This window comes from Fundulus heteroclitus, chromosome 10 (genome assembly GCF_011125445.2).
Source record: "Fundulus heteroclitus isolate FHET01 chromosome 10, MU-UCD_Fhet_4.1, whole genome shotgun sequence".
Taxonomy (NCBI): Eukaryota; Metazoa; Chordata; class Actinopteri; order Cyprinodontiformes; family Fundulidae; genus Fundulus; species Fundulus heteroclitus.
In genome coordinates, this window is record NC_046370.1 from 26,083,957 (window position 1) to 26,228,135 (window position 144,179).

The 144,179-nt window shown below is 40.0% G+C and overlaps 4 protein-coding genes across 7 annotated transcripts; 3 read left to right on the top strand and 1 right to left on the bottom strand.

The window, feature by feature from the left end:
- Positions 1 to 1,295: 1,295 nt before the first annotated feature.
- On the top strand, positions 1,296 to 21,879 carry LOC105935706 (caveolae-associated protein 1). The gene is made up of 2 exons (XM_012876255.3): positions 1,296 to 2,110; positions 19,771 to 21,879. The coding sequence occupies exons 1-2, from the start codon at positions 1,580 to 1,582 to the stop codon at positions 20,644 to 20,646; spliced, it is 1,407 nt and encodes a 468-aa protein (XP_012731709.2). The 5' UTR covers positions 1,296 to 1,579; the 3' UTR covers positions 20,647 to 21,879.
- A 9,325-nt stretch (positions 21,880 to 31,204) lies between these two features.
- On the top strand, positions 31,205 to 68,531 carry LOC105935697 (signal transducer and activator of transcription 5B). Of its 3 annotated transcripts, none has more exons than XM_012876237.3 (19): positions 31,205 to 31,577; positions 33,585 to 33,753; positions 33,971 to 34,127; positions 35,694 to 35,783; positions 35,932 to 36,109; positions 39,189 to 39,319; positions 48,390 to 48,541; positions 48,648 to 48,803; positions 56,401 to 56,580; positions 56,985 to 57,072; positions 58,467 to 58,589; positions 58,783 to 58,875; positions 59,083 to 59,289; positions 59,744 to 59,838; positions 60,032 to 60,174; positions 62,161 to 62,316; positions 62,424 to 62,475; positions 64,399 to 64,503; positions 65,151 to 68,531. In XM_012876237.3, the coding sequence occupies exons 2-19, from the start codon at positions 33,626 to 33,628 to the stop codon at positions 65,272 to 65,274; spliced, it is 2,358 nt and encodes a 785-aa protein (XP_012731691.1). In that variant the 5' UTR covers positions 31,205 to 31,577; positions 33,585 to 33,625; the 3' UTR covers positions 65,275 to 68,531. The 3 variants fall into 3 exon arrangements, with proteins under 3 accessions (XP_012731691.1, XP_012731693.1, XP_021179104.1); XM_012876239.3 differs by having other exon boundaries at positions 65,154 to 68,531; XM_021323429.2 differs by having other exon boundaries at positions 33,618 to 33,753.
- A 14,251-nt stretch (positions 68,532 to 82,782) lies between these two features.
- naglu (N-acetylglucosaminidase, alpha) lies at positions 82,783 to 96,784 on the top strand. Its single transcript, XM_012876240.3, has 6 exons — positions 82,783 to 83,850; positions 87,426 to 87,573; positions 89,493 to 89,639; positions 92,577 to 92,662; positions 93,712 to 93,968; positions 94,080 to 96,784. Exons 1-6 carry the CDS (start codon positions 83,441 to 83,443, stop codon positions 95,366 to 95,368), a joined length of 2,337 nt encoding a protein of 778 aa, XP_012731694.2. The 5' UTR covers positions 82,783 to 83,440; the 3' UTR covers positions 95,369 to 96,784.
- A 7,684-nt stretch (positions 96,785 to 104,468) lies between these two features.
- On the bottom strand, positions 104,469 to 131,371 carry ipmkb (inositol polyphosphate multikinase b). 2 transcript variants are annotated; one of them, XM_012876254.3, is made up of 6 exons: positions 130,831 to 131,371; positions 113,508 to 113,593; positions 111,473 to 111,569; positions 109,795 to 109,967; positions 109,089 to 109,170; positions 104,469 to 109,005 (listed from the first exon to the last, which is right to left on the bottom strand). In XM_012876254.3, the coding sequence occupies exons 1-6, from the start codon at positions 131,030 to 131,032 to the stop codon at positions 108,206 to 108,208; spliced, it is 1,440 nt and encodes a 479-aa protein (XP_012731708.2). In that variant the 5' UTR covers positions 131,033 to 131,371; the 3' UTR covers positions 104,469 to 108,205. The 2 variants fall into 2 exon arrangements, with proteins under 2 accessions (XP_012731708.2, XP_035998291.1); XM_036142398.1 differs by having other exon boundaries at positions 130,835 to 130,912.
- Between the last annotated feature and the right edge of the window lie 12,808 nt (positions 131,372 to 144,179).

The following is a 144,179-nucleotide window of genomic DNA, read 5'->3' on the forward strand; positions in this document are numbered from 1 at the left end:
CCCTCATGGGGTCATGAGGGGTGCTGGTGCCTATGTCCAGCTGTCAATGGGCGAGAGGCTGGGTACACCAGATTATCCAGGAGGCACTTTTTTTTAATTGATTTAGAGAATGTTTTTAGTGATAAGATCTTCCTGATAATCTGTCCAAAAGTGGTCCAAAACAAAAGCCAAAATCATGACAGAGGCAACAGTATGTCACGCTGTCAGGAATGTAACTGTTGCATTCAATTACTGTAGAGTTTATGTTCTCTAGTCACACTCACTCCCACTTGACTAATAAAAGAACTACACGGAATTGCAGATATCAGTAAAAACAATCATTTATTCAGTGTCATAGTTTGAGATTTCAAGCATTAGGTTTCTATTCATATACTTTAGATATACCAGGGATAATTGGCTACATTGATGGCACTTACATTTCTATCACTGCTCCTTCACTAAATGGAAATTATGTGCATAGGTCTTTCCTTACCATTATCTTGCTTGTGGGCCCAAACACACTCAATGTTAACATAGTTGACCACTGTTGCAGATGAAAATGTAAATTATTCTGCTACACACTGTAAAGAATAATCAACTGTTAGATTGCACGTTTAAGGACCAGAGTTCAGTAAGCATCTGTGTCTGCTCCCTCTCTGTGGCGGCAGAAAAAGCGTCTTCATCATTCTATAATGAGAGATTATAGCAAGCATTTTCTTGCTCTGGTATTATGTTATTAATCCCAAATTAAGATAAAACAGGAACGGTTCAGACTGTGATGAAATAAAGGGGATTCATCTTGTAAATGTCTGGTTTAAAATATTTATCAAGGCTCACTTTACAAATCTTAATCTTGCAGGCCTTGTTCCTGAGAGGTGTCCTGACCAATCCACTTTATTTTCTTGGTTGTAGCAGATAAGCAAATACTGCACCCTATACTCCATTTGATCAAAACATTTACACCATAAGCAATATGTTTTCCCATATTGCCTGTTCTAACTTTTAGCTCTATTCTTTTTCCTTTTTTCTCCCTGGTGGCTTTGGTCCATCATAAATCAAGCCCCGCCTTGCCCTCACAGAAGAAACTCTGCAGGGTATGAAGAAAGAGGAGGAAACGAGATCAGATGTGGCCTAACATTCCTCCTCGGCTGTGCCCCAGCTTGTATCCGAGCACACTGCAGCAGCTCTGCGAAGTGTTCCAACCATGTCAACAGTACAAGGCCAGACCAGAGAGGTGTGTCATTAAATCACTGAGGGGCTGAGTCTAGGGAGGAGATAAAGGAGGAGTTTCAGGAGAAGGGGAGTCCAGTGGAAAAAGAGAAAATACCCTGTAGGCTGTAGTTTGATGCTAGGGTTTTCTGCCACAACTCTGATGTGGTGACATCCAGCACTGCTTGCCTTCTTTTGCAAACTGATCTGCCTCCGCGACCTCGTAGAAGACAGAACAAGTCTTAAAATAGTCTTAAAATAGTTTGCATGCTGGAGAGGAATAAGTGCATTCGTAAAAAGGAGAAGTAAAGAAGAAAAGAAGAAGAAGAAGCTGGTCACAAGGCAAGAATTTAGTTACAAATTCAACTTTAACCACCTCAAATTCATCAAGATGGCAACTATGGATGCACTGGAATCCTCGAGTGCCCTGCTGGAGCCTCAAGCCCTGACTGAAGTCTCAGACGACGACATCAACCTGCCACCCTCTGATGAAGAAGATAACGCCCTTGCCGCCGCCAAGAAAGACCTGCATGCTATGGGCACAGAGGGAGAAACCAACGAAGACAAAGATGGGGCTCAAACATCAGAGCAGCAAGTAAACGGGGTATTGGTCCTGTCTTTGCTTGACAAGATCATCGGAGCAGTGGACCAGATCCAGCAGACCCAGAGCGGCCTCGAGACCAGACAGCAGGAGATGGAGCGCACCGTGACCAGTATCCAGGGCGAGCTGACCAAACTGAGCAAAAACCACAGCACTACATCCAACAGTGTCAACAAGATGATGGAGAAGGTGCGCAAGGTCAGCGTCAACGTCAAGACGGTCCGAGCCACGCTGGAGAAGCAAGGGGGCCAGATAAAGAAGCTGGAAACCAACGAGGCAGAGCTGCTGAAGAGGCGCAACTTTAAAGTCATGGTTTACCAGGTGGGAATGTGTTTGCATGCTTGAATACAAGCAGAGACAGGCTTTTCCTGTGCTTTCTGACACCGGAGGATGTTTTTAGGAGCATGACATGAGAGATGGGTGTGGCACTCTGCTGAATTGAACAAGATGTTTAGGAGTTGATATACTGGAGGCCAGTGTGTGCGCCATCAATGTAGAAAACAGGCTGGCTAAAAAAATGATTCAGGTGTGGTTCACAACGGGACAATGCTGATGAAGATGATCTCACTTTGCTGAGATGCTTTCAGGGAGTGGTCCTAGGTTCTCTCCTATTACCAGACCCCAGGTGGGACAGGCGCGCCCCATGAATTCTTCTGTGCCTTTAAAAAGACGACCATGCAGGACAATTTTCCTGTTCACGTTACTCCTTGGTATTTTCAGGTACTCCTGCTTTTTACAATGTTAACCAGATCACAACGAATCTGAATGAAGCTTAGTTCAGGGAAGAAAATCTTTGCTGATTTAACATAACATGCAAGTGTATTACACCAAAATCGAAGTTTGAAATAAGCCTATAAAGAGAGAAGAAACAGAAATGAAATCCATAATGAACAACTGTATTTTCCATTTTCTCACTAAAATGGGATTTCCAGCTTTTTTCTAGAATTAATGACCAGTCTAAGGTTTGTTATATTTTTTTGAAGTCTAAAATGTATACTTAGCAGTGATATTGGCCTCCAGTCAGTGTTACAGGAGGTTAACTAACTAATTTAAGCCCAATCCTTTTCAGACAGCATATCAAAGGAGAGTGTGTCTGTGATGGGGAGGCTCCTCAGACGAACACCTCTGCCCCTTCTTAATGCACAGAACACAAAAGGCTTACACAAAGCGCATTTCTCCAAGATTTATATTAAATCCAAAGAGAAAATGGCTTTCATCTTTATGCCCAGCAACATTAAAAACTAAATCACAAACTTAATCTTCACCTTAAAGGATGTGATAGCAGCTTTGGATTTTCTTTGTTAAAGGAAAGGGCAAACAGTTTAGAAAGGGAAGCCCAGATTTTTTTTTAGACTGTGAGCTCATTTTGTGTGTGTGTGTGTGTGTGTGTGTGTGTGTGTGTGTGTGTGTGTGTGTGTGTGTGTGTGTGTGTGTGTGTGTGTGTGTGTGTGTGTGTGTGTGTGCCCGCGTGCGTGGGCGTGCATGCGCGCATGTGTAACGGGTTTATGTTGTTGAGCTGCGGTGCGGGAACATTCAGAGTTTCCACCCTTGACTCAGACCTCATGGTTTGGAACGACCCCATGCTCTGCTTCCCTCAGAGCCAGTCCAGCAGCTACAGTAAACTTCAGGTTAGGTAACAGGCTGACAGTAAGACAGAGTTCAGTATTTTAGTGTGCCTATGTGTTTCTCTAAACCTACCTGCGTCGTCCTGACATAGCAGCATGAGAGAATGTACAACAAACTGCAGAAGAACAGGGCAGAGGCTGAGCTTATCAGCAAATGGAATTCAATGACTCAACTGTTTCTCAATCTGTGAACATCATAAATCTACTTTTCATTAGGGTTTTATAAAGTACTGACGCTGTCGGTTTTATAGTTTCAAATGCAATCCATTTTAAACGCCACATAGCAGAAAACTGGAAACATTTGGGGATTTTGCAAGAGTCAGGCTCTGTGGCAAGGCAAACCCCGCCTTAAATGCTGGTTTTTGGCCCCCTCGCTAACTGAAAACACAGAGCTTATTTGTGGTTGCCAGAAAACAAAGAATTCATCATCATTAAATGTGCACACACGCACACTCTGCGCTCTGCTTTCAATCTTACCTGCTATTCTGCTCTCCTGTGAGGACGGATTATTTGAAAATGCATCCTGTAAAGAAAAGCTTTTATCCCCAGACAAAGTTTTCTCAATTGTCAAAAATGATTTAGGACTCTTTTTATTATTCATAAACAGACAAGTGAAACTACATTCTCACTGACAAAAATGGTTAAGCATCTGGGATAAGCACAGAGCAGGAGTGATCAGATTTGAATGTGATTTTGTAGATATGTCAACCATTGATGGACTTGTTTTCTCTACCATTACATCAAGAGATCTGGCATCACAAATTGATTAGTAAACCAGTTTTCTATTTAACTGAATTCATTTTATGTTCATGGAGCATCAATTCACAACACATGTCATCTCAAGGCACTTTATTCAATCAAATGATGCAGACAGACTGGATAAAAGTTTCTGTCTGAGGAAACTCAGCAGATTGCATCGAGACATTGACTTGCAGCATTCACTCCTCTTGGATGAGCGTGGAGCCACAGTGGACAGTTGCTGACATGGGGTCGAGATATTGCAGCAATCCCTCATATAGAGCATGCATGTAGTGACAGTGGAGAGGAAAACTCCCCTTCAACACAAAGAAACCTCCAGCAGATCCAGAACCAGGCTCAGTGTAAACAACCATCTGCCATGATCAACTGAGGATTGGAAAAACAGCATACACACAAAAACACAGAAGCACTGATCCAGGAGTGCTTTCTATGTGAGAGAAGTCTGAGCCAGTTTTCAAGTCTTGTTGTCTTTTATCTTCTAAACTTGAATGTTGGCTCGGGGCTTATCTGCTTAGCTGTGTTTCTCTCCTATGTGAAGCCAGCTCAGGAGTTACTATTGCAGCCAACCTATTTGTCTCACATAGAAAATACTCTGAGTAAAGTACTCCAGTGCTTCTATATTCCTTTTTGTGTGTTTGCTCTGTCCGCTCCAACCCCCAGTCTGTTGTGGCAGATAGCCGTCTACACAGAGTCTGGTTCTGCTGGAGGTTTCTTCCTGGTTTAGGGGAGTTTTCCTCTCCACTGTCGCTACATGCATGCTCGTTTTGAGGAATTGCTGCAACATTTGCAGTGACTGTTCACTGTGGCTACATACTCATCCAGGAGGTGTGAAGGCTGCAAGTCAATGAATCGAGGCAATCTGCTGAATTTACTCAGATAGAAAACTTTTAACCAATTTGTCTGGATGATTTGATTGAATTGACTCTGTAAAGTGGATGGATGGATGGATGGATGGATGGATGGATGGATGGATGGATGGATGGATGGATGGATGGATGGATGGATGGATGGATGGATGGATGGATGGATGGATGCAGTTTTGGCTCAGTGTAAACAGCAGTCACCTTAATAATATAAAGTTGTCCATTTAAACCTGTTACTTATTTCCACATGTTGATGTGCTCCAGGGCCAGATACTTAATCCCAGGTTGCCTTCTGATTTACTGCTACTGTACAGTGTTACAGTGGTTTAGACTGGCATATCACCATTGCCATATTCTGCTGGTTTGTCAAACATTTATAAGAGGATTCTGTAAAACAACTCAACAGGCCTTCTGACTCTTCACTACTATAGTGTGGTATAGATTTAAATAACTGATGGAAAGGAGAAGAGGAGCAAAAGGTAAAGTAAAAAAGAAGAGGTGTTGTCCAATCCTGCAAAGGGAGTGGATGGGTGTGTAATGATGAAGAGCAGAGACCACATTTAAACAGCTGACTCATACCAGAGGAATGTCCACCTCTCTGTTTTAACTTCTTTCTAACCAGTATAAAGTTCCAGAATCAAGTCCTCCCTATTCAAAAAACATGCACTCACAAGTGGCGTTTACAGCAAACTGTGACCTTACCTTTTCCCGTTTTACTCCCCTTCAATTTAACCTTTTAAACTCTATTAAAATATACTGACTTGTCTGGTTATTAAACTGCAATTCAGTTATTTTCTTTTAAAGAAATATGTGGGTAATTAACATTCTATATCTTATGTAATCAAGAAGGAAAACAGACCAGTGTGCAATCTATAGACTGCACTATGTTGTGATTTCTTCCGTTTACTGTTTAGCCTTGATAACAACTATCTTGGACTTAGATCATGGCTTCCTAATATTCTTAAGACTCATCTGACTTAGATGGAGGAGAAGAAAGCCCTAAAAACCCTTCACAGTGTGTACTACATAGTGAAGGAGTGACCAAGATGCCACAGGGATTAACCACAGTGCTACAAGGACAGAAATGAAAAGCAACAGCTGTTAATCTCTTTGAATTCATTTTTCTTTGGAGATAGATGCACATTTATATTTCTAATACTTTAGCACTTTATTAAAAGCAGTGTAATGTAACTTATAACAAATTTGAATGAACATGGGAAATTAAACGTAAAAACATTAAAACTTTAAAACATCTTTAAATATTTGTCAACAGTGTTGATTAAGGGATAATTGTATGCTCATGTGCAAATTAGGCACAAAGTCACACTGTACAGGTTTTAATTCCCAACGTAGAGCATCGCAAGGCTGTAGGCATACTTGATGGCATGAATTTGATTAGCTAAGGTGTATTTCAAAGACTTAAGACAAGATATGGACTTGCCCCTGAAAGACTTGAGACTTAAGTCAGACTTATCTTTTTAGAGCTGACTTGGACTAGTCCTGCTAAATTTGAGACTTGACTTGGACTTGGATCTCATGTTTGAGGTGACTAGCCTCCCAAAGACTGGGCTGTACTTTGTGAAAAACTACTTGTAAATGTTTCTTGTCAGACCGGTCAAGTTTGCATGTTTTCCTATTTCATGCATGCATTGTGCTCTAAAACCGATGCTTATGTCCAATTCGTCCTTCTCATCTCAGTCAGCATGATAAAGACTTTGTGTTGGCAACAATAATCAGGTCAGTAATGGATGTGTGTGGAGATACATTTTTCTGCCAGGTGTGAACAGATGTCTATAGAGCTGTCCACTTGTGATCAGACCATCACTGATAAGCAGTAAAACTAGGTGTGAACACAGCACTTGATGTGTTACAGCTGAGAAAGGACTGTGTATGGGTAAGCTGAGTTAGCCACTGTCTGAGTGATAGCTGACATGGATATGATATGTGCAAGAGAACAAAGAAAAAACACCGCCTCTTCTGCCATCTACACACATTTATAAACTGAAAGATCAGGGTCTGGATCTGTTCTTTTGCAGAACTGTAAAGCACATTTTACCATTTCACCCTTCGAGCAAAAAGGCTGCTTTGCATTTAAATTCATCAAGGCCTAACCAGTGTAAACGGGTCTGTTCAGGCCCATATATGGGCATTTAAGCCAGAAATGTTCCTCCCTCATTTCATGTGGAGGATTGTAAGAGCCATTGTTTCAGCTGAGAGGGAGTTATTATGTGTCTATCCAGGCAGAGCTTGGGTTAACGTTAAGCATCTTCAAATAATCCTCACTGAAAATGGGTTGTCAAAATAAAGAGGGAATAGAAGAGAAACATGGAGGAGAAACCAGAACATGAGGGGAAGAAGACAGAAGAGGCAGAGAGAGAGAGGGAGAACAATCTAAAAATAGCAACCATTGCATTCTTGTTTGATTGTGAGAAGGAACGGACCTTTAAATTGTGTTCCTGCTAAATTTGGGAGATCCAGTGTACTGATCTGTCCATTGACTAGATCACTGGTTTGCAATTAGCTTGTTTGACAAGAGGTGATGTCATTTGATGCATACAGTTTCTACCTGATTATGTTTGAAAGGGTCCCCACTTCTTTATGGCACTCTGTGAGGTATAACTTGTTTCAGATCAGAATAAATACCCAGTGAAAGAACTTCCTAGACAGAAATGATGAGAACATCCTCTGGAAACTCTGTTCCAGTGAAGCACAATATCCCAAACTACCACTTCTAAAATATGGACTGCATTTTAAAATCGGTTTTAGGGACATTCCGTTGCACCTCTAGTTAGTGAGCTATGTTTGATGAAATGGTCATGTTTTAGCAGAATGGTGAGGGAATATTCTCTGATGTGGTTTAGTGTGGCACATTACCCAAACAACAAGGAGAGGCCAATCACAATCAGAACAACTGGTGTGTTGTTAAGGAAATTGCGTAAATGCTGTTCTTTGCATGCACATGTAAAGTCACAGAATAACTTGAGTAAGCAATGCTAGGGTTGGTGTTTGCTTGCCTGTAGGGATAGATACCAAAGGATAAAGTGCTTTCTCACCAGGGTATAAAGCAGCTTTGTGCGTTTGTGGTCCCTCAAAGAACTGGTCCAAATGGTGATTTAACAGATCTTTCATCAATGCATTTCTTAAAAAACAGTCGTTGTTTCTCTTCTCTCTGCTTATAACCTGCCATTATCTGCTTTGTGTGTCTCTGAATGTTAATTGCATTGTTCCTGTCTGTATGCACAGTCAACATGTTCTTCAAAACCCAGATGTGATGCCACCAAAGCACAAACATGGCATGAGAAAATGTAAATATTACACTATTTAGTTTATTTATATGGTACCAATTAACAACAAATGTCATCTCAAGTCCCTTTACAAAAAAGGGACTCAGTTGAATCATGCAGATAGACTCCAAGTCAAGTATATTCATTCCAATTTGATCATAGTTATCAAGCAATGCAGTCAGGATCAGTTTATTAGTGAAACTTGGTCAAAAAGTTTTCTATCTTAGAAAACCCAGCCGTTTGCATCGAGTCAGTGACATGCAGCATTCATTCTTCCTGGATGAGCGTGGAGCCACACAAGACAGTCGCTGGCATGGAGTCGTTGATTTTGCAGCAATCTCCCCTTTAACAGGAAGAAACCCCAAGCAGAACCAGAACCAGGCTAAGTATGAGCAGCCATCGGCAATGACTGACTGGGGGTTTTAGTAGACAGAGCAGGGACACACAAAAGAAAAACATAGAAGCACTGATCCAGGAGTACTTTCTATTTGAAATCAAAGTAAAAGGTTAATGGTAGCAGTAATGTCTTTAGTGGCATCATCTACAAAATAAATGCAGCTAAGCAGGTAAGCTCTGGGTTAGTTTTTAAGTCTAGAAATGAAAGAGAACTTCCATTTATTTGCAGTTAAAGCTCAGCCACCAGCTTTATCTAGGAGTGAGACGTGGCTAACCACTGAAAGACATTCCATAGTGTATCATCTATGGAAGGAGAATATGAAGTTAGGCACAGTTGCGCAGTGAATGCCCCCCTCCAGGACAGTGGCACAGCTGCACAGAAAGCCAGGCCAGATGTTGCTACTATAAAGAGAAAAATAGCAGTAGATAATGCAAAATGTGCCTTCTGTGGACTCCAGAAACTGAGCCTGGCATCTGAGGGTCCCGCTCCTATTACCTCCCTGTAGCTGACTGAGTGGATAGCCAGGATTGCGCAGTGCGCCCGTTGGTCTTTCTGAGTCTTGGCCAGTGCAGATTGCTGATGCTTGCCCAGTAGGTTGGGGGATGCTCCGGGATTCCTCCTGCACAGTGCTGCCATTCTGGCTCCAGAAATGCATTTAAATATGGTTGTGTCTTTTCAATACCACAGTTTGACTATGGTGCTTCAAAGTAGCAGAGTCAGTTTCTCTGCAGGTGTTTCTCTGGGTGGGGACAGTCAGTTAGAAACGTGGATGGGTGTGTGACCCGCGGTCTGGGATCTAGGACTATGCTTCCTACATGACTCACTCAGCTGGCCTGAGGTCCCGTCTCTGCAGGCTCTACTGGGGGCTGCCCTCTGTGACTCCACACTGGAACCAGCAGACCTTGGCTATCTGCTGGTTCTGTAACAACCAGCTGCTGAGCTTCCATTTCAAAAGCCTCAGCCCAACCATTCATTCCAGCAATTATATTTATAGACAAGCCTTTTGAATGGTTTCTAAACAGATCGGGCAGTTCACAGCACTTTTGTATTTAAAAACAAAAACAGTCTTTCAAAAACAGAAGACGTCGGTAATTTATGTTCTGTATTTAAAATTAATTCACACATATTCCCTGTGAGGAAAAAGATGAGATGGTGTGATGTTATTTTGCAGCTTTTTGTCTTTTCCTTCAGATTGTTTTGTTACTATGCTTTTGCTTTTTCCACATGAGTCAGACATTGGTGAGTCATGTGGATGTTTGGTTATATGATTCTCTCCATCATGTGAGTCCAGTTGGGGTTGAATCTCTTCTTGAACAAAGACAGATTTGTTATTTGCCAAAACAAACATTTACTGAGAAAAACTGAATGCAAAATATATTTTGTCCATCTTAAGAGTTTGGTTGCCATCAGATGGTTCCTTTTAGGTATTAGGAGAGAAACAGCAGTATTTATGATGTGAAACTCTGCTGAAACATTTGTGTTTTAAGGAGAAACCAGATATTTCACAGAGAAAGAGCCGCAGCATTTCTTCTCAGTGTCTGCTGAGTTTCTTTGTATGCAGGCAGCAGAGATAAAGTTGAGGTTTGTGAGGTTTTATATTAGTAATTTAGGCCTTTGCGTCTCCCTATACTTTAAACTTGACTATTCTGCCTTTAGCTTAGTGTCAATATAAGGGTATAAACTGAAGTCTCCAACAGTTAAAATTATCAGTTTACACTGAGGGGTTTTTACTTTCCCATATTTTAGTTGTTGTTTATGGACAGGAGTAGGAGCAAAGAGGTGTAGAGACGCTGCAGCTTAGGTCTCTGCCACCTGGCAGAAAGGTAACTGAAAGTACAAAAGAGTTGTTTTTCATTTACATGATGAGAGTTGGCCCACCAGTACAGGTGGTTGATGCAAATGAAGACTATTTTTAAGTGAAAAGTTATACAGACAAATTAAAATGTATAACATTAAAGCTATATTTGGTAATCCTGTTCAGAAACACCTTTTGTTATATCGAGTAAAAAACGTCCTTCCATCCTTAAAGTAATCAATACATTACGTATTCACAAAAGCAGGTTAAAAAAAATCATTATCTGTGGGAGCTGCAGGCCTGTAAAAACTCTAACCAATCTCTCCCTTTCAGTCCGAAGAGCAGGTATTTGTCATAATTTTGTTCCTTTTCTTACTCTGCTCTGTCTCTCAAATTCAGCCACAGCTGAAAATCTTGAGTGACACCACATAGATGTTCATATTCCACAGGGTTCATGGTTTGGGACCGAAGCAGCAGGACAACTGCTGGCTGGGAACCACTGTAGCAACATTTGAACATTTCAAACAGGAGGAACAAGACAAAAGATATGGGAGGGCTGCGTGGTACAAACCACAGGTTGAATGATCACCTCCCAAAGGACGTCCCTTACCACCGACACGCTCTTCTTCCAGTGAGGAAGAAGCTGATCTTGGAGGGAACATATGCGGTGGTAACGGTTGACAATCTTTACGTAAATGGACAGCCGTTCTGGGATTGGGTGATTACTCTGTGGCTTTGCTGAAAACAACTGCAGATAGTATTAAACAGTAAACACTGATTAGATGGTAGGTGAATTTTATTACATTTAATAACTTCAAAATTAATGTGCAACTTGTTGTGATTGGGGTTTTGGTGAGTGTGTCTCTCTGTGCCCCAGTTTTTCCATTTCTTTCACTTCCACACAGACAGGAAGTTAAGTTTAAACAACCCGGTGTTGTTCTACTGACAACCTTGAAATTTTAGCAGGTCTTTAAAAGAAAATTATAAAAGAAGGCTGTTATCTACAAGCAAAGGAAACACTAATGTGCAGGATGGAAGCCAACAGGAGGGGGAAGAACTATGTTTTTCCAGTCTTCATAGTAAATCTCTTAACATCAGTCTCGATTGTTACTAAAAAACAGAAAACAAAGGGTTGCCATGGAAATGGCCATTGTCATCCTTTAAGTTGCTGCTTAAATCTCTGTCAGTCAGCCATGGAGACCTGTAAATAGACCCCTAGAGGTACAAAGAGGAAAGATGGCAGGAAGGCCTGCTGCCATGTGGCCAAACTTTGGTTTCTCTCCCTGTTGTTGACATATTTCCTTCTTGTTAAATCCAGGGAAAGGTTGTTTAAAATTTAATGAGTGTTTATGTTAATCTTGAGTCATGTTTCACTTCCCTTAGATTCAATGGAAAGCTACACTCATTGTATCCATGTTATCAATTTTGCTGTTGCTAGTCACATGAGAAAATATTTCCGTGTGTTACTGTGTGGCTCTTTGTGATTACATTTGATCTACTGATGTGCTTTTGTAAGAAAGGACATGGTCAGAATACCAAGAAAATGAGGTGTGCCATTAAAACTGGACCATGTGATTACTAACAATGGCAAGCTGTGTCTTGCAGCGAGAGCTATGTGCTGTTTTTGCAGTTAGTCTGAAAACCATGGAGCTGGCTCACACATTTCTGCTGTCTTGGCACACTTTGATCTCATTTTTTTGCTGCCTCACAAAAGCTGATAAAGTTCTCACATTTATGAAGAAAGAAGAAGAAAGTGGTTTCAAGCCTCATGAGGACATCAGAATAGGAGATGTTTAAACTCATTTGTATACTTCTACAACAAGTTGATCCAGAGAAAGTCAAAAAGAAAATTATTGTAGCAAGCCTGTGTTCAACTTGGGCCTGGTGACTCATTATTTCTTTCTTCCCTTAGGGACTTGCAGCATGCCATCACTTTATATAGTAATCTCTCCCTCTCCCTCTCTGCCCCATGTCTCTGATTAAAGGGGACCAATGGAAAGAAGAGATGATTAGGGAGTAATTTCTCCTAAGTCTTACTTTGTCCATGACCATCACACTGTTTCTCATGCCACACAAGGGAAATACACTCAATAACCTCCAGCTGGAGTCTGCTTAGTGAACCACTATCCTAAATATCTGACTCCCAAACAAGTGAGTCTGAGTGCACGCACATCACTTTGGCTCTAATTGAACATCATTTATTTTCTAGTAGTAATAGTTAATTAAGTTTTCAACATAATTTTCAACTCAATGTCAAAGATTTTGAAAAACTTAAATTTTTTCTGTTGCAAAATACTGCTCAGTTCACAAGTAGACGTTTGGACTCTTTTAAATGGTTACTGTGGATTGTTGAAGTGTGGTTGCGTGAAGTTATGATCGGTAATAGTTACTTACAGTAGAAAGCAGTCACACCACAGTGAGCTTGTTGAACAGTAAATGAGTCTTTGCAGTGGTAGAAGCCAACCTCTAGTCAAGTGGGGTAATTTTGATCAAAGCTGCAGGCCGACCCAGCAGATCAGCTGACTCGTTAAGAATGGGTTGAACCTTTGGATTTTGGGTCAGACTGATTGTTGTGCAGCAGCATCAAATGCTGTCCATCTGTGTACTTTGTAAGTTTTTGTAGTTGTTTTAAAATCACGATCAGCTGAGCAGGCGGACTTGAACAGTCTAGATAGCCCAGGGGTCTGCAACCTGTGGGCAGCAGCTACAATTGGCTCTTTGGACCTTTCACAATAGTTCTTAATAACCTAAGTTAAAAATGCTAAAGAAATAACTAATGTTTTTAGATATGGCTATAATAACTAATGCGGGTCTTGGTAGTTTTTCTGTTGTTTTTATTTCATTGAATTTTCACATCAAAAAGACAATAAAAGAATCAGTAATCTATTTTTCTTTTAAGTTACTCTGTAAACTATGTGCCTTTTCTTTTTACATCAATTCCCACAAACACCAGCATCATATTAAGGAAAACGTATCCATCTTTACAAAATAAAATTCAAATGGTGTTTCTTTAAAAATAACAACAAATTTCCTTTATCCTTTATCTTTATCATAATTATAAGTAGACTTTTTTCTAAATGAGTTTTATGTAGCTGGACTGAGCAAACGAGGCTCTTTGGATGGTAAAGGTTGCAGACATCTGGACCAGCTTGTTAGCTGCCACCGCTCCAGGGATGTACTTACATTTTTAACAGGCTCAGTGATAATGTTGTTCTCCAACAGGTAAGAGATTTATTGCTGATAAAAACAGATGCAGATCCAAAAGCCATTGAAACAGGTTTAATGTTCAGCATAAAGTTGGTAAAAGTTGCCATTCTACAAGTTATACTACATTAGATGTTAACATCAGTGCAGTTTCAGAGACTTTTTAGACTTAGACAACTTTATTGTCATTTTGTATGCACAGAGTGCATACAGACCGAAATTTCGTTTGCATACAGCTTGAAAGTTAGATTACAGGATAAGATAAAGTTACAGTGGTGGAAGGTTAATCAGTTGATTCACCTTCCACCACTGTTTAATTTGGCTACTTTGACACTGATTCTCGCTATTATCTCATCATCATCACTCCATGCGAAGGCGATTGTGCTCTCTATACAGAGAGATGGTGATCGTCCATCCATCCAGTTAATGTGGGTCAGGATCCAAAGGGTTATGAAGTGTATCCCAGCAGCTATTTGGTCAAAAGCACACCGTATCATTTGGCCAATGTGGAGATCACATGCTGCCAAACCCTGAGCACCAAAATCACTGTACAGTTCAGGACGTCCTGCTTGCACACCCTTTGTTGGCCTAAATGGTCAACATATTTCAGCTAGATGTGCGGTACAGAGCATGATGACTGAATGGAAGATGAATATCAAAGAAAAGGACCATCAAGCATTATACCTTAACTCTTGCACCTGAACTTCAACTTGTTTTCCTTATTTGCTTTTCTCAAAGCCCTTTCGTGAACGGTGGGCTGTATTCATGGTCATGAAGAACATGATGGCTCAGAAAAATTCAAAAGAAAAATCTGAATTTGCATGCTAGTTAAAATGATTGAAAAATTCATACAACAGCCAAGTTATGAAATGAATTTGTAAACTGATTTGCATTTTAGAATTCCAGAAGTAAAGAATGTTTTCAGCAACTTTGCTCCAAGTTTCTTCCTACATCAGCAAAGACGTCCAAAGGATTCCCCATTTTCCGGGATTTGCTGGAAAATCCTCCCCGGTGCATGTGTGTAATGGAATGTCAAATGAAAATACACACACACATCTGGCTTTCCATAGCAGCGGGGGAGTTTTGGTGGTTTGAGTTTAAAGGAAACCAGAAACAGAGCTGGGTGTGTTACCGCAGGATTCCTCTCTCTCTCTGACTCTAGCCTGCCTGGTGAGTGGCTGCAGTGTGAGAAGCTCCTGTGTTGTGCGTATTATCCCAAACTCTGACACACAAACAGCAGCTCCTGCTGCCTGCCTAGCAGTGACGAGGCCCATGGACACACTTTGAACAGCATTAATGTGGAGTAAATACAAGTCAAAACATAAAGAAACTTGAACACACCTTGCTTTTTGGTCATTAGCTCTGCAGCTTTCCATGGATGAACCAAGCTCAGTCTTTCAGCACCTGGTCACCATCTTGAATGCCAGTTTGTAACCTGGTGTGTTTTAAGGGACTGAGACCTGCTACAGCATTAGCCTGCACTGCAGGAGGAATTGTTGATCACCACCTTGCTGCATACATTTCCAGCCACATACATCCACACCAAATATTATGTGAAGTCTTTATATGGGCTATATGAAGCTATTTTACAAGCTTTTCTCTAGACCTATTCACACAAAGACTCATGATGTACTTTCAATTTTATGATGCAGGTCAACTCTTATCCTAAGCAGAAATTGCTAAAGATCTGCACTGAGCTGCCAATCATGGATTGTAGAATGGGTGAAAAATAAGCAGAATATAAAACTTTATAATATATGTTTCATGGTTTTATTTTATTTTTTTACTATTTTTACATGAACTATAAATGTACCCATTCGTTACATATTGGAATTCTATATTTAACACTCTAAAGCTCAAATAATAACCACCTATCCCAAAGTGATATATAATGAATGGATTTTTTTTTTTTTTTTTTTTTTTTTTTTTAAGAAAACTGCATATTTGTTATGTGGACTCCACTTTAGTAATGGCTTGTAAAAAAAAACATTTGAAAAATATGCATTGCATTTTTTTGTGTCAAGGGACATAGATGGAGGAATTTATTACCAAATGGTTTTGATATTTTTTAAAAAAAACATCCCAATCCACATTGTAGACTTTAGACTCACACATTCCTGGTTCCAAATATGTGATATAAAAAATGACCTTTTGCTTTTTTTCTGAATCCAAACACAAAATGATGTTTAAAATGCTATTTTTGTGTGTCCAAAGTCATAGCCCCTAGAGTTACATTTATCTTGAAGCAAATGTGGGATGTCATGTAAGAATGTCTTTTAAGTTCAAATATATCCATACAAACATGTTTTGTTTTCATTCGCAATCATAAACCTGAGTTGGAAAACAACGGATCATGCAGCATTTGTGTTTCCTCCAAGCATACAAGACTTTGAGGAGATAAGTTTTTTTTATATTAATTAAAAGACATAACCCAGTGTTTGTGCTGTGATGCAGAAACTCTTCCTGAGTGCTAGATTGTTCAATGACGTGTTGAGAGGGAAACAAACAATGAGAAACCGGGTCCTGATGCTCCAAACACCTCTTTTTCTCCCTCTCCCAAGGTTTCATCCTAATAACACACACACACACACACACACACACACACACACACACACACACACACACAGGCAGGCTTAGAATAATGACGTACCTCCTTCATCTATTTTCCATGCTTCTGACTGTACCTTCCTGTCTTTGGGGTCGCTGCCTCATCGAGAACAATGTCCCATTAAATGAGGAGGGTCAGGAAGTGAAAACACTGAGGTGAATGCCTAAACTTCCCACAACTCTTTCCATGTACCGTGGATGAGGAAAAGCGTGCAGCCTAGAATTTCCTCTGCTGTTAAAGTAATTCCATACAAACACATTATCCAGTGACCGCCACCTTTCCAAAGTGTCAAACTGGTCTTAAGCTTTACAAATGAGTGGAGCTAGGAGGAGCAGCTAATATTAAAACATTGCTAAAAATAAATAAAAATCTCTAATGATTTATTGATTCCTTTTAGTCTCTCTACTTAAAATTGTTAATGATAAAATGTGTCCCTGAGCAACACCTTGCTGAACTGTAAGAATATTTGAACTGGCAATAAACCAAGTGTGTAAATGCTCTGTGTGCAAATAATTAAATAGCACTCAGTCAGTTCTGGTAGCCTTTTGTGACCTAAATGATACTAATAATAGTTTAGACAATAAAGAATACTAACTCTATGGTGTGTCACCAGGGGACATCTTAGTGAAGCTTGTCTTGTGAGATTTATGGAACTATACTTTGGTTAAACAGACTCAGCGTTAATTGTTAATCTGACTCTGGCTTTATATATATATATATATATATATATATATATATATATATATATATATATATATGTCAATGGCTTTCCACATTATAGACACATCATGACTCATGTATGTAGAATTATGTATATCAAACACAGAATTGTGAAATAACTCAAAGCATCTTGTATATTTCAGCTGCGGAGGACGTAATGATTCTGAGTGAGGCAGATTTTCCTTTCCTCCCTGCCTATTAACGCAGCTGCTCAGGAAAGCCTTAGGCCCTCCTCCAAGGTCAAGTTTACCCAAGATACTGTGGTACAATACCTCTACAAAATAACCATCATCATCCTCCAAGTGAACACAATGGACATGTCCCCACCCTCGGCTCTTATTCCCATACCTTCCAGCTAACACTTTGATGCTATCATCTTCCTGTTGGACAGATGGTTTTCCAAGACTCTGAGGAATGACAGCAGAAAAACATGTCAGTTTTCCACACCTTACCCCAGCCCCCTCACACACTCTGGGACTCCTTTGTTCTGGCCAAACTGTGTTCCTGTTTGGAAAGAGAGGCAGGGTAAGGTTAGAGGAAAAGACATTGGGAATAACAAGTTGTATATGCAGACAAGCAGTCGTTCAGGTGTAAAATTTGTCGTGTTCATCTCCTTCCCAGTATCTCATTAATTAGAGTATTCATTTTATGTGACGAAGAAGGCAATATGGAGCAGAGCAGTTTGCTCATCTTGCAATGGGAGTCAAGCACTGCACAGATAAACCCAAATATTTAAACGTATGTAAAAATATTTTGAACCTTTTTTCTGTGTCTGACGTGAAGCCTTTTTTTTCCTGTGTCTGACAAATATTTATTCATAGGCAGGCTGGTTCACACACACCTTGTCAGCTCTACCTGGTAATTATCTATGCAGTCTTCTACCAGAAGCTTCACAATATCTTTATTTTTGTTCTGGTGTTGAGTGACACATCTCAGACCAGAACACATTCATGTCTGGAACACCAGAACCTTTGTTAAAAGAATTATAACTGGACATTCCTATTTTCATACTTGCATATAATTATTAGAACATATGCACATGGAACATTCAGGCATCTGGAAATTGAACCCAAGGATGAACCAGACATGTGGAGGTCCCAAATTCTCTTCCTGATATATTTTTCCATGCCACACAAGGAAGCAGAGTGCTTGAGGAGTTGCCTTAAAATACATATATATCAATATAAAGCACCATTTGACAGCACATGTCATCTAAATTAACTTTATATGTTGAAAAAGAAAGTCAGCCAATCAAACAGAAAGATTCCAATGCATTCCAACTGATCCAAGTTATAAAACAATGCGGTCATCAGTCATCTGCCACAACAGACTGGGGGTTTGAGAAGACAGAGTGGGCATAAAAAAGGAACACAGAAGCACTGATCCAGGACTACTTTACATGAGAATAAAGCAAAAAATAATGGCCATATTACCTTAGCTCTTTTAATGGCTTAATCTAAGAAAGAAACACAGCTAAGCAGATAAGCTCTGAGCCACTTTCCAGACCTATAGGATGTAAGAGAGCACATAAAATTAGTCACAGTAAAAGCTCACCCTGTAGCTATGTCTAAGAAAGAAACAGGGTTAAACACTCAAAGACACTCAAAGACAAAGACAGGAGTTTGGCAAAGACAGGACTGTATCAGCGATAGAATGAGAACATGTAGTTGTTGGCAGCAGTAGCTCAGTCCATGACCTGCCCCAGGACAGTGGCACAGCTCAACAGAGCAGCAGGTCAGATTTAGCTACTATGAAGAGAAAAAAACAGAGCAAAAACATACAATTTTAAGCAGAAATAACAGAAAATACTGCAAAATTGGAGAGTAGTAGGAGAATGTAGCAGTGTGAAGAAAAGTGTCCTCCAGAACCCTGATGGGCCTTTCAGACAGGCTGCGACGACCGCACTGCTGCGCTGTGAAACCCATTCTTTTCAATGGCTTGCGCCGCGCCAGGGCGGTTTATCGCTGCGTCGAGCAAAGCGCAAGCACAGCGCAGCGCACCGCTTCGCGCGCCGCGCGCCGTGACGAATGCACGCGTTGCCATAGAAACCGCAAATGCGCTGCGCTGAACCCCGCGGCCAGCGCAGCGCAAATCGCTTCCTGTCTGAAAGGCCCTTAAGCCTATAGCAACATAACCGCATAGATAGATCAGGATAGCCCAAGCCACTCTAGCTATCAGCTTTATCAACATTACCAAAAAAGTACCACACCCAGAGTGAAGTATGGTGGGGACAGTGTTACGTTCTAGGATTACTGTTCTTCAGATGAATGGACTTCTAGTGCAGGTGGATAAATCAAAAACAGTTTTAAGTACCAAGTCATTATTTAACTTTCCTGCATCATTGTATGTCCACATCAACAAGAGAATGGCTTAATGGGAGAAAAATGTATGTTTTGGAAGGATTGAGCCAGAGTCCAGGAGTGACAGAAACCTGCATGGGTGGCTCACTTTAAGAGGGTTCAGTGTTGGAATTTAATCAAAGCACAAAGAGGATCTTCTGACTGATGTTTCTGTGAAGTCTACCATTTTTTACAGTGAATCTTGAATTGAGCCAGAAAACTGATGGAAGTGGAAACTAAACACTGATGGAAACACAAAAAGTTCAAAGCTTTTCATTGAATTCTGAATGTTTCATTTTGCTCTTGTTGACATGACTACAATGTTACTGTATGCAGGCACATGTTTGTCCATCAAGCATCAAACTCTTTCTGTTCCTTTCTCCACAGGACGAAGTGAAAGTCCCCTCAAAACTCAGCATCTCCAAGTCCTTGAAAGTTTCAGAGTCTGTGTCAGGAAGCAGAGGAGGAAGTCTGTTAGAGCTCAAAGAAGCTGTGGAGGAACCTGGAGAAGCAGGAGTAGAAGGTGACAAGGAGGACAAGCCTCATGTAGATCTTTCCTCAGATGAAGAGGGGGTGGAAATTGAAGAGGCCATTGAGGAAACCCGTGCCGAACGCATCAAGCGCAGCAGCCTGCAACGGGTGCAAAACCTGAAGACTGTCTTCTCCAGGGAGAAGATGGATAAGACCAGAGCAAAGACCAAAGAGAACCTGGAGAAGACCAGACAAAAAACCAAGGACAACATTGAAAAGACAAAGCAAAAGACAAAGGATAACCTGGAGAAGACCAGACAAAGAACCAAGGAAAACATTGAGAAAACAAAGCAGAAAACCAAGGAGAATCTGGAGAAGACACGTCACAACATTGAAAAGAAGATGGGAAAACTTGGAACACGGATGAGTGTGAACCCAGAGAGAAAACAGAAGATCAAAACATCTGGTGACAAAGTCAAGAAGTCCTTTACACCAGACCATGTTGTTTATGCCCGGTCTAAAACCGCCGTCTACAAGGTGCCCCCATTCACTTTCCATGTGAAGAAGATCCGTGAGGGTGAAGTTGAGGTGCTCCAGGGAACCGAAATGGTGGAGGTGTCAAGGGAAGTGGAGGCGATAGAAGGAGAGGATGTGGAAGTAGACAACGCTGAGGTGGACGTTGAGATGGAGATGGTGAATGGCGGTGGGGATGAAGAAGAGGCTGATGAGGATGAGGAAGAAGACAGCCATGATGCCTTGCACGACAACGATGACGATAAAGACAGTGACTAAATATATAGCAAAGAACCTGCATCCATTCAAATCAATTCTTTGTATCTACACTCAACCTGATTCGGATTAAAAAGAGTGTTTAACAGCACCTGATATAGGATGAAATGTGGGTCCTAGTTTGTCAGGGTTGGCCAACATTCCTACTAATAACACATGGTTTATTCTTATCAAAATATCTTCTGAAAACACAACATTAACTCTAAGTGTCCACTGAATGATACAGAACCCTGTGTACAAGCACTAATTAAAACTATTAGTTTGCTTTGATATTTTCATTACGTAACTCATTTGTTTTTCTCACAATTTTTTGTTCAAGTGGGCAAAATTAAAGTTAGATTTAAGAACTTGTAAAGATGACCTGCTACCACTGTAGCCAAACATACTATTTTAGCACCTCAGATCACAAAGTCCCAAAAAGGTAGAAGGATTACTTTGAGTTTCCTTTGCTATTTAAACAGTTTCCAGTTAAAAGCCATTTCAAAGAATACAGGTACAAAGCACTTTGAATGAGTCCAGCTGTTTTTCAGTCTTTTTAAGTTCAACGTTCCTTTATTAAAATGTGATAACAAACAACTGGCATACAAGAGCGTGCTTTAAATCTCCTCACTTGGACTTAAGGTGCTAAATGTATTTGTATCTCCAGCTGACACCAATATTAGAGTGACGGCAAAACAGAAGAAGAAAATAATCACCAGTCCATCTGGTGATTGTTTTCCATGGTTTCCCTTATTTATGCTATAGACCAGGTGCTTAAAAATTATAATTTTATTAATTTGATGACTCTTCAAAAATATTTCCTTATTGTTTTTTGTGATCCTGAAGATAAAGAAATAAGAAAAAGTGGAAAGAAGGCACATTTTTGTGGACAATTAGCAGTAACACAATCAGGTTGTGATGGGGCACCTTAATGACCCTATTTTAAAAATACAATGAGAATACTGAAAAAAAAAGGTAGAGTCTACTGTTGATTCCATAACTCACTCCCTTTCTTTCTCATATAAACTCACCAAACCCTATCTTTGCTGTTCAGCTATTTAGATAATATATGAAAGTATTATCTTCCTCTGATTAATGCACCCTGTTTACATGCACGATGAGATCTTGCATCACTTCTAATTTTTGAGGATTTTTCTATATGACACTATCTACTTTCTGATGTTATTTTCGCTTCATACTTTTTTTAATGCTGTCAGACTTGACTTGTTCCATGATTAAATGTCTCTTTCACGACCATTTGATTTATTACTGTCAATTTTTCGATATATATATATGTCACTGCTGTTTCTCCTAAAAAAAAGATTCTAATTTGAGAAAATCGAGATGAGGTTAAAACACCTTGATCCTTCTACACCTCTCCACATTGCATTTGTTTTCTTCTCTTTCTCTCTATGAATGAGTGAGATAGTGAGGTTTCATTCCCTCGCATTAACCATGCACACGCACACACACGCACGCACGCACGCACGCACGCACGCACACACACACACACACACACACACACACACACACACCCTAACCCTAATTTTCAAGCCTTTCTATGGCCTAACCTTTACCAGTATATACCTAACCCTAACCTAAACCAATCACCTTAGTGCTAAACCTCACCCCTAGCCCAGAAAAAAATATGAGGACCAAAAAAAGGTCCTCCCTTTACATTAAAGTCCTCACTTTACTACTAAAATTAGCAAAAAATATCCTCACTTAGCTTCGAGTAGAAGAAAACACACACACACAACCACACATACACACACTTGGGCCAGATCTAGAGGGTCCTTTAGTGAACAGGCAGCTTTGAAACTAAAGCATGCCTAATTAAGCCTAACACTGACCCCTAGTGTTGAGGAATTCACTTTGAATACTTTCTACTCCACATTACATTTAATCAGAAATTCTAACCACTCTCGTTACAGCAAATACTAAAGCAGGGGTCCCCAGAGCCTGTCCTGGAGAACTTCTATCCTGCAACTTTTAGATGCATCTCTTCTCCAACATGCCAAAATCAAACAGCATTCAGCCATTCAGCTCTGCAGAGGCCTGGTAATGAGGACGAGAGTTGCCCCCCCCCCATCTAAAGGAGAATCCTTGAAAACCCGTGTTCTGAGTTTGGCAGTAGACGGGGGTTGGTCATATGAAACAAAAATTTTAAGTGGGACTTTTGTTTCCAAAAAATAACATTAACCATAATTGGAAAACATTTTTCAAGCTTAGAATGAATGGTTTATATGTGTTATTTCTCGTGATTTTGTGTATATAACGTGAGTCGTTGTCTCAGCAGATCCTTATTAGCTTGACAGAACCTCTTGCTCTGCATCACCTGTACCTGTTCTGCATTTTGTGATAATGCAGAACTTGTTTTTTTTTTTGTTTGTTTGTTTGTTTGTTTTTTTGCACAGTGTATCAAATGGATGCCACGATAAGTATTATTAAGCAAAGATGAAATATTCAGGCCTTTTCCATGTATGGCTGTGTTTAGAGACCTTCACTGTTTTAATATCTAAACTTTTGCTGATTGAGCGCAAGTTGTAGTTTATCTAGTTTTCTGCTTTTGCTTTGTCTGTATGTGATGGCTGAAAATTGCAACACGCCTTAACCACTAATGATTTAATGAATAAAACCCGTCTGAGTCACACTCTCTGTGCTTTACTGAGTATGTACCAAAAAACAGTTATAAAATTTACATTTCAAATTAATTTAATTAAAAAAAGTTTTTCTTTCAATCCAGGATTGTAGATTTGTCTTATGCCTATCTAGCGTTTAGGGTTCAAAAATATTGCTGAATATGTTCTAATAGTCAAACTCATTTTTGTGTTGTTTTTTTGTTTTGAAATAAAGTAATAATTTTCATTCTTTCATTTTCATGCAGAGGGGTGTTGCAAATGGGGGCATGATTTGTGAATCATCTGATATTTAATGTTTTCATAAAATTAGCGATGAGTGTTTTGGTCCAATTAAGAAGTGAATTTGTGTCATGTTTATTGGACAAGCCTATAAAATATTACAGGTACAAACAACCAACGCCTTGATGCCATCACTGAAAAATACACGGTATTAATTAACACGGGATGTATAAAATGACAGCTAAAGCTAATAATAAGGGTTTTCTGTATAGAAGTGAATCTGTAAGCACCTGGATCCAGGCACCTGTAGGTGTTTGTGACAGTGTGCTTGCGTATGTAAGGTTTATCCATAAGAGCAATGTTCAGTAGTGGTTTTGAGGAGCCAAAGACTCCTCACAAAGAAACTAGAACAATGCCCGAAAGGACCCCCAGACCAAAGGTGCCCAAGAGAGACCAACACAGGGATAGCTGCCTCTCCATCCCAGGGGAAAGCAAAGAGGATTTATTAGTTTTGAAAGTTTACTTTTCACCAAACATATTTTCACTAAGCACAGTTGGAGCTGTGAGAGAGTCCTATTGGAATCACTCTAATGAGCAGACCACTGCAGACCGGGGCAAAGTTTCTCATCAGAAATTGTCCATCTCAGTGTTTAGGATGTGGAAAACAACATTACATTGACGTAGAAAAGAAGGAGCTAGCGCTACAATGAGTACTGTGTTGATACAGATGTGAAGCATCCTGATAAAATCCATGTTAAGAGTCTCAGCTCATCCAAGGGTGAGGCCTTGCAAACTCTGTCCATGAATATAGAGTGATAGGAATACATCAACTGAAGAAACTTCTTCAAACAAGCCACACCTCATTTTGTTGACCCATGCATTTTCAGGCATAATTCAACAATAGCATTTGACACGCCCAGGCCATTTGTTCTGGGGCACATAGCCTACCATACAATCTATATGTTGTGCTCCAGTAAAGGTTCCTGATCAAATTTCAGCAAAAAGTAGCTGATATATGACAACAGGCCTCAAGAACCACATTAAAGTCCTAATACTTGGTGGGAAACCAGAATGGAATAAGGAAAGACCGATGTATTGTGTGCAGCAGGGGAGAAAAGGAGTAAATTGAGCTACTTTAATCCAGGAATCCTTTCTATGTTATATGTTAATAGCGGATGATCTGCCTCCCCTGGATGATGTCACAGCTAACAGAACGCCAGACCAGGTGTGCCTACTTACTATCAAGAGAAAAATGACCGTTTGACTGCCAGTGTCCAAACAGAGGGGAGATTTTCCTCATGAGACTAAGACAAGATATCGATCATTCAGTCAGACCTGTTGTCTTGTGGTGTTTTTTGTACTCCTTATCATCTGAATGCATTGAAGTTATGGAAAGCTCCGAACAAGTATCGCTGCTCAACCACAATTTATTTTATTTTCATTAATACTATCTCCATTAGCTTATACAGCTAATGATTGATTGTAGTGACATGGAGCTAAACCAGTGACAGCAGGTAGATGATAAGGAGTACGGAAAAACAGAAGGCCCATGAAGGGGCCTTCAATTTAGCCCCGTTCCCGACGGCAAAACAGTGCCAGCTTTTAGTGACATCTTAGCTGAAGGAACTCTTCAGTGACACTGAAAACATCTCTCATTGATTTTTACTTCAAATAATGTTTGACTTTTAAATGTCTAATTTTTCAATGCCAGTTCTCTTTTTTTGATGTCATTACAAGTGTTTTTTCAATGTTTAATTTTTCAGTGTTTGCTTTTACAATGCCAAATCTCTTTTCAATGTTGCTGCAAGCTGTCACTGTTTTAGCTCCATACTGCCCCATCCATGAATCAGTGGTGTGCTCCGATCCAATCAGCACCTGGCACACACAGAGTGGGACCGTGGAACACCATCTCACCAGAACTGCAAAATGTTACAACATAACTTGGTTTATTATTATTTTATTAACAGTTCAGCTTGGAATTAATTTATTGCACAGCATAGATTTGCTGTGCTCACTGAATCCAGATGCAGTGCGCGACTGCACATGGGCGCAGCTTCGAGGAAACATTGGCCCAAACCTCTGATGGGGCTGCAATCATGGCTTCTTCACTCAATGGCCTGCAGGCCAAGGTTAAAGAAATAGCTCCCAGTGCTATATTTGTGCATTGTTATGCACACAGGCTTAACCTAGCGTTGTCTCGGGGTGCTAAATGCTTGCCTTAGTCAAGAGTATTTTTTTTGCAACTCTCACTGGGTTTGCCACTTTTTTTCAAGTCTACAAAGAGAATATAATTTCTTGAGTCTGTAGTAGGGTATTCAAAACTGCCCAAAAATGCTCCTACTACGTGGAATTTTACATCTCGCATTGTGAGCACTGTGGCAAATAATTATGATACCCTGCTACGGGTTTTTGAAAAACTTGTATCTGGGAGGAAAAAACAAGGATGATGAGACAATAGATTGTGTTAAAGGGTGCATAATGAAGATGGAGGACTTTGAGTTTGTTTTCCTTTTGTACACATACAACCAAATATTCCGTAAAAAATATGTTATTTTTCATATTGTCCAGCAGAGGGCTATGTATGTGAGGTTTTGCAAAACTAAATTTGAATCTCCACTGTCTCTCTATTGTCAAGGAGAAAAGGTCTGAAGAGGCTTTTCAAGTTGTTTACTAAACCAGTAAATCTCACAGCAGACCATGAGAAAGTGCCATCAATCACAAATACCTGACCCTCAGGATCACCACAGAAAGCTGTACATGGCTATCGCCGACAATCTGACAGAACAGGTTTGAAGGCATTTTTCAAATTTAGAAAGTCTGCAGTTTCTGGAACTGGTCAATCCAGGAAAGTTTGATGAAATAAAACAAGTGTTTCCAGAGCAGGTATTCCAAAGTGTCCAGCAAATATATCGTCATTTATTTGATTCAGGGAGACTAAAATCTGAACTTCAAGTTATATATTCAAGTTGTAACTTGCAAGAGAAGAGAGGAAAACTGTGTGACTTTTTGGTATTTTTTTAAAGACATGGAATTAGATGGTGCAATATCACAGCTTTATCAGCTGTTGTGTTTGGTTGCCATAATAGGAGCTACATTAGCTGGTGTTGAAGGCAGGTTCTCTTGCTTGAAAAGAGTCAAGTCATACACACGCAACACAGTGGGCCAAGAGCAGTTAAGCAAATTTGCACTACTGGCCATTAAGAGGAAACTGGTCAAATCAATGGAAAAGATAGTCAGTTGGTATGACAGGGTCATAGACTATTTCCTGGAAAAGGAGAGAAGGATTGATTTTGTTTAAAAGTAATATGTTTTATGTGTTTCAACATGGGGACATTGAGTCTGAGTGGACCATGTTCCGTGCCTCTATTGTTGAGGCGGCTAGTCGGAGCTGTGGCCGCAAGGTTGTCAGTGCATGTCGCGGCGGCAACCCTCGAACACGCTGGTGTTTTAAGTGCCTTGAGATGTTATTTTTGACCAATTGGTCAAAATCAAGGTTGTTTTTTTTTTTACTTTATTAACAGAAGCCAATTTAATGCCATTCAGATTAATTGGCAGTAGACGGGGGTTGGTCATATGAAACAAAGATTTTAAGAGGAACTTTTGTTTCCTAAAAATAACATTAACCATAATTGGAAAACATTTTGAGGAAAAAACTATTTTTTCCTCAAAAAAATAGTTTTTTGAGGACTATTTTGGTCAAAATGGTCGAGTTTAGCTAATAAGGCTAAGGTTAATCTTTAGCAAAATGATCCACGTGGTTTTATAGGTTGGGGACAACCATCATGCACAAAATTACCTTTAAAAATTCATTACAATGTATCTTTTCTTAAATATGAAATGCTACAAATTTATTTATTTTTGACCAGAAAAAAAATATTTTTGGAGGAAAATCTTGCCACTTATCACATGTTCTCCTTGCTTTTTACAGTCTGTTTGTAGTGATTTCAAGTATGAACCCGATATTCAAACCAGACACAGAGTTACGTTTTAAGAGGTTTATTGAAGGGTATGAGTTGTGGCAGGTGAGGTGGGTGAGCAGAACCAGACTGACCAGGGGTTGCAATCAGTGACAGGCCAAACCAGTGAGGAAAGCAGGGGCTGACCAGAACATGCGATGTGGACCAAAAAACCACCAGAACAGGCAGAACAAGTGGCTGGTACTCCCAGGGAAACAGGTAGACTTATGCTGCACGCAGGCACTGGGAACTTTCATCAGTGAAGGCTGAAAACACATACAAAGCAGAAGTGTCCAGCTGGCTGAGCGCACAGGAACTGGTAGAGGCAGAGCACATCACACAAGACAAAACAATCTAGCAGGGATGAGTTCGCTGAGGCAGGTATATATAGACAGGAGAACAAGCAGCAGAGTTGGCAGAAATGATTGACAGCAGGTGGCGCTGATCTGAGCTAATTGACTGGTGACTGAGGAAAGAACTGAGCTGATTGAGTGGTGACAGATAGCTGTTGGCTGAGGGTAGTGGAAACTAATTAGTCCAGAAAAGTCCAAAACAAAGCAAACAAAAACCTAAATCATGACACTGTTTGAAATAAAGACTGCCACCTGAAAGCAAGGTCACACGTGACCCCATACATGGATTGTTGCTAAGATATCCACTTTTACTGTCTGATCAAATGAGATTGCATTGGAAGCTGTAAGTTAGTTAAATTGTTTATTTAAACAAATATGAACAAACAGAAAAATGTTTGCAAGTAAGTAAAGATGCTAAACATAATAAAAACACAACTGAGAAATAAGACAATAGATTATAGAAAATATTGTTTACCGAAAAAATACTCAGAAATATATAATCCCCGAACACATTTCTGTATATCAGAATAATTTAGCTTTTTATGTATGCATTTAATCTTCATTAATGGCATAAATGCTGTTATGCTGATGACACTCAGCTATATTTATCCTTAAGTCCTGACAAATTTGATCAGTTACTTCAACTACAGGCATGCCATGATGATATTAAAACCTAGATGACTTTAAATTTTCTGATTTTAAATTCTGACAAGGCAGAAGTTGTGATCTTTGGACCAGAAAAAATAAACTTCTTAATCATCCACCTAATCTGGATGGCATTAAATTGGCCTCTGATAATAAAGTAAAAAAAAAAAATCTTGGACCAGAACGTGTCATTTAAATCCCATTGATTCACCTCTGGAACATTGCCAAAATTTTAAATATTTTGGCCAGGAGGGATGCTGAAAAACTAGTCCATGCATTTGTCACTTCAAGGCTGGACTATTGTAATTCTTTACCATCAGGAAGTCCACAAAGTCTTCAGCTGATCCAAAATTCTACAGCAAGAGTTCTGATGAAAATCAATTTAAATTTAAAATTCTCCTTCTCGCATCTTTTCTCTCTTCATAGTAGGTACGCCTGATTTGGTCTGGCGCTCTGTTAGCTGTGACACCATTCAGGCAGACAGATCATCCGCTATTACCATATAACATAGAAAGGATTCCTAGATCAATGTGTGTTTCTGTGCTCTTTGTGTCTCTGCTCTGTCTTCTCTAACCCTCGGTCGTAGCGGCAGATGGCCATTCACACTGAGCCTGGTTCTGATGGAGGGTTTCCCTCCTGTTAAAAGGGGATGGTCCTTTCCACCGTCGCTTCATGCATGCTCAGTATGAGGGATTGCTGCAAACCCATCGACAATTCAGACGAATGCCCACTGTGGCTCTACGCTATTTCTGGAGTGAATGCTGCTTGTCAGAGACTCGATGCAATCTGCAGGGTTTACTTATAGGAAACTATTTGACCAATCTGTCTGGATGATTGGATTTTGACTTTGTAAAGTGCCTTGAGATGGTGTGTTGTGAACTGGTGCTATATAAATAAAATTTAATTAAATTCACTGTTATTGTTCATTTTATCGGTAGTAGTGCTATATGTAAAAATAATCTAGCCTATCTAATATAGCTAGAACGAGTAGAGAAGGAAAAATCACATCCTCATGTGGCAGCAAAGGACCTTACAAGTAGCTACTTCCTCCTGGTTATCACTAAACTTCACCAAACTTCACTACCACTGCAGATCTGAAGAAAGCGAAGACCTCTTTTTTTGTCTTGCAGCCTGAATTTAGATCTTTCAAGGGATACTCATCTTAAACTGAATAAAACATATTTTTGTCAATAAAATTAAAAAAAGTAAAAAAAAATGAGGCATATTTAAACAAAATTACTCCTATCTGTTAATGGCAAACATGCTTTATCTCTGTAAACTATTTACAGGTCAAACAAAGAAAACCTTCCTCAACAGAGTGGCTGAAACCATCTGTAAAAAAAAAAAAAAAACAATTAAGGATCAGCCTATAATTTCCAAGGATTTCTTGCAAGTGTTTGACAAAAAATGGACTGTTAAGTTTATCCAGCTGTCTGCTGGTCCTTCTTCTCACCACAGCTGTGACAAAGGTACCCCCCCCCCATCAAACACCACAAAAGAATATATGTATTAATTAATTTAATAACTACACAGTTAATTTTGCCAGTTGATAAAAGAGAAATATTAAAGTTGGCTTTGAGCTCTGTGTTGTTCATGGCTCTTTTGACACAAGAAAAGGCTCTTTCTCCTTTATTAAGATATTTTTCTGCAAACAGTAAAACACATTGCCACAAAATCTGGAAAAATGTAAATTTTCCCTGTTCATTTCAGATTTTTTTTCTGTGTTCCCCTGTGTTCACATCAAATTTCTCTCTCTCTCTCTAAGATAAGAATTCCTTTATATTCCCACAATGGGGAAACTCTGTAGATAGCTATGGTCCTTTTCTGCCAAGAGAGAACATGAGACTTCCTCTCCTGTTTGTTCTTGCTGGAAGGGATATGATCTAATGTTACTACGGTAGAAAGTCATGCTGAGAAGTATTAGAATGCGGAAAAATCAAGAAAGCGGTACCACCTAACTTTACTACTTAAGGAGCTAACTGGTTCAAATATTTAGACATAGTGATTCATTATAAAAAGTGTTTAACAAGCCATAAATCAAGAATGTTGGATAGTTATTCCATTTTATGAAGGGGATACAAATTCTTGCAGGCTCAGTATGATAGTCTGTTTCCCCCAAAAATATATTCGAAAGCTGTGGGTTGAGTCTTGAGATGGTGTAAGATTAGTGCAAAAATACTTGAAAATACAAAGATCACTAATCATAATCATGAGGATAGCTGTGTGTAAAATGAAATAAGGAACCTGATGTGTTGGTGTTGGAAATGATTGGAAAAGACGCGTTTTACAATAAAGCAGACAGCTGTTTTCAGTGATGGACTCATTTAAAGGCCAATCTTTAGTTGCAGCAGCCAGAACTTCTGGAGATGTGCGACAATCAGAGCCAATAGACATCTGGAAACCACAGAGGCGTTTACTTGTTGAGAACTGCTACGTTGAGCCTTAATTATTGTTGCTATGAATCGACTTTAAACAGACGGGATCACCCCACTGTGGATCACCCTCATATTAGCCAAACGTTGTCCGTGTGTTCAAACAATCACGTGTGATGCCACGTGAGAACAAGGAGTGGGAAATATTATATTTTAACCAACTAACTGACCAATAAAGTAACGACACTCTTCTTTCACTTTTTAACAAAAGTAAAACATTTCTATTTCCACGTGTTGGTGCCTGGAAATGAGACGGAGTGGACTGTTTCCACTCTCCCCGTCGAATGCGCGTTCCCGACGCAGGGGCTAGAGTTCCTGTGGGGACCCCTGCTGGCGGGTCAGGCCGGCTGGCGCGAACACGCAGGGTTTGGACACACCTGGCGCTGGGCTGTCACGCGCTCAGCAGGTAGAAACGGGCTGGGAGCTCAGCAGACACCGCCGTCTGCAGCCTCAACAACACACCCGGAAATAGCGCGCTGCTCTATCAAACAAATCACACGAACACGCCGCTAACGCACAGCTGTCAGAGCGAGATTTAGCGAGATTTGCTGTCTTCGCTCGCAAGCCGACTTTATTAGATCCAGTGGCGAACCTCTCGCTTAGCAGGACCGTAAGTGAGGTCGGTCGACCACCCAGCAGCATGCCAGGCTAAGCCGAAGCGTTCCCGCTGGTGTGTGGTGTTGACCGGGGAGCTGCTCCGCCACAGAGGTGAGTGAAGGCCTCAGGAAGTGAGAACTTTGTTTGGAGCATGAAGGGAAGTTTTAGTTCGGACAGGAGCACTTTCTGTTCCTCGCCCTGCTAGCTAGCGGGGTAGCTTCCCATCGCTAGCTAGCTGACGTTCCGCTTTAAAAGTCGCTCCACGGATATAAAGCCCATCCTCCGTGTCATTCAGCCTGTAGCTACACGCAATTTAAGCAGGAAACGGACGTGTTGTTCTCCAAAGAGGCTCTGCTCGCAGCGCTAGTAGCGGCGCTCCGTCCGCACTGCTTAGCAGCTAACCTGGGCTCTTTCCAGGTAGGCTTACGTTTACTACCTGGAAGTTACAGATGAGGACGAAACGCTACGAGAGCAACTTACGATTGGTTCCTCCCTTTGATGCACGTTGACAGCTTTCTGGGATCGTGTAGCTTCTTCTTATCGCGTTAGAATGGAGTAGAATAGCTACGATAATCCTTTCTTTATTGGCCCATTGGAAAGTTCAGTGATAGATCCTGGACATTACTCCCCAAATAATGGTAATGAGTAAGACATTTCTCTACAGGTGGGCACAATAGAGAAATCTACAGCAGTGTGGTAAATATTAAGATACTGCTCTATTTGGCAAATGAAGTTTAGTGGGTAGGTGTCTTGCGACCGGAGAGTTGGGGCTTGATGTCAGCCTCCTTCCTGACATGTTTATGTGCCCCTGGGCAAGGGGCTTAACCCCAGGCTGCCTAATGATCTGTGCATTGGTGTATGAATGCCTATGCATCAGAGTGATTGGGTGAATGTGGATATAGTGGAAAGCTCTTTTACTGGTCAGTAGGACTAGAAACGGATTTAGAAACACTTCTACCTCCCTTCTGACTAAAGAACACCTCAGCATCCTCCAGAATGAGCAGGAAAGAGTCAGTGGAGCAGTGTTGGCGTTTCCCTCCTAGATCAGTTACCCCCACAACACGATCTTGAATTACAGGATGATGGCTAGATGGTAAATATACAGTGTAGCTTTATATAAAGGTGTGTGCAAAACTTAGTTCCATACAAGTTTGCAGGACTATATCTGCATCAGAAAGTCAGGGGAATTTTACCACAATTTTACAGGTAAATGTTGCTCTCGGCCACTTGTTTTTCTTCTCTCCACCATTAGATTGTAATAGTCAGAATAATGAATAATGGGTCCCAGTCTGACGCGTCACTGCAACTGAGTTCCCCACAAAGAAAACCTCACCATTCACATATATTGGGTAGAATGTCTTTGATTTTCTGATTGTTTCATGTCAGGTTATCTCTTTGAATGAAAGAGGTTCTGCAACATTTGACCTAATGACCAACAGGGACCCCCCCCCCCCCACACACACACACATCAGTTGCTCCTCACCTGTCCAATCCCAGTGGTGTTTGGGGGAGGTGGTTTCTGCAATAACCCTAGTTCTCCTGCTTTTTCTAATTATTGCCGTTTGATGGGAAAGGGTGGCTCAGACTGGGTGCTGAAAAGTTTTTACTACCAGCTTTAATGCCAAGCTGGTGATATTGCTAGGTTTTTCAAATTTATGAAGCAGTGCTTGCGTATTCCATAACTCTGTTTGAGTTTTAATACATTTTCCAAAATGCTAAATGTTCAAGTCACTTTTTTTTATCTCCAGCTGCTGATCTGATTGCCTTTTTCATGTTTTCCAACACATCACTGGAATGTTTAGCACAACACTGCCTTCTACTGAACGCGAGCTTTGTAGCCTGACTTCTTTCCTCTTCAGACTTTTCCAACAGCTTAAACTGAACAAGTCCAACAACAATGTTGAAGCCTTGATCTTCTGCTAAGACCACAAAGTCCCATAAAGTGCTAATAATAGTCTGCTGTATACATGGCACTCCCTCAGCTTCCAGTGATATGAAGTGATCCTAATTCTGCACTGATGCCATAAAAGGACAGAACTTAGTATTTTTATGCAGGTTAAATTTATCATGGGCTGAATAAATGTTTAGTGCTGACCGTTTTCAAACCTTATGTTGCAGGTTTCTTTACCTACGACCGTCTTGGTTCCACAGATTGCACCATGGCGATGTGGATTCAGGCCCAACAGCTTCAGGGCGACGCGTTGCATCAGATGCAGGCGTTGTATGGCCAGCATTTCCCCATAGAGGTGCGACACTACCTGGCCCAGTGGATTGAAAGCCAGTCTTGGTATGCAGCCAACCTGTCTTGGATTCTGATTTATTGATGGTTGAACGTCTGCTTGAGGCAGTGGAACCAAGCATAGATGCATTTTTTTATTTTCAACAAAAACAGTGATTTTGCTGAATGGTATCTCTTTATCAAAATGAATAGGAATGGTGTTGTTCTTTTCTCTAGCGAGTTATCCATCACTGTCCTGACATCTAATGAAGATTTCTTTTGTTAGGGACTCTGTGGATTTAGATAACCCAGGAGAAGAGGCCAAAGCCAAGCGTCTGCTGGATAATCTAGTGTCAGAGCTGCAGAGAAAAGCACAGCTTCAAGGAGGAGAGGATGGGTTTCTTCTCAAGATCAAGCTGGGGCATTATGCCAACCAGTTCAAGGTACCAGTTCAAGTCACATTAGCCATGTTTCCATCCAAATGCCACCTGAATTTTAAGCAAACTCTTAAAATGTCACAGAAAAGAAAATGCAAATTCAACACATTTCCATCAGCTGCTTTGGAGCGAATCAACCAGGCTTTGGAACACGTAATTTCATCAAGTTGATGTTATGCATGACTGTACAGGTTTTCCCCCAGGAAATGAGGTAATCCTGGCAGTAGGTGTCCATTGGGGGGGGGGGGGGGTCATTGTGTCAAGCAGCTCGAAGGCGAGGTGCAGCGTGGACGTAGTGTGCATCAAGCTAATAACAGTGCATTAGCTCATTTTGACAGAGGTTTTCTCCCAGACGATAACTTTATTTACTGTTTTATGTTGATTTCATACATTGATGCATTTGAATACGGTGGGGTGGAGAACACATCTAAAAAAAAAATGGAGAGAGGTTTCCAGGAACATGTTGCCATGGGGTAAGTTGTAATAGTTCTGTTGGGTCACATTGTGCTAGCGACGTTACATGCTGACTGGAGACGTAGAGAAAGAAATGTGATTCTGTGCTCGTTATGGGAATATCTGGGAGGATGCTGACAGCAGGAACAGTGGATCAGTCATGTGAGGTAAATGTTTGCTACGTCACAACTTATCCGGCAAATGCGTTTCCATCTCTCATTTTGAGCATTAACTCTTTCAACAAAGTCCAAAAAACACCTCAAGGGAGCGTAAAAACTATTTTTCTAAATTGAGGAAGTTATTTTGAATTTTGCCCTTTCCACCAACCCTTTGTCATGCAATTCTTCAAAATGCGAATATTTTTTATTTATTTATTTATTTATTTTCCCATGCAAACACTGCTATTGGTAAGGGGGTATCCATCCATTCATTCATTCATTTTAAGCATATGTGTTCTTCAGCTGCGCTGTGCTGGTGTTCCTATGGACTCTCCATGGCTTTGTGTGTCATTCAACCTAAGCACTGAGACCTTTTACCTCTCTTTCAGCGTAGCCCAAAGAAGCTGACGGTAGTCATAGAACTGGATTAGCAGGATTCTTTGAGTGGCTTTGCTCTACAGGCATTGCCTAAAGAAATACTACAAGGGACAGTACTGGTCATACTCCATGCATGAAACATTCGTTTGGTAAAAGATCTAGGAAAAGACCTTCCATACAGCTTCAGTCCCTGCGGTTACTGCGCAAACACTTGGGTAAATATGACGAGGGTGGTTAGCGTGTGTGCTGAAGTGTCTGGGTGTGGACAATGTTTTTGAAAACTAGTTTGTCTATTCTGACATGTAAGAACAAATGAGTTGATCAGATTCGGTCCAGAACGACCCGCTTTAGAGGGTTCTGCATTTATAGAGGTGCTCACAGTTGGTAATGAATCAGGTCCATTTGATCAGGGTGCTAATGAAGTGAATTGAATGTAAATGTTGGAGCTTGTATGATTCTCTTGCTTTAGTACCAGACAACCACAAAGTTGCTTCATGTCAGTTAGTAGGACATTAAAAGCTCAGGTCTAACTCTTAGACTTATCCAAATGAAATAATGTTTGTGTATCTGTTTGGATCTGCAGAGCACTTATGACCGCTGTCCTTTTGAATTGGTGCGCTGCATTAAACACATCCTCCAGTCGGAGCAGAGACTGGTTCAAGAAGCAACAAATGTAAGTTTTATTGATTATAAGTTTCCATTTAAAACCAATTTTACTGCCTGCAGGAGATCTATAAAACAAAAAAACACAGTACTGATTATAATAGTTAGAATAATATCGAAACGGAAAAAAAAGAAAGTCCATTTTAAACTGTGTGTAGGCAAGCTCCGGGGTTGGGGCGCAGGCCATGGACACACTGTCCCAACGCCATCAACAGATCAACCAAGCCTTTGAAGAGCTGCGCTTGGCAACCCAGGAGACCGAGAATGAGCTCAGAAAGCTGCAGCACAGCCAAGAATACTTCATCATCCAGTATCAGGAAAACCTGCGCATCCAAGGTGAGAATGCTCCCAAAGTCCATTGAAAAGTAGATTCAGTGTAACAAACCTCAATACTGAACTCCTGCTGCTGACGGGACATTTGAAAAGAATCTTTTCAAATTTGAAAAGGATCTTTAAGTGCTGTCTTTTGATTTGTTAATGAATGTTTTGGTCTCTCTGAAATAGAAAATTTTGTTAGATTTAAGTTCAGTTTTCTATACTTTGTTGACCTTTTTTATATATATAAAATATTCAATCAATAAATTCTTTGGTGGTAAAAACAGCACCAACTGAGGTCTATTTAAAAGCCATTTTCATTAACTCTCATCATCTTGGTCTTCTATTAATTGTTTAGAAATGCTCACATTCTGATGTGTAATCTGATTTATCTGTAACAAAGTGATTTAACTTTATAAAAACAAAATCTTTTACTGATTTAAGCAGTGTTGCTAAAGAAAAAGTTTAGACACCCCATCTCTAAGAGCTATTTTCTTTTTTTATTTTAAGAGGAAAAAACACAAAGGTCTAATGTGTTCATAAAAAAACACCCTCTGATCTACGGTAGAGCTCATGCTGGACTCTGTGAGCTGACCAGGTCCTTCTGCTGCAAAGCATCGCCGAAACATGACACCTCCATGCTTCACAGTTGGCGTGAGGTTCTTTTCCTGGACCGCTGTATTTGGTTTATACCAAACCCATCCTCTGTTCTGGTCTCCAGGAGTCTCATTTATAAAACTTTCTGTAGAATCCAAAATAAGTGTACATCCACCAAGAAAAAGAAAATGGCGTATGCCCAAAAAACATTTGAGATTTATAAAACCATTCGTATGCACACCAGCAGGTAATTCTAGGTCACAGCAGTACCTGAACGTCTGCTTACCAGGTTCCGCCTCATGCTCTGCCCTCGACACGCCCAGATGCAACCAAAAATGGTCAATGCAAAGCACCTCATCAATGTTGTGTATTTAAAGTGGGTCAGTTGCTCGTGTTTTTTTTGTTTGTTTTTTTTAATGGTGAAATGGCAGCTAGAGAGAAAACAAAATCACACAAGAGTTTATTGAATGTATAAATCACAGGTAAAAGTACATATGGTCTCCACATTAAAGTAAACTTGATTACTGTATTAAACGCCGGATGACAGCCTCCCACTGAGCTCTGTATACAAACTCTTCTGAGGCTTTACGTTCAGATCGACAACCTTAGAAGGGAGACCATGAGGAATGAGGTGTTTCTCTCCAGATAAATATGAAGATGAAAAGTATGATCATGTACAGCACTCAGTTAGTCAGGGCTCCTTTTCCCTGGATTACTGCAGCAATGCGGCGTGGCATGGAGTCCATCAGTCTGTGGCTGCTCAGGTGTTAGGAGAGCCCAGGTTGCTCTGATAGTGGCCTTCAGCTCTTCTGCATTGTTAGGTCTGGAGTATCACATCTTCCTCCTCACAATACCAGTTCTGTGGGGTTAAGGTCTAAAGTTTGCTGACCAACTAAGAACAGGGACACCATGGTCCTTAAAGCAGGTACTGGTAGCTCTGGCATGTGTGCAGGTGCCAAGTCCTGCTGGAAAATGAAATCTGCATCTCCATAAAGCTGGTCAGCAGCAGGGAGCATGAAGGGCTCTGAAACCTCCTGATAGACGGCTGCTTTGACCTATGACCTCAGAAAACACAGTGGAGCAACAGCAGCAGATAACATGGCAGCCCAAACCATCAGTGACTGTGGAGACGTTCCACTGGACCTCAAGCAACGTGGATTCTGTGCCTCTCCTCTCTTCCTCCAGACTCTGGGACCTTGATTTCCAAAGAAATGCAACATTTACTTTCATCAGAGAACAGAACTCTGGAGCCCTCAGCAGCAGTCCAGTCCTTTTTGTCTTCAGCCCAGGCCAGACGCTTCTGATGCCGTCTCTTGTTCCAGAGTGGCTTGAAACAAGCAAAGCGACAGCTGAAACCATGTCCTGCATAATTCTGGGTGGTGGTTCTGGAAGCTCTGACTCCAGCTGCAGTCCACTCTGTGGATCTCCCCCACATTTCTGAATGGGTTTTGTTTCCCAATCCTCTCCAGGGTGCAATCCTCCCTGTTGCTTGTACACTTTTTTTTCTACCACATCTCTTCCTCCCCTTCATCTCTATTAATGTGCTTGGACACAGAGCTCTGTGAACAGCTAGCCTCTTTAGCAATGAGCTTTTCTGTCTTGCCCTCCATGTGTAAGGTGTCAGTGGCGGACTTTTGGACAACTGTCAGGTCAGCAGTCTGACCTGACAATCCCCAGGATTGTGTCGCCCACAGAACTAGACTGAGACCATTTAAAGGCCTTTACAGGTGTTTTGAGTTAATTAGCTGATTAGAGTGTGGTACCAGGTGTCTTCAATATTGGACCTTTTCACAAATTCTAATTATCTGTTTTCAGTTATAATCATCAAAATTAAAAGAAAAAAAACACTTAATCTATCAGCCTGTGTGTAATAGATTTCACTTTTTGAAAGGAATTACTGAAAGAAAATCGACTTTTTCATCATATTCTAATTATGACAGCACCTGTAAATACCTGAGGTTTAAATTCAGCAAACTGTTTTCAAAATGCTGAGTCATTAAGTTTTTGCCTAAAGCAATACTTTGGTGATTTTAGCTATTTTAGGTGGGAATATAGGGGTGTCCTAATTTGTTCTGCAATAAAGATTGTATTTTTATTACAATTTACAGAAAATCTTTCCTTTAGTATTGATTTATTTTACATGAATTTTCCAGTGTCTGTAAAGTTAATATAGTTCTATGAAAAATCCACAAACTATCATTCAGTATTCTAATAGGGTGAAATATGTTTTCATAAACACAGAATTATTGTACTATGTTGTAGAAACACAGAAAATATGATTTCCAAAAAAAATTAAGTCCGCTTCCACTGTAAATTCTACCTATATTTAATGGTCTTTGTCTTATACTGCATGGAATTAGCCAGATAAGCATGTCTTCACTCCCCAGCTGGTTTATTGTGATCAATATATTGTCATTCTCTGGACTCTGAGGAAAGCATCAGATTTAGGAGGGTAAATTTTTTTTTTAACATCCTGCATGTTTCTTGCTATTTGCTTGGCTAGCCCAGCTGAGCAGCTTGTCATCAGTGCCAGCAGCGGAGCGCAAGCAGCGGGAGACCACCCTACAGAGCAAGCGAGCGACTGTTGAAGCCTGGCTTGCCAGAGAGGCCAGCACACTACAGAAATACAGGCTTGTATGAACATACAATTCTTATCTTTTGGTGTCTGTAATTTCATAAAAAGTGTTTTAAGGCTTTCTACTATATAGCATTTCCCATAATAATATATAATGGCTTGCTGGTTTCATGCACCCAGCACAGCTTCCCCTTTTAACCTAGAGAAATGATCAGTGCAACTATTCTAAGGCCTCACACACTTCATTTATTTACTTTAATGGTTTGTGGCACTCGTGGCCTTTATTTACAGTAATCAGACATGAGAATTGGGTAGACATGAAACAATGGTCCGGGTTTCCAGTCCTGTCTGGGGACCATTGCTGCAAGGATTGGCAGCCTTCTAGCTCCCCGAAGGGGAGAATTTTGAAAAATAGAGTCTCCCTGATGTATTTTGGAAGCTTTCAAGACACGTGATTATTTAAACAATAGAGTCAGAGTGCATGTTTCAAGTTGAATAAAAGGCAAAAAATGTGAATGATCAATTCTTCAAAAACAACCGTTGTTGTTGTTATTATTCTTAAAACATTATTTTTTCACATGTTATCATCATGTTTTAACAAGGTAAGGTAATCCCCATTTGCATAAAATTTGTTTAATTTGAATTACTAGCACCACATAAAACAGTTCAGATTAGGTGAGGTCTATTCATCATCTTATTATTCACAGTTCTGTTCTAAAAATGATCGTAACATTTCTTCACGAACAAAGTCAAATTTTTATGATTAAAAAATACAGGGTTGGAATTTGAAATTGAATTTACATGTTGAATTTATTTCAGTCAAATCGCTCTTTCGAAATCTCTTATGAGGGATTAAGTGGATCATAAAATGGATGGATAGATAACACCTGTAATTTTATAAACGAGTCTGCCAAATAACAACAGTTTTTTTTTTTCCACAAGAGGTTTAATAAAACGTTTTGATGTCATTAATTTAAGAATAAGTAACTGCGTTGGTCACATTTTAATCCGTTTTCTTCGTCGATATTCAGTTGTACAGAGCGAGGCGCGCTCCCGCGACGGGGTATGCATATCTCAGCAGGGATGCACTTTTCGGCATAAAACCGGTCTGTGTTTTGATCAGAAAAGTAGCATCTCTGTTGGAACAAGGAACCCAATCACTTGTTAATGTTGCTCTCAGTGGAGACAGATGCAAAGGTGATTTTTGAGATGTATAATCGGGGAAATGTAGGCGGCGGCAAGAGCTGCTATAGACGGCGATTTGCCGCCGTTGACCGGCTGCCCTGATATATATTATGAATAACGTAAAATATTTCAGTTAATGCCTTCAGTTAGTTAATAGTGTTAGTACATCCACTGACTGCAGAATTACCTATGAAACATTTTCACACAGCCAGAAAACTGCTTGTTGTCGCAACCAAATCCTATGGGATTCTGTGAGAGTAGGGAGTAGCAAGATGGCAACCAGTGACTTCAGTTTTTCGGCAAAATCAGCACTCCAGTGTATTATATAGCTCAGTCAGTCATTCACACCCTGACGGTGGTGAGCCATGTTAGTAGCCACAGCTGTCCTGGGGTAGACAGACGGAGGCCAGGCTGCCATACATCAGCACCACCAGGCCTTCTGACCCCCACCAGAAGGCAATGCGTGTGTGTGTCTTGCCTAAGGACACAACTGAGACGGAAGGAGTGGGGGATCGAACTGGCAACCTGCCAATAGACCAGTTCATTGTTATTGTTTTGATCCGGGTTTTTCGCGCATGCGCGCCGGACTGGTTGGCAAAAGACGAACACAATGGCGGACGCAAACAGCGAAACTGACGAGTTCTCCACGTATTTTTCTTCTTTAGATAACATATCACAAGATAGTTTTAAGAATAAGTCTATAGTTGATGGTATCAAATTGCCAGATCCACACAGCAAAAGCCTGAAGGGACGGAGTGAGTCTGTGAAATGCTGACAAGTGTTCCGTACCACGACATACAGCTGCCTTATAAACACGGCAGGCCAGTACAGACGAGAGAGCACGAAAGCCCCTGAAACCACTGGACGGCTACAATTATTTTATATCAGGAAAAAGGCTCCAGCAACGCCCGCGACGCCATGAGGGATTAAGCGGGTCAGAAAATGGATGGATGGATGGATGTTGTTCACACGTTTGTGCAACAGCACAAAGCGCCGTCGCACAAAGCGCCGTCGCACACAGACCGCGTCTCAGCAGAGGAAGACCTGCCCGGTAGGATAAAAAAAACATTGTTTACTACGGATTATTTTGGTGTTTTTGTCTTGTTAAAATGGGTGGGGGTGTCGGCGACATTGCAGCGTAAACACAGAAGTACTAGCGCCCGTGAACGGGGGCGTAATGGAGCAGCAGCCGCCGCCGCTGTCTGAAGCGGCTGCGGCGGCGGCTGCTGTAGCGATCACTACACGGGCCACTTCTCCGGCCCGTGTAGTGATCGCCACCTCCCCTCCGCCGCTATTTAAGTAGAACAATGACTAGAGCAGAATTAAGTTGTATTTACCGGAGATGAAGTGTAGACTGCACATTCTGTCGTAGTATGATGGCTCCCCCAGTCCATTGGGAGTGTCTGCCTGTGCTCTTTTCATTGAAAATATCAATTTCTTTTTTCGTCCTTCCTCCTTCGGTAAACGACAGAAACGTACATCCAATGATTTGGAATGCCTCTGTGTGCAACCGGGAGCACAAGTCGTAGGCATTGTTTAGATTCCAAAAATAAACGAACTAAAAGTATGCTCTAAATCACCCGTTTTGTCATGTAGTAGACGAGAGCAGCTCTGTTTTTTGCCAACCACCGTGCCCGGATGTAGCGCTGACGTCAAGCGTGAACTACCCTATAGGAGGACTCACTCCCTAACTCCTCTGCCACCGTCGCCCCAAACAATAAAACCAAGTTCTGTTTTTTAAAACATAGTTATCCCCTAACTAAATTCTAACTGAATTCTCATAAAAAAGCACCTTATCCATCTGAATAAGCACATATTTGCAAGCTAGGATTTGTTCTTCCTGAGCCGTGTGGTATCACTGTAGCACACCATCTTTCCAGCAGTAGTTAAGAAACAGTTTAATCTGGTATGAAGTTGAATAGGACAACAAAGAAAGGAAACAGCTGAACTAAACTTTTAAAAGTATATTTAATGTGAATAGGAAATATCTACAAAACAATTTACACGTGTTTATTTATTTTTTTGTAGTGAAAGGTTTATTGAAGGTTTGGATGACTGGTAGATGGAGAGTGAAACTGGCTGACAGGGAGGTGACAGACTTTGGGAAGTGAAAGATATAGTTGAGATGTAGTTCCTCTCTGCTGGGGAGAAACGGCGGGAGAAGAAGGCACAAAGAAGGTGGTGATTACTGTTGTCAGAGAGTTGAGAGAGAACAGCTCCAATCTGATGTATTCACTTTGAGGGTGAACTGTCACTTTAAGTCAGGGTGAGTGAGGATGGGTGCAGTGGCAAACCATTCCTTTAGTTTAGGGTCTGGAAGGTTAGGTCAGCAGCAGGGGTCCAGGAGAAGAAGGTGAAAGGTTGAGTGACATTACTGAATACATTGATGAATGCAGAAGTTTGCGTATCCCAAGAACCTCTGGTGCTGTTTACGATTGGTGGGGACCGAACAGTCGACCACTGCCTGGATTTCTCTGGGGTCCGTGCTCACCCGTCCACCCTCAAAGATGTAGCCAAGGAAGGTTGCGGAAGGGACGTGAAACTCACACCTCTCAGCTTTTACAAACAGCTGGTTCTCCCACAGCTACTGCTATACCAACTTGACATGCTCGTTAATGTTTTGGCAATAAATGAGTGTGTCATCTAAGTTGCAAAAGACAAAGTTATGGAGAAAGTCTCTGAGCTGTTGACCATAGCCTGGAAATCTGCTGGGGTATTGGTGAGACTGAAGGGCATGACTAGGTACTCGTAGTGGCCGATTGGGTGTTTTTAAAGGCGGTTTTCCATTCGTCTCCCTTCCTGATGCAGACTAGATGGTATGCATTATGGAGGTTGAGTTTGGGGAATATGGAAGTGCCTTGAACAGATTCGAAGGCAGAGGAGAGGTAAAGAGTACTTGTTCTTAACTGTGATTCGGTTAAGCTCACAGTAGTCGCTGCAGGGTCTAAGGCCCTGTTCCCACTGCAGGCAAATGTGGCCCAAATCAGATGTTTTTTTTTGCTGGTCAGATGTTTTAGAACCAGCAGGTTGGCTAAGATCTGGCCCAAATTAGATATTTTCAATGCCACAGCGCTGCTCAGTTGAGGAACAGTGAGATTTTAGACCTCATTAATTTATACAGTAAAAATCTATTCAAGATGGCTCTTGGGGAACCATCTTAACTAGGAACCGTTTGGATGAGCGTCGTAGTGGCCGTACACAATTTTGTGTACAATCCTGCACATAGGAATATGGCGGCTGGTGACTTCACTCGTTGCAATCCATTGTAATGCATTTTAACGGGAGGCAGCGTGTTGTAATCTGCCCCCGTTGCAAAGGGATAATATGACAGGGTTCCCATGGGTCCTTGAAATCCTTGAAAGTTTGTGAATCTGAAAAAATAAATTCAAGGCCCTTGAAAGTTCTTGAAAACAGCCAAAAAAAAACAACTTGTCCTTGAAAGTCCTTGAATTTTTTTGTGGGGTTGAAAGTTCATACGGATGACGACTCATGTGTCATTATTTTACTACCACACAATCTTTTAAAATTGTGTTGATTCCGCAGACTTTTAATTAGCAAAAGTACGTTCGCTCTTCTTCATTAGTTGGTAGGCTACGGTTTAGGCCTACATGCGTCCAATAGGTTACATTTACGCAGTGTTGCCAACTCAGCGACTTTGTCGCTATATTTAGCGACTTTTCAGACCCCTCCAGCGACTCTTTTTCAAAAAAGTGACTAGCGACAAATCTAGCGACTTTTGGAGACTCCTACGTAAAAGCACGCATCGTTCCTACTCTTGTCCTCCAGCGGCAGGTGATGCTGTGGGGCGCCTCCCCCGTCCCAACCCTGTTCTGCCGCTACCGCAGGAGTCCCTCTCAGTGCTGCAGTCAGAGCCACAGCATGTTTACCCTCAGCGTCCAGACTCCAAACGAAGCGCGCATGCGCTGGGATTGACGGTGCAGGTTGATCATAAATAACTGAATTTGAAATATTTTGTCTTAAATAAATAACGGCACTTGATTCACACAGCTACATGTTCATGTTTTACCATGATTTGTAGACTTCTTAGTGGACCACAAGAGAAAAAAGAAAATGTTAAAAAAAAGTTGAAAAGAAAAAATTTGTAACTCCGCCATAGTGTCTCTTTATGGTTCATTTTGCCTGTCTCAAACCCGGGTAAACGAGGAGGGTTAGTAAAATGCACTGAAATTGTGTCTTTAACAAAGGTAACAAAAGCCTGAGAATGATTTAAATCTATCTCTGAGCAGCTTTCTGGCAACCGTGCCACTTTAAACAGAAGTCAAAAACTAGCTTAATCAAAGATGAAAGTAAGTGAAAAAAATTGATATAATTCTGAACATCTCAATGCTGCATATTTTTCCATAAAATTCCATGAAACGGTAGGCTAATGTACATCTTATATGTAATGTAGTATGGCATAGCCATGTACTGTAGGCTATAAATGTAGGCTATGAATTTGATCAATATCAATGTAGGCTATAAATTAAGTCCACTTTCTTGCATTGTTTCTGACCCAACAACTTCTATGCCGTTTAGTCTTTTATTAAATTTGCATTGTATTAAAATATGATAACCTATTCAGCGGTCACAGTAGGTAAATGCCGCCACGTGTGATCCTTGAATTTGAGGAAATTGGTCCTGGAAAGTCCCTTGAATTTGATGTTCACCAAGGTGTGGGAACCCTGATATGATTGCCACCAGTGTCCTGCCTTTGGAGTTGAGATGAGAGGTGCTGATGTTATTAAATGTTGCCCTTGACTTCCTAAAGTTATGAATGAACTCTCTCTGCGCCACCAGTCCTGGTTGTATCTCTGCAGTCAAACAGACCTCTGTTTAGCCAAAATTATGTAAAATGGAAAATGTCAGATTTTCACTTTCCTTTAATTTCCCCCTCAGCACCCGCTGACACAAAAATGGCTTTTGTTGTACACTTTAACCATAAAACCTGTTTCTTCCATGTTTGGTTCGGGTCTGGACTGCTCCCTCTCCCAGGAACATCTCCAGTCTCCACTAGTGCAAAGCCCAATCAACCCCCCCCCCAATCCTGCTCCCCCTCTGCTCCCGCCGGGGAGCAGGGCGCCCTGGGGCCCATGGCCCGTTCCACCTCAGCTTAGCTGGCTGCCGGCGGGGCCAGTGGGCTGGGGGTTTTCCTCTGGGCCATCTCTTCTCTTCCCTTGGTGGGGGGGCAGATTTCCTGTGTGGGTCCCTCTTGGGTGCCTTTGCTTTGGGGGTCCCTTGGGACGACTGGGGTTCTGGGTCCCCCTGTGCCTGCCTTGGTGCTGGGGGGTCTTTGGCTCTTCACAACCACTATTAAGCATTTTTCTTTTGGATAAACTTTACATACACAAGTGCACTCTCATAAATACCTATAGGTAATGGGTTCCACGTACTTAGAGATTCACTTCCATACAGAGAGCCCATATTTTTGCTTATTTATTTATTTATTTATTTATTCATTTATTTATTCTTTCCACTTCAGCTATAACATTATACATGCCAGATTAAATAATAACTCATATAATTCAGCAATGGTATCATGGTGTTACTTTATTGCATCTGTTATACTATATCTGTTGGTTTTGCTGTTCTTTTTGCATCTCTCTTTGCAGGTGATGAAGCAGACTAAAGATGTTTTATCATTCTCTTCCTTTTATCTCTTTCTTTCACCTTTTCTCACCTTTTTTCTTGTCCTTCCTTTCCTCTTGTAGTGTCCATATAATGTATGATATTCCCCGCATGAATCGTAATAAAACTCTTCACATGCATAAATCAAGCGCAGCACTATGGCAAAAGCCATACTGCCCCTCTTGTGAAAGTAAAATCTGTCTTGGCATTAAGACAACAACTCTTATTGCCACATTGCCAGACAGGACACTGTAAAATGAAAAAAAAAAAAAAAAAACACTGCTCAATCCATCTGAGTTGGGCAGATGCTGTCTGCATGATGTCCCATGCAAACAGCATCGTGCTTAAACATTGACCGATCATCTCCCTGCTATAGGCTGGAAAATATGCCGTCTCAAGCTCTCTGGTGTGCACTTTCTATTTGTCATTGATGTAATGTACATTCAGAGTAAAGTACTGGTCCATGGTGTGACTGAACCAGAGATAAGACGTGGCTGCAACCTACTTAACGGCTGCTCCTCCTCAACCTGCTCTACTGCAGCTGCCGCTTCAACATTTCAAATTTCCTATATTTTATTAGACCTCACAACCTTTCACTTCTTGTTTCAGTCTAGATGCCGTGGAGCCACGTGGCTAAGGTGCTGTACACCCTGTATATTCTGTCAAGGGACATGACCATAGCCTTTGCCTATAGAAACGACTTTTCTTTCATTACAAAAAATTTTATTAAATATCAACATGGGCAAAATGAAATTGGTTGTTATTGTAAACTTTAGGTTTATCGCCCAAGCCAAAAGCAGGGGATAAAACAAGGAAGCAGCTAACGGCTATTAGCATCTCTAAACGAAACTATGCAGAATGTTCCAAGATTCACTAGGAAAAAGAAAAAAAAAAAAGCAAATAAATATCTATCATCTATCTTTCTATCTATCCATCCCTTGTGGATCAAAGGGACAAAGGCAGACATTCAAAGGTCAAATGCAGCTAAATTAGATGGTTAAAAATACAATAAAAGTTGAAAACTTACTCTTGTTGTTGGCAGTCAGTCTGACAACATTACCAGCTGCTCTCTGCTGGGGAGGCGGCGGAAATGTATGCGCGTCACGTGACATCGAGGCATGTCACGTGGATGAATTGCGCTAATGGATCGGCCAACGCATGCATGTATCGGCCGATATGATGCATTACAAAAACGCAAACATCGGCCGATAATATCGGTCGAGCTCTACAACATATTGCCTGACCAATCTCTGTGTCCTATAAACTGCTGATAGATTTGTTTCAGGATCTGGCCACCCCAGCCAAAATCCAAAGACCCATGTATGTACTGAGGTCTGTCTGGATTGGCAACTACCAGTTGTCTTTGAAAATGTTTCCCCTCCAAGTTGGTCATCTTTACCGCAGAGGTTACAATGGACTCGGTCTGGAACATTTCAAGGCAGGCTATGATGTCATCGATGTGTGATACAACATATATTTTATGTCCTGGGGTATCCTGCTGACATTTCCAACTTATTTTCCATTCCAGCTTGATTTTCAGGTGGGGATGAAAACCAGGAAAAGTCCCCATTCTTTGACTTGATTGTGATGGCAACCAGAGGGTGGCCTTCCTCATCCCAGAATCTTTCCTCTTCAGATATTTCTTGGTCTGGATTATGATTCTATGTCATCTTCAGTTCTGACACTTCCTCCTCCAATCCATCCTGACTCTAATTTTCCTGGCCTACACCCTCCTCATCAGAGTGGTGACCATCGAATATGCAATCAAGAACCTGACTTGCAGCATGCTAACCTGCCTTGGTGCTGCCACACAATGATATGAAACATTAAGAGTGAATAAAACTTGCACTTTTGTATTAAAATCCATATAGTTTAGTTTGTGTTCTTTGTGGACAAAATCATGGACTCTCAGGTCAGTCTGACCAAATAAAGTATAATTTTAATAGGTTGTGTTTCGGTCATATTTGACCAAACGTTTAGGTGTCCGCTATCTCGAGTATATAATTTAATATTGTCAGTAGTCTGACGTGTACAGCGCGGTTAATATACCTTGCTCATAGGACTCATGAAGAAAGTCAAAGATCTGCGCATCATTTAGATATTGTACGTTAGAGTGTGAACTGGTAACCCATCCTAAAAAGCTCTGATGGTTTTCCACAGCTGAACAGAGCAACACATTAGGGCAGGTTGTTAACCTGTGACCCTGGCTGACAGAGAGGATGTGCCCAAATGTAACATTCACATTAAATCGTTTTGTTTGCTGTGAGTTGTAAAGTCAGTGTTGAACACAGATGTTTCTCTGCACGTGGCTGTTTATAGGACCTGGCAGAACAGCACCAGAAGACTCTTGGTTTACTGAGGAAACAGCAGACTCTGATCCTAGACGAGGAGCTCATTCAGTGGAAGAGGAGACAGCAGCTGGCTGGCAATGGGGGTCCTCATGAGGGTGGGCTGGATGTTCTGCAGTCCTGGTACAATCTGGATATATTTGACTAAAATCAGCATGTTTTGTCTAAACCTGCGTTGAAAGTATAGATGTTTTGTGATGGAGTTTTGTCTTTTTTACTTGTTGTAAAGGTGTGAGAAGCTGGCCGACCTGATCTGGCAGAACCGACAGCAAATCCGGCGCTGTGAACATCTTACGCAGCAGCTTCCTTTACCTGGCTCAATAGAAGAACTGCTGAACAAACTCAATGCTGACATTACTGACATTATATCCGCCTTGGTCACCAGGTGAGAAACTCTTGACCATTTACATCTCTGTAGTCAACTTTAAAAAAAAAAAAAAAAATATTTTTTTTTTTTTTCTCCACTCAGTTTACCAGCTAGTTCGCAAGTGTCATCTCATGGCACTTGCCATGCCAAACAGACTTCATTTATAAACACAAGTATGTGTTTATGATCAATCCAATCCTGGAGCTAAACAGCTACATACGTTTTACTTCAACACACTCCACTTCTGTTCATCAGGCTGGCAAAAAGAGAAAGGGTATAATTAACAAATGTACCAAGGTAAATATGCTAGTTTTTGAGCAATGTGTACCAAGTCAGTTTTTTTTTTTTTTTTGTAAAGAAAAGGGGAAGGAAATTAAACTGATGAAAAAAGAAACATGAACAAATAAGTATATCAACAAGAAATGCCTGAAATAGTGTAGCAACAACAGGCAGTATGAAATTGAGAGCAAGAAAAGTTACCTATGAAGGAACCTCAAGCAGTTGCATTAAGTCACTGACTTCCTAGCAATCCCTTCTGAACCGGGCCATGGTGACAATAGACAGTAATTACGTTGAGTCGCTAGCTTTACAGCAATCTTTCATACTGAGCAAACATTTGGTGATATTTGAAAGGAGTTTCCCCTTTTAATAGAACAAAATTATTTGAGCTGTTTCGGTTTCTACAGCTTCCCATGCACTTTCTTCTTGATGTAACTTTCTTTTGAATGATGCATCTATCACCACTGCTTTCTTGACTGCTTGTCCATCAACATAATGTCCAATAGTTTAACCATCATTCAGGCAGGACCTCGAAGTCCTACATGGTTTTAGTCCTGTCATCCTCAGCCACTCTTAGCGATGTCTCCCACTTTGACCAAGGGAGGTCTTGTAGGGGTGCAGGTAGGGATGGGTATCTTTAAGGATTTCTCGATATTACTTTAAACGATACTCCTTATTGATCTGGTATTTTATCAATGCCTTTTTTTATTTATTTTTTTATCAAACAAAATAATCTTTGACATACCAGAAACTCAGATGAATTATGATAGACAAGACTTTGAAAGTTAACTTAATTAAAATGTATGTTGTATAATTGTATATATTTCTGAAGAAACTGCTCTGTCCATAATGGAAAACATTGCACTTTTGGACCGTCTATAAGCCCCACATTAAATGTTCAAATAATTTATAATCTACACATTTCTTGTTTGTTTTAAACGTCTTCATTAAATCATTGTGCACTTAGTAGTTGTAAGAATGAATGCAAACTAATGTCAATGCTTCATAGGTTTTCTTTGTGTGCGTACATACAACATACATACCTGCTGTATCTGATTTAGAGGCAGAGCTTGTTGTACTTGGCAGTCGAACACTGCATCTTTGTTTGTATGTGGCGCACCTTCGCGAGGCGTTATGTCAAATTACTTGTGTTCCCGCATTTTCAAGTGAAGCTGTTATTGCAGTAATGGCAGTTTGCGTTGACGACAACTATTTTTGAAAAGTACAGCAAAACTTTGGAACTTTTTGTTCGCTCTGCCATTATACCTTTATCAGCAAGTGGGACATCTTTCCTGATGTTGGATGAGATAGCAAAGCGAACAAGTAAGAGCAGAACATTAGCCCCCCTCGACAGTCCACTCTGTGGGTGTACATGAATGCACTTCAGAGTGGCACTTCCTGTGGCAGCGGCAGCTCAGAGTGGCACTTCCTGTGGCAGCGGCAGCTCAGAGTGGCACTTCCTGTGGCAGCGGCAGCTCAGAGTGGCACTTCCTGTGGCAGCGGCAGCTCAGAGTGGCACTTCCTGTGGCAGCGGCAGCTCAGAGTGGCACTTCCTGTGGCAGCGGCAGCTCAGAGTGGCACTTCCTGTGGCAGCGGCAGCTCAGGGTGGCACTTCCTGTGGCAGCTCAGAGTGGCACTTCCTGTGGCAGCTCAGAGTGGCACTTCCTGTGGCAGCGGCAGCTCAGAGTGGCACTTCCTGTGGCAGCGGCAGCTCAGAGTGGCACTTCCTGTGGCAGCGGCAGCTCAGAGTGGCACTTCTGGTGCCACGATTTGTAATAGATGCCTGTTAGTCTATAACTACTTCCAAGTAATCATGTTTTATTGATATTGTTTCCAATAAAAGCTTGTGGAACTTTCGCCTACCGCAAGGTGTCACAATGCCGCCAGTCCAGCTGCTGTAACTACTATCGCAGATCCTCTGGCATCTCTGGCATCTTGTGACAGCTATTTACTTTCAATTAACTGTGTGCTAAATTCACATCATTTAATAAAAAAATTTAAACAATTTGATAACGTTATAAGGATACTGTATGAGTGGTTTGACTCGTGATAAGAAAAACAAATAAAACATAAAAACATCATATGAAAATACGCTGGCACACTTTGGAGTTCCGTGGCCATTGAGTGCCACGACAATGCCAGAGAATGCCAGGATGCTACCAAGATGCCAGACTGGTTCTAAAAGCCTCCAAAATCCCACGCCGGCTGCCGATGTTTTCATGGAAGCAATGCTCATTATTGGCAAACGGGATGTTTGGGGGCAACTTTCTTGCACCGGGATCAGTTGCTAAGTATAGCAGTGATCTCAAAACACCAATGTTCCCACGCTTTCACTTGCACATTAATAACTTATAGCCAATAGAAAATATAAACTCTTGCACTCCGGTCCAACAGGTAATGTGATTCAAGTTTTGCTGCTCAGCCAATCAGATTGGCGTATTGTCAGCTGTGCGAGTTCAACCAGTTCATCATGGCTGCGCCCGTAAGGTGTTGTAAGCATCTGTTTCCAGACGAATAAAGCCCAATAATACCATTTTCTGGTGCCAGAAAGAGATCTTGATGGTGACGAAAAATAAATCCATTGATTTTTCCGAGATGCTTATTCCTGCTGGGTTTGCGAGGAGTGCCGGTGCCGATCTCCAGCTGTCAATGGGCGAGAGGGGTAAAGTAACAACACCATTGCTATATTTCGTTAATAAAACTAAAACATCATCATTTCCACACCTAACAGGTTGGAAATGAGGCCAAGTTGGCTGGATTCATTCTTCCAGCTGAATGCACTCCCTACGCAGTCATTTGGCACGACACCTGTGCTATCCTAGCGCAGCAGGTCTTGGTGATATCACAGTAAATTGGGCAAAAGTCTGGGTTATTTCTGCCTTGCGATGGACTGGGGTACCCCGCCTCTCGCCCATTGACAGCTGGAGATTGGCACCGGCACTCCTCGCGATCCCAGCAAGGATAAGCATGTCGGGAAATCGATGGTTGGATGGCACCCAACGGCCACGGACCTCCAAAGTGTGCCAGCGTGTTTTCATATGTTTTTATGTTTTATTTGTGTTTCTTGTCACGAGTCAAACTGCTCATAAATTCGCCTTATAACTTTTTATTAAATTGTTTAATTTTTTTTATTAAATTATGTAAATTTAGCACATGATTTATTGAAAGTAAATATAGCATTGGTATTAAATACCCGCAAAATCATAGCATTTGCCCATAAACGGCAACAGAAGTGACACCTTGTGGCAGCTGTATGCCAATGCAGCTGCCACAAAATGCTAGAAGATCTGCTATTACGGCAGCTGGACTGGCGGCGTTGTGACACCTTGTGGCAGGCGGCTGGCAAAAGTTCCACAAGCTTTTATTGGAAATACTATCAATAAAACATGATTATTTGGAAATAGTTATAGACTAACAGGCATCTATAACAAATTGTTTGCCCACGCACAGCAACAGCAATGCGGCAACAGCCGTGACACCTTCTTGGCAGTCACATGCCACTGAAAGTGCAACCGGAACTGCCACTACTAGGTGCCGCTGCCACAGGAAGTGCCACTCTTTGCTGGAGCTGCCACAGGAAGTGCCACTCTGAGCTGGAGCTGCCACAGGAAGTGCCAGTATCAGATGCCACTGCCACAAATTGAGCCTGCTGTCTCTCTAAAATCGGTCAGTAAGCACAATGGTAAGCATGTATAAGGAGCACCATATTATGAGGCGCAACATCAATTTTTGAGAAAATTTAAGGATTTTAAATGTGCCATATAGTCAGAAAAATATGGTATTCAAAATGGGACTTGGGGAAACTTCAAGGCTCAGCACTCGGCATCCATTTCCCCTTCTCACCCATCGGCTCTTATGAACCCATTTGCGAAGGATAAATACACAGCAATACAGTATCACCTTTCAGACGAACTTGTCAAGTGAAGAAGTAACTCCTGACTTTATAATGGTGTTGGCAAGAGAGTGTTTTGATCCGATGGCCCTGCTCTCTTCCATTTTATGCCTGATGGTGCCATTTTCTGGGTGGGGAGGGGCTAAGCCCTGAGTGGCAGCTGTTCACTTGTATGTGCGGCCGGTCCGACTATGTAAACAAGGGATTTGAGAACAACCAATCTCATAATTTGACTCAGTTTCAAGGCTTCTGAGCTTTCTGAAATGGAAAAGGCAGGGTATGCAGGAATTTACCCCAGAAATTACACAGAATATCCACTAACCCAGCTTTCTGAAACAGGGCCCTACTGCCTGTCAGCTGTTTGTGTGGCTGTGTGGGATCTGCTTATTGAAGGCCTTAAGTGTCGTGTTTCAACCAATTTGTACTTTGGCGCTTCATAAATTTGGTTGGTTTTTGAGCGCTACACCTGCTGTTTATTGCTGGAGCGCTGTGGCTCGGCTGGCGTTATTAGCTACAGTTGAAGTCCTTTGTACGGCTTTTGCTGGTTTCTGACCAGCCTTCTTGTTCCACTTCTGTTTTTGAAAAGCAGCTCTGTTTGTATGTTTCTATATGCCTGAGGACTACAGCAATATATGTATGGCTTGGTAAATGGCTCGTACGTTATTCTGTCTTTAGTCTGACGACCCCAAAGTGCTTTACTCTAGTCATTCACTCATTCACACCCTGACGGTGGTGAGCTATGTTAGTAGCCACAGCTGCCCTGGGGCATACTGACAGAGGCCAGGCTGCACAATACCACAGGCTTGTGCTAAATCTCACTGCAGAAAATGTAAATAATTTAATGGCAATAAAATTTGAACTCTGAAAGATTTACATGTCTCTCAGACCTTCCTTAGCAGGACCCCTACTCTGAAATAAAGCATATACTAAACAGCTCCTTTTTAAAATTAGTTTTTGTCTTTTTCATGTAATCGGCTGAATCAGTTGTATCAAAACTAAGTAAATGTTGCTCACAGGTTGAAGTGAATGCTTAGGGAGTTTGTGTGTATGATCAGAAACATGAAAAATTAGGGGGGACATTGGTCACAATCATATCGAGAGTCATTCCAGCAGATTCCAACACAGAAGTGTTTTGTTGTTGCCATGATATGTCTGAGACGATTTTCAGTACAGATCTGTTCACGATTTGTCTCATACAAGTAAACTATTCAAGCTTTACCACTCTATTTGTATGACCACAAGATGGCTGCAATGCATGCATGGTGCACTGTTCTAATCTATCACTTTTGTTCAGTTAACTTGTCTACCCATGTATGTCTTTCTCTTTATGGGTTGTACTGATATGTAATTTACCCCCACGGGGGACAATAAAACACTTTTAATCTGGTGCGCCTTATGGTCCGAAAAATACTGTAAGTCAAATAAAAGATTACTTGTACTAGAAGGATTAAGGTGTCAATAATCCTGTATTGTCATGTTTTACATTAGAATCCACATTTTACCTGAATAACAAGCTACCCTCATCTTTTCAGGAAGCCGTTTTCATGTCCAGAAGAATGAGCTTCGTCTTTTCATATACAAAATTATAAATAAACATCTGTTGGAAAACAGTATTTGATGACTGACTGATATATAGGTATATAGCCACGTAATATGCTTATAAAAAAAAAAGACCAAAAATCGTTTGATCATTATAAAATAAGGTTATAGACGACAAGCCTCCATCTTGATAGTGTTTTGATGGTCCTTTTTGAGCCGAGAAATAATTTACACTCAAGCGAGATTAACAAATATAAACAGACGTGGACACATCTAGAGGCAGTAACACAGAACTATCATAATGCCGGTTTGCTTAATTTATAAATCAATTGTAAATAATGCCGGACTAAGCCTGACCCTCTACAATGCCTCTCAATAAAGCAGCAACTCGGCGTGACCGAAGACCAACTATTATTAATTAAATAAACCAATCTACAAAAACATTAACAACCTTTGTATGCAACGAGTGTAAGCTACTGACATATTAATTAAAAAAAGGCAAATAACGTGGCTTTAAAGTTAACATGACTCAATGAAGACTTTGATTCTCTCTAATAATAATAATAATAATAATTAATAATAATAATAATAATGATGTAAAAAAAACAAGACAGTTTCTTTTTTTATTTGTTTTTGTAAAGGATTAAAAATAAAGCAACGTGACATGATTGTGTCGTTTTATCGTTTGATAAAAAAGCTAATCAATAAAAAAAATGCATATTGATCGATATTGATAGTTACAGAAAAACTTGCGTCCTGAAACTTTATATCGTGGATCAAGAGTGGCAAGTAGTTGTTTGAAGCCAGGTTTTTCCAACTGCAGACAACAGCAGCATATCAATCACTATGAAGCATGTTACTGCATGCGTGATGTCCTTATGTCGCTTGGACGCTTTGACATTTTATTGCAGGGAAGGGAGCCCAGTTTAGCTGCTATACCTGCTTTGTTTTGGAAGAAGTTCCATAAGATTCCTATGAAGACACGGAGTCGCGCGGGGCTGACACAGCTCGCACTGCTGCGGGTGTGAGTGGCTGAGCGGTTTATGTGATGAAACAAGTTGGTTGCGTTACCAGACTTTGTTTTTACCGGTTCCTTGCAAGTTTTACAAATCACTGTGGTTTATTTCTGTCAGACTGGCGGACTAGTAAAACCCCGTTTTGGGACAATTTCCTCCGCCTCTCCTTGCTGCGACATTCATATGCTCTGTGTTGTGGTTTGAGAGGGCGGCGCTTTGTGAAGGCGTGCCTGGTTCCGCGATTACGATTGGTTGAGAGGAAGTAGTGACTGTAGCATCAACTAATATGATTGGCTGAAAGGAAGGAAGGAAGGAAGGAAGGAAAACTTTTTATATCGAACTTTTATTGACCCTATTTTTTCCTATCGCGCCACACGTCTATCGATCAATATATATTGTTATTGAATTATCGTCCAGCCCTAGCACAGCCCACCTCGCGGAAATCAACAAACATGTCCGGAGAGAAGAGATCACGCACTTTGTAGTTACTTTTCGAAAGGATGTAGGCCCGGATTTGACTCGCATCATGCACGTGGATTTTGGTCACGTAATGATGGATTTAAAGGCTGTCTGAAATCGCCACAAAAGTCCGAAGCTCCTTTCCTCCTCACAATAGAGTTCTGACTGTTGACCCCATTAAAGGTCAAGGAGCAGGAATTGGGAGATATTTTTGTTATTCGGATGAAGCGTCTGCTGTGGAGTTATGCAGCTCCTTCAAGGTGACCTTTGGCCTCTGTGCTGCCTTTCTGATTAACATCCTCCTGGCCTGGTCTGAGTTGTTTTTATACAGTGATTAATTTCTCATTAATATCCTTTTTATCCATACATCAAGATAACATCAGTTAACTGTACACTGTTGACCACCATGTTTCTGTGTTCTGTTTTTCAGCACCTTCATCATTGAAAAACAGCCACCCCAGGTGTTAAAGACCCAGACTAAATTTGCAGCTACAGTCCGCCTTCTTGTGGGTGGGAAGCTCAATGTCCACATGAACCCACCGCAGGTGAAGGCTGTCATTGTTAGTGAGCAACAAGCCAAAGCTTTGCTGAAGAATGAGAGTACACACAGGTGAAGAGCCTTGCTGTATGTGAATTGGTGCTATCAATGACCTCTAGCAGACATTTGGTTGGTTATGAACAGTTTAACGTTTCCCATAAAACATTATAGCTTTAGTTGTTACTGATTTAGTTGAGGAAGACCGCTGCCCTGGTTTAAAGACTGCTGTCTGGTGACCATGGTTGTATGGACTGAACTAAAAATCAGAATCCAATATGCATGTTTCTTATCTAGACCACCTGTTAAAGCAACTCATTACGTATGAACATGTTTTTGTAATACACCTAGACCGAACTAAAATGATAAGTGACCTGGAGGCAAGTTTATTTTCTTTGTGAACGGTCATAAGATGAGTTTTTTTATGTGCAAAGGAACAGTATAGAAATAATGAATTTCTTTTTCTTTTGCCTCAATAGTGAAAGCAGTGGGGAAATCCTTAACAACAACTGTGTAATGGAGTATCACCAGGCCACATGCACCCTCAGTGCCCACTTCCGGAACATGGTAAACTGTTTTACTGCTTGCTCTTTGCTTATAACAATACACTAATAAATAATAATGGATACATGATACAAAACACTACATCTGGAGAATTTTGACAAAATTGGGTTCTAGATTTGAGTCTGTAGGGATGGATTGTTTCTTTAGCCGAATGTGTTCAAAGTTTGACATGATTTTCGGTTCACCTCGGTCTGTTTTGGGATTTGATCCCATTCCTGTTGGGGAGGGGGGCGCAATTCTTGGTTTTAAAAGGTTGCATATTTAAAGAGGACATATCATGCTAATTATTTCATTTTCACATTTAAAATATTCAGTTTTGGTCTATTAAAAGTGGAACTGCAATGCTTTGGTCTGGATTCCTTATTATTGTTGCCCCACAGCTCCTCTTTAACCCTTGTTCGGAGGTTAGTCTGAGAAGAACTCATTTTGGTGCTGTCTCTTTAAAGCTAAAGGAGGCACTTCACACCCCGTCCCCTCCAGTGTTCCACTCTACCCTATCCAGACATTTTTGTAGGATTCTGAGGGACGGTGTAAGGAACAACCAAGCTTTTTGCATTACCCACCCGCTTGAACTACAAAACGCGGCAAATAAAAATGCTGTATTTAAATAATTGGTTAACTGAAAGTCCATAACCTAGTTAAACAGCTCTGGAGCAAATACTGTGATTCTATGGTTCAAAACACATAATACATATATATAACTCAACCACTTATGAAATATCATCCAAGCAGAATTCTGTTAAATAATTGACCTGTTTGCAGTCACCCAGGTTCTTTTCCTGATGAATGTGGTATTTCTATTGTAGACTTTTGTAGTAATAAAGACTCTTGAAACCGTAACTATATTTTACCATATTTAATCTAAAAGGCAGAGGGATGTTTACAGCTTCAGTACTGAACTCTCATACACAACAACGCAACAGGTGCCAGAGCGCCCTGTTCATTCCTCACACAGACATTAAATAGGACCCATTGTGTCCTCCCATTCAGGGGTCGTGCCCAGTATGATATCCATGTTCTGTTCATCACATTGGTGGAGAAGATCATGCTACAATGCAGACGTGTCCTTGCTGACACATTGTCCCCTAATCGGTCATTCTTTCCAATCCAACGATCTCAGACTCTGTGCCTCCAGAGTCCGTTTATCTGTAATTATCATGGTAGCCAACTTTGCAGTCCAGTCTCTCTAATCTCATAATCTCTAACAATATGCAGCTATCAATGCAGTTCCTGGACAGATTTAATTCAGCTTTTCTACACTGCTAGAGACTCCAAGCACACAACAAAATGTATTTAAGGGCTAAAATGTGAATTTTGTATGATATGTCCCCTGTAACGCTAGGCATGTTGTGATGAAGTTGTTTGGTCTAATGTATCGCTTGTTTTTTCTTTTCCAGTCTCTAAAGCGGATTAAGCGTTCAGATCGTCGGGGTGCAGAGTCTGTGACAGAGGAGAAATTTACAATTCTGTTTGAGTCACAGTTCAGCATTGGGGGAAACGAGCTGGTCTTTCACGTCAAGGTTATTCAGTTGGAAAGCTTTTATTTCTGTTTAAAAACAAAAAAAAAGTCAAGATTTATCCCATTTGATTTTCAGCATTAAATCATTCCCTTTGTAGTTCTGTTTAAACCCAATCTAGTATACCATTAAATTGCTGTATCTAAAGGTGCAAATTCAGATAGTTTGACACTATTGTCAATCTGTCGTCCTGCAGACCCTGTCTTTACCTGTGGTTGTGATAGTACATGGCAGCCAAGACAATAATGCCACGGCAACGGTCCTGTGGGACAACGCCTTTGCTGAGCCGGTAAGACACCATCTAAGCCATCTTCCTTATTTTAAACCGTGAATCTGCTTTCAATAATTAGAACTGCCAAATCTTTTCTTGCTTTAGAGGATTTAAAGTTTTCAGACAACAGTAGTGAAAGTGGTGTAAAATAAAGCAACTGGCCTCCCCTGGCTTACCAGACCACACTTTTAGTAACCCTGATGTTTTCTATTCTCCTATTTATAGGGAAGAGTGCCATTCGTTGTTCCTGACAAAGTGCTGTGGACTCAGCTATGTGAGGCCCTCGATATGAAGTACAAGGCAGAAATGCACAGTGGGCGTGGCCTGACAGAAGATAACCTGGTCTTCCTGGCCCAGAAGGCATTTTCCAGCAGCAGCAATAACCCTGAGGATTACCGTAACATGACTATCTCCTGGGCCCAGTTCAACCGGGTGAGGCCAGCTCAATAATGCTCTCCTGTTGCTCCTTGTTGACCAACAAGCCTGTCATGTCCTTATGGCTTCCTCATCCCTGCCAGAACTATCAACCAAGGCAGACTATCCCTAACTTTGACAAATCTGTGGTAATAAAATGTCACCTAGAAACACAGGCTGAATGGGGAAGCATCGTTTTTTTTTTTATGAAAATGATAATGGCAGAAGCTTGATACATAAACATTTTCACAGCAGTTAGTGGACCAGAATGATTCACTTTAATAAATCTGATTGAAGAACTAACAGTGGATTCAAGGTGTGATGTTGATAAAAATACTCTTTCTACAGGCAGTGCTACATAATAATTGGGTATTTTACATTAATGAGGTTATTTTATTTTTTACTATTAACTGTGCCTTTAGACTCGTCCAACTAACTACTAAAACAAGCTGACAGATACTGTGTTTAACAGGAAAACTTACCTGGACGCAACTTCACCTTCTGGCAATGGTTCGATGGAGTGGTAGAGCTCATGAAGAAACATCTGAAGCCTCACTGGAATGATGGGTAAAGAATTATATGACTGCAGTTAGATTTTTTTTTTTTTTTTTTTTTTAGCCAATTAATTTAAATAAATGGCATTAACATTCAATTTTTTTCACTGATCTCATTTATTGAAACCGTCCTGTTTGTCAATCATTAAAAACGTAAGTGTTAGGTCTGGGTAATACTTTCATTTCACCCATGGATGTAATTTTAGGGCTATTCTTGGATTTGTGAACAAACAGCAGGCGCAGGACATGCTCTTGTCCAAACCAAACGGCACCTTCCTGCTGCGCTTTAGCGACTCTGAGATCGGAGGCATCACTATTGCCTGGGTGGCTGAAAATCCCAATAAACAAGGTAAAAACTCTTACAGCTTCAGTACATGTGATGATGTGGCCTAAAATCTAAATATTTTTTTAAATCAACCTTGCAGCAGTAGAATAGATTTTTAATCAGTTCAGTTCCAGAACGAAGATGCAGATGGCTGCTCGGGTTGGAAAAAGTACATTAGACAGACAAAAAAAAAACTCATAATCTTAGACAAATACAAATCCCTCTTACAATAGAAGAAGAGGAAAAAGAAGAAATCTTTGTCATTGCAATTGTAAATTCCAACTAAATTTGTTTCTGCATTTAACCAATCACTTGGGGAGCAGTGGGCTGCTTTTATGAGGCCTCGGGATCAATCTGGGGCTACGGGTTCTGCTCAGGGAGCCATAGTGGCAGTCTGCGGGGATTGAACTGGGTACTTGCTTCCCTCTCAGACTTGAGTGTGTGGCTCTAACCACTAGACCACCTATCCCCTAAATAATTGGACCACACAGATGTTAAAGAATGACCAGATCCCAAAGTTATCTGCCTAACACCAGATTCTCACAGTCTAGTGGTGCAAAAAGAGCCAAGCACCAAAGCATCAGACTGATTTCCAGGGATCAGTGACTGGAAGAAGAGCCGTTTAAACATATTTTCCATTTCATTTGAGAAAACACTAAACGCACACTTAGGGAAAGGATCCACATATATGGTATCATGTGTGTCAAGACTGCAGAACAAAAATGAGATTAAAAGGGTTTAAAATAACAAAAAAAATACCAAAGAGAAACAACTAAAATCCAACAGTTGACCCAGTATTCTGCTGCGGATCCAAGCTGAGCAGCGGTAGCCTAGAACGGTTCAGAGAGGAGCGCCTAGAACAGCAGCTTATAGACACGTCCAATTTTACTATAGAGACACGGACTGAAGGTAATACTGGATATTGTTGCTGGGAAACCTGTTCAGTAAATCAGTATAAGCCATATAAGAAGTGTCAAATAAACTCAGAAGCAGCACAGAGTTTAGAATAAAAGCTATTTTACGCAACTTAGCTTACAACTTCTGATCAAATGATGCCCTTTGACAAAGGTGGTAATGTTAAAGTTAGTCACCTGATGCATTTTTCTATTAGTAAGTTCTGTTATAAAACATTGCACCATCTACTCAGTGTTTCTCTGACTGCCACCTTGGGGTCTTTGACTCTTTCTACAATACCGAAGCCTCTCCAGCTCTCCATCCTCCTCTGGTCAGATTCAAACTGTAATCACTTGCCTAGGAGGACCTGTCGCTAAATGTCCCGTGTGTTTAATGTTCTTTAAAACCATTCCTTGATCCAGAGCCGATTTCCTGTACAAACAGCTCCATCTTTTAATTCAACATCTCCGACCAACGAGTTCCTGAGTTTTCAGTGTCGGTCTTTCTGTCTCCCTATGATCTTATACTGCAGGGTCCAGAAGCTTCTACATGGGTGGGGAGGAATATGAGTGACAGAACTGAGCTTTTAGCTAATTAGATGGTGCCAGGAATTGTTGCTATGGAAACTTATAGTAGAAAGTTTTTAGTTACTTTAGACCACAAAACATAATGTTTTGTTTTTTCCATTATTGGTTTAGTGAGAGCAGCAATGTATATCAAATGTTTTTAAAACACTTCAATCAGTAGCTATTGTGTGAAGTGGAGAGCAGAGAAATGATGCTCAGATGTCAAAACTGTGAATGAGGTTTCTGGGATTTAGGCAGTTTTCAGAAACCTTGTATAGAATCATATTTAATCTAATTGTTCTTCATGTCAAGCCAGACTCAATGCAGTATGCCTTAATAAAATCTGATGCAGCAGAGTTTGTGAAAACATTTTGGACACTCAAAACTTTCAGCTATGACTGTAGTGATTTATGTGATCCACATAAACTAGGTAGGTAATAATACAGCAGGAAAAGCCAATATATCAATGCATTTGTCGTGTAACCCCAATGAGAGAGCCATTTAATATCTTTTAACTGAGGATTGTGATCTTTTTCACCTTATTTTGTAGGTGAAAGACTGGTCTGGAATCTGCTGCCCTACACAACAAAGGACTTCTCTATCCGCTCCCTGGCTGACCGCATAAGTGACTTGAACCATCTTCTGTTTCTTTACCCCGACCGGGCCAAAGACGAGGTCTTCTCCAAGTACTATACGCCTCCACTTTGTATGTGTAATGAGTTTTGAACCTCAACATACACTTTTTAAATAAGATTTCTTTGGCGTACCTGGTGAGTGCCACTGTAAACCTAAATAACCCTATTTATCTTCCAGCAAAACCAGTGGATGGATATGTTAAACCGCAAATCAAACAAGTTGTACCAGAGTAAGTTTGGGATTTTTCTTTGACTCGTGTCCTAGAAGTGCCTCAAAATCTTAGTAAATATGATATTCTAATAGCTCTAAGGTTTTTGTAAACCGGTGCTAAAGCTTGATTGCATTAAATCTCAAAAAATTATGCCATAAAACTTAGACTCTGTACTTCCAACTATAAATTGTGCTAGCATACACTGTCCAATAGACAGTCACATCAAAGCGCCTGTATCATGAATGGAAAAGCTAAACCTCACACAGTACATCACAATCAAGGAAAATATTATTTGAAGTTAATTTGACAGTAAAATGGAACACGGAGTATAGTACTTCAAATACCTGGTAATATATTACAAACAGACCTTTTCACTTATTTGTTCTGTTCTTCTTTCTTCTAAAAATGGTTCCCCCTGAAAGATTTCTTTTTTTGTTCCTTTATATTGGGCAAGACACACTTCACCCGCATTGTCTGCTGGCGGTGGTCAGAGGGCCCGGTGGCACTGTTGTATGGCAGCCTCGCCTCTGTCAGCCTGCCCCAGGGCAGCTGTAGCTACTAACATAGCTATTCACACATTCACCCATTCACACACACACATTCACATAGTAAATGTGTGTGTGAATGGGTGAATGACTAAAAAAAAACTGTAGTGTGAAGTGCTTTGGAGGTCGTCAAGACTAGTTAAAGCACTGTACAAGTACAAGCCATTTACCATTTATAAAAATGTTAATGTTTCAGTTCCTCTAATAGGTTAACAAAGACAACCTGAGAAAACATAAAATGCAGTTTTCAAATGACGAATTCGGAGGCAACAGGACTTTCGCTCAGGTTTTTCTGAAAATGTTTCAACACCAAACATTTAAGCTTGATAAAGAAAGAGAACCAGGAGGAATCTGTAAGGGGGGGAAAAAAAATTTTCCCCTGTGCTGTATAGGGTAGTTCACGCGTGACGTCAGCGCTACATCCGGGTCCCGCGGGTAGGCAAAAAACAGTACTGTTCTCGTCTACTACATGACAAAACGGGTGATTTAGAGCGTGCTTTTAGTTAGTTTATTTTTGGAATCTAAACAATGCCTACGACTTGTTGTGCTCCCGGTTGCACAGAGAGGCATTCCAAATCGTTGGATGTACGTTTCTGTCGTTTACCGAAGGAGGAAGGACGAAAGAGAAATTGATATTTTCAATGAAAAGAGCGCAGGCAGACACTCCCAATGGACTGGGGGAGCCACCATACTACATAGCGGTGGAGGGGAGGTGGCGATCGCTACACGGGCTGGAGCAGCAGCCGCTGTCTGGAGCAGCAGACAGCGGCTCCATTACGCCCCCGTTCGCCCTATCGGGCAGGTCTTCCTCTGCTGAGACGCGGTCTGTGTCCGACGGCGCTTTGTACTTTGAACGTGTGAACAACATCCATCCATCCATCCATTTTCTGACCCGCTTAATCCCTCATGGCGTCGCGGGCGTTGCTGGAGCCTTTTTCCTGATATAAAATAATTGTAGCCGTCCAGCGGTTTCAGGGGCTTTCGTGCTCTCTCGTCTGTACTGGCCTGCCGTGTTTATAAGGCAGCTGTGTCGCGGTACGGAACACTTGGTCAGCATTTCACAGACTCGCTCCGTCCCTTCAGGTTTTTGCTGTGTGGATCTGGCAATCTGATACCATCAACCATCAACTTACTCTTAAAACGATCTTGTGATATGTTATCTAAAGAAGAAAAATACGTGGAGAACTCGTTAGTTTCTCATTCAGGGATGAGTGGATTTAGGGTTTTGAGACTGACCCAAAGACTGTGAAGGATTGGCCGCTGAGTCAGTGTTATCACTGACTCTGGTTAGGGTTATTGCAATTTCTCCTCTTTATTTATTTATTTTTTTTTATTTTTTTTATTTTTTTTTTGCTACAAAATGTAGACTTTAAAGATTTTCACTTCTCTCCGGTAGATTCACCACCCCAAACCCTGAACCGTGCCCAGGAGTTGCATTCATGGACCAGACAGCTTCTTCCTCTGCGAGCCATTCCAACAGCTTTGGCGTCTACTCTACCATGTAAGCAGTTTAGTTTTCTTCACAAGCAGAACCTGTGCTTATTCACATTATTACTGTATGTAAAGTGTGCATCCAAAACTTTAACAATTGGATTTTAGTATCCCATTGCTGCTTCATGTGTTTAGATGAGAAATGGAATATTTGATCTTATGAACAGTTGAGAGCAATTGTTTGGGGAGACAGTGCTGCAGAAATGTTGTTCACCAAGGCAGAGTTGAGTGACCTTAGTTTTTATTGGTCCAACTATGAATCTTAAGAGTGTTGCCATTTACCAGCTTTGGTGTTGATGCTGTTTTAAAAGCAATGGAAAATAAGTACTTTGAAAAGGATGGGTTTGGGGTCTTTAATAGGCTTGAAAGGCAACACACACTCACTGGCCACTTTATTTGGTACACCTTGCTAACGCCAGGTTGGACCACTTGTTTCTTCAGAACTGCCCTAATTTCCTGTGTCTTATATTCAACAAGGTGTCAGAAACATTCTTGCATAGATGCTTAAATGCATGGCATATCTGCCATGTGTAATAAAGTGGCCAGTATGCTTATGGTCTCAGATCCAATCAATAAATTCTGTTCTGTAGAGATTAGAAATGATTCAAGACCTCCCGTAGCGATTATTTTCTTTGTCTCCTGCTGTTTTCTTGTCAGTAGTGACACCATGCTTGATCCAGATGGAGACTTTGACTTGGAGGACACAATGGATGTTGCTCGCCATGTGGAGGAATTGCTTCGCAGGCCCATGGCCAACCAGTGGAGCAGTCAGCAGTCCTGAACCTGAAATATTAACCTGCTGCAAACCTTTGTGTTTTTTGTTTTTTTCTTTTTTTCCTTTTTTCTTTGTTTTTTTTCTTTTTTTTTTCTTTTCTTTTTTGTTGGTTTTTAACACTCACTCCCAAAATCTCTATTAGGCAGTAACAGAGAAGACTTACATTACAGTTTGGTTGTGACATTTAGTTATCCTTGTCCATATTGAAGAGGAGGAAAGCAGGACTATTGTCTATTTAAAGAGAGTATATCGACCACATTACTTGCAGAAGATAAGTCTGATATTCTCTCCAGCTCACCATAGTTCTTCAGGGCTGATATCTAAATTTGCTTAGTTTTATTTTTGATATAAAGCTTGGACATAGTTATTTTCAGTAAAAGCTGTACAGTACTTTCATATGTACCCGATGAGCTTCTGTGTGGCTGCAAGAAATAATGGATAATTGAACTGTAGAGAAACTAGCTTCCCCTAAACTTGGAGGGAGCATGTATGGTGCTTGCAGATGCCTTTAGTTAAAACTTGCTCAGTTTTCATTTTGTTGATGGTGATTGCAACTACACCAAAAGTAGTTGACAGCAGATCTGTGCCTTCAGCTAAAACCAGGGATCAATCAAAAAGGATTGCAGCTGATGTTCCACTATGTCAAAAAACAAAGGTTGCAGTAATACTGGGGGGGAAAAAATACTGATCGTAGTTTATTCCTCTTAGAAAAATCTGTTTATGTTGAGACCATTTCATATAAACAAATAGGCAAGGAAATGTGTTGATTTCTCCCCTTTGGTAATCCCATATCTCCACTCTTAGGGACCAAACTCTGTCCTCTAACTAGATCACCTCCACAGAGCAGGGTTCAGAGACTCCAGAATCTGGGAGTGGAGAGGATGGGATGGCCTGCCTCCCGTCCTGACATCAAGCCCAGTGAAAACTTGTGGGACCAGCTTGGGCGTAATGTCTGTGTCAGAGGGGCCAACCAAACCACACTGCTTCACCTCAGCTGAGACAGATGCTGCCTGAAGAAGGGGACCCCATCCCCCAACCGTGGGGGACCAAGCTGGTGACCACCATGAGGAGGAGGCGGCAGGCTGATTTGGGTTATGTAGGGTTCTCCCACTCACTACTGAGGCCCAGGTTTGTTAAATCATCATCCAATCCAGTAAACGGCACCAAACAATAGGCAGCAACACAATAAGCTGTCTGGCTGAGAGGACTTGGCAAGTTGTTCTTGGGTAGAACCAACATACTCAATTCTACTGTTCAATCCACAAACAGGTTATCTTTACAAAAGTGGCTCCATTTGAAGTGAAACAAATGGTGACAAAGACATATCTGATATATTCCTAACACACAAAGTGATTATCTACTGCATTCACACAGGTTAGGTGGTAATCCACACAATCCCCTGGAAGTGTTGGATTTGAAACAAGTACCCGTTTCCACTGATAAGCTCCGACTGCATATTTTGCACAGAACCCTGCAGAGATGAAACGGAAGCTTGATGAGATTGGAACCGACAGCTCTCCTTTCACATGGATTTCAGCCCATGCTGTGTTTACAGCTCCAAAATTAACAATGGGATAATGAAATCAAATTATATGGAAAGAAGTACAAGCTTAGGGGGTGTCTGTGCAAAAGTAATCCCACAGATGTACCCTCTAGAGACGGTGAACTTTATTTTTTTTACTACTCTAATCATGTGTTGCAAGTTAACACATTTTATATGAAAATGTTTTTAGCTTCTAAAGCATCAAAGTCCTGATTTTATCACATGTAGGTCTGTGTTTGTAACCAAAATAATACAAAACATCTGGAAAGGCTTCCGGGTTTTCTGACACATCCTAAATGTTAATGCAGCTTTGGCATTGGTTGGTAGATGGACTCTATTGTTAGGTTCACACAGGTGAGATAAATTACACACGCGAATGAAAATCTAGTGTACAAAGATCTTTATGTAGATATCCTTGTCTTGTTCAGAGGTTACTTAGTGGAACTGAGGCACCAAGCTGCCTTAATGACATTGGTTTTAGGTGCTGAAATGTGTTGTTAAATAATCAGATTTTATTGTTGAAAGTTTTTTTGTTTGAACATTGAATTTGAAATTCAGTTAATTTTCTTTTCAATTCCTTTTTTTTTTAGTTCAACTGTTTAATGAAAAAGGCTTGGTGTAACGCCACAACGAAGCAGAACTGAATCCAACTTGGATCCTGAAAGCTCGTTCTTACTGTCTAGTGTGTACTATAGAGGTGACACTCCTGTTTGTTGGAGTCTTAAAGTGCCTTTTGAACTGTTGGAGATTGCAGAAATTTGCTAAAATGTTTCCTGTGCGCACACCTGCCTATGCATGCTCACACAGGCTGTATCATTAAAATTGTTGTTTCATTTACAAAATTTTGCTAAAACCGTTGGAAGAAGACTATTACAATCAAATTAGGCAGCTGGACTGAGTCCTACCCTTGTCCCCCTTCAGACGGTCCGCAGAACATCACATTTGACCTTTACGGCAAATAAAATAAGACCAAGTCAGAAAAAACGAGTGCAATCATTGTCTGTTAGTAAAACGAGTACTTGCTTATCTGAGATCATGCTGTTAGATGTAGAGCCACAATTACCTGGATGAAACGAGCTCTGTCGATGCAGTGAGTCAAGTTCTATGGATACAACCATCTCTTGTTCTGTTCCTCAGGCAGACCACTTTGTGTTCTACCGAGTCGGCCAACTGCAAGGGAGCTCTCTGTAAAGCATAAACTGATTTTAAATGGGTTTTGTAGTGTTTAAAATATTTCTGGTACTTTTGGTTTTGATGCTAGCATACATCTGTTTACTTTTCCTTGTATATCTGTCAGAGCGGTACTCTAAGACATATATTATTCTCTTGTTGCGTATGTGAAATGTCACATATAATCCTTATTCATCTTGATTTTTTTATGTTGATCAACTGTTTTTTCCTTTAGTTGAATTAACTGTGGCTACTTTGTTTTTATATTTGCTAATTACAATAAAATATGCAGGAATATAATTCCATACGTTGTTTTCTACTATATTATGTTTAAATAAAATAATCTCAATTTCAAAAAACTTGACAGAGTAATTTATATGGGATGTTTTTGGTTTGTTTTGTTTGTTTTTTGTAACAGATGGACAATATTACAGATTGAACCACAAAATGTAATATATTTATTTGAGTTTTTATGTCAACAAACAAACATGACTAACTGTGAAATGGAAGGACAGTAACATCAAATCTACCAATAAAAATCTAACATTTATGTTTTTTTGCCCGTTTGTCTTTGCAAAAGTTGCGTGCATGCTTGGTCCAGTTTTTAGTTCCAATGCTCCCAACCCGCTTCCCTCTCCCTGCTGCAGAAAAGGATCCGCACAGTGTTTATCTCACATAGGGATGGTCATGAAAAAGAAGTAATGGTCCTCCAGTATACCCTTTCTTCCTTATGCACTTCCTGTGGCAAACTACTTGTAGCTATTTTTCACCAATGACTTTCCTCCTATTCTTCCATAATGGCCAGATTTCTGGAGCGCACCATAGTTGTCCTATCAGCAAATTCTTCAACCGGAGCTGTGAATCTCTATCTCCTCCAGAGTTCAATTCAATTAAATTTTATTTATATAGCGCCAATTCATGAAACATGTCATCTCGAGGCACTTTACAAAGTCAAATCAATCATATTATACAGATTGGTCAAAAATGTCCTATATAAGGGAATCGGTTGATTGCTTCAAAGTCCCAACAAGCAGCATTCACTCCTGGAGAAACGTAGAGCCACAGGGAGAGTCGTCTGCATTGTACATGGCTTTGCTGCAATCCCTCATACTGAGCAAGCATAAAGCGACAGTGGAAAGAAAAACCACCCATTAGCGGGAATGAAAAACCTCCACCAGAACCGGGCTCAGTATGAACGGTCATCTGCCTCTACCGACTGGGGGTTACAGAAGACAGAGCAGAGACACAACAAGAGAGACAAAAAAGCACAGAAGCACACATTGATCCAGTAATCTGTTCTACATTAGATGGTAGTAGCGGGTGACCTGTTTTCCCTGGATGATGTCACAGTTAACAGAACGCCAGACCAGGTGTACCTACTATGAAGAAAAAAGAGAGAGAACAAAAAGTTAAAAGCTGAAATGACAACAGTCATTTCAATGTAATGCAATGCAAAACTGGAGAACAGTAGAAATCAGTGAGAAAAATAGGCCCTGATGTCCTCCAGTAACCTAAGCCTATAGCAGCATAACTATAGAGGTAGCTCAGGGTAACATGAGCCACTCTAACTATAAGCTTTGTCAAAAAGGAAAGTTTTATGATTAGTCTTAAAAGTAAACAGGGTGTCTGCCTCACGGACCAAAACTGGGAGTTGGTTCCACAGGAGAGGAGCCTGATAACTAAAGGATCTGCCTCCTATTCTACTTTTAGAGACTCTAGGAACCACCAGCAGACCTGCAGTCTGAGAGCGAAGTGCTCTGTTAGGAACATACGGGGTAATCAGAGCTCTGATATATGATGGAGCTTGATTATTAAGGGCTTTATACGTTAGAAGAATTTTAAATTCTATTCTTGATTTAACAGGAAGCCAGTGAAGGGAAGCTAAACTTGGAGAAATATGATCCCTCTTGTTGATTTTCATCAGAACTCTTGCTGCAGCATTTTGGATCAGCTGAAGGCTTTGAACTGCATTTTGTGGACTTCCTGATAGTAAAGAATTACAATAGTCCAGCCTTGAAGTAACAAATGCATGGACTAGTTTTTCAGCGTCACCCCTGCCACCATGGATCTTCTGGCTGCTTCTCTGAATAATGCTTTTGTGACAGTTTAGATGGACATCCATAATCTTGGTACATCTGGAGTTGATCCACCACCATTCCATATACAGTAGATGAGTTGAACAGAGCTCTAAAGCTCAAATCTGTTGAACCTGACTGCTTTAAACTGAACCAGAACTTTCTCCCTGAACTGTCTGTTTGGTGCCTTGGTTTCCATGAGGCAAGAAACAAGACATTTGCATTTAGATTCAGAATTAATGAGGGTTGAAATTATTTACTAATTAAGCGTCCTCTAAAGGAAGATCCTCTGGATTTTATTTCTGGGTTTAACAGTAGCAGGGACTTGTTAGCAGATGTGGCTGCACAGCGGTAATAAGACCTGTTATTTTAGCTTTATCTCGATGAAGGAATAAGGACATCACAGACTTGAGCTCAAACTTGGAGTGAGGTGAGTATCCCACCAAGACACATTTCACTTTATTATCATCTCATGTTATATGAAAAGTTTATATAATCAGGACCCTTAACACCCCCCCACTTGCTCTGCAGGTTAACACCATGATCAGAAATAACTTTCCTAATATTACATTCCAAAATCAAATCTTTGGTCATGATGTCTGCTACCATCTGATCTGTGGGAGAATAGCTCAGATTGACCTTTCCATCCCTGTGTTGATTTGACAAAGTGGTACCTTTATATCAACATGTTTACATCAGTTACTCTTCACAGGGTTCTTTGCTGTTGCAATAGTACCCTGGTAATTTTCATAGACCTTAGCTGATGCATATTCATAAGTCTCGATATGCTTGAGTTGTTGCATCAAATGTAAACACTGGCAGTAACCAAAACCATATATTCAGCTTTGAACATGGATAATGCGACTGTGGGCTGCTTTTTAGTCTTCCAGAAAATTAGTGGTTCATTTTCAGACAAGCTAACACAATAACCAGATGTGCTATAATTGGACGCTAACTTTGCCAGGCATCTGACGAGGCGGCCTCTAGTTCTTCCTGTCTCATTCGCTATGGCCCACCTCACCCAGTTTGTATATTTGGCAGCAAAGGAAGAAAACAGTTATCAGAGACAAAACACTAGGAATATACATATATTTATTAAAGTTGGAATTCCAAGGGGAGACACACACTTACAACTTGTCCTAAAATCCCATTTTAGAAAATCACAGAATCCACCCTTCGGTGCCGGTTGTGAGCGCATCAGCCCGAAACCGCCCAGGGGTGCAATTTTTGATAGGCTGGCCGGCCCCTCACAGAGTGACCGGGGAGGGGTGAGGTCCCCCGCACACACTCATTCTATCTGTGCTGTGTTCTCAAGCAAAACAGATCCACATTCCAATATCAAACAGGGCGCCAGGTTCTTGATATATTTCTGCCAGATGTTCTAGGAGTTTACTAAGATAAGCATTGAGAACAATAAAAAGCTTTCAAACCGTAAACCATCTTGAAGGGTACCCCATATAACCTCATGTGACTCCCACTTTGCCTAGTATCCCACAAGACGAATGAATGAATTTATTGCCTATTTGTGACCCTGGAGACTCCGTCCTCTTTGCATTCCAGCCCACACAGTTTAATCATATTTGAAACTTGGATAACTCTTTACTGCTTTAAGAAAAATAGATGATTAACATTCATCCATCCATCCATTTTCCAAACCGCTTAATCCCTCATGGGGTCACGGGGTTGCTGGTGCCTATCTACGGCGTTCACTGGGCGAGAGGCGGGGTACACCCTGGACAGGTCGCCAGTCTGTCACAGGGCATGATTAACATAAAAACTGTTTATATATTTCCATAACATCTTAACAATCTAGCGCTGCACTATATATCAGCTCACTGGTCTCTGCGATGGTCACAGTAGGGATTGTACTTAGTGCTGTATCCACATCATCTAGGAGATCCTGTGGAGGCATTTTACTCAGCTTCACAAGTCAATGTTGGGGTTGACAGGCTCTCAATTTAGCCATGATATTATCGCTTAGGTCAGACGTTCTCACATTCAGTTGTTCTTGCATCATTGGGGCTTGGTACCCAATCTCTGGGGGGCTGACTGTGTGTCTTGCTTCCCCCTTGCTCTAGCTGTGAAACTATCTCTTGGATCTCTAGTTGTGAAAGCAGCTGCCGTTTGTTGATGTTGGTGCACTGAGTTACTAGCTGTTTCGCTGTTAGTCTAGACTGTGTGTATCGAAGCATCCATGTTTACCACAGTCTTTTCATGTCACACCAGTGACTAGGGTTACTGGAGTAGTAGCATTCCAATAGTGCCTTATTGTCTTCTCGAGTCCATCAACCTTCATTTTCCAATAGGCCACTTATTCCTCAACACTTGACCTGGTTCCTCAACACTTGACCCAGTCCTTGTTTGACGGGGCATCTTCTGAGCTGGTATGGTTCTGGCTCTCATCATATATATGAGGTAGGCAGGTAGCCTTAATGGTCTTGCCCAAAGATGTTATAAACCCACTATATACAGGGGTTGGACAATGAAACTGAAACACCTCTCATTTTAGTGTGGGAGGTTTCACCAGCCTGGTGGCCAATCTTCATTAATTGCACATTGAGCCAATAAGAGCAGAGTGTGAAGGTCCAATTAGCAGGGTAAGAGCACAGTTTTGCTCAAAATATTGCAATGCACACAACATTATGGGTGACATACCAGAGTTCAAAAGAGGACAAATTATTGGTGCATGTCTTGCTGGCGCATCTGTGACCAAGACAGCAAGTCTTTGTGATGTATCAAGAGCCACGGTATCCAGGGTAATGTCAGCATACCACCAAGAAGGACGAACCACATCCAACAAGATTAACTGTGGACGCAAGAGGAGGCTGTCTGAAAAGGATGTTCGGGTGCTAACCTGCATTGTATCCAAAAAACATAAAACCACGGCTCCCCAAATCACAACAGAATTAAATGTGCACCTCAACTCTCCTGTTTCCACCAAAACTGTCCGTCGGGAGCTCCACAGGGTCAATATCCACGGCCAGGCTGCTATAGCCAAACCTTTGGTCACTCGTGCCAATGCCAAATGTCATTTTCAATGGTGCAAGGATCCCAAATCTTGGGCTGTGGACAATTTGAAACATGTATTGTTCTCTGATGAGTCCACCTTTACTGTTTTCCCCACATCCGGGAGAGTTATGGTGTGGAGAAGCCCCAAAGAAGCGTACCACCCAGACTGTTGCATGCCCAGAGTGAAGCATGGGGGTGGATCAGTGATGGTTTGGGCTTCCATATCATGGCATTCCCTTGGCCCCATACTTGTGCTAGATGGGCGCGTCACTGCCAAGGTCCATAAAGACATGGATGGCAAAGTCTGGTGTGGATGAACTTGACTGGCCTGCACAGTCTTGACCTCAACCCGACTGAACACCTTTGGGATGAATTAGAGTGGAGACTGAGAGCTAGACCTCCTCGTCCAACATCAATATGTGACCTCACAAATGCACTTCTGGAAGAATGGTCAAAAAATCCCATAAACACACTCCTAAACCTTGTGGAAAGCCTTCCCAGAAGAGTTGAAGCTGTTCTAGCTGCTAAGGGTGGACCGACATCATACTGAACCCCAATGGCTTAGGAATGGGATGTTACTGGCCCCCAAAAGAAATGCCACCCCAAACCATTACTGACTCACTGCCAACCTGGTCATTCTGGAAGATGTTGTAGGCTGCAGAACATTCTCCACGGCATCTCCAGACTCTGTCATATGTGCTCAATATGAACCTGCTTTCAACTGTGAAGAGCACAGGGCGCCAGTGGCAAATCTGCCAATCTTGGTGTTGTTGCTTTACGCTACAGTTTAAATATTATTGTTAGTGTCTACACCTAAAGAGGTCTAAATACCTTTGACATATCTATCTATCTATCTATCTATCTATATATATATATATATATATATATATATATATATATATATATATATATATATATATATATATATATATATATATATATATATATATATATATATATACTGCACACCTAAATTCTCCTTAGGTGTGAGTGTGTGGGAGAATGGTTGTTTGTCTTGTCTGTCTCTGTGTTGCCCTGCGATGGACTAGCGACCTGTCCAGGGTGTACCCCGCCTCTGTTTTCACTCCCGCTAAGCTTTATTGATTACATCCATGTAACACAGGCATATCTTGTACAAGAATAAATCAAACTCCCACTGTTCACATAACGGAGCCAGTATAGGGCTGGTTCGGCTATGACCGACATATCAAGACTAACCTCAGAGGGAAAAGTTTATGGTCTTGTGACTAAGTAAAAACCATCACGAGATAAAACTGTAACTTATTAAACACACTTCACACACTTTCCTTAAAAGGGTTCCTGTTTCACAAAAGGCCAGGGAGAAGGAGGCTACCTCTAATGGTTCCCAAAAGTCTAAACACCTCTCCTAAAATCTGTGGGGAACTGTACAAAATTAAGCTTGATAAATAATTTAAAAAAAAAAAATTACATTTAATGTGACATTTATCTTGTACAAATCAGGGGGAAAAAATACATTTATGGAAAAAAAACTGAAGTTGGAATAATCTTGTGTGGCAGACCACTTAGAGGCTCCACTCACCCACACTTCAGCAATTTAACAATTTCAGATATGTATTTTCTTTTGCTGAATTTTGTGGTTGTAAGCAATTCTTTTGTTGGAGTGGATTAAACAAGGAGATCCTACCTAAGTCTTGTGTCACCTTCCTTTGATCCTCCTCATCGCTTGACACCTTGAAAATGAACCTGTCAATGTCCGAAGGCAAAGCCAACTCCCCCCAGCCTGCTACGGTGGAACCTCCACCTGCGTCTCAGGCTTCTTTTGCTGTCACCAATGAACTCCCGGACTTCTGGATTCATGGTCCTCCTTTATGGTTTGTCCACATTGAAGCACAGTTTGCTCTTTGTGGGATTTCTGCGGACGACACAAAATACCATTGTTGTGGCATCACTGGATCTGCTTTCCACCTGGTGAGTGATGACTCTGCTCTAGGACGCCCCAGCTGAGGGAAAATACAACGCTCTCAAGCTGCTGCTTCTACAGCATAACTTCCTTTTTGTCTCCGACGTAGAATGGGCGGAAAAGCTCCTATCCCTCTCTGGCTTGGGAGAGTATACTATCCCTGCTGAGTACAGACGATGGTGGATTTCTCTTCATCCACCTCTTCCTCTGGCAGGTTCCAACTCCAGTGCGGGCTGTGCTCGCCCACTTTCCACAGCTACTTACAAACGATTACCACTCACTAGCAGAAGAAGCTGACCGCATACTCCTGGTTACCAAGAGCTTCAATGTCCAGGCAGTTTCCAGAATCCTCAGAGGCCAGCAAGTCATCGATGGTGGCAGGGATTGCTACGTGCAGGCACCTGGGGAAAGCCACGTATTTTTACCATCAGTGCTTCAGTGCTAAAGCACAACATTGCCTTACGCCTTGCAGCTTTAAGTCGACCGGAAACAACAGTAAGAAAGGCTGCTCTTCTTGGAAGACTTACAGGCGGGGAGATGATTTCTGGTCAATTCAGGTTCCCAGAAGAGGCTCATTCCATCGTCTGGTTCCGACAGGCTGGTCCATAGCTGACTGCGGCTAACGGCTCTCCCATCAAGACATTTGGTGAAAGGTTGTGACTGTTTTCATGACGAGGACTTCCAGTGGAACTTTGTAGTGGCTGCGAGTTCAGTCCCAATCATAGGTGCTGATTTCCTACATGCTCACGGCATGGACCCCTTGTTGATGTTGCTAATAGATGTTTGATAGATGCAGTATCATTTCCTTCACTACCTTGTATGACACAGGGAGGTGAGCCGTTAATACAGGCAAACTGTTTAGCTTCAGGGAATGTTTTTCAGCGTGTGTGTTTCCTTCCCTCACTGTCCCCAAAATTTCTAATACTGTCACTAAACACAGGGTAGAAAATTATATCTCTAGACCTGGACCTCCCATGTTTGTGTACGCCCAGCACCTTGATGCCGCACAGTTGGTTATTGCGTGGGTTGTCTTCATTTCTGTGTATTTGGATGATATCCTTGTGGCCAGCAACTCAGCTGAACAACACTTGTCCCACCTATGTGAGGTTTTTCAACGCCTACAAGTGTATGGCCTGATTTTCATCCCAGCAAAATGCAAGTTTGGGTGGCTAGTTCTCAACATCTTGGATCACCCTGTTTCTTACAGCGGCGTCATTCCATTGCCACATTCCGTGAAAGCTCTGCATAAGTTTTTATGGATGATTAATTTTTACAACCGTTTCCTCCACAGGCCAGCACAACTTGGTCAGTCCCTTCATGGAGCACTTAAGAGTAAGAAAGCCAACGAGCGCACTGACTGGAGCCTAAAACTACTCAAGGTATTTCTGGTGCTAAATCTGCATTGGCCGATGCTGCTCTTTTGGCCAACGCTTCCCTTTGAGCACATATGGCTTTGACTATTGAAGAGTTGGACATAGCAGAAGAAAAAGTGTCAGAGCAGCTGGTCTCTGGAGTTTGTCAGCCACTCGCCGTTTTCAGCCTACGCAAAACCATTGGGGAATGGGTTGGGCTGGGAGTGCGCATTTCAGTCCTCCTTCTGACATTACCTCTAACAGAGACCGACAGTTTATCTCTGAGTTTTGGTCCACCACGGAGGAAGGCCTGAGGGTGAAAATTCATTGCAACTACAACATACAATCCATAGGCAAATGGGTTGTGCGAGTGGTTTCACAGGTCATTAAAGGCTGCGCACCGTGCCTCTTAGACCGATGGCAGCAAAGTTATGATGTAAGGCAGCCTGGCATAAGGTAAAAGGTAGACCATCTTTCAGTTAGTTTTAACTACTTTAATTCTATAGGGTGCAAACGGCAGTGCACAAGGCTCTATTCTTTACAAAAAAAAATCCTTATTCAAATAGCCCTCTAATTGTTTTCTGGGGGCTTAAATGAGTTTTACCTAAATGTAGAAAGTTGGTTTATTTCCCTTTGAATGGTACATTTGTACGGCGCATGTATTGTGGGTTAAGAAGCAGAGTTGGTCTTGGCGGTTGCACCCAAGGAAAACCTGACAAATCCTCTAAATTTATACCAAACACACTTCAACCAGCATTTATTACAAGTCAGCCAGTGTTGGTGTGTTGGTCACTCTACGAACACCACACCCAAACCGATACCAAAATGGTTAATGGTGTTTATGTAGGCAGGGCATTCCATCCTCTCAAACTTGTTGGGCCCAGCCAAGAAGCTGGAATCTTTGTAACATCATAGAGCTACAAAACTCAGTGCGCAGCAGAGCTCTTTCTGTTTGTACACAGCTCTCCAGATGTCACATTGGGGAGAAAATGTGCAAAAACGTCTTGATCTTGCTGCCCGAGTGAAAGACTGCATCTTCAAAGAAACCCTGAAGTAAAGTAAGGTCACCCAGTGATTGGAGCCTGCTGACTAGCTGCCTGAAATTGACCGTCTGAGCTCCTGCAGAAATGAGTCTGTTATGATTCTGGCCCGTCTGCCTGCTCTGCTCTCCCTGTGAGCAATCAAGTCCAGCTGCTGCAGTGCAATCAGCAGCAGCTGGACCACGCCCTCGCCTCACGGATTTTCCCTTTTTGCCTAGCCCTCGTCGGAATTCTCTGCCTTTCGGACAACGACCCTGTTTCTGCCCCTTGACTTCTGCCTCTTGCCAAGCCCCCTGATAATTAAGCCTGAGTTTGGCTTCCAGGACCTCAAGCTTGCTTCTGTGCTCCATGTCAGTATCTGTTAAAGGAGCAGTCTGCTCTGTTAAAACTGCCGACCCCTGCTGAAGGAAGGACGCTGAAAAGGTTAGTGACTTTTTGACTTCATGCATCTCCTTATTGAACTCCTTCAAGACACTAACCTACGTCTTCCTTCATAGTTACCCCTGGTTCTCGGCTGATGCACTCCTGAAGTCCAGAGTTCAGAATAAACTGTTTAAGTCCTACTTCTGTGTTTCTGGCTGAAAATGTTGGGTCTTCTGTCTAGCTCATTACAGAGTCTGAGCCAAAGATTTCCCAAGAAGAGGCAAGTTGTCTTTAATTATGGTTCAGATTCCTTGCCACTGCTCTGGAAAAAGACAATATTTGAAACCACTGCGACCATGCTTTATGCACGTGCCAGTCCGAGCAGATGCTCGCCTCAGCCACTAATACGAGAGCAGATGTGACGTCTTCTCTCTTCATTGGACCTGGTGAGCTGAACATGTCCACCAAACCAAGTCTCAGTTAAGGTTGCAACATACTCCACGAGGAGCAAGAAATAGGCTTTTGCTCCCCCAGCAAATTACCTTACTTTGTTCTCATTGTTCTTGACACAGAGACAGGGCAGAACTCTTTCCTCCCAGGGTGTCATACTACTATTCTGTGATTGGTCAGGATTTGGATGTGGGTGTTAAAGTTGGAAAAGTGAAAGAGTCTCAAGTATCTGTCAAACCAAAACATTGTAGTTGTCCTGTTCACTTTGGTGGTTTAAGTGGTCAAGTATTAATAGACAGAACCAAAACAAACCCTTTTCATTTTCTTGCCACCCCAATAACAACACACACACACACACACACAACCAGGTGTTGTTCTAAACCTGATAATCTTGATTAAAATGAGTAATTTTGTTAATAATTGGCTTTGGGACATATTAGTTATTTACAGCCAAACTAGACCAATTGTTGCACAACCAACTGGCAGCCTCTGATGAACCCCACCAAACGGGGCAAGTGTGCTTATATTGTAGCACTGAGACTGAGGTTAGTCCCAAAGAGAATAAATATTGTGCAGGATTTTATCTTGATATCTTTCTGCACTGAGATTTCCTCCAGTGTTGACAAGCCTTGTTTTTTCTGGGAAATGCCACCAACCACACCATCACGTTATGTCAACCAAAAGGCATTTGGCACTGGCAGAGGGGGTTTGACAAGTTTTTCATAGGTGCAACCCAAAAATATTTCTTCTTATGAATTTGGCACTTCATTCCTTGAAGGTTGATGTCATCCAACTTTTAGTGGGTTAAGGCAGTGCCATTAAAAGGAACTTTGGACTTTCCTTTTTGACAAAGCTTATAGTTAGAGTGGCTCATGTTGCCCTGTGCTACCTCTATAGTTATGCTGCTATAGGCTTAGGCTACTGGAGGACATCAGGGTCTATTGTTCTCACTGATTTCTACTGTTCTCAGTTTTGCATTGCATTACATTGAAATGACTGTCATTTCTGCTTATAACTTTTTGCTTTCTCTTTTTCTTCATAGTAGGTACACCTGGTCTGACGTTCTGTTAACTGTGACATCATCCAGGGAAGACGGCTCACCCGCTATTACCATCTATTGTAGAACAGATTACTGGATCATTGTGTGCTTCTGTGCTTTTTTTGTCTCTCTTGTTGTGTCTGTGCTCTGTCTTCTGTAACCCCAGTCGGTCGAGGCAGATGACCGTTCATACTGAGCCTGGTTCTGCCGGAGGTTTTCCTTCCCGTTAATGGGGAGTTTCTCTTTCCACTGTCGCTTTATGCTTGCTCAGTATGTAGGAATTGCAGCAAAGCCATGTACAATGCAGACGACTCTCCCTGTAGCTCTACGCTTCCCCAGGAGTGAATGCTGCTTGTCGGGACTTTGAAGCAATCAAGTGGTTTTCTTATATAGGAACATTTTTGACCAATCTGTATAATATGATTGGTTTGACTTTGTAAAGTGCCTCGAGATGACATGTTTCATGAATTGGGGCTATATAAATAAAATTGAATTGAATTCATTGCATGCTGAGGAGGTATTTTAGCAATTTCATTGAGGCGTGTTCGACAAGTGACAAATCTAAAATTTGCAGGGCATTGGCCATTTATTGGCCCTGTTGTTCTTCCTTGAAAATAGTTGCATTATTCTTATCTATTCTTCTATTATTCTTATACAAGTTGCAACTGTTTTGTTTATTCCATGTTGTATATTTCTATGTCAATTTATGTTCATCTATGTGTAGCATCTTATCACCAAAGTAAATTCCTTGCACCTGTAAAATACTAATTGGTATAAAATTCTTAGAGAAATTAAGTTTGACACTCTTGGTTTAATGAAAAATAAGACATGTTTTCCAGCTGTATAAGAGTTTTTGCCAAAATCCGTTGTTACAGGAAATACAAATATGGCCCAGGCACATTTTTTTCCTCTTTTTTGTGCTATAAAAAGAAAGTCAATGCAACATACTGTTAAACTATTACACTTTCATATGCATCAGTACAGCATTGAAAACAAACTTCAAAATTTCTAGTAATTGTGAAGAGAAAGGAGTCCTAATTCATGTACACTGTGTATGTCAATCTATCAACAATAAGCGGTGGTTATTTTAATTATAGAACTCTTTTGGGTCACTGACTTGTTAGCAGTGTTGATGTGTAACACGTCAGTAAGCTGTGGAACTTCTAGCTGCTTTCCAGACCAGGAAACATGGCAGTTGCAGAAATATTTCAAATAGTTGTAAATCTCAGAAGCCAGGGCCACCCCAGTGCTGCCTGTGGCGACAATCTTCTTGTTTTTAGCAGATCTGAGCTCACAGACATCCAGACTGTCATTGGAGAGGCTCCTGTTTTGACCAACACTCCGTGGATCTGTTCCCCAACAGCCACCTCAGCAGCCCGGTCACTGCTCTCACCTGGCCGTGCCTCATCACTAACTTTTGGCTTGATATGGTCCACAGTGGGAAACTTACAGCTTACTGTTAGAAAAAGACAGCCGACAACCAGAGTAGTAGCTGCTTGTGGGTGACATTGTAAACCCCATTCAGATAAAGGTACACTGTGTGCACCATTATTAGCCAAAATAAGTATTTTTGACCATATCATTGTTTAGTCTTATGTTCTAATTCCAAGATGGATAAACTTAATGGATTTAAGCGTAGCAGATCATGTGTATCTGTGTAATGAGGGAGGGTGTGGACTAAGGGGGTCAACACCCTACATCAATGTGTGCATAATCATTAGGCCACTTCTTTTCTTTAGGCAAAAGGGGCCAAAATAAAGATGTAACTAACTTTGAAAAGTCAAAAATTACCAAAATTCTCACAGAGGGATGCAGCACTCTTGAAATTGCTAAGATATTGGGGTGTGATCTCAGAACCGGCAAACATTTTGTTGCAAATAGTCAACCGGATCACAAGAAACACGTGTTTCCAAAAAAGACACAAATAAACTGCCAAATATTAGGGCAGAATCAAACGTAAAGCTACCAGGAAACCATTATCTTCCAGTTCTGTCATATTCTATAACTGCAATCTGCCTGCAGAATCTACAAGATGTTCAGTGCTCAGAGACATGGCCAAGGCAAGGAAGGCTGAAAGCCAACCTTCACTGCACAGCGCAGAAAAGCTGAAGCATTTAGACTGGGCAAAGAAATATCTGAAACCAGATTGCTCAAAGTTATTCAAGGACTGATGAAAGGAGAGTAATTCTTGACGGACCAGATGGATGGGCCCATGGCTTGAACAGTAACAGGTATTTAACTCTGCTTCAAGTCAGATGCCAGCAAGGTGGAGGTGGGGTGCTGGTATGGGCTAGTATTATTAAAGATGGGCTGTTTGAACCTTTTGGGGTTGTAGATGAGCTCCCAAACCTACTTCCAGTTTTAGAAGACACTTTTTTCAAGCAGTGGAACAGAAAGAAGTCTGCTTCTTTCAAAAAGACAATGATGTTTATGCAGGGGATAACTCCATCACATGCATCCATGTAATCCTCTGCATAGTCAGCTAATATAGACATTAAAGATGAAGAAATTATGACATGGCCCTCTTCCTTGACTGGCCTGAACCCAATTGAGAACTTGTGGGCAGTACTTAAACAGGGATTTACAGTGAAGGAAAACAGCCCACCTCTCTGAACACAGTGTCTGGTAGGTTTTGGTTGGTGCTGCACAAAAAGATGATCATCAACAGATCAAGAAGCTGATGGACTCCATGACTGTAAGGCGTGTCACTGTTACTGAAAACAAGGGGGGCTATATTGGTGTCTGGATCCCCAAGAGTTTGATTATTTAGTTTTAGGTGCCTGGGGTCCTGTGGTCTGTTTAGCATTTGCACCTTTTTAGTATTGTTTATCTGTTTAGATTTGGTTCCTGTTTTTAGTTTTCTGCTCATTATGATGTTAGTCGTTTATTCTTGTTTCTGTTAAACCCCTATTTTCCCGCCTTCCTGTCCTCAGTGTAGTTAGTTTATTCAGTCATAATGTATTCCTGTTAGGTTCTGCTCTCCTCTTGTCTCAGTCAGATCATACACTTTTAATCTACTATCTACTCCACCTGCCTTCCCTTCTGACTCTTCCGCAATTTATTCAGTCAGCTCAGTCACTCTCATTGCCGTTCCTCCTTTATGCAACCCCTGTTCTGGTCTCTTCTCAGTTGTGTTCCTGGTCCCTATTTCATCTGCCGGTCTGTAAACTTTATTATTTCTTTATTAATAAACCACCTTTCAATATGCAACTGCCAGACGCTTGCCTGCACTTTGGTCCGCCATCCACCTCAAACCAAAACCTAACAATTGGTTGCTGGCATTTTTTTTTTGCGTGCTTGTTTAAATGTCAGAAATGCTTATTGGAAAGTTTTGAGTTGTTTGTTTATAATTCTCACTTAAAACCAATGAGAATTTAAAAAGTAAGATTGGAAAATAGGTGTTTTTCATTCAGTTGCATAATAATAAATAGTGGTTGCCCAATAATTGTGTACATATATTCTTCCAAGAGAGCCAAAACCTCACTTTTAATTTCTTAAACATTCCTATTTGAAGTTTATTAACATTTTTTTAATTAATCAGCTTTGTAGTTAAGAGAACAAATAATCCTCTCCTAATAATTGTGCACACAGTGTATAACAGAAATATCACAATCTCTGTTTGTTTTGGACTAGTTCTTTAACTTCCTGGATCATGCCGTCTTTGACTCATTATCCTTTTAATGTTTGTTTATTCTTACCTTGTGGATTTAATTAGTGGATTCTGTATCATTTTGGTATTATTTTCTGTTGGATTTCTTCTTATGTTTTTTCCCCTTTCTACTCTGTCTATTATTCTCCCTCAGCTCCCTGCCTTTAGTTCCTGCAGCTGTTACTAAAAATCACCTGATAATCACCTGATTACTTCCTCCTACCTTTGTCCTTATCTCACAACTCTGCTTATATAGCTACTGCCTGGTTTCTTTAAGGTAAGCCAAATTATGCGGATCTCGGAACGAGTCGGAATTCCCATCCCTCATATTTTGTAATCACGTGACAGATTTATCACGTGAGCCCGCTATGTAAAACTGCTGTCGTCTCATTGGGTGGGAGATATTACTGAGTCAGCATCTCGTTCTCTGATTGGACAGCGTGCTCTGTGTAAAGCACCGTTTCCTGCTTGCCAGCAAATAAAGAAATCCACTAGTTTTTAAACTTCTTCCACTGTGCCTTTTTGTTAATAAGGTTTAAGATGTCGTGCGGAAAAGCCTTCTACGTGGCTCTGGTTGTCGGCTGTCTTTTTCTAACAGTAAGCTGCAAGTTTCCTACTCTGGACCGTATCAAGCCAAAAGTAAGTGATGAGGCACAGACGACAGCAGTGGCCGAGCTGCTGCGGCGGCTGCTGGGGAACAGATCCACGGAGTTCATGGTGTCAGTCAACAGGAGCCTCTCCAATGACAGCCTGGATGTCTGTGAGCTCAGATCTGATAAAAACAAGAAGATTGTCGCCACAGGCAGCACCGGGGTGGCCCTGGCTTCTGGGATCTACAACTATTTGAAATATTTCTGCAACTGCCATGTTTCCTGGTCTGGGAAGCAGCTAGAGCTGCCGAGTCCTCTGCCACAACTCACCGGCGTGCTGCGCATAAACACCCCCCACAGGTCAGTGACCGAACCACGGCCGAGGTTAGGTTTGGCAGACTGTGAGAACACTTGTTTACTGTGTGTGTGTGTGTGTGTGTGTGTGTGTGTGTGTGTGTGTGTGTGTGTGTGTGTGTGTGTGTGTGTTAGGCGGGTTAGGGTTAGGTCTTAGATCTAATATAAAAAGCTCAGCTCTATGGCAGACAAAGCTCTAGCTTTCCCTCACACTACAACCTGAAAAAGGAATATTTCTCTCCGCCTTCTGCTCTTTTTCGCTGCCTGTTGCCCAGTTTGTGTAGGAGCTGTGATTTGGGCCATTTGTTCATCTGCGTCTCGGTTTGAAATGATGTTGAAATGTAACTTTGTGTAAATGATTAAGTTTTCGTGAGACTATGTATTGCTTTTCTAGTCCCATTACAGCACTGACTTTCTTCCTGTTTAAAAGCAGGAAGGTTCTTTTACAGCCTCATAAAGTTCGCTTTTTGAGAAGGGGTGTGATGTTGAGATGGTTAAAGTGGATCAGCTCTCCAACACGTCATAACATATCGCCTTAACAGCTTTCCTTATGCAAAAACATGCTTTCCTGCTTGTTTGAGTTTTATGATGGGGAGGGAGGATGCATGGATAAATGACCGAGTGTCGCAGGTTATGTTTCATAACCTTTGAAATATGAACACTTGCTCTGTGGCCAGATCCATTAGTGACCTCTGGCTGAAACAATCAGATAAATGGTGACTAATCAGTTATTCAAATAATAAACTAATTTAGTAATCAAATAATCATTAAGTAGAATATACAGACTGTAAAACATGCTATTTGCTGAAAGAAAAACAAAACACTCAGAGCAGTCAATAGTCAGAACTCTACAAAAAATTTGCTTTTTGATTTAAAAATGGGAAACCGTTCTTTCTCTGTAAATTTGCTTCATCCAGACCTCCTGCAGTGGCAGTTTTAGCTTCAGCTGGTTCAAATCTGTAGAACAAAATTTCCTATTAAGCACCTTTTGCTGTCCAGTTATTAATCCATCCAGAGAAAAGGATTAATCATTGTTTTTGCCATTTAGAATGCATTTAAAATATGCATTATTATTTTTTCAAGTTGAAAATGGTTGTATGTTGATTTACTGAGTATCCCTTTTTGATTTAATATTTTTTTTTAAATGTATTGATTGATTGCTACAGTAATGGATGGCTGCAGGGGCTGACCCTTCCTTACCGTTATCTGTTGTGCATCAGACCCACATCAGCTCACCCCAGTTAGGACCTGTTTACAGTAGTTAGGCTTTAGAAAGGATGCTAAGTGGTTTTCCAAGGACTGTTATGGCTTTAGTGTGTTGGGTGGGGAAAATATATTGTGTTTCTCATTATTTGTGATTTTGAATTTTGTCTTTGGAAAGGACTTTAAGAAGACTGAATCTGCTTCCACCTATGCTTGGACATAAATGTTTTTCCTATGCATCAAAACTGAAAGCTTCCAGCAGATTAGATCAAGGTTGGGGAATCACACTTTGATGCATAAATGAGGAACTTTGTTCTCTTTATAGAGCTGATCCTCCTGTAAATTCCTACCGACTAAAGGGAAGTGGAACAATAAAACAAGTTTGCTGGCTTTGTTTTTAAGGGAACTGAATGCATCTCCAAATGCAAACGTCACCTAGAATAAAGACACGAAATGCATGTAAGCAGCATGTGACTCCACTGCTGGGCAGCTAACCTTCGGCTGTTGAACTGCTTGTCACAATCCAGCAAATCTTTATAATACTCATAAAATTATGAGGTATAACTCTAGCATTCTCCAAGTGAATAAAAACATTGAAGAAAGACAGAAGCCTGTCTGTTATCACAGATGATAGATCTGTCCCACAGCGGGGACCATGTTAGAGGAACTGTTGCATACATTCCAATTTAATTATTTATTTTTTTACTTATTTTTTTGGAGCTTGGATGTTGCGTAGCTGTTTTTTTTTTTTTTTTTTTTTTTTTTTCCTGATACTTTATTACTTCTGTGCAGTTGTAGCTGTAAAAACAAGATGTTTTAATTTGTTTTTTTTTTGTTTATCTTTTGCAACCAGCAGCAGTTGATCCATGTCTCAGGAGGTCAACTAAAACCTGAACCACAGCTTTAAGTCCCAGATGAGTTAGAAATGAGTCATCATGGGATGCAGGGCAGGGCCAGAGAGGAGGAGGAGGAGGAGGAGGATGTACAAACCATCTCTTCCATTGATCATCGTGGGCAAAACAACCTGATGTAACTTGAAGCGTTGACACAGAGCCAACGAGAGTAGCAGGAAGGCTACTTCCTGCTACTTGAGACGTGACTGCAGGATCATATCCCCGACCGTACAAACAGGTCTTAAGAGGAGCAATTAAAAACAATAAAATGAAAATAATTGATGATTAAAACAGTCTAATGAATGGCGGTGAGAACGTGTGCAGTGGCCAGGAGCTGCTGGCTTTCACTTTGCCTTGTTGTGTTTTTACTTGTGTTTTCACTCCTGGAAGCCAAACTACAGCATGGAAGGGCTGAACTGTGGGAAAGGCCTATTTTCTTGGACTTGACCCCCACCAAATCTGGATTTACGCCATCCCGCTGTAACCAGACTTCTGTAGTATGTTCTGTAACCAGAATATAAGAGATGTGTGGTCAGGAATGAAGAGGATCACAGGCTTAAACCAGGACAAGGCTGCAGGTCCAGATGTCCTGAAGGTCTGTGCAGAGCAGCTCTGTGGGATCCTGCAGCACCGCCTCAACTGCTCCTCCTGAGGAAGCCTAGGTCCTTCAGTGTTTGGAGCAAGATGCTGCAGATTTGGTGCAGAGTGGGATCTTTCCTGCTATCACCTGTTGGGGCAGGAGACTCCACCGCTGAATGGTTAAGGGAAGCAAAATAAAGGCTTCAGAGTGGTCTAGTCAAAGTTCACTTAAAGCTGATTGATGATAAACCATCCAATGTGACTGAATTAAAGCAATTCTTTAAAGCAGAATGGGTCAAAACCCTCCACAACGTTGTAAAGGACTCATTGTCAGTTATTACAAACACTTAATGGAAGCTGCATCAAAGGGTGACACAACCAGTTATTAGCTTTATGAGGCACCAACCTATTCACTTAGTGCCATTTTGACTTGAATAAACTTTTTTTTCCATTAATAGAAATCCTCGTATAAAAACTGCATTATGCGTTTTTATTTAATCAGCTTATCCTTGTCAGCTGTTTGAATTTGTTTGATAAACTGAAAACACCTAAGTGGGACAAAAAAGGAAAAACGGAGGAATTTCGTAAGAGGGTAGATATTTTTTCACAGCATTGTATGGGCGTATTTCAACCAATTGAGGAGCTTCTAGTGGATTCTTTTTGTTTAGTTTTTTTTTTTTTTTTTGTTATGATTAACCCATCAGAAGAAGGCAGTGCCTTTCTGACCTTTAAAAGTTTTCAGTGCCAGGTTTTCTTTGATGCACTAATGGTTCAGAGAATAATAACTGTGTTGACACTTCTAATTTTAGACTGAACTATATGGGGGATTTCGCTTTGTTTTTAATGATTTTTAAGAAAAAATGATTTATGTTCATAAGATGACACTTTTTATTTGGTTGTGTCCAGGTTCCGGTATTACCAGAACGTCTGCACCTTCAGTTACTCCTCTGTGTGGTGGGACTGGACCAGATGGGAAAAAGAGATAGACTGGATGGCACTTAATGGAATCAATCTGCCTCTGGCTTTCACCGGTCAAGAAGCTGTGTGGCAAGAGGTGAGAGCCTGTAGGAAAATCCTATTTTATCTATTCTCTCTGAGATAAAACAAAAAGACCTCGGAAAAATAATCAGATTAATTGCAAATGTCTGTGGCTGATGTTGAGGCTGGAGTCTGGGTCTAGCTGGACCTAAGTTAAAGAGCAAGTTCACCGTTAAAGAATATGGACCACATTTGATTATGTTTGGTTCTAAATGTAGCTGCACAGGTCTGACGGAATAATGGCCGCACATCATACTGCTGTCTTTTATACTTTTATTTGCATAAAGCATAAAAGACACAATAAAAACTAAACTACGAAACACAATTTCACTTAAATGTTCAATGTCCACCATTTCACAGGTAATCTCTAGTGGCACAAAGCAAAGGTATAAAAACAAAGTTACAGGGGATAAATATAATTGTCCATATGAAGGCCTTCTCAGCAATACTGTTAAAAATTGACACAATGAAAACAATTAGTGTTTGCGTGTTTTTACATAGGATTACCTTTGCACCTATTTAACAAAGCATCACATAAACATAAAGCAAAACCTGTCATCCTGATGGTTACAATAAATCTAAAATACTTAGACTGGTCCTTCCTAAGGTAGATTGTTCTACAATGAGCAGAGTTTCTTTTAAACAATATGTAAGAATCACAGTATTGCTGAGCATTTTATTAACTTGAACTTTTACATTTTTCTCAATGACTATTTGCACACTTTTTAGCCTCAGTCTGATAAATTCACACAGTTGTGCAATATTTTAAATGGTTCTATAACTGACTGTTGTTAGTGCGTTGTTGTGTGTTTTTTTTTTTTTTTAAACATTAAAACTTTATCAGATACTAAGAACTATTTCCATGTTTTTTTAACTTCTCAGGAAGTGTTGTTTGGGACATTCAGCTTTAACATTTTATTTTTGTCTCAATATGCCTTATCTATAATTGCACGGCATTTCCCCCCTTTTGATTGGTCTTTCTCTTCTGCTGTACCGCTTAACTTTAAATTTTGCTTTTCCTTTTTTTTTTTTTTTTTTTTTTTTTTTTTTTTTTAAGAGTCTTCTCTATGAATGCTCATTCTTTGTTTTTCTATCGATGTTTTTGATTTTGTCTGTTTTTCTGTGAATTCTGAGCAAGTGTCTCACCAAAATCTCACTATGGTTACATAATGACAATAAAGACTCCTGACATTACTGAATTATTAAATCTACCGGTCCTTAGTTGTGTTTCAACAATTACACCTTCTTAAAGGATAGGGACTTTTTTGTATCAATAGGTAACTATTACATCATACATACATCACATGTGGGGTTCTCCAGGGGTCCATCCTGGGTCCCCCCTATTCTATAGCTACATGCTCCCTCTAACTCAGATCCATCCATCCAAAATTTACTGGTAGTTTCAAGGAACAGGTGTGAAACACAGGACTGTCTACTACACCCCAACAGAGGAACAATGTTCCTTTGTTTTCATGTTGTCTTGAGAGACTAGACCAATTTAAAATGCAGCTGAAAGCGTTCTTTTTCAAACATGCTTTAGCTTTAAGATTCAGATTCTTACTTTGCTGTCCCCAAAGGGAGACCTGCCTTTACAGGCTGTTCCAACATTTACAAAACTGTGCAGTCTCTGGCTGCACCAGTCCAACAGGTAAAAGGGAGGTCATGACAAGTCTAGCTAGATGGTAAAATCTATTTACATATGATTGTAGATTAATTTAAATTCTTCTATCATTCTTCGGTCATTTAATTTAGTGTTTTAATCATGTTTTAGTTTATGGTTTTAAATGTTATTCTGTTTTCAGGAGGGCTCGCTTCATTTGAACTAGCAACAGCACAAATGGCTCATAGAGGTCGTTGCTTGCTATACATTGTGGAATAGTTTGAGCAGCTGAGTGTATAATGAGCCCCTGAACGTCTGTCTCATTTCTCCTCCAGGTGTACCGTGCTCTTGGGTTAAACGAGTCAGAGTTAGAAGAGTTCTTCTCTGGACCAGCGTTTCTTGCCTGGAACCGGATGGCAAACATGGACAAGTTTGGTGGGCCTCTGCCTCAGTCCTGGCATGTGAACCAGCTGTACCTCCAAGTATTCACTGCTCCTTGAATGTTAACACACTTTAAGATTTGATGTGTACAGTCAGTGATTGTTATTGTTTTGCTTTTTTCTTTGAACCTGCCTTATTCTTAAATTAGTTAGTGATGCTGTACGGAGGGGTCTACAGTAGGGCAGCAGCTTTTTTTGATGTAATTTTTTTTTAACAAACAGAAACAAAATCATTTTCAGAAAGTCTAGTTCTTACATGCTGACACAGTTACTGACTGTTTTCAGCTGAATTTTAGGATGACTGCCTGACGTCTCGAAAAAGAGAAATTGGCCATTTTTAAAGCATGCTTTTTAAAAACTTTGTACTTTTGTGAGATCTTGCTGTTAGGACTGGGCAAAATTTCCAGATTTAAAAAAATCGATTACACCAAGATGGTCTATGTTGCGTTAGAATTATACTTTTATGTATTCCAGTAGGTTATTTTCAGCAGTTTCTCATATTTATCTACAGCTGTTTGTTAAAAAAAAAATTGCCTGTGAGATAAAGCTTAGATTCAGAGATGCCTTTTTCTAGCTATTTTATAAAAAGAAAATCATATTGAGATAAATATTGTATATCGGCATTCAGCCTAAAAATATTGAGATATTATTTTTGGTCCATGTCGCCCAGCCCTACTTGTTGAAGGTCTATACTTTATTATCACTATCCCACATGAGGCTGATGCTTTTCTTTAGCAAAAATGTCTTTTAATTTAAGGCCATCTTAACTTAAAAAACCTCCCCTGTGTAATTTTAAATAGTATTTCTTAACATGTACCTCTGTTAGAGAAGAAGAAAATTAGAATACAGTGTAAAAGTGCAATATATTTTGCCAGTCATTTCTGAAAGTAAAACAGTTATTTTATAGAGATTCATTAAACATAGAGTAAAATATTTTTAGTTACATTCATAAAAAGGAGGCTTTAAGGCCAAATGTCAGGCTTCTGAACAGTATGTCCATTTCTATGCACTCAATACTTTGTTGGGCCTCTTGCATGAAATACTGCATCAATGCTCATAGACATAGAGGCCTGTGGATCTGCGTAGGTGGAATGGAAGCCCAGATTGCTTTAAATAAAAAATTAAATCAGCATCTCTATACAGCTTGTCTGCAGAGGGAAGCATCAAGTGCTCTAGAATTTCCTGCTAGGTGGCTGCATTGACTGGACTTCAGAAAACCCAGTGGACTAACACCAGCAGATGACATGGCACCCCGAACCATCACTGACGGTGGAAACTTCACGATGAACTTCAGGCAACATGGATTCTTTCTCCAGACTCTGGAACCTTGATTTCCACATGAAATGCCGAATTTGCTTTCATCTTAACACAGCAGTGGTCCTTTTCCTTTTCTCCTTAGCCCAGGTTAAGATGCTTCTGGCTTTGTGTGTGGTTCAAGAGTGGCTCGACACGAGGAATGCGACATTTGTAGTCCATGTCTAGTATTTGTTTGTGTGGTGGCTCTTGATGCGCCGCCTCCAGTCTCAGTCCACGCCTTGAGAAGTGGTTTTCCCTGTCCTGGTGCCCCTTTTTCCTAGCACATATCTTCCTTCCACTTAATGTCCTGTTAATATGACTGAATCCAGTGAACAACCAGCGTCTTCAGCAATGACCTTCTGTGTCTACCCCTCCTTTTGAAGAGCTTTGATGACTGTCTTCTGGACATCTGTCCAGTCACCATGGTTGTGTCGCCTACTGAGCCAGTCTGAGGGACTGTTTAAAGGCTCAGGAAACCTTTGCAGGTGTCTGGAGTAAATTAGCTGATTAGGGTGTGACACCATTAGTTCTAATAATTAACTTTTTCACAATATTCTAATTTTCTGAGACAGTGAGCTTTGGGTTTTCATTATCTGTAGCCATAATCATCAAAATTACCAGAAACAAAGGCTTGGAATATATCAGTCTGTATGTAAAGATTATATATAGTATGGGTTTCACTATCTCAGATGACTGGAAAAACATATTGCACTTTCATGCAACATTCTAATCTTTTGAGATGTAGTAGTACATAAACATTTAGTTTTTATCAATAGTGAGTCCCCACATAATTAGGAACGTGTTGAACAGCCTGACTGCAGACCACCAAAAGATATTCAAAGGGAAATGTCTAAAAACAGCTGTGCCTTGAAATCTGTTCTCTTCAGCCCTTCAATCCTGAAAAAAGTTGTCTATTGACTCCAGAAGGGGGCGCCATTAGGTCAAGATCCTTAGGAAGAAAAAGCTCTGTTAACTTCAGACTTAGTGATGTGGCATAAAAACATGCTAACTGAATAAATGAATACAGACCCAGTCAAGTGTGAGGCTCTAAGGAGGATGTTTTTTAATTGTACCACTCAGATGAAACAGTTTTCTGTATCTCAGGCTCATTTTCACAGTTTTAAAGTAGACAAGAACAAGAGAGGAAGCACACTGAGGAAGCATCTGCATTGACGTGGACCCTGTATTAGTCAAATGTGGTAAAGAGAGCTCTAAACTGAAAGGCAAAGCTGTCAGTTTCCCAGTTTATCTTGGCTCCAGCCCTCATCTGTGCTCTTTAGCAACAGGATGTGGCTGAAAGAATGAAAGTAAGGCACAAGGAGCTTTAATGAGTTTCATAAGAAGTGAAGCTGGACTGACCCTTTGGAACAGGGAAAAGATGTTTACAATTCAGCAGTCGCTCAAAGCCACTACTCCAAGTGACTAATAATCTAATGATGCCACCTGAGGCATCATTATAGTCTGGATGCTTTCTGGACATCTTATAAGGGATGGAGTTTTAATGTGTCCCCCTGGATTGTGGCCTCAAGCCCAAACTTGGTGTAGTTGAAGAGGTTTTGTTTTGACACTACCTGAGGTCATAGATAGATGGAAATATAAAACTTTTTAAAATTAGTTTCCTTGACAAATGTTGAGATAACTTGTTGTGGAATGAATCCTCATCACCTTTCCTCCTTCTTGCAGTTTAAAATCTTAGAGCGGATGAGAGCTTTTGGCATGATACCTGTGCTGCCGGCCTTCTCTGGGAACATTCCCAAAGGAATTCTCAGGTGACGTGTTTTTGTTTTTGTCACACTAATGGTAAATGGACTGAATTTATGTAAAGCTATTCCAGTCATCCTGACCACTCAAAGCACTTTACACTAAAGCCACATTCACACCCAATTACACTCACTAATGCACACACATACATACACTTCCTACCAGACCTTATACACTTAGATCAAACTTTTTTTTATTAGATGGAGACAAAGAAATGATAACATTAGACAAACCATACATGTCATTTAAGATGTGTTCTGCCCAATTCAGAAAAAGCCTTGATCCTGTCGAATGGTGTTTTTTGTACAGACTGTCATCTCATTTCAAATTCCTGGACAACTTTATTACAACTATTGAAGCTCTATACCCTAAACCAACTGCTAAAATGAAAATCAATGGCAAACTCTCTTCACAGTTTGGAGAGGGGTTGTTTACAGTGTCACCCTCTTTCACCACTGCTTTTTGCTTTTTTTTCATAGAACCGTTTGGCCAAGGGATAAGGATAAACATTAAAATTAAGGGTATTAAAATAAATCAAATGGAGCATAAAATAGCACTTTTTGAAGACGACATACACTAGACACTAGAGTACCAAAAGTATTCACTTGCCCGCCTTGACTGATGAATCCAAGCGGCATCCCATTCTTAATCCATAGCCACTGTAACCGCTTAGGTGGAAACTAATGAGGATCCTAATAAATGAACAAATAAACAAACAAATCTGGAGTGTTTATAGGAATTTTTTATGCATTTATGACAGACACTGATGTTGGATGAGAAGGTGTGGCTCTCAGTTGAGGTCAGGACTCTGAGCAGGCCAGTCAAGGTCATCCACACCAAACTTCCCTCCAGGTCTTTGTGGACCTTGCTTTGTGATCTGGTTCACAATGATTCCCAGTCTTTGGATCCACAACAACACTTTGGTTAGCCTGTGAGAATTACTCAGAGGGGAGTTGGGTTCAGCTTTACTTGACCAAGTGGCAAACACAGTTCTGCCCCAGCTAGATTATGTGTCCATTTCTGTCTAAACTTGTGTCCTTTGCTTCTTGTGTTCCAGGTTATACCCACAAGCAAACGTTACTAGACTGGGACCGTGGGCACATTTCAACTGCAGCTTCTCATGCTCCTACATCTTAGACCCAAGAGACCCACTTTTCCAAGAGATAGGCGCCCTCTATCTGTCTCAGGTGGTAAAACTGTTTGGGACAGATCATATCTACAACACTGACACCTTTAATGAGATGACCCCACCTTCTTCTGACCCCATCTATCTGTCTGCAGTCAGTCGCTCTATCTTTGCCTCCATGACTGCCGGTGAGTATCTCAGCGTCTTTGAATCTCAAAGCCACCCTCAAACTTGTACAAAACATGTCTTTCAAGAATGTCCTCTTATTGACTCTCGTGCAAATCTTTTTTTTCCCCCAGTTGATCCTGATGCAGTCTGGTTGATGCAAGGCTGGCTATTCTTTAGTGATCCCTCGTTCTGGAAGCCACTGCAGATTCAGTCACTGCTACACGGCGTGCCCCTCGGAAGAATGATTGTGCTGGATCTGTTTGCAGAGGCTGACCCAGTTTTCACGTACACCGAGTCTTTCTATGGACAGCCCTTCATCTGGTGTATGCTGCACAATTTTGGGGGCAACAATGGTTTTTTTGGCACAGTTGAAAGCATCAATTCAGGGCCTTTTAAAGCCCTGCATTTCCCAAACTCCACTCTGGTAGGAATAGGGATGACACCTGAGGGTATTGAGCAGAATCCTGTCATTTATGAGCTAATGAGTGAATTGGCATGGCGCAAAGAGCCAGTCAACCTGGCAAAGTGGGTGTCACTATATGCGGCACGGCGCTATGGTAGCATGCATGATAACCTGACGGCTGCCTGGAAACTCTTATTCTCCGGCGTTTACAACTGCACTATACCAGGCTATGTCAATCACAACCACAGCCCACTAGTTCGCAGGCCGTCTTTCCGAATGAGAACAGACCTGTGGTATGACCCAGCTGAGCTGTTTGAAGCTTGGAAGCTCTTCATGGAAGTAGCTCCTTCTTTTATGTCCAAAGAGACCTTCCAGTATGATCTTGTAGATTTGACCCGGCAGGTCCTGCAAGTTCTGACGTCGTCGTTTTACCAGGATATTGCTGATGCCTTCCAGTATAAAAAAATGCCAGAGCTGCTGACTGCAGGTGGTGTGCTAGTCTATGACCTCTTGCCTGAACTCGACCGATTGTTGAGCAGCAACCAGAACTTTCTGTTAGGGACATGGCTGGAGCAAGCACAGGCCAAGGGCCTGAATGAGAGAGAGGCGCAGCTTTACGACATGAATGCCAGAAACCAAGTCACTCTGTGGGGTCCCAGCGGCGAGATCCTGGACTATGCCAACAAAGAGTGGGGGGGGCTTGTGGAGGACTACTACGCTCAGCGGTGGGGGCTGTTTGTCCAAACACTGGTGGAGTGTCTGGACAAAGGAATTCCATTCAAGCAGGATTTATTCAACCAAGCAGTTTTCCAGGTTGAAAAGGGATTCATTTACAACGGCAGAAAGTACCCAACCAAACCTCAGGGAGACACTTATGAGATCGCACACAGAATTTTCCTCAAGTACTACCCTCAAGCCATTAAGAGACTACAGCAGATAGACAAACACTCCCACAGCTATCGGTCCTACAGCTATCGGTCCCACAGCTATCAGTCCCACAGCTCTCCGTCCCCATGACTGTCCCTGTGCATTACTAAACGCCGTCTGGATGTACAAAAAAACTATCGGTTGTGTTGATTTATTGAAATAAGCAGCAGATTTCTCTTCATGATTAATGGGAACATTGGTTAACTTACTGATCACCTTTTTGTAAATATCCGTCAGAAAAAAGGAGAAAGATGTTAATTGAAAACATGGTTGACTTTGTGAAAGTTTTGTTTCTAATTATAATTCAAATAATTTCATTTTTTTTATTTTTTTTTATTAAGATTCATATGCACTGTTTTACGATGAAAGCCTTCCGGAGCTTCATCTGTGCCATTCTAATCCATTTACTTTCTTTCTATAGTGCCTGTTCATGACAATATTCATCTCAGGGGACTTTACAGTAAGGCAAACTGGTTCTGTTTAGATGTAATCACCGTCCAATCCTTCTCATTAGAAACAGCCGTCAGAAAATGGTTAGTGTAAAATCTGCCGCCTGATTCAACAGTTTTTTTTTTTTTGTATGCTGCTGCTATTCTTTCACTTTATTCAAAGCAATTTGGTGATCACAAACAAATGCTTTTGTAACAGGGTTTGAAATCCTTAATTTTAGACAATTTTCATTTCAAAAATATATATATATATATTTTTTTTTTAAATTTGCAACAAACATCCAGCTTTTTATCGGAACTGAATGAGGGACGTGTTTCATCTAGCACACAGTGCTATTTAATGTTCGCATCTTTAAAGTACTTTTAAATTGAAAACACTACAAACTAGTGATGGGTAGCTTTTTTAAATGCTTTTTTTTATTTGTAAGGGAAAAAAAGTTTTATCAATAATTGTGCTTTGCAGATATGACGTGAGGTAACTTATCTGCCGTACCCATTTTCTACTTATGAGTTATGACTCTGCTCATCTTGTGTAGGTAAGATCTTGACAAGTTGTGCCTTCTCAGAACAGAATCTGACTTAAAAAATGATGAACTGTCACTGGGAGGCCCTCTTATCAACCAGTAGTTAGCTGTCTAATCCCTAGCCCCCTTGCCATGACACTGAATGTCTTAATGAAGACGTCGCGCTCATCAGGAAGTTGCTATGTGTGTATCCAGAAAAGGACAAGACGGTCCATGTTTTTATCACAATACAGTAGTAGGGAGTAGATTTATCTTTATAGATCCTGCCTTCTTGCTGTGTTTTCATATTTTGTAGTTTTTATGTTACATTGCTGTGATCACCCAATGATATTCTGTGTTTTCAGCCAAGTATGCTGCAGTTAATTTCTTATTAGAAGGAAGTAAAGTAAATTGTGTTGTATTTTCTTTGTTTTGGGACGCTTTGTTCTGTCTTTTTCTTAATTTTTTGATGTTTATAATGACTGTCAATTGAAGTCAAAATTACTACATTTTCTATGATTACATTGGATAATAAAATATTTTGTGGAAGTTCAGCTTCATTTTACACTACTTACTACATTTTTCTGCCAATATTGTTTCACTGAACCAGGAAATGTTTCATAAAAATGGTCCAACATCCTGCTAGCCAGTGCAATCTGGACCCTAACCCACATAAGGGATTCCTTAGTAGCACCAGCTATAGAGTCCCAGATTAAAGCAACAGCTACAGTGTACAACATGACTACAAGGGCTTAGCATGCACAAGAAGCCCTGAGGGAAGCTACCATTGTTTGGGGAAGTATGCGAAATGGGGCCAGTTACACACTAAATCCTAAGGTTGGGAGGAGGAAGGAAAGGTTTAGGGGCACAGCCAGGCAAACAGGGTATTTCTATGCCATTCCAGCTTTTAGATGTTGAATGTGGCTGCCAAGAGGGTGACCCCTGGTCTGGACAGATGAGACTTACAGCTTCAGCCACACAGGTTTATGGTTATGGCCACAGTAAGAGTTCTACTGGGAAGAAACTGTACCTCTGTTTACTTCCTGGTCTCTGGTCCCCATTCCTGAGAGATGTAAGACATATGTCCAAGCGTGGTCTTAAGGCAATAAGAGGCAAGTTTATCTGTTAAGAACCTTTTGCTCAGAGTAATTCAAAGTGCTTTGCAGAAAAAAACGAGAAAAAATAAATGAAATGCACATTTAAAAAATGTAAGCATCACAAAAAGAATCATGACACAAAACCACATGAAAAGAAAAATGACAATTTTTTATCTATTGAAAAGCTAAGTCATGATATAAGTGATACAATAATCTTTCTTATTTCTGGTTCTGATTTTGAGGAACAAACAATTTCTGCACGTCAGGTTTGTTCCAGTGCAACTGCTGCATAGAAACTACTGCCGTCTCAGCTAGTTCTGGTCCTAGTAACACTGAATAAGCAGGTCTCTGATGGCTTAATCTGAGCTAGAGGAATCATACAGAAGTTAAATAAAAAAGGCCTGAGAGTGAAGCCTTGAAGTACCATCATGTGATCTTTGCTCTGATTTATGACCGATCCTTCCCCATTCTCTAATCTGTCAATCACGATGTTATGATCAACTGTATCGAGCACAGCGCTGAGATCTGGTAAAACCTAGACAAACGTTTTCAAGTTTTTGCTGTTAAGACATATCTGAATTAAAATCTTTAGCAATGCAGACTGAGTGCTGAGATGCGGTCAGAAAACTTACTGAAAACGGAGGCTGTTCAATTTGTTGATCTACTGCTAGTTACATTATCTTTGCAAAATATGTACAGTTTAAAAATACTATATACAATTATTCATCACTCAAGCATCCAGGTTAGGACGCCTTTGTGTATCTGTAATATTTTAGGTGCAACACAGTTAAGCACATTTTTTAAAAACTCTTGGAAACAATATGAAGGCAGCAAGTCCTGGATTTCATATCATGAACGGTTTCTATCACAGATTTCTAATTCAGTCGATTCAAATAATCTAGATCTGCTGGGAGATAGCTGTAAAATATCTGTGATGATACATGGCAGAAAGAATAAAGCTAAAAGCATAACAAACAGTGATTAACAATCATACTTAGAAGCCATAAATTGTCAACAAGCTAGATATATAATATCAACCACCAAGTCATATAAACAGGCTTTATTAAACACTAGATCTTTGTCTGACAAATAATTTTTTAATCATTGACTTCATTACTGACCACAATCTTGATATGTTTTTAACAGAAACGGGGATACATGAATTCAATAACGCACCTATTCTGATAGAGTCAACACCTCCAAACTACAGTTTTCTTTGTGAGAGCAGACAGCAAAGGAAAGGTGGAGGACTGGCAACTTTGTTTAGTGATTCACTAAAGTTTAAAAGGTGTTTCTGGGAAATTTTGACTCTTTGAATATTTGGCTCTCTGGGTAAAGAGCCCGGTACAAACTATGTTCTTGAATGTTTACAGGCCTCCTAACTCCTAATCAATTTTTATTCTTTTTAAATGATTTTAATGACCTCTATATGTATTTTTTATAACTGTTTAATTATTGTGTGAGACTGCAACTTTCACGTTGACAACCCTGAAGACAGAGGTGCAAAAGAACTGTGTGACACACTTAGAAACTTTGGTTTAACTCAACATCTTAAACAACCAACACACAAACAGGGACATCTTTTAGACTCCATCATCCCAAAGGTCAAAACATTTACAAGCTTAATGATGATGTTGCCCTATCTGATCACCTTTCTGTTATCTTTCAAAGCATCATTTCTAATGACTCATTTAGCCCAAGAGACCTCGTAAGAAAACACATCTTTAAGGATGATGGCACTGAAACCTTTAACCAAGCTTACTCTGCTACTTCCTCTTTCTCCTGTAACTCAGTAGGTAGACAAGAAGACAACTTTCAGTCTAAAGTTTAAGATATTAAGTGCATTGCTCCAATCAAAATGAAGGTTGTTTCTGGGAAGAAAAAATCTCCTTGGAGAAATGCTCCCCCAGTTAGAAGTGAAAAAAGGGAATGTCGAAAAGCTGAACGCAGGTGGAGAAAGAACAGACTGCAGGTTCAGCATGACATCTATAAAGAGAGACTTTACAGATATGACTTACAACTGAAAAATGCTAGGGAATCTTTCTTCTCTGAGACTACCAACAAAAACAATAATACGACTTACTTGCCACAGTCGACAGGTTAACAAATCCTCCTGTGCCCGTGACGTCTGAACTCCACTCCACTAGAGCCTGTAATGAATTTGCTAACTTCTTTACTGAGAAAACCCAAAAGATTACAGGGGCAGTCTGTACATCCATATTAAGTTCAGTACTGAAGCTGTCTCCAACCAGAACTGATCTTGACAAAATGTCCCAATTCAGCCAAATAAACCATAGAAATATGGTTAGAAGAAATCGTTCACCAGCTAAGTTCCTCCTCCTGCTGCATTGATGTTCTACCTACAGCTTTCTTTAAAAAAGTTTAGCCTGTCATAACATCTGATTTGACTCAGATAATAAACACGTCCCTTCTGTCAGGTGTTTTTCCCAAGGACTTAAAAACAGCAATTATCAAACCGCTGTTAAAAAGAACAATTTGGACAAACTATTTCTTCAAAACTGCAGGCCCATCTCAAACCTCCCCTTTATCAGTAAGATTATTGAAAAAGCTGTTTCAACAATTAAACACCTTCTTAACAATGACCAGCCGCTTTGACGATTTCCAGTAAGGCTTCCGTGCTCACCACAGCACAGAGACCGCCCTTATCAAGGGGTTTAATGACATCCATATAAATATTAAATGGGTCCCCTCCTATTTAATATCTACATGCTCCCTCTAGCTTAGGTCATAAAAAACAACATCAGCTACCATAACTATGCAGACGACACACAGCTCTACATCATCATGTCACCAGGTGACTATGAACCCATTTAAGAGCTGAGTAAATGCCTAGAAGAAATCAATGCATGGATGTGCCATAATTTTCTTCAGTTCAATAAAAACAAAATGGAAGTAATTATTTTTGGACCAATAGAGGAGCAATCAAGAATTAATGCACAGCTTCAGCTAGTAACCACCAATCAAACCCAAAACCTACAAAGGCATCAAAGAACGTTGCTGCTCACGTCCTCACGTCCATACCCAGCACCAGAAACAAACACGGAGAAGCAGCATTTAGTTTTTATGCTCCATTAATACAGAAAAAAACTCCCAGATGACTGTAAATCTAACCTAATCTAATCTAATCTAATCTAATCTAATCTAATCTAATCTAATCTAATCTAATCTAAAAGTGCTGGAAGCCTGAGTTCCTTTAAATCAAGGCTAAAGTAGTTTGTAGTCCAACTTACTTTATATCTTGACCTGCTGCCACTATTCTAATCTTGCCTTCAAACTGAATTCTTGTGGTAGTTGTGCGTTCATGCATAGCTGCTGCTAACAAGTCTGTTTTGTAAAAATCCATGATTTCTTCATTGATAGTAGAACAGCTGGAGTGCCTTGACTATCTTATCTCTTGATTTCTCATGACGTCTGCTGCTTACATTTTAATCTGATGGCTAAAACCAAGGGCTGCACAGTGGCGCAGTGGGTAGCGCTGTTGCCTTGCAGCAAGAAGGTCCTGGGTTCGAGTACACCCCTGGGTCTTTCTGCATGGAGTTTGCATGTTCTCCCTGTGCATGTGTGGGTTCTCTCCGGGTACTCCGGCTTCCTCCCACAGACCAAAAACATGACTGTTAGGTTAATTGGCTTCTCCAAATTGTCCTTAGGTGTGTGTGTGAATGGTTGTTTGTCCTGTTTGTCTCTCTGTGTTGCCCTGCGACAGACTGGCGACATGTCCAGGGTGTACCCTGCCTCCCGCCCAGTGAACGCTGGAGATAGGCACCAGCACCCCCCGCGACCCCATGAGGGAGAAGCGGTTTGGAAAATGGATGGATGGCTAAAACCAAGTTTGGTGGGCGGGCACTATGTGTCACTTTGCCCAACCAGCTCGGAGAGTTCTGCTGAAGGTCCTTCTTTTCCCCATTAAATGATAATGTGCAGAACAGAGAGTGCTACACATTATCAATCTGGCTGGCCAGGTTACTACTATTCCACTGCAATGTGCTTTCCACTGTACTGTTGTTGTTGTTTTTTCATGTAAAGCACTTTGACTCGTCTTGTTACTAAAAAGCGCTTTATAGATAAACTTGTCTTGCTTGCCTTGCCCTGATGCACTAATTCTTCAGGAGGCTCAGGAGGGAGTTGAGAAAACCAAGTGTTTCATTTCTGTCTATCATTTTTTTCTGCAACTTATAATCAATTGTATAATCATTGTTTATTTATATAACTATTCTTCTTTAAACCTGTCTACATAAAAAAAAAACATGCTTCGGTACTGCTAGAGTGCAGGAGGCATTTCTGAAAAGCCATATAAACTTAACTAACTAAAACAAACAAGTGATACATTCTGAAATACTCCTCAACACTATTTTTCACTGTAATTATCAACCTGTGTGGATGGCATAGGACACCTATTAAATGTTGTGTAGTCAAAAGATGCAGTTAAAGATTCCACAAACTGCAAGCTTGTCTACAGGACAAGGTGCATCGGCTATATACAGAGTGTCCTCGTTTAGATAAGTAGATAAGAAAAATAAGAATAGAAATATGGCCACCCGGATAAGTTATATTTAAGTAAGATCAACCATCTTTCATAGGTTGTGCAACATGTATATTGACCTCCGACCTGACCTGGAAATGGTGCTCCACCCACATTAGAGAAAAGGCAGGATCCATCTCAGCTGCTTTCAGATAAACTGGGTCTGAAAAAAGACCAGTGTTGCCTTCCTATATCCTGCTCTTTTGTGCACGGATTCTTGGAGACTTGTGGATTCTTGGAGACTTGTGACCAAGCTGTTCAGGAAACACATGTTGGGTTTGATCTTTTCAAGATGGTGATTGAGAGACATTACAGATGGAACAACTAAGCTGATTCACTAATCCATCTTGAATTCACAGCAGCCGGGGTTCTTCTCTCTGTTCTTCAAACTCGAATCAAACACATCTTTAAAAGCTGTGCTTGAGTAAACATAAAACATTAATGGCATGAGTTAAAAAAACAATGTGGATTAATTTTTATCATATTTTATACAATAATTATTTTGTGTGGTAATCTTTTTTTACTTCAATGAGAGCATCACATCAATTCAAGCAACTACGAACCAGTCTAAGTCTTAAGTTCATAGAATTCAAGTCAAAGTGGAGTCGCAAGTCTTTTCTAATAGTCAAGTCATCAAATCTGTGACTCAAATATGACTTGAGTCAATTCATCAAGGTGAAGTCCACACCACTAGTGGATTTTAGACTTTTTTTACACAAACTGGACATAAAGTGTCAGAGTAATTGGTGTCTGACTAAGTAAGCTATTCAGCTTGCGTTACCAATTCGTCATCAGGTGGCGTGAGGACACATCTGTAAGTCAACACCTCAAAACAAAGGACCTGTTCCTTCATTACAGGAAAACATTCAATGCTCCAGAGTCAACCATGATTACTGAGCAGACTATTGAACAGGTGCAAGTATACAAATACCTTGGCATGAATATTGCTTCAAAGCCTTTTAAAAACCATGTGTGTGCATGAAGGGACACCAGCATTCTGCAGGAGTTGTCCCCTTTCCAATTAGAAAAAACAACAACACTGACATTGTTCCACAGAGCTTTGATTAGGTCTGTTTTAAATTTTAGTGTCGTGGTTTGAAAACTGTCCCTGAAAGATAGGAACTCATTGAACCAGCTGAATTATAAAGTCCCTTGTATTAAAATCAAACATTTTATGAACAGCTTTGTCCCCACTGCAATCTTGTCCTTCAAATAGGCCTCACTTGAATTAATGATTTATTTTCCAACTTGTTCTTGGATTCTGATGCCCCTTTATATTCATCATATTTTATTAAATAAAGTAAAAAAACATCACATCCAAACTTGATGTTTGAGTATTTTAGGTCTTCAAGATGTTTTTTATTATTTTATGTATGTACAGGACCGTCTCAGAAAATTAGAATATTGTGATAAAGTTCTTTATTTTCTGTAATGCAATTAAAAAACATGAAATGTCATACATTCTGGATTCATTACAAATCAACAAGCCTTTTATTGTTTTAATATCGCTGATTATGGCTTACAGCTTAAGAAACCCAAATATCCTATCTCAAAATATTAGAATATCGTGAAAAAGTATACTAGTAGGCTATTCAACTAATCACTTGAATCGTCTAATCAACTCGAAACACTGCAGGGTTTCCTGAGCCTTGAAAAACACTCAGCTTGGTTCAGTAAACTAAATCACAAGTATGGTAGTGGTTAAGAGACGACATAAGATTCTAACAGTAGCTGGTGAACTGACCATGGCATTACTGTCCTTGATTGGCCTGCCAATTCCCCTGACCTGAACCCCATAGAGAATTTGTGGGGTATTGTGAAGAAGAAGCTGAAAGACACCAGACCCAACAATGCAAATGAGCTAAAGGCCGCTATTGAAGCATCCTGGGCATCCATAACACCTCAGCAATGCCACAGGCTGATTGCCTCCATGCCACGCCGCATTGATGCACTAATCTGTGCAAAAGGATTCCCAACCAAGTACTGAGTGCATTAATGGACATTTTCAAATGTTTGATTTTGTTTTGCTGTTATAATTTTTTTTTTTACTTGGTCTGAGGAAATATTCTAATATTTTGAGATAGGATTTTTGAGTTTTCTTCAGCTGTACGGCATAATCAGCGATATTAAAACAATAAAAGGCTTGCGATATTTCAGTTGATTTGTAATGAATCCAGAATGTATATTTCACGTTTTTTAATTGCATTACAGAAAATAAAGAACTTTATCACAATATTCTAATTTTCTGAGACAGTCCTGTATGTATGTCCTCTTGTGGTGCCAAGTTTATGTTGGTTCAGTTGTGGGCTAAGCCACTCTCAGCCAATGTGATCGGCCCGAACTGTTTTTGGTTGGGTTACAAACGGTTGAAGCCAGAGCGGTATAAGATGGATTCTCGTGTGTTTGTGAACTCACAAATACTGTGAGAATTCCTTTTGCAGGCCAGGTTACTGTACCATATGTCAGCACAAGATCAAGAGTATGAAGACAAGACTGTGCAAGTCTGTCAACAAAACCAACTGGACAGATGAACGGAGAATAATATTATGAACGTAACGCAACTGTTTATTAACACCTGTAAATATAAAAAACACTTTGCACTGATGATTTAAAAAAAGACAGTTTATTAAAAATAGCATTATTAGGGAAACATAACATTTCAGGTTTTAGATTAAAACAAATCAGAAAAAAGTTTAGATCAGGTCTTACGTTAAAGTACAGTCATGGGTTAACATGATGTGGCTTTGTGCAGGAGTGAAGCACTGAGATTTACCGTAGGATTAAAAAGCATCTCCAGTGTTTCAGCTGTCTTAACAGTGGTACCCAAAGAAGTACAATGGCTTTCAAAAGTCTACACCCTGTTAAAATGCTGTTTTTGTGATGTAAGAAATTGACAAGGATAAATCATTGCAAAACTTTTTGCACCTTCGATGTGATATATATCCTGCTTGATTCAAGTGAAACAAATTCTGTTAAGACAATGTAAAAAAAAATAAAATAAAAAAAATGAAAACAAAATTGAAGCAGCCTTTTGATTCAATTTCACCATTCAGTATTTGCTGCCAACTAACCACAGATTATAATAAAGGTGATTAAACAAAAATAAAATCAGCTGCCATAATATTTTCTTTCTGACATTTGCTTATTTGCATCCTTTGCCTAAATACAGTTTCCACAGAGGTGACAAAGGCTCCAAAAGATCTGAATGTACAAATACATCAGACAGGAGGGTACAAAAATCTCCACAGCATTCTATATAACATGGCAAAGTAAATACATCCCATCAATAATCTGAGAAAATATGGGAAAACAGTTACATTACAGAAACTGGTGGGTGCTCCAAAATGTATCCAAAGACGAGACAGACGAAACTGGAAAATGAGGCTGATAAGAGCCTGACAGCAACACTGAAGAAGCTGCTGGAAGTTCTGCCAAGTAATGTTTGTGTTGTACATGTAACTAAATCTCATGTTTGTCCAGATGTCTGTGCCAAGTAACGGGGCTGTTACACTTTAGTCTTTTCTTCCAAAGAAACTATTTAGGCCTGGCTAAAGAAGAATGTGTTACTTTTCTTTAATGTGAACAAAGGTTTTTGGAAATTCTGGAAACATTTTTGGAAAAATTATTTCATGTGTGGAAAATTAAATGTTTTGGAATTCCTGAACCACAGTCCTGAACTACATCAGAAAACTCCCTTTTGAAATTAAATGACATTTTACAAAACCTACTCTACATTCTATGAGCTGAGCATTTTGACAAAGCCCTACTATGACATGTTTCTTCAAAAGACTCAAATTATTTGTTGATATGTTATTGAACTTCAGATTAAAGCTTTCTTGATATGAAAGTGATGTAAAGTAGAAAATTACAGGACTTTTATTTTATATGCTTAAGACACTTATTTTAGAGGATCTGGAGATGAAGCCAGAAACATGTAGCTGGAAGCTTCAAACGCTAAAAAAAGGCTTTAAATTTTTCATTTTGGGGGGGTGGAATCAAAGCATACAGGTCTAATAGAAAGACTAAAGAAGCATATTTGGTTCTGCTAAAAAATAAATTTTCCAATGGGACACAAAAAATTGCTATGGGCTCTAAAAATGTATATTGTTCACAAGAATAACTTTGGTCTTTCAATTCATTCAGTACAGTTTGGTCTGAGAGTATTAGAACTGTTAACTGTATACAAAGTGTGTGGTATTACCCATTATCAAACCTCACCATGGGAGTTCCAACTTTGGTAAAACTGACAGATTTGATTAAAAAAAACGTAGGGCTGTCAGCTTCTTTTACGTCTAAAAAGTAGCACATATCTGCAGAAAACTCAAACACACATTCAAACTGCCACTCCTCCGTTCATTATTCTTATTTATATCAAAAGCAGCACTTCTTTGACATCTTGTTCATAGAGCCAAATCCTAAGTATTGTTAGCTAATCAAAGCAGAACCAGATGGCATAAAAAGATAGCTTCACAAAACCCAACAGAAAGATCACTTAAACCCCTAATCAAACATATGGGAATAACAGGATCAATAACTGATGGGTAATTGTATGTATTGGCCACTGCGTCCATCGGAAGAATTAGCAATATATCCAAGTGTCGGAACATTGCTTTGTTTTCCACTTAGATGTTTCAACACAACCACTACAGTAGAAATCAGTCATTGTGTTTGATCTGAAGTTTTTTCTTTCATAATATTGTTAAAAAAAAGTAGTATGACACCAGGGAATAAACCCTGTCCCTCAGATCATTGTGGGGGGAAGAAATCAAACCAGAAGAAAAACATTTGGCAGCTGACCACAGCAACAGTTAAACACAGCCCAGGAAGTACATTATGCTTCTTGTAAAGAGTTGAAACACAAAATAAAATACAAATATTTAAAAGAATAAATTCAAGGTCAACAGTAATAAAACCAGGTTAGTCATGAGATTACAAAAATAAAAATAAATCAACCAACATTTAGAAGAAAGAACACCAATTTTACAGCAGAAAGCACAAATGCACATATATACACACACACATCAGAGAGAGGGAAGATACCTGAGTTAGTTGTCAGTGGTTTAAAGAAAATCACAATTATAATCTGATTACAACATAACGATCATTCTCCAAGTCTTGTACACCACTGACCCCTTTAAACTTTTTACAAATGAGTAGCAGTTCATTCTTTCAGTTGTTTCTAACCCTGATTTACTGATTTCTTTCAATCTTGGTTTCTTGAAAAACATTCTACTGTAAACACACATAAACTCCATCCAGTTCACAACTGAATGACAGCAAGCATGTAGAACAAAAGCGAGGAGATTTATCTATTTCAACTGCACGGGTCAACAATAAAGTTCAGTACTACTAAAGCTATTCAAACTCAGATTTTATAAAGATGGAAACATCTGTTTACTTTCATATTCCTAAAAATGTGGTTCGGATCGGATCAGAGATGTGATAGCAGCAGGACTTCATTCCTGATATATATTTTTTCAATTCCTCTGGAATGAAAGAAATATAAACAGGTTTCTAGGTGATCCAATTAAGAGTTGCATTAGGAGTTGGTCCGATCCAAAAATGTTTAATGTGCCTAACACAGAGCTAGATAATTTGACATTAGAGCTTGTCCAAATAGCACTTATCCAGTTGCATATTGTAAAGTGATAATATAGAATGCATATCGACTATTGGTGACCTGTCCAGGGTGTATCCCACCTCTCATGGATGACCACTGGAGAGAGGCACCAACGATATAACTATCTGGAGATGAAAAAAACAGGAAAATGTAGTCTATGATCCACATACAGCCTATACATCCCCAGAGTTTGCAGGCTATGCTGAACCGGTCCAGGAACTCACACTGAAATTTACAGAATACACTAAGAACATATGAGAACTTACAGGGTACACTGCAGAAACCTTCAGGTTCCTATCAGACATGCAGCTTGCATCATGAAGCACCTGGAAACGTGGAACTTTGAACTTACAATTCACCTCGCTATATAGCCCAATAAAGTACCCCAAGGTCCAGAAATAAACCTACGAGTTCTGGAAAAATACAGGCTGTATTTGGATTTCCTAGCCTAACATATTATTTATCCAGGACAATTTTAAAACAAAGAACAATGGAGATGTGACGTCCAATGGATGTCAACAACGATAAAAGATGTGATAAAAATATTGGGCAAGCCACATACAAAAATACAACAATCATGCCTGACGGCTAACCCGATCAGATTGATGGGAAGTATCAATAGTGGCTCATTTTTAGACTTTAGTCCTCTCCAGTTTTGTGTTTGTTGAGAAGAAGACACAGTGGCTCTTTAAGGAACTCAGGAGGTAGGAGAAAAGAGCTAGCTCTGTGCAGCATCACATAGTATCTGCTCCAGCACTGTCAGCAGGTGTTTCAGACCGAAGATGTAGCCGTGATCGTGGCTATCACTCTGGAAAACATGAGCAAAATCAATCATCCTGACCTCCACACCTGCGTCTCCTGTACTGCCCTGTCCGTCTGTCCCCTTTTGTCCCGCCAATCCCTCGTCTTCTTCCTCTGTTCTGCTCATCTTGCCTCTCTCTCCATCCTTGTTGTTTCTATTCCCATTACATGACAGTTTCTGATCATCTTTTCTCAGACATGTGTTATCTTCTTCATACAGTGCAGGAGCATGATCCCCTGAATCAGCAGCTTTAGTTATCTCAGCAGCAACATCATCCAGCCTGTTGATGTGGAGAAACCCCCTGACACAGAGGTGATCCCCCTCTTTCCTGTGATTGGTGCGAACAGTGGAGATGCTGCTGTCCCATGAAACTGCAACTTCAGTGTTGTTGTTGTTGTACTCCTCTACTTTGTTTTCTTGTCCTGCTTCCTCCTGCATTACTTTCCCTTCCTGGCTCTGAACCCCATCACCAACCAGCAACAAATTGGCAGTTTTCATCATAGCAACACTGACTGATGGATCGCTGAGAAAATAAGAAAAGGAGGATGAGGTGAAAGAAGAGGGGAGTCCCTCGTAGACAAAAAGAAGGGAGCTGGCATAGAAGGCCAGCTGGTGCTGGGAATGGAACCAGTGCAGAATCTGCTGCAGCCTGCATATGCTGGCCCGGATGGCATCCCTCCTCAAACAGACTCCATTATGGAAGAATTTAGCTAAGCCTGGAGGGGAAGAGAGGACAGTAATATTAAAAATAAAGTCAAAGATGATAGAAGCATGGAGAAATAAAAAAAGAGCAACGCACCATCTTTAACAGTGTCCTGAGTCAGGCCCCTCCCATAGTGTTGGTTATAGGAGTCAAACGTGTTGCTGTGTACATTATAGACCTGAGAAAACAATTATTCATTCATTATTTTTGATCTTCTTTCTGCATCATGTCGCTACTGTTTAAGTATTTTGTTAATTACTAAATGCTAAACTTAGTCAAGTTTAAATACACGTCATCTCCATGATTATGTTGCATAATCATGTTAATGGCTGGAGCTGAACCTTTACCCTGGTTCCTGTAGTGGCCTTAACGTACAACCAGATGGCAGGAGATTATACTATAATCAAACCAGTTTGTTTTCAGTTTGTTTGTATACTCTTAAGTGTAAATTAATGAGTATAAGGTGTTGAGCATGGAGGAGGTGTGGGGGTTTGTGAATTGCCATTTCGTTCTAAGGAAGCGGATCCTCTGATGAGGTTTCTGGGCCAGATGGCCGAAGTTAAGCCCCCAGACTCTAAAACTCCACCAAAGTACTTAGCATGCCACATGTTTGGTTGGAAGCTGGGGTGAAACTTTTAAAAAGTTTCAACATTAATCAGGCTTACCAAAGATGTCATTCTGAAAATCTGAAAAATGCATTCTAGAGATTAAGGAATGTAAATAACGGCAAACAAGGTAAGAATATAGATCCAAAAAAAATAATGTAAACATAAATAGGTGGCAACATGACAAGAAACCTTACTCTCATGCCAAGGATCAGGAATCCAATCTCCTCCATCAGAGGGTATTTTCTGATCTGCTGTTCTCGTTTCTCCTGTGAGGCAAATGGATCGTAGCTTCTCTGGCCCAGTTTCACATCCATAATGCACGGCCTGTTGAAGTGACTTGTCACATCCTCCAGCTTCAGGTAAAGCTCTGGTTCAATGACACATATACAAGAGTTATGATATAGAAGTGGAAACTTCAGAATCATAATCACCTTTACTGGCCATGAGAGTGTGCACAACCAAGCAATTCGGTTACAGCTCACCACTGTCAGGGTGTGAATGTGCGGTGAATGGGTGAAAGACTGTAGTGTAAAGTACTTTGTACAAGTACAAGCCATTTACCATTTACAGCTCTCAGCGTACAGACATTAGGTATAAATATATAAGCAACAATATGTACATGTGTTCATTTTAATTTGTAAAGAAAATAATACAGTCATGATAGTACAAACATAATATAGTTATATTTGTTATCTGACTAACGTGTTATCTGACTAATCAGGCGTGTGTTGTGTTGTAATCAGGATGTTCATTGTGTTCATCAGACAGACAGCCTGGGAGAAGAAACACTCTCTGTGGCGGCTGTTTTTTTCAAAATAGCACTTGGTAGTACCAATCTGAAGGCAGAAGCCTAAACCATTTGTGTGCAGGATGTGTGGGGTCTGGAGAGATGTTGGCAACCCTTTCGTGACCCTGGACCTGTACATGTCCTGGATGGGGCCTGGGCCTTAATCTGAACAGTTTGTGTGCGCGGTCTAGTTTTGTCAAAATATTTGAGATTTCAACATAATTCATACTTAGAAAATGAATTATTCAAAGATACTCATTAGCTTCAAAATCAACATAAGTAAAAAAATATTGCCCATTCAAGCAAACTGGTCAACAAGCCATGGTACAGAATGAGGCCTGGCAGAGGTTGGGAAAATTAGTTCAGGATAAACAAATTGGGTATTGTTTATTTCATTGTGTTTTTGATGTGTTTTACTTTGTTTAAGCCGAAACTGAAAGCTAGTGCTAACAGGACACTAAGCTACCTGCTAGCAGTCTTTTGAGTCTGATGCTAATGAACTTTGGGTTGTGCTTTTTAAGGCTATGGCAAATTTGTGTCCCATGAGGGTTTAAACATTGATGGGAGGTGAAGTTTTTGTCTTACAATCCGATAGCAGTAAAATGCTAAAATATGAAATAGTCGTTTAAACGAGCTCCCTCGTGTCCGTTAGCCACTATCACTAAAAAGCTTGCTCTTAGCTACAACTGTCCTTGTTTAAACCTAGCGTTTGTTCACTCCACAGTCTTAAGACAATGTACCACTAGCGTTTTAATGAACATTAAGAGCAATATTAATGCAAATTAATGATATTTCTGTTTCGTTGTAAAGCTATGTGGCCAATAATAATCCAAGTTATGGTGGAGTCAGACTGAAGCCGACTAGATGAAAATGAAAGAATGCAATAATCTGTCCAATGTTGCTCATCCAGCATAGTGTTTACCCAAAAACACATTTTGGAGACATCCTGCACAGAGAATTGACAATTTTGGCATCCTGCCATTTTTGTAATATTACTTAGAACTTTCTATGTATATGTTACAAATGAAACGTGCCTCTGGTCATTTACAATAAGACAAAGATGATTTAAAGTTGGGATTTTTTACCATTTGGGCTGTCAGGAGAGGACCAGGTGCCATAATATTTGGGAAGGTGGTTCTGGAGGTCTAAGAGACAAGGATCTGAGCAGTCCTCTGCGAACACCTATGATACACACAGATACAAATGAATCCGCAATGGACAGATACTATACTGATATGTATACTGAACATTAAAATAAACAAGTTTGATACTGTTGGACCTTTTGAAAACAAAACATATCTAACCCACATATTATGGACATGTCTGAGGGTTTAAAAACAGAACATCTCATTGTAAAAGGGTAAGACAGACCTGCTTTATCCTCATGAACCATCAGCAGTTTTAATGTTGCCTTGTATTTTGCTCTCATGATTCCAATCAAGATCTTTTAGACCCCAATAATAATTGAAATAATTTAAGAATAGGAGATGAATGACAGCTGAAACTAGTTTAAAAAAAATTATTGTTTCTCACAATCTGACATGAAATCAAACTAAACTTTTCCAGTTTTAAGTTTCCTAACATATCTATTTGCTAAATACCAGAAATGAGAGCTAACTTTTGCGATATCAGAAGTTTCCATACACTAAGTTTACTACGTCTTCAAACTATTTAGGAAAGCCAAGTTGATGACGTCATTGGTTTGTATGCTTCTGAAAGGTTAATTCTCAAATCGAAGCATAAGTGAGAACATTTTAATAAAACAGGAAACATTTAGTCTAGTTTCATGTCAGACTGTGAGTACAAATGGTTCTGAGTATTTTTATACCAGTTTATGTAAATATATGGTTTTCCCATAATGACTAAAACAATACACTACATGTCATCAGTGGTACCCGGTCTGCATCAGTATTGTTATTGAACCTTCAGTGTTTCTTGCTTTGGGAAGTAACTGACAAAAATAACAAAATCTAATTTAAAGGAGCAAAAACTAATAATGACACCTAGTGTTTGAAATTAGAACACACATAAACACACAAAAAAAGAGCTGAAATTGCAAAGCTCTCCGTTTACCTCTCTATATCCTGTCCTCTACTTATGATCAGAAGCTATGGATCACGATTGAAAGAACAATGGATACAAGAAACTAAAATGAGCTTCCTCCATATGGTGGCTGGGCTCAGCTGTTGAGATAAGTTGCGGGACATTTAGGGGCACCTTGAAATAGAGCTTCTGCTCCTCTGTAGTAAATGGAGTGAGCTGAAGTGGTGTGGAGATCTAAATAGGATTCATACTGGGCCCCTGCTTTTGTAGGTTTTCTTGGCATCTTCCCCTAGTAGGGGAAGCTGGGTAGACCCAAGACATGCTATAAGAGACTACATATCTTTTCTTTCCTGGGAATGTCTTTTTGATCTCGCAGAATGAGCTGGAAGGAGTCGCTGTTATCCCAGCAACATGATCTTCAATGAAAGGAAGACAATAGATAAATGAATGGATTGAACGGGACCCTGATCCAATGTTTAGGATCAGATCCCTGGATCTGGACTTATAGTTTGCCACAACCAGAGGTGCCTAAAACAATCTGTAATCTTGAGAAAAAAAGTAATTTACAATTTTAGAAAACTGTGCACAATTGTCATTTACTGGCAATGTGGTGAAATCGTTGCTTTTAATTATGAATCTGAACAATAGGACCAGTTAAAGTGCTGTAACAGTAACATGCATACTGTGTTGGAGTTGTAGAAATGTGCTTCCAGGAAAAGGCACCTCAAAATGTCTTGCTTCTCGAAGAATGTTGCCTCTCAGCCAAAATGCTTCAATGGCCCCATTTGTTTAAATGTTGGGACTACAATTTATATGTCTGTTGTTTCCAACCATGTCCAGAACTAAAGAAGCTGTTCGGATGAGGGGCGAAACATAATCAAGAGAGTCCAGTTTGTCTTCAACTGAAAAGACTGAGAACCTACACCAGCCAACTCCAAGAACATCCTTTACAAGGCTCAGTTTTCTACTGACAAATCCCATCAAAAATATGTTTTCTTTCCAAAATCAATAGAAAATACAAATAAATGAATTGCAGTCTTTTTCTGGGGGTAAGGGGTGTTTGTGTGTTTTATTTACCATGCTATAAAACTGCATTTCTCGAGGTCCTCTGGGTGGAGGTTGAACTTGCTTCAAGACTGTTCCATCCGGGTGTTGTAAAATACCTATAACAGAACAGAGATGGAAGAAATATTTGAAGCCAGGTTTGTCAAAGCAAGGGTTATGGTGATTTATGCAAATAATAGTAATGCTCAAGACATAGCGTTCTATTATTTTCACAAGGATGTTTAGAGAGGTCAGGTTACAGGTGAATCTCAGAAAGGAACATTTAGAACACAGAGGTAAAATCATGTGCTGAACACAATGGTTGGCTAAGTGAATATATTTTTCCTGATGCTACTGACATGATGTTCTCACTGGATGTCAGTAACAACCACGTAATGCATACATACTAAAATAAAAAACTACAAAAATTAAGTTATGAGTAAGGAGATTAATGACAAGGATTAAAATTGAACATGCTGACAGAAATGTGAAAGGCCTTGTTGGTAGCTACAACTATTCACGTGCATTGTTAAGGTGTGATGTTGAAAGATTCTGTTTCTGAGGGCATCTACTAAGCTATCTAGTTTTAAGTTTATTCCATAGATTTTCAATTGGATCAAATTCAAATTCAGGCAATTGGCCTGGCCATTCAAGCTCCATTACTTTCATTTCCTAAAAATGTCTAAGCATTTCATTTGGTGTGTGTTTTCAGAATCATTGACACGATGAAATATCCAACTTGTTTCATCTTTAGCTTCTTATTATATGTTAATTTCACCAGTCATACTTCTTATATGAAGTCTACCACAAGGACCACGGAAACAGTAGGTTTGATGATCAAACATGTACAATAAAACTGAAAATATATATGAATAAAATTTAACTGATAGTTTTTTTTAAATGTGCAGTACTCTATGGCAGTATCGGCATCATTCTCTAAAGGGAGAGCAATAAATTATCCTATCTATAAATGTATTGGCTGATTGCGTCATGTGATGTAAACAAAACTTTTCCTACACAAACACTAGCCACCTATGCCTCTATTTTCTGTTTTAAGATCCGTCCATTATATGTGTTAAATGTATGTGAAGGATGTGAAATAATATAAATCTGATTTTTGGGATCACATAAACCAACCTTTTGAGTAGCTTGCACTAAAAACTCTCTGAATCTGCAGTATGCCTGTACACATTAACTTGTGATCCACCTGTGTCTGCTGTAAAACACTTGGGAATGTTTTCTATAATGACTAATAAATACTTAATGTCATTTATGTCATTTATGACGCCATCATGCTTTGTTATGAAACTGCCATGCTCTGTAAACATGTTAATATATGTAAAGAATTACCTGTTGTATCATGCAAACAAATGCCTTGATGCAAGCAAATGCCTTGCACCTCTTTCAATGGAAGCCACATAGTTGCATTTGTACCCGGAGCACCTATAGCACGTTAAAACTATTTATTCTTGAGAGAACCCTGGGATGCGAACATGTCTTGGAAAGATGCACAACTTATAGATATATACTGGTAATTTGATAATATTCTGACAATGTTATCAGCTATTTAATGCCTACATTAAATAGCTTGTTTAATGTAGGCTACACGGTTTATCTTTTAACCTATAAAGGTTCCCTGGCACACCTGGTTAAGGGAAATCATCCTAGCTTGTACCCTAATAGCAAGTGAATATCTATCTTCTCAATTTTAGACCATAAAATAAACTGGTCTGACACCAAAAAAAAACCTAAAAAACCATCAGACAAAAAAAAAAAAAAAAGAACAGTCGTGACCCAACAACAGCTGTGGGACTGTTACCTCTAGTGCCGCTCACCTTACCCACTAAGCTATCTTGTCTGTCGGGTCTCTCCGCCCTACTTGTCCCTCATTACCAACTAACGGAGAGCTGTTAGCACTTTGAAAAACAGATGCAGATTAACTGGTGACAGTCACACCACATCACTGATTATGGGTGATGTCATTAAGTGAAAATCTTTGTCTTAATTTTGTTAGTTCAAAGTATAGCCACTTTATTTTATTTTTATTAAACCTTTATTTAACCAGGCAAAAGACCCATTAACATCTGAGATCCCTTTTACAAGGGAGTTTATTCTCCACACAATATTGAAGTTCAGCAAAGCACTTCTCATTGGGATCCCTAGAAAGAGTCTGCAGAGGCTTCAGTACATTCAAAACTCTGCAGCTAGGATCCTGATGAAAGTGTGGAAATATGAGCACATTACCTCCATTCTCCATTCATTACACTGGCTTCCCATCTCCACCAGGATTCACTAAAAGGTTTCCCTCCTCACACATCAATGCATCCATGGACATGCCCCCGCCTACCACAAAGAACTTATCAACCCACAGAAGACAACCCGTGCCCTTCGCTCCACTCACTCAAACCTCCTCCACATTCCCAGAACCAGACTGAGGACAATGGGAGATGGGGCATTTTGTGCTGCTGCCCCACATCTGTGGAATGCCCTCCCTGACACCTTGAGGGCACCTCAATCCACTGAGTGTTTTAAAAAAGGCCTTAAAACATTTATTTTTAGCAAAGCTTTTGGTCCCCTTTAAATGTTTTTTCTCTCTTCTAAAAATAGCTTTTTATTTTTAAATGCTTTTCTCTTTTTTACCTGTAGTACTTTGAGATCTTTTGATGGAAAGTGCAGTATAAATGAAATGTATTATTATTATTATTATTATTCAGCGTTTTCCCTCGTCACTTGTTCTTGATATAAAATTTCAAACATTCAAAAATGTTTAGTTTATTCTGAAATGAAGAGTAAGAATAAATCCATCCTAATACTCCTCCATATCCTCTCGACTTCAAGGAATGACATAAACACAACTTAAAGACCATTAAGTTTCCACAAGTGTTTTAGCCTCAAGAAAAGATGTTGAAGTTGTCATATAGGATGGGAGAGAATAATATAATAAAGCCAGTCGTTCTTCTTAAACATTTTATTTTACTTGACTCTTTAACAGTTTGTTGGCTCTCAGTGATTAATGAGCGCTTTTAGGTCTCTCATCATAAGGCATCTTGAAATCTTTTTTTTTTTTTTGGGGGGGGGGGGATTTTTTGCGGCTCTAGTGGCTCGCTTTTTCTGAAAGTAGGCTGACAGGAAGGGAGGTGGAAGAGGGGGAGAGATATGCGGCAAAGGACCGCGGGTCGGATTCGAACCCGCGTCGACCGCGTCGAGGACTAAGGCCTCCGTATATGGGTCGCGCTACCCACTGCGCCACAAGCACGCCCAATCTTGAAATATTTTGATCTCTGATGATTCTCCGGTTCTGAAACAACCGATAAACAGGACAAGATCTGCAGCTGTCTATTAGCTGTTTTACAGAGATCATTATAAACATGCAATACTACAGCAATAAAAAACTTTTCTAATGAGTATTTCCTGAGATCTTAATAGATGCCTTACAGATCAGATTATACTGTGCAGTCATTCGCAGTTCTTAAAAGTTGAACACAGATTGTTCATTTCCTAGTTCGGTAAAGGGGTCCTGAAAACCACAGCCACAGAAATATCTGTATTTTTCAGCAGTTAATCTCTGTCACCAATTAATCTGTAACAACAGAAGCAGGGCAAAGAAACAGTCTGTCTCCTCTCTTCAACCACTCACCTGACCCAAATAATGCTGCTACTGGAGGTTTCAAAGCCTGCTAATATGTAGAGAACAGCCAGAAGAAAACATGCGGGCGTCTTTATAGACAAGAAAAACACAAAAGTGTTGTTTGGAGAAACTTTCCCAGGCAGGCAAGAAAAACAAAATGCTGAATGGTACTAAAAGTTAAAAGTACGACATGGATGTTTGAAGGCAACATAAAAAGTCAGTAAAGCTCCTGTATCTCCATCAGTGAAGCAGTAAACCTCCAAGACAACATATGCTAACGCTAGCTGTTATTAGCTTGATGGACACAGATAGCCCAATGACCGGGTTCTGTTGGTCTGAGCTCCCCCTTCAACCTGTTCACCCCGCAACGCTCCACTGCGCAGTCAAATAATAAATAACCCCCCCGTCCACTACTGCTCCATTTAGTTTTTAAGAGCATTGGAAGCAAACACCTTTAAACCTAAACTAATGCCCAGATTAGCCAGGTTTCTGGGGGGAAACCCTGGAGTGTGCAAATTTTTTCCTTGGGATGATTAATTTTGTTAAAATCTTTTGATTAATGAGTAAAACAAGGTTAATGTTTGGTGTTTATCCATCATTAATTTGCTTTCATTTCTAGAGTAGAAAAAAAAGTAGGCATTATATTAACTTTTCTTTAAAAAAACTTTTCTTTAAAAAAAAACTTCTCGACTGTATTCCCTGTACCTGTGAACCTCTTTATGGATAATGTAACTTAGAGGCTGTTGTTATTTGGGTGTATAGATCATTTGAGTTGTTCCCAACATTTGGTGTAAATTTGTAGACAAAATATCTTGGAATCCGATTTAAATCAGCCATTTCATGCTGAACTGTGTTCTACTGTATAAATGCATCACAATAAAAAATATTGGAAGAGAGAATCCCATTTACTGAAAACGGAAATGCTCATTACTTATTTCGTCCGCTGTCTGCTAAACCCCTGGCCTAGACCACCCCTTAAATATAGATTTTCAATAAATGTTTCTAGATAACCGTGTCGGTGGGAAACTCAGCAACACGACTTGCTGTGAAGTGACGTTTCTTAACAGAGCCAGATCATTCAGGCCAATTACAAATGGTTATTTTTTAATTAAAATGGCAACTTAAAGTTCGTATGCTTGTACGTTCTGACAAACCTAACATGTTTGCTCATGAAATTCGCTGAACCAGGAAAGCTGAAAGGAAGCAGAGCTTGTTAGAAGCATTTACTACCATTAGCAATTTATCGACTGTAGTAGAAGTTAACAAAGCGAATCATAGATTGTGTTACGATGACAAAGATCTCGGCTTTTTATAAAAATAGCCGCACCTCAGGACCCTGGATAAATTGCCAGATGTCTAGCAGCAGCTGCGAGACTTTCATGTTTTATAGCTGTTCTTTGTCGTTTGTGTGGTGATCAATAACATGTCAAAGAATGACTGTAAAATACACTTTTTCAGGACTTGATGACAAGCTGTTTGTTGAATCAAATATTTCTTTAAATCCAACGTTATTTCTCCCACAGCGCCAATAACTTGCACATCACATCATGTGGCAGATTATGCAAATTATGCGATGACGTCATTTAGCGACTTTTAGCACAGCCAATAGCTACTTTCCTTACTGAGGAGTTGGCAACACTGTCGCTCCCATATATCTGCATCTGTATACATCTGTTTCACGCCAATGGGTTGCAGGCTATTGTGGGCAAGACAACATGGATTTTTTTGTGACACGGACCTCAAAATTTATCGAGTCGGCACCAGCAGAGAGACACCAACCAGACGGGCCTAATAAACCAAAAACAAAATATGATGAAGGGTATCTTGCTCTTGGATTCACGGCAGCGGTGGTGGGGACAGAGGAGAGACCGATGTGTGTCCTGTGTCTTAAACCGCTAGCAGCAGATAGCATGAGACCCAACAAATTAAGAAGACACCTAGAGACCACACACCCCAGTCATGTCAATAAGCCTCTTGATTTCTTTCAAAGAAAACTGGCAGAATACCATCAACAGGAGACTCGCATGGTATAAGCTGCATCAGTAAAGAGTAAGGCACAGATGGCTTCATATAGAGTAGCATACAGAATCGCGCAATGCAAAAAACCGCACACAATTGCCGAGCAGCTCGTTCTCCCCGCTGCTCTAGACATGGTGTCAATTATGCTTAAAAGAATTAAAAGACGTCCCCCTGTCCAACGACACAATTGCGAGACGTATATGTAACATTTCCAGTGATCTTGAAGAGCAACTCATAGAAAAATTAAAAGACAGTCGTTTTGCATTACAAGTGGAAGAAGCTACTGACAGCAATAAAGACTGCTTGTTCATTTCGTACGTCCGCTTTGTAGATGGCGAGTCACTGTGCGAGGATTTGCTGTTTAGCAAATACATAAAAAATAGAGCCACAGCCGATGAACTGTTTAAGATCATGGACAATTACCTCAAAGAACACGGCCTTAAATGGGAAAACTGTGTGGGCTTTTGCTCTGATGGCGCACAGACCATGGCAGGTTTAAGAAACGGGCTGCAGGCGCTAATAAAGAGGGTTGCGGCAGATGCGCATTGGACGCACTGTGTCATTCACAGGGAAGTGCTCACGTCAAGACAGCTCAGCCCTGAACTAAATGAGGTTTTGACAGAAGTTGTGAGCGTGGTAAATTTTATCAAAACCCGACCTCTGAAAGTGCAACTATTCTCCGCACTTTGTGAGGAAATGGGAGCTGATCACACATCTGTGCTGTTTCACAGTGAAGCATGGTGGCTCTCCCGGGGCAAAGTGCTGTCGCGCGTCTTTGAGCTCAGGGCACAGATTCGGATCTTCTTGGAAGAGGAGCACATGTATGAGTCTGCAAGCAAGTTCAGTGATGAACAATTTCTGTTGAAACTGGCCTACCTCAGCGATGTGTTTGGCAAGCTGAATGAATTAAATCTTCAGCTTCAAGGCAAAGACAAGCACCTACCTCACCTGGCAGACAAGACCACCGCATTCATCCGGAAGCTTGAGGTATGGGGCAGGCGCCTCGATCAGCAAAACATAGATGTCTTTGAGAACCTGAGTGAAGGTGCTGAAACCACTGAATCTGGAGCCACCACAGTGATCCCATGTATTAAGCAGCACCTCTCTTCCCTGAGTGCATTGTTTCAAAAATACTTCCCAAACAACAGTGCTCAGTATGCCTGGGTTATGGATCAATTCAATGCAGCAGGTTGGTATTTTGACATTTTATTGAATATTATACTCATATATTATACATGAATTTATTTCTGTTGTATGCTACTAACTGGACTGGATTGTTGTCAAACTGATTTCTTTGTGTTTATTATGCAATGCAAAATAAAGTAAGTCTATTTTTTTCTATTCTGTCTGCAGCACCTGCTGATTTTAGGTCTGCTGAGGAGGACCAGTTTATTGACATGACGTCTGACTCCACCCTGAGGCTCAGGTTTAATGCTCAGACTCTTAGTGAATTCTGGTTTGGAGTGGAGAGGGAGTATCCACTCATCGGGCAGAGAGCTGTGTGCATTCTTCTTCCCTTTGCCACATCATATCTCTGTGAGATGGACTTTTCAGCTGTTGCTTCACTGAAAACAAAATACAGATCTCAGCTGAACATTGAGCATGACTTGAGAGTGGCAGTATCAAGCCTGCAACCCCGTTTTGAGAAACTGCGATGCAAAACAGGCTCATTGCAGCCACTAATGCAGGGATAAATAGACCTGTCTTGCCAGATGGATTTCACTTCTTTTCTTTTATTAACAGATTGCAGAGTGGCACTTTAATTTTTTCTATCTTTGAGCTTGATACAAATTTTGACACAGCTGCATTTTTATTTTCTTTATTTTTGAGCTTGCTGTTATTTGATGTAGATAGTTTGTATTTAGATACTACTTGTTACTTCAATAAAATTGGAACATTTTAAGATTGTTGCATATTTCATTAGCATTGTGTTGGGGCGATGGGGACAGGCGGGGCTTGAAAATTCCCCCTTGTCCAAAGTGGGGAATGACAGAAAAAGTTTGGGAACCACTGCACAGTAGTTCCATAAGACAGGTGTGACAGAATCAAAGCCCTCCCAGAATCAGTTCTCTCAAGACGTTGTTCAGCCTGTTCCAACAACAAACATCTCAGTCTCTGTCGAGTAATTGTCTAAAGCCAAATTGGAGAGGATGTAGAAGTTAGTTTCTAGCTACTTTAGCAGTTGCTCTGAGACACTCTTATCTAACACCTTTGACATGACAGGAAGGAGACATATGCCTGGTTCACACAGTAAGATTTAAAATTGTTGGCTGATTTTCAAAACCTGATTTTCCAAACCTGCAAGACCCCCCAAAATCACGATAAGAAATCGTAGTTATAACAGGATTGCTTGTACAGTGTGGTGTCCGGTCAGACGGCATGCACAACACACCACACACAAGCAGATTTCACTCAGGAACATTCAGATGTCAGGGAAATATTGCAAAACCTCCCAAGATCAAACATGAGTTCAGAGTAAATGAACATGGATAACGAGGAACAACAGTGGCAATAGTTTGTGAACTAATTTAACTGAAAAAAATTTAGAGAAAGAAAAGGCATTGATTAAAAGGGGCTGAGACAGCGGGAACAGAGGTTCTACGTTTGCTACTCTATAATATGAAAATGAGCTGCTGTGTATTTTATTTCCCTCCGGGTTTCCCTCACATCCCTTTCTGATTGGTTACAAGTCATTCAACAGGCAGTGTGCCCGTTTGTCCTCAGAGAACACCACACACGCTAGTATATCAGGCCTCCTGAGCAGACCAGATCACGCTTAACACATCACAGCAGGAATAACTCTTAAGATGATCTTAAGAGCCACTCCGATTATTGAAGAATGTCGGAACTGGAAGATCGGGGCTAATATCGGGATAATCCTCCTCCGGTCTAAATCCCGCGTTGTTGGCCTTTAGTTGCCAACTTCTTGAGAGTTGTTTAATTTAAAAATAGGCTTCACAAGGATTTTTTTCCATGTATCAGGAAATTGTCCCGTTCAGATTGTAATATTGTCATAAATTTGAGGCTAAAAACCGCAAAACCTATGTTATACGTATTCTAGCAAGTGAAAAAAACCATGATGCCTGACCAAAGCTGCAGGAGAGCTGAACACACATAAAACAAGGATAAACCTCAAGTTTCATATAAAATATTTAAGTACTGTTGGACTGCTGTAATTTAAGACTTTTGAGTCTGTTTTTCATGCTCCACAGACCAACTGTATTAAGTCCTCTTAAGTTAAAGAAAATCCCTAAATTTTTAAACCACTAATGTTACGTCTATGAAAGCTCAGATCTTACATTCTGTTCACAACTCTTCTATCCCTGCCCCCTGCTCTGCTGGTTTTGACAAGTCTGAAGCAGTTTCTCTGCTTTCCCTACATGAGATTGTTGCTCATCTGAACCCTTCAGGTTCTATGATGCTCTTTCTCGTCACTATAGCACCAATGTTGCTTTCAATAATTAATGTTAGTTTGTCCCCTAGTTTAGTACTTGTAAATCTTAACCGTGTAGTAATATAAACCTCTACTCAAGAAATTTGCTGTTGATCTTGGTGTTCTTATAAATTACAGGCCGATTTCCAAACTTACTTTCATTTAAAAAAATTCTTAAAATGGTTGTTTACAAACTTTAATTAAGGGAAGAACATGATATTTTTAGTTTTGAAATGTGGTTTTAAACCTTTACAAAGTACAGAATCTGTCCCTTTAAGAAGTTCTAATGATGGGTGTTTATCAACTGACTGACTGTTATGATTATGTTTTTAGATTTAATTGCTGCATTTGGCCAGCGGATCAAAACATTTTCATTTCTCATTTAGAAAAGCGAGTGGACATTGGGGCTAATGCTTTGCAGTGGTTAACATTTTTATTTAGCTTAATAAACTTTCTTTATCAAACTTTATGGTTTTGCATCTTCCTTTGCTTTTCATGTGAGGTCTCACAGGGTTCAGGTATAGCTCCCCTTCTTTTCTCTCCATTTCTGTTACCCTTTGGCTATATTTTCAAGAAACATGGAGATCCTTTCCAGTGTTACACAGACCATTCCCAAAGTTATCCTGAACACAAAAGGTTTCTCAGATTCAATGAGCAGTAAGTCATCGCTAAGGAATTTTGACAGAAGGAATCATAATCAAGAAGCTTTATTGTCCCTATGTTTTACCATATTGAAATTTCTGGTGAGGCAGACAGCGGCTCAGAATGCACATAAATACATATAACAAGCAGATACAATAAGAAGTGATCTTCATATTTTTTTAACAAGTTGATTGCACTGGCCAACATCAGTCCTGAGGGGCCTATGGGTGCGTATAGTCTTCAGGAGCTAATGGACTCATTTTCAAGTCATAAAAATTTACAATTATATTATGTGCAATTTGCATGAATGTCTAAACAGAATCCTTGAGAGATTTAAGTATGCAAATGCACATTTGCAAGTAAGAGGTCATATAAATAACTTGACCACAGGTTTCTGGTTTTACAGGTTTCTGGTTCCACAGAAATAGGTAAACTAATCTTGCCGTTTACATCAACTCCTTCCAATCTAATACTTCAAAACACACATTAAAAAACGTTAATCAAAACACAACTACTGATCCAGGGGCAGAGAGGTCTGGATAATCCTAGGATGTGGAGCTTCAAAGCCAGCATGTTAAGGAGCATGTTGCTAAAGCCTGAGCTGAAGTCCATGAATAGCATCTTAACATAGGTGTTGGGATGCTGCAGAAATTTTTGCCTCAATTAATTTTATGAATTGAGGTTTCTGAATCATTCGAGGAATCATGACAGCCCTACTTTCATACTGACCGTGTTTGGAAGAAGTGGCAAAAAATGTTCCCTAGAGCTTTATACTAGCTTGATAGTTGGTTAGCAATGTAGATATTCAATAAAAGAACAAAGGGCACATTCCTTTTACAGAGGTGTACTTCTCTTTGCTTGTAGAAGGAAACAAAATGATCTTGGTTAATATTTGGCTGGGAGCTGATTAATTATTGACCCATTCTACATAACTTCACAGGCAAAATACAACAGTTGGGCAATATGCAGCTTGTAACACTGACAATTTTAGATCATTTGTTTTCACCATTTTCTTAAAGCCCAGATCTTACCACTATGTACCTATACAATATTTTGGTTAGTTCTAGCTGTTAAACATGATTCTTATTGACATATGTTGAATAATCAGTGCACTTGTAAAAATAAATAAATAAATAGGAGTGATACTACAATGGCCTGATAAAACACAATCTGAAGAATACCACAGGCTGATGATAAACCATGGTGAAGGCAAGACTGACAGACTCATGTTACCAAGGATGAGCAAGCAACTCTGAACCCAAATGAGCAAATATTTGATCAAATGGAATATTTGAAATGAGGATTTTGCTCCAAAAATTATAAATTTAAATTTTTAAATTCAACTGCTTGTTGGAAATATCCTCAATGGAGAACAAAATGAATCTGTTAAAAGTCAAGATTTTATTGAACAGAAGATTACAGGGCAATTGGGTGTTTTGGGGCCAATTCTACCCACTGTGGGGGCCTATTCTAAAATTTGATCTCTACAGCAGTGTATTGGATAATCACTCGTGTACGTTAAAGGTCTGTAAAGCAGCTAACAGCTGTCGGCCAGTCAGTTGTTTTATGGCAGTGGTGCTCTGATGTCTTGCACTAATATGGAGCTCTGTAAATTCAAACTTGTTATGTTCTCATCCCTGGTTTCTCTTTTGGCACACATTCATTTGTCCATTTCCTCTTCCCTGTTCCTTCCAGCACTAGGCTGTGCTAGATAACTTTTCTGTCACTAAAAAAAAAAAAAAAAAAAAAAAAAAAAACACGTCATAGTCTGCAAGACAGCTAATCAGGCTGTGAAAAAAATAACCAAGTGTCACCATGGGCAAAAATCAACGCATTCTTGATACACTAGGATTGCTGAAATAATTGATACTAAAAATGTTTTTATTTAATCAAAGACACTGATTTGCAATAAAATCAATATAAACAGACCCATTCACATTTGCCCAAACTGTTGCACTGGTGTTACTAAGTCCACTTATTATAAGTGACTTTAGGCTTATTTTTCTTAACAGTTGCATGCAAATATCATGAGTTGTGGGTTGCATATTTTTTCGGATAGCTTTTGAACATGAAGGTCCTTATTTGGACTTCAAATTTTTTCCAATAGAAACCCCTTTTCCTGGTAATCACGTCTGCTCAACAAGTGCTATGAAGTGACCTGGTTGCAGCATTGCAAGCCAGGTAAAATATCTGTCAGCACCCCCAACCCCCCCGTTGACAAAATTAACGATCAGGAAATGTTGCAATGCTGATTAGAAGCGGCCTCTGCATTACAGTGTGGTGGGCTGCTTGGTGAGCTTCTTTGGGCTTGTTTTCAAACTGCTGGTCGCTTGTTTCTTTCTTTTGCAAGATCTGGCAACACTGCTTTTGACCGCAACGCACTAGGCCCGTCTTCTCCCTGCAGCTGCTAACCTGATCAAAATAATGAGCAACTGCTCCTGGAAGTTTTAAACTCTGCTATCATGTATAATGGATCTACAACAGTTAAGTGATAAACCTACCGGACAACATAAGCTAATGCTAGCTGTTAGCTTGGCGGACTCCGATAGCCCTGACATCGCTGTCGATCTGAGCTTCCCTGTCAACATTGCCTTCCCAGGTGTGCAGTTCTACACAACACTCTGTTTTACTGTGGTACAAGTCAGCAAAGGAAAACAATCAACGCAAGAAAACATAAACCAGCTGGCAGGCTCAGTCAGCTAAGAAATAGTGAAGCAACGAAACAAAAAGATGCAACCCCACCATCATTTCTCCGTTTAGGTTTAAAAGCACTGGAGGCTAATGTGGCTGATAAAAACACAAGTTGTGGTGGAGTCAGACTGAAGCTGATAATTAGAGCAGCAAAAAAGTAGGAACCTGCAACAACCTACTCTGCTGCTGTAGTTGATCACGTAATAAAATATGCAAAGTCATCAGGACTTGCACAGGGCTGCTGCTGATTATTTGCATTGGCCAGATACTTAGTTACACTGTAAAAAATATATACGCTATACACCAGATCCATGTTTGTTTTTTGTATCGAATGACCCTTTATTTGTCCCTCAGCAGTAAAATTAATTTGGATCATCCACAAATTGACAAGCAAAAAGAAGCACACAAAGGCACACTAAAGATAAGAAATTCTAATAAAATAATTGACCCTTCACTGAGTCCCACCCCTGACCAATCATACGTTAGCAACCATAACTAAAAAGGGAGGGGCTGGCAAACATTCACTTCCTTTGAAAAACGCCAAGGCAGCGTGTGTACAGGACTTGCAAGTCTGATTAAAGACATGCTGAGTAAAGTAGATATGCATATTATATTGAATTAAAGTAGATATACATATTATATTAAATTAAAGTAGATATACATATTATATTAAATGAGTATTGAACAAACCCACGATGTGCAACACATTAAGCAGCCGGCTAGCATAGATACCAAAATCTAGAATATAGCTTTCTGGTTGAAATCAGAAAGATGGATCATAATAAAATAATATAGTTCCTTACCCTATGATGCAAGAACATTGTTGTTCCTTTACACGCTTGTGAGACCTCACTTTGATTTTTATGTGCTCTTCATAATGCAGTCCTTTCTGTCTGGTCCTCTCCCATATTTTTGAGACATTACTTCAAAAATTTTAAACGATTTCCTTCGGAATATATTTCACTGAAATCACTGTGGAATCCATGACAATATGCGGGCAGCCAGCAATGTTTGCCAGGCATTCCAACAGTAACCATGGGGTCGGGCCTTAGCGAAGGGTCAATTGTATGACTAACTTAAAGGTACATACTTCCATAAAAGGACATTAACACTAGTATTATTAGTGTTATCTGGTTTACTGTTTTAAAAACTGGGAAGTGACCCCCTGACCTATAAATTTCTTTAAGGACCAGATCGTAGGGAGGACAGAAATTGACCAAATGAAAGACCAAAGCAAAATTATGTCAATAAATACACCAATACACTCAAATGTACCATTTTCTTTGGTCACCTTGGGTGTGTAAAATGTTCCATAAAGAATGGATGATTCATTTTTACAAATCCTCCCCACTGAAGTTACAAAACAACGGTTCTCGGAAAGGGATAAAATTATTTCCCCTAATATGTGGCAAGACGAAAACCAAGAGAATACAGTACACGACAACTCTCAAAGGAGAGAGGCGACTTGGCCTCACTATGCTGAACAGATTACCATTTCTCGGCTCAATTAAGGCCCCTGATACTGAGAGTTCACTTTTATAGCAAGATCAACAGACATAGTGGAGTGTACCACTAGAGGTCCTACAACACAAGCTATTATAGCAGATAAAAACTACAAATTCTCTTGAGTGATACCCAAGACCCCCCTGGGTAAGATTAACCTTTAAGATCTGGAACAAAGTCCTTAGAAACACTAACATTATCGAAGCAGAGATGATGTTATGATGGTGTGTCTATGATAGTAAATTCTTGCCTGAGCACCATGAAATGAGATTTAAAGAACGGGCAGACAAAGGCCTCGCCTCTTACTTTACATATTCAGAAAACAAGTGCAGGATAAAGGGATGTAACTATTTCAATACACAAAAAATATTGTATTTCATGTATATTCAATTCAATTTTATTTATATAGCGCCAATTCATGAAACATGTCATCTCGAGGCACTTTACAAAGTCAAAATCAATCATATTATACAGACTGGTCAAAATTTCCTATATAAGGGAACCAGTATAAGCCAGCATATATATGGCTTATACTGGGGAATGGCGGCCTAGTGGTTAGAGCAGGGTGCTTGTATCCTTAAAAACCTGCAAGTTGCCCAGTTCAAATCCCAAAGCCTACTACTCTGGGTAAGGCCCCTAGCCCCAGAACACTTCCCGGGTTCTGTACAGTGGTAGCACACTTATAGATGGATGGAAATCAGCTTTCTGGGAATATTGTAGGGTTGACAGTGGCGCTTGGGAGTTTGGCAGACCGTCTCAGTCATTGTGTCCTTGAGCAAGACACTTTGCCGGCTCTCGGTCGTGCCGATTGTATGGCAACCCTGCTTCTGTCTGTCTGCCAATAGGTGAATGAATGAATGTGGTGTTAGAGCACTTGCTCTTGTTCCGTCCTCCTGAAATAATTTTTCTTTTCTTTTTTTACAAGTTATAGTGTGTGGCCCAAGGTAGCATTTCTGGCCACGTGAGCTGGATAACACTAAAATTCATACAAAAATACCTATGTTAAAGTTCTGTTCAGTAAAAGTGGGGCATGTAGATTACGTTGTATTTTTTACTTCTGTTTGTATAAAATATGATGTGATGATCAGAGCATTTTAATATGTAAATAATATCAGCAGACATGTTATCAGTTCTCAGGGCTTGTCATTAATCTCATTAATCTTAACTCTCTAAGAATCATTTCTGTCATAGATCCCACTGGCTACAAGCAGAAGTATAGATGATTATTTTTATGGGCACATTTGTGCTGTTAGTTTCATTTTAAAGCTACATGGTGGTTTGTACACATGTTCACTGTAGGGTTTGCATCTACTTTGTTATAGAAACTAGATGCAGTTTATTTAGCAATAGAACTAGTTCTATAAGTTTCTCAAGCATCTTTTGTTGCATTAAGTACATTTACTGTGAATTTCTCCAATGTGAGATCAATAAAGCCTATCTTATCTTACTAGATTTTCTAACTTTTTTGAGTATATTTGATTTGAGCTGTAGACTAGTCACTGATTAGCCAGGTTTATGAAGATAACTCATTCATCTACATGGTAAATGTGTCAGCGTAGCTTGCAATGTTACAACATAAGGTTATATGGTGCAAAGGACATTTTGTGATGAATGTACAGAATGTAGTCTAAACAAACAAAAAAAATTGCTCAGTGTGTATAAAGATTTTAAAAATTAAGGGTAATGTAAGTTTCCAAATCGACAGAAAGTTCAGTGAGTCAGTGTTCTACCTTTTAATCACCCTGTAATAATTTTGTTGCTTTACTAATCTTAAGAATTTCATGAAATGTCCTTAAAAAGCATCCTTGGCTTGAGCTGAATTTCCCCCCACCAAGTGGTCCTGTCCCTAGATCTCACATGGCAGCTTGCTCATAGGCGCTCGCTATTACAGAGGTGTCCTTCTCTGCCATCAGCAGATGTTGGCAGATATGGTGTGTAGGCTTCTGATACGCTGTTTCAAACCCATGAAATTGTTCTCATTTGTTTGTTTGTAAAAGTTTTTTTTTGTTTTTTTTAAAAAACAAAAGGTAACATCAAAGACAAAGGCAGGGAGATTTAGTAACTATGCAAGAGACGCAATGGAAAAACTTTGCTGGAGGACCGGATTGTCTAGGGCTGACTGAGGCTTTTTTCCGTTATTGCCAATTTGATTGTTAGACAAACAAACCTGTTGAACATTATTAAAAATCTGCAATGGACAGCATCCAGCTACTGATTTAAAATAGGTATATGTAATGTTCAAGCTCTGCATGTAATAAATCTCACACTACTAAGGCAGCCAGCGGCTCCTTTGTTCCACACAGGATTTCCCGCAGCGCTATCTAAACTCACGCTACCGCCTCGCCAACATTCCAACAAAAAACTAACTAACTCTATATGCTTGCATGTTTATTTGACGTTAACATGGTTTTTTTTGTTGTTGCTTATGCGCGTGCATATAGTGAATGGCAGGGGAAAAAAAAAACACATGGATATGCCCCCCCCCCCCCCTCGATCCGCGCAAAACTTGTCGTGCCTTCATTCTCCGTTTGTACCTGCCGTCGCTTGCTCTTCCACTTCGCTCCTCTCATTGGCGTTCAGCCAATCCCTTTTAATTTCAAACTCTTCTCAAAAGTGTCAGGTTTTTAAAAGTTTTTAGGGATGTCTGGGTTTCTCTCCTGGACCTGTTGCCCCTGTGACCCAATCTTGGATAGGCGGAAGACAATGGATGGATGAATATTAAGTACTTATATTCTACCATCAAAAGGAAATCTCTAATCTAGAATTTAGCTACCGGTCGTTTTGACTTACATGGCGTCAAGCGCCAGTCTGTCAAGATTCAACCAAAGTAACGATAAACAAAGTTTGTTCTGATTTCAAATGTTAATGTGTTTCATTCTATGGAGAAGTGGAAGTAGATCAAATGTTTGTCATGTATTTTGTTTTAAGTACATTGGGTCAGTTTATTTTGATCTGTGCTTCATGGACACAGCTCCTCTGCTCCTCAGATGGCACTGCTGCGTCTGTTAGCTGGAAATCGTATTGCGACAGACCTTGTGATGTTGGCAAATAACGTATCGTCATCCAAACAAATCAATATAACATCGTATCGCGATAAAGCTAGTGAATTACACCTCTATCTACCCAGAATTTTGTACACACACATACATACATACATACATACATATATATATACACACATACATACATACACACATATATATATACACACACATACATACATACATACACACATGTACACACACACACACATATATATATATCAACACTGGTATTATTTTTAAACACACCCCTTCCAATAATTGATTCATTTGCACAGAGTCAGCACCCTGCATGTAATGACTGTTGGCTCTGGTTGTTTCCTATCACTCTACTGCGCCTACTTGTAAATTATTAGCCAGGTAGAGATGTGGTTTATCATTAAACAGGCCTTTACTTACCTACTTTATCCACTCCATACTTGTGCCCTGCCACCTGATGAGAAAGTGGGACACAGCCGTTCATGTGAGCTTGGTCCTGTGGTCCCAGAAGCTGCTGGCCGGACTTGTTCGTGGAGGCGCTGTCCCCAATAGCAGCCAAGCCAGGGGTCAGTTCCAGTTTACCGAGTCCTTTGGTGGACTCCATTATTTCAGCTCCTGACATTTCTAAAGTTCAGAAGACAGAGCTACGTCCAGTCTAAAAAAAGCTTGATAGCCATCAAGGTGGCACTTCACGTATCCCGATGTCATTTCGTAATCCCCCAATTCTGATGGAAATGTCAAATGCCTTCGTGGGAATGGTGATCCAGATGAAACCAGAACAGCAGGTTGTGTTACCTACCGAGCCCAGCCACAGCAGCGAATTCGTGACCCAGCGCAGCGCCCAGTGGAGACACTTAGCTGCCCGCCCAACGCTGATTCAATGATTTTCATTTCTGGAACAGCGACACAAACACATCCTGACCACTTCCTCCTGCCGTCCATGTGTGAGGAGCCAGGCTCGACTTCCGTTTGTGACCTTCAAAATAAAGCTAACGAAGCGGAACTGAAGGAACGCAATAACAATAATACACGACATCTCGTGTATTATTCGTGTAGAGCGATCAATGACTTATTTCAGCACTCCTTCCTAGGTCAATATCAAATAAAAAACTGAAGCCGGAAATTCTAAAAAAAAAAAAAAAAAAAAAAAAAAAAAAAATCAAAACAAGTTAACTTCCGGTTGCTATAGGCTCTTACGCCACTGGAGTTCCCTCTGTTAGAACGAGTCGCTTTGAAGCCACCAGCCGCCATATTGGTACTCCCTAATTCCCCCCAGTAACTAGGGAATATGTGCGCTACAGCATCGAATAACGAGGATTTTCTCATGTTCAGGGGGGCGCTTAAAACTTTTAAAATGTCTAATGCCATATACTTTTATATTATGTTCTAAAACTATCAAGTGCTGAGAAAGTCATGTGCTGAAATATTTTGCATTTTATTCATTTATATATATATATATATATATATATATATATATATATATATATATATATATATATATATTAACATTTAAAAATATATAAATAACAATATACAAAAACATATATTTACATATATGTATACATATATATATATATACATATATACATATACACAAATCTTCTGTGAGAGTAGGGAGTAGCAAGATGGTGGTCAGTGACTTCAGTTTTTCGGCAAAATCAACACTCCAGTGTATTATATAGCTCAGTGTCTTACACCCACACAGGCTAATCTCTTCCCTTCCCTTTTTAGTTCATTTACTTGAAAAGCTAAAGCTTTTAATGTTAACCATAATGTTTTGTTTGACTAGAATATGAACATATTTGGAGCCTGACTTGTATTTCTTAGAGAATGTGTAAAGGGTATTAAAGATTAATGTTATGACAATGAGGCCTGCCACCCTTAACTACTTGGAGCTCTTTACCAAAGATTTATTGTCACAGCACAGGACTGGCCCAATGATGTCTAGGGCCTTGAACAGAATTTGATTTAGGGGCCCCTCTTTTCCTAAGAGCTCAACCACCACTTATTGCGTTCCAATAAATAAATAAGCTCAGCATCAGAGTATTACTGTGTTTATACAACAATGGAGACTTTTTTTTTTTTTACACATTTACAAATTAAACTTAAAGGGGCTATAAGTAATACTGACACCTTGTGGCTTACCAGTCACAACAATATATTATGGTGTTTTAAACAGTGTGTTGCTGTTATGAATTTTTAGTTACACGGGATAGCTACATTGATATTGTATTTTGTTCTATTTCTGGTCCGCTTCTCTTACTGGCTTCCATGTTAGCAGGCGGCTGCTTTTTTGCCAACATAAAATACCAAATGCTGCGCTCTGTGTTGGGAATCCTGGGAACTCTCATATGATTGGCTGAGGGACTCGGAAGTAAACACAGGCTACACTCTACAGGGAAGTAGTTCCAGAACGTACCTCTAGGTTTGTAAACAAACCTAGAGGTACGTCCTGGACAGGTACACCCTGGACAGGTCGCCAGTCTATCGCAGGTGAAGGGTGCTAGTGCCTATCTCCAGTTGTCCTCCTGTAACCAATTTGTTTAAATCTTTAATTTAAAATTTAAATTTAAAATTATTCAGAATGTTTTAATGTGTCTGGAATTCTCAGCACACCTGCTTTTACCAAAAAAGGGAACCTGAACATTGTACAAGGGTTACGTGCCCTGATCTGTTGGTTCCGCCTAGGTTACATTGTGACATGTTGTGACTCACTGTAATAACTCTAGGTATGAATGTTGAAGGCGAGGCAAAGTGAGATAAGAGGGTATAAATAAGAATGGGTTTCAATTCCTTTTACCTAATTCATCATGCTAAATGTCTCGACTGCTGTGGTAGAAACCTGTTCATTTACATTATTTTGGGTTGCATATCATTGAATCAGGTACAACACTGTTATCTTAGTTCTTTTACAGTGTTTGATTGCGCATAATACTCAGTGTATTCTTACTGTTGGCAGTTAACAAAAAACCAGGCAGATGTGAAATTAATGAATGTCATAGCAGTTTCAGAGACATGGTTAAATCGCAATTCAAACCTAAATTTAACATTTGAAGATTATGAGATGTTCTATAAAAACAGAGAACACAAACGTGGCGGTGGTGTGGCTCTATTTGTTAATAAAAGAATGCAAGCAAAAGCAGTGGAACATATGAGTTTAGCAGGTGATCAAGTAATGGAATGTATTACAGTGGAAATAGTCCTGGAGAAAAGGAAAAATATTCTTTTAACATGTGTGTATAGAGCCCCAGGAACAGATGTACAAGTATTTACAGATTACATGGAAAAGATGCTTGTTTACCAATCCAATGTGATTATTTTATGTGGGGACCTAAATATTGATTTACTTAAACACAAAAGCCATAAACCAACAGAATGTTTTCTAAATACTATGCTTAGTAACTCATTATTTCCACTGATTTCACTACCCACAAGAATAACAGCTAATACAGCATCACTAATTGACAACATATTTACCAATAAGTTGGAGCACATTAAGATGAGTGGAGTCTTGGTAAATGACATAAGTGATCACTTACCTGTTTTCACATTAGTCAATGTCAAAGTGGAACGATGCTTGAATGCTACACCACATAAGATGATTAAATGTAGATCAAGAAGTGAAAGTTCAATGACTGCCTTACAAGGAAGTTTGTCAAAACAAAGCTGGGATACAGTTCTGGTTGAAAATGATGTGAATAAAGCATACGAAACGTTTTTACAAATCTTCAAAGCTGCCTATGACTTACATTGTTCAATCAAAACATATACAATCAAAACAAATAAGAATGAAGGCCCTTGGATGACGAAAGGTTTAATAAATGCATGTAAAAAGAAAAATGCATTGTATAAAATGTTTATTAAAAAAGAACTATGGAATCACAAATAAAATTTAAAAAGTACAAAAATAAACTAACTAATATAATCAGAAGCTGTAAAAAAGCTTACTACACAAATCTGCTGGAGAAAAATAAAAACAATATGAGAGGCTTGTGGAGTACGCTAAATAGAGTCATTAAGAAAAACCTTGAGAAAAATTTAGTAACAGACTGTATTACACAAAATTATTATAAAGAGACAAAACTAGAAAACATTGTAAATATATTTAATGACTACTTTGTTAATATTGGATCTGAAATGGCAAATAAAGTTAATAATTCAAATAATGGAAATATTTTAGCAAATGTTTTGGAAATTCAGGAGTCGCTGTTCTTGACTCCAGCAAACAATAAATAAATAATAGACATTATAAATCAATGCAAGAGCAAACAATCAAAAGATCACAATGACACTGACATGATTCTAATCAAAAGAATCATTCATGAAATAGTTGTACCCATAACTCATATATGTAATCTATCTCTGGAAACGGGAACATTCCCAGCTCAAATGAAGATTGCAAAAGTTGTGCCTATATTCAAAAGTGGGGATAGGCAGGAAATATCAAATTATAGGCCCATATCCATTTTACCTCAGTTTTCAAAGATTCTAGAAAAGGTTTTCTCAGCTCGTCTCGATAGGTTTATAGAGAAGCATAAATTACTTAATGAAAATCGAAGTACTGCCTTAGCCTTAATGGATATTGTTGAGGAAGTAATTGACAATATAGATAATAAATTAATCCCTGTAGAAGTTTTTATAGATCTGAAAAAAAAAAGCATTCAATACAATGGATCATCAAATATTAATACAAAAACTTGAGAAAAATGGCATTCGAGGAGTTCCACTGAACTGGGTCAAATCCTACTTGTCTAATAGGGAACAATATATACAGCTAGGTGTATTCTCATCTAGAAGACGGTACATCACCTGTGGTGTGCCCCAAGGATCTATTTTGGGGCACACTAAACTGTTTTTATTATATATAAACGGCCTTTGTCATATCTCAGCAAAATTTAAGTTTACATTATTTGCAGACGATACTACCATAGTCTGCTCCTAATGACTGAAATCTCAACAGAATTAAACAAGTTAAAACAATGGTTTGACAATAATAAATTATCAATGAACATTTCTAAAACTAAAATGATAATTTTTGGCAAACGATGAAAGACATTCAAGTAAATGTTCAAATAAACAATATTAATATTGAGAGAGTTAATGAACATGCATTTCTGGGTGTGATTTCAAGTCATGATGTAAGTTGGAAACCCCAAATAGCAAACGTTCAATCAAAAATGGCAAGAAGTATATCAATACTTTATAGAGTAAGACACCTGCTTGATTATAGAGCACAACATATCCTCTACAATTCATTAGTTCTTCCATACATTAGGTATTGCATAGAGGTTTGGGGTAATACGTACAAAAGTAATCTAGATTCACTTATCAAACTTCAGAAAAAAAGCCTTACGAATCATTCATAATGTTGGATTCAGAGATCATACTAATGCACTTTTCTTAAAATCTCACATAATGAAAATCAAAGACTTAATCAAATTTAAAACTCTTGCTGTAGTGTACAAAGCAAGCCGTGATCTACTTCCTGGCAATATACAAAAAATGTTCAACAGTAGAGAAGAGAATTAGAATTTGAGAGGAGAATTGGTGTTGAGAAGATGTGGCGTTCACACCACACTTAAAAGTCTGGGGCTCAGCCAAGCAGGAGTTGTGTTGTGGAATGGGTTAGATATAGAAATAAAAAGAAGTACCACGCTAAGACAATTTAAAAGCAGGTATAAATATGTCATCTTTAAAAAATATGCATGTAACCCAGACATTTAAATACGATAATTTGTAACATTTTCAATAAGTACTACTAGATATCTTCTTCTGTACAATTGCTTTAAAATAAGACACCGTATTCATGTAAGTGTGCTTTGATTTGTAATGCCTTTTATCAAAAGACTGCATATGTTACATGACATGAATATTGTAATTGGGGGTAGGTTCTTATAAGTTCTCAGAACTTCTACCTACTCCTTTTGAGCACTACTAAAATGTCTTAACATTTCAATGTAAATCTTACTTGTATTTTTGCTCAAAGAAACTGAAAATAGAAAAAAAATAAAAATTCATTCAGCTTTCCTCTTCACTTATGTATGTTAGACTAAAACATATGCTTACATAGTATTTAGTGTTTGCAGCAAGATGGCAGGGAGCTTTTACAAGTATGTTGTAAGGTTCACCTCCAATCACATCGTGAAGTTTGCAGATGACACAACAGTGGTGGGCCTGATCAGAGACGACAACGACCAGGACTACAGAGAGGAGGTGGAGCAGCTGGTGGGCTGGTGCAGAGACAACAGCCTGATCCTGAACGTGGAGAAGACGAAGGAGATCATCGTCGACTTCAGGAAGAACCAGCCTCACCACGCTTCACTGCTCATCAACAGCTCAGCTGTGGAGGTGGTCAGCAGCACCAAGTTCCTGGGGGTGCACATCACGGACAACCTCACCTGGTCTGTGAACGCCACGTCACTGGTGAAGAGGGCACAGAAGCGACTGTACTTCCTGCGGAGGATGAGGAGAGCCCGCCTGCCCCCGCCCATCCTCACGACTTTCTACAGAAGCACCATAGAGAGCATTCTGACCAGCTGTCTCTCTGTGTGGTGTGGAGGCTGCAGTGCCTCCGAGTGGAAGAATGTGAGGAGAGTGGTGAGGACAGCAGAAGAGATCATCGGGGCTCCTCTTCCCTCCATAAAAGACATTTCATCGCAGCGCTGCGTGGCCCGAGCCCGTAACATCATCAGGGACCCTTCACACCCCCACCATGGACTGTTCTCCATGCTGCCCTCTGGGAAGACGTTCTGCAGCATCCGCTGCAGGTCCACCAAGTTCTGCAAAAGCTTTTTCCCTGTCGCCATCAGACTGTTGAACTGCTGAAGCTATAAACTGGACTCTGTACCACATTCGCATATTTGCACATTTACTTCATTGCATCCTTATCCAGCATTACAAATGCTGCCGAACTCTCCGTTTCTAAAATGCATTCTTGCACAAATCATTTCTGTACATACAAATGTTTTTAAAAAAATACTCACCTGTACACCGTGATTGCACTGTCTCTTTCTCCTGCATTGTTTACATTTCAATTGTTTTACTGTTAAATCACTGCTGCACTTTATCCTGTAATTTTATCCTGTAATTTACTTTATCCTGAAATCTACTGCAATTTACTGTCATTTTCAAGCTGTATGCAAACTAAATTTCATTCTGTACGCACTCTGCATACAAAATGACAAATAAAGTAGTCTAAGTCTAAGTTTCATTTTAAATAACAAGCTGCATCAGTAACATTCAAAGATAATTATTTCTATTCAGAAACAAGCTTATTTTTTTCTATTCATAAACTTCTTTTGTTTTGTTGTAATAAGAATAAGATAAGTAAATCTTTGACTAGACTTCTTTAGTTTCACTGTACCAAGCTTGATCACTAACATTCAAAGCTTAATTGTTTATAGTCATGCATTAGCAACATACAGAAAGCATAAAATGACAATTCTTAAATGGTTTTATTTATAATAAGAAGTAAACTAAGTAAATCCTTGGGGATCCTTCTGATTTAAAGTAGTTTTGCCCACCTTTTCTAAGAGCTACAACTAAAAAATGCAGACTTAATTGTTTCTATTGATAGACTTAATTTGTTTCATAATAATAAAAATAAACTAAGTAAATCCTTAAAGCTACAACTGAAAAAAGTGTGACATGGCAACTTGTTTTGCCCCTCCTCTGCTGCCTGCACTTCACCAACCTGACTGAACACATCTGCTCCCATCTCCTTCTGTATATTTAAGCAGTCTGTGCCCTTCCTTCCTTGCCAGTTTGTCTTAGCTTCTCCCAGAAAGCGTTCCAGCCCTTTCTTCCCCCGAGCTTCTAGTCTCTAGTAATTTTTGAACCTTTTGTGCTCTGCCTCTGCCCAGTATTTTTGGATACCTCTGCCCTCGTGACTGATTCTCTGTGTACCGACCTTTGGACCCTCATTAAATAACTAAATCTTGGAAACTGTCTCAGTTGTCGTTTGAATCCTGCATGCCCAGCTTCTGGTCACAAAAAGAAAGAAAGAAGGTTATGAAAGCGCAGCAAAGGTGGTGTGTGTGCATGTGTGTGTTACATCATGGGGTAGCAGCATTAGAACCAATGACTTAAAAACAAGCTGATAAGGAAGGTTGTTTCTGGGGTCTTGTCTGGAGCCTCTGGAGATGATTTTGCAGAAGGGATTCTTCATCAAATGAGGACAATGGAAATCAACGCTGTAATGCAACAAACGAGTGTTTTCAGTCATAGGGTTCTTCTGATTCACTCTAGGACAAACCACCAAAGGAGTTTATTCCTGGCCAAAGACACCAGTAACAGCTCTTTAGAGAAATCTGGATAATGGGAGTTACATCATTTAATTTCCCATTGGAATTGATAAATAATTTTTGAATCAACTGAATTCCACACCTTTTTATCTTTTTAAACATTTTCACCAATCCACCAATTGAAGAAGATCAAGAAAATGGTAAATGGGCTGAATTTATACAGCATTTTTTTAGTCATGTTAGTGAAACAAGATATTTGCTAGAACATATCAGCAAGTATTAAAATTTAAAAAGCATCTGCTGCCATTTTCACCTCAGAAAATCTTAATGTTGAGTCTCAACATTAAGAGGTTTGAAAAACAGAGCGGAATAAGATCAGATAAGATAAGAAAGAACTTTATTGTCCCACAATGGCGAAATTTGGGTGTGACGGTGACAAAGACACACAGACAGAGCTACACACTAAATCAGTAATGAAAAAATAATCTAATCTAAAGATTAGAGAATGAATTTATGAGAAAGACAAATAAGTAAAAAAAAAAAACGAAGTATGGATAATATGGCATATTCCTGTGTGCAGCCTCCTCTAGATGGCATATTCAGGTAAAAATGAAGTATTCAAGTTGAACAGTAGAAATACAGCAGCCAGTTTACACAATGGTGTGAGAAACATATGCAATATGCATGATTGTACAAGCAACACCCAGAGTAGCAAAAAAACGTGTGCAAGTGGACATTAGTATCTGAGAAACAGTGTAAATTAGTTGTGATCTCAAATTTTAAACAACTTTTCCAAACTTCTAACCTCTTTCTAACTTTTAGACTACAGTTTAAAATAAAAATTTCTCCAAAACTCACCAAGATGCAGCCGGCCGTGCGCTTTCCAATGCAACTCACCCAATCAGCTTGCAGCCAATACCTCAAATCGCTTTTCTCCATTGAAACTTCTCCTGCACTTCAACAAATATCATTAATGCATCGACCTTTTTTCCAGTGATTTCCAAATTCCCCTTAGTTTTTTACCCATATTTTAGCCATATTCTTGCTCCATAATGAACACTTTTTACTTAACCAAATACACTCTGCTCCACAGCACTTCTCTTATCTTGGGGCCCACACACGTGGTGAAATTGACACCCTCATGAAGACACACACACACCCAAACAGGAATACACACAGAGACACCCACACTTTGCAGATCCGCAGGCTCAATCAGTCTGTGCTTCTCACTCACACTCCATGGATCCCATTCACAACCGAGACATTCAAAGTATTGGACAAGACATAACATTAATATTTAGACACAGACAGCTTTGCGCGCGAGGAGGGTCTACACTAGTACCCTTCCGCTCGACGGAACTTTGTCCTATTTTAATATCTCCTCGTCTAACCGTCGTGCATCAGAATCCCCATTCTGAGAGAAACAATCCTATTGTTCTCCTAGGGCCCCTATTAATTCTCTATTTTCTTCTCTATTTTCTTCTATTACAGCTCACCGTTTTAGGGTCTTGCTGTTCCTAGCCTCAACTTAAAGCTAAAAAACTGCTAAACTACTTTTGAGAGTCTCCTTTCTCAGGGAAAGTTTTCCATCCCAGCTCTAAATTCACCAGTACTCGTCAGTCTGGAGTGGGGAGTAACCAACTCCGAGACTATTTTTATTCTTCGTAATTTTTATCTTTTTTATTGTCTTTTATTTTACAGCCTCACCATTCAGGGCTTCTTGGCTTTTGTTCTCTTTAAGGTTTCTATCTTATTTTACGTTTTTCTGACATGGACATACACATAAATCCCATTTAATCATTTCTCGGTTTCAACATAAATTACATTCAAACCTAGTTGTACTGTTCAGCCTCTGATATTTTGAGAAGAGAGTATCTTAAACCACAGCACCACTTAATTTAGCCTACACGTCTAACATTTTGCCAATGGAGAATAAAAATCTCCTTACCTTTTTTTCGGTCGACCTGTGGTGCTGCAGAAAAGTCCTCCTTCGTGTCCAATGTTCAAAAAGGCTCTTCAACTTACTTGTCAAATCCGCGGTCATGGCACCATGTTAAAGATTGGGTACACCGGCCTGCTCCTACATGTCTCTTGAAAGCCCATCTTACCCCGGTTCCAGATTTGGCCGCAAGTGAGAAAACATTGATCAAGAGGTAGAACATTGTAATATGCATATTTAATTCATGGAAATTAAATATGGAGACAGCGTTTACATGGCCAATCAAGATGAAGTCTGTCTGAAGTAAGTTTTGTAAAAACATTATTTTTATCAACTTTAGAGTTCCTCCTGCAAAGCCCCGTGGGGCAATAAAACGCCCTGTTATTCTACCTAGCAACAGAGGGGAGACACACCTTCTGCCTCACTAAGATATTTTCTTAACAATATCGAATATTAATGTCGGTTTTAAAGGCAATTTTGATAACTTTAGACTTTAACCAGGTTAGCGACCAATCGCTACAGTGACCCCTAGCGCCCGGAGGTAGAATTGCATAAACAAAGGCAAGCCATTCTGAATTAAGTGATTTTACAGAACAAACTGGTCCTCAGGATGTTATTTACTCAAAATAATTTTCTGGTTAACTTGTGCTTTGCATTGTGAATGGGTTGAAACCAGTGGCGGCTGGTGAAAAGAAATCTTGGTGGGGCTGGCCAATAGATTTCCCTGCCTAACCCAGTACATGCATTTAAATAAAAAGTCGGAAAATTACTACGATTCCACAATAAGCATTTAATTAATAAAAAAAACATTGTTCACAAAGGATTATTTTGGTGGTTTTGTCTTAATAATCCTTTTCACAGACTCATGCCAGAGGGTTTGCATACATTGTACATGTACGTATATTATTACGAAACAAACGTTTACGTCTTGATTTAAATGTATATCCTAATTTTTTATTTAAAATCGCCACCTCCCCTCCGCCGCTATTTAAGTAGAACAATGACTAGTGCAAAATTAAGTTGTATTTACCGGAGATGAAGTATAGACTGCAAATTCTGTCATGGTATGACGGCTCCCACAGTCGATTGGGATTGTCTGCCTGCGTCCTTTTCATTAAAATTATCCATTTCTTTCTTCTTTCTTCTTCCTTCGGTAAATGAAAGAAACGTACATCCGACGATTTGGAATGCCTCTGTGTGCAACCGGGAGCACAACAAGTCGTAGGCATTGTTTAGATTCCAAAAATAAACTAACTAAAAGTACGCTCTAATTCACCGTTTTGTCACGCTGGTAAGCGAAAACAGTACTGTTTTTGCCGACCACCGTGACCCGGATGTAGCGTGGATGTAGCTCGTGACGTCACACGTGAAGTGCACCTATCACTGTGCAGCTAGGGCTACGACTCCAGGAGCCCCTAAGCCATTCATTTTGGCGATGCTGATTGGCCAAATATTCATAAATCTTCCCTAGCAACAGTATACGATTGGTTATTTCGCTACACTTGTAGGGCTCCTTGAGTGACACTGCACTGTTAAATGAGAGTCAATTGAGTCAATTAGTAGAAGTGTTTTAATAATTCTTATTACATGTAGCCACGTACTATTAAGTAAAAACTGACATTAATAATACTTTTAAAATCTATATATATTTTGACTTTTCCCCTCCACATCTAGGGAGGGCAGCGCCCGAGCGCCCCCTATGGGCCAGCCACCACTGGTTGAAACACATGTCAAATGTTCTGAATTAGTTAAGCTAATTTAACCACGATTCACATTCTTTAAGGTGAACTTTGGCTCTTTAACTTAACAAAATATTATTTCATCAAATAATGTTTTGTTTAACTTTGGTTTTGCATTGTGAATAGATTGAAACATATGCCAAATGTTTTTAACTCCATTCCATGTTTTTTTAATCAGATCTGCAGTGAACAAGGATTCACCGAATTATTCTGATTATGATCAACCACTTTTGTTTTGTTTTTGTTTGTTGTTGCATGTAAATAGTTCCTTAGCTTAGCTTCTTTTTATCTTAATTTTGCTTAGTAGTTTAGTTAAGTTTCACTAGCCTAGTAGAGAGGATTGGTTAATCGAAATATTGTGTTAATTCAGAAAAACAGCATTACATAGTGATGTTCTCTGGATGTTCATTTTATTTCTGTTATTAAATTCTTAAACTTGAAAAGAAGTTGTCACTGCTTTATTCTATGTGGTGCAGGTTTTGCTGTTAAAAGATCGTGCTCTTGTAATTACTAGTGCTCGAATTCATCCCTTTCAACCATTGTCTTAATATCAGCTTAAGAGCTGATCATCACCAGACAATACTTAACAGTCAGAGGGTTATTTAATAAACATTAAATAACTTTAAACAGTGTATAATTGCACAACAATTCCTTCCAATTATCACCTCAATCCTGTAAGACAGGCCAATGACGACCCTAACGACTCCCCATTGCAGAGGCGTGGACCAGTTTGGGTTTAATTTGCATGCCAACAATGACCTTAATGACTCCCCATTACTAAGGGATGGACCTGTTTGGGTCAATTTGGATGTTATCTAAGCCATTACAAGGCCTTTGTTGGGCAATACTATAAAGCTTGGAACTCCACACTACTCCAGACATTTTGAATTGAGAAAACTTTCTGGATGGGAAGCGAAACGTCTTTAAACTTCGGAAAAAAGTCCAGTTGTTTTGTTTTTTAACTTTTTTGGAATGACCATGACCTTTTATAAGAGACAATTTCTCCCTCCTAACTGTCCAACCTGTCATACAAGTCACTCTATGCCCTTTATTGGGTCTTAGTTTCCTTTACCTTCACTTTATGCTGCATCTCTCTGTACTCCTGGTGACTCTTTAGTCCTCAACAGTGTCCCACTTTTCCTTAGCTGTTCTCTTTCGGCAAATACACTCTTATACCTTCTCATTCCACCACAAAGTCTACTTGTCAACTGTTCCAAAAGACAAAACAAGTATTCTCCTACCAATCACCCGATAGTGTTTGCTGCAGTTGTCCAGTGCTCTGGAAGCAACTCCTTTAACATAGTGCTGTTTGTTTTTTTTGGGGGTTGCAGAGATTTTTTCTTTCACTTAACTTTGCATTAATATCCTAGATTACAGCTTTATATGAGCAGCCAGCTTCTGTCTCTCTCCATCTTTCTATCTCTTTTTATGTTTCTGTCTCTATCGTGTATCTTTATACATGGTTATATTTTGAAGGCTACCTGCCTCTCTTCCTTCCTACTTATTGATTGAATAAGTCTCTTTAAATCTGGAGCTGCCAAAGTTTAAATTATTTTTTCAGCGTAACTTTCAATTTTATTATGTTTTGGATCTGTTTCTGGTCCATTCATGGGGTCTATCTAGCAACAAAAATGAATTTCCAAGAATAAAGCAGCCATCTGTTTTCATTGATGGATTCAAGACGGTGCATTTTTGATTCCACCAGACAGACTTTTGGTGATTCGTGACACTCAAAGCAAATGGTATTTTTGTAGGACATCACAAAACGACCATAGAGCCGTTTACTTGTTGAGAACGTGTTATATTGAATGTTAATGCTTATAATAACCGAGTTAAAACAGACGTGAT

Coding starts and splice junctions, on each gene's coding strand:
- LOC105935706 (XM_012876255.3), top strand. CDS start 1,580: ATGGCAACTATGGATGCACTGGAATCCTCGAGTGCCCTGCTGGAGCCT. Junction 2,111..19,770: donor TTAAAGTCATGGTTTACCAG/GTGGGAATGTGT, acceptor CTTTCTCCACAG/GACGAAGTGAAAGTCCCCTC.
- LOC105935697 (XM_012876237.3), top strand. CDS start 33,626: ATGGCGATGTGGATTCAGGCCCAACAGCTTCAGGGCGACGCGTTGCAT. Junction 35,784..35,931: donor TGGTTCAAGAAGCAACAAAT/GTAAGTTTTATT, acceptor AACTGTGTGTAG/GCAAGCTCCGGGGTTGGGGC. Junction 62,317..62,423: donor GTACTATACGCCTCCACTTT/GTATGTGTAATG, acceptor TTTATCTTCCAG/CAAAACCAGTGGATGGATAT.
- naglu (XM_012876240.3), top strand. CDS start 83,441: ATGTCGTGCGGAAAAGCCTTCTACGTGGCTCTGGTTGTCGGCTGTCTT. Junction 87,574..89,492: donor AAGAAGCTGTGTGGCAAGAG/GTGAGAGCCTGT, acceptor TTTCTCCTCCAG/GTGTACCGTGCTCTTGGGTT. Junction 89,640..92,576: donor TGAACCAGCTGTACCTCCAA/GTATTCACTGCT, acceptor TCCTTCTTGCAG/TTTAAAATCTTAGAGCGGAT.
- ipmkb (XM_012876254.3), bottom strand. CDS start 131,032: ATGTCAGGAGCTGAAATAATGGAGTCCACCAAAGGACTCGGTAAACTG. Junction 109,171..109,794: donor TCCTGATCCTTGGCATGAGA/GTAAGGTTTCTT, acceptor TTGTTTTCTCAG/GTCTATAATGTACACAGCAA. Junction 109,006..109,088: donor TCAGGACACTGTTAAAGATG/GTGCGTTGCTCT, acceptor CTTCCCCTCCAG/GCTTAGCTAAATTCTTCCAT.